General features: G+C 32.7%; 7 protein-coding genes across 11 annotated transcripts in view; 2 read left to right on the top strand and 5 right to left on the bottom strand.

The window, feature by feature from the left end:
• Window positions 1–7739, bottom strand: part of LOC134693148 (sialin-like) — a 16450-nt gene extending 8711 nt beyond the window's left edge. Inside the window, exons 1-7 of the mRNA XM_063553855.1 lie at window positions 7696–7739; window positions 7082–7293; window positions 5941–6174; window positions 4133–4220; window positions 3379–3474; window positions 1018–1148; window positions 1–10 (exon numbers count right to left, since the gene is read on the bottom strand). The exon at window positions 1–10 is cut by the window's left edge and continues 140 nt beyond it. Of these exons, the coding sequence (XP_063409925.1) occupies window positions 1–10; window positions 1018–1148; window positions 3379–3474; window positions 4133–4220; window positions 5941–6174; window positions 7082–7293; window positions 7696–7735 (811 nt within the window). The 5' untranslated portion in view covers window positions 7736–7739. The remainder of the gene's footprint in view (window positions 11–1017; window positions 1149–3378; window positions 3475–4132; window positions 4221–5940; window positions 6175–7081; window positions 7294–7695) is intronic.
• Window positions 7740–27543: 19804 nt separating this feature from the next.
• LOC134693156 (sialin-like) lies at window positions 27544–42522 on the bottom strand. 3 transcript variants are annotated; one of them, XM_063553865.1, is made up of 11 exons: window positions 42419–42522; window positions 38675–38880; window positions 37222–37455; window positions 36675–36762; window positions 35613–35708; window positions 34631–34761; window positions 33487–33636; window positions 32180–32312; window positions 29670–29820; window positions 28432–28522; window positions 27544–27716 (listed from the first exon to the last, which is right to left on the bottom strand). In XM_063553865.1, the coding sequence occupies exons 1-11, from the start codon at window positions 42480–42482 to the stop codon at window positions 27549–27551; spliced, it is 1512 nt and encodes a 503-aa protein (XP_063409935.1). In that variant the 5' UTR covers window positions 42483–42522; the 3' UTR covers window positions 27544–27548. The 3 variants fall into 3 exon arrangements, with proteins under 3 accessions (XP_063409935.1, XP_063409937.1, XP_063409938.1); XM_063553867.1 differs by lacking the exon at window positions 42419–42522 and adding an exon at window positions 40449–40558; XM_063553868.1 differs by lacking the exon at window positions 28432–28522.
• A 6071-nt stretch (window positions 42523–48593) lies between these two features.
• On the top strand, window positions 48594–58108 carry LOC134692357 (solute carrier family 40 member 1-like). The gene is made up of 8 exons (XM_063552812.1): window positions 48594–48870; window positions 50820–50884; window positions 51208–51367; window positions 51835–52080; window positions 53649–53873; window positions 55281–55637; window positions 56295–56741; window positions 57794–58108. The coding sequence occupies exons 1-8, from the start codon at window positions 48867–48869 to the stop codon at window positions 58045–58047; spliced, it is 1758 nt and encodes a 585-aa protein (XP_063408882.1). The 5' UTR covers window positions 48594–48866; the 3' UTR covers window positions 58048–58108.
• A 4210-nt stretch (window positions 58109–62318) lies between these two features.
• LOC134693794 (uncharacterized) lies at window positions 62319–80480 on the top strand. 3 transcript variants are annotated; one of them, XM_063554707.1, is made up of 5 exons: window positions 62319–62460; window positions 74559–74701; window positions 76035–76120; window positions 78962–79103; window positions 79973–80480. In XM_063554707.1, exons 2-5 carry the CDS (start codon window positions 74575–74577, stop codon window positions 80080–80082), a joined length of 465 nt encoding a protein of 154 aa, XP_063410777.1. In that variant the 5' UTR covers window positions 62319–62460; window positions 74559–74574; the 3' UTR covers window positions 80083–80480. The 3 variants fall into 3 exon arrangements, with proteins under 3 accessions (XP_063410777.1, XP_063410776.1, XP_063410778.1); XM_063554706.1 differs by having other exon boundaries at window positions 62320–62464; XM_063554708.1 differs by lacking the exon at window positions 62319–62460 and adding an exon at window positions 68783–68828.
• A 1080-nt stretch (window positions 80481–81560) lies between these two features.
• Window positions 81561–87723, bottom strand: LOC134693793 (uncharacterized). The gene is made up of 2 exons (XM_063554705.1): window positions 87665–87723; window positions 81561–84606 (listed from the first exon to the last, which is right to left on the bottom strand). Exon 2 carries the CDS (start codon window positions 84586–84588, stop codon window positions 82879–82881), a length of 1710 nt encoding a protein of 569 aa, XP_063410775.1. The 5' UTR covers window positions 84589–84606; window positions 87665–87723; the 3' UTR covers window positions 81561–82878.
• A 10245-nt stretch (window positions 87724–97968) lies between these two features.
• On the bottom strand, window positions 97969–103854 carry LOC134693159 (mucin-2-like). The gene is made up of 2 exons (XM_063553871.1): window positions 103782–103854; window positions 97969–99653 (listed from the first exon to the last, which is right to left on the bottom strand). The coding sequence occupies exon 2, from the start codon at window positions 99474–99476 to the stop codon at window positions 98625–98627; it is 852 nt and encodes a 283-aa protein (XP_063409941.1). The 5' UTR covers window positions 99477–99653; window positions 103782–103854; the 3' UTR covers window positions 97969–98624.
• LOC134692358 (uncharacterized) lies at window positions 99489–108383 on the bottom strand. Its single transcript, XM_063552813.1, has 4 exons — window positions 107627–108383; window positions 107027–107193; window positions 105786–105884; window positions 99489–99653 (listed from the first exon to the last, which is right to left on the bottom strand). The coding sequence occupies exons 1-4, from the start codon at window positions 107781–107783 to the stop codon at window positions 99489–99491; spliced, it is 588 nt and encodes a 195-aa protein (XP_063408883.1). The 5' UTR covers window positions 107784–108383.
• Window positions 108384–144179: the final 35796 nt, after the last annotated feature.

Genomic DNA, 144179 nt, shown 5'->3' on the forward strand with positions numbered 1-144179 from the left:
CTGTTGATGACTTAAATAAAAGTAATGGATTATTATTCAGTTTTGAACACAATGAATTAGGGAAAACATATTAGCTATAATAGAGAGGCAAGAGATACGAAAGGGATTATAGGTCGACTCTTGGACTTGTAGCTATGTTTAATTATGAAAGCTTAATTCATCATTAACACCGGTTGCGACAGAATAATACCACAAATACATGTTTAATTTTGGTCTGTCAGTCTCTGATCTATAGGCTTTTGATTACGATGTTATATGTATTTATTCTTCTTCGTTTGATAAATATAGAAAGATGTGGTATGAGTGCCAATGAGAAATCTTTCCATCCAAGTCGAAATTTATAAAGGTAAACCACTATAGGTCAAGGTACAGTCTTCAACATGGATCATAGGCTGCCACCGAACAACAAGCTATCAAGGGCCCACAAACTACTAGTGTAAAACCATTCAAACCGAAACCAACGGTCTCATTTATATGTTTATATATAAAAAAACGAGAAACGAGAAACTGTAATGAACCAAATAATAGAAAAAAGATAAACGTCATAAAAAATACGTCGCTGTTTGTGGAGTTAATTAAAGCTGTACGTTGCTATTCTGCGGTTTACATGTTACTTAAGAACTAAAATATCAATAATTGATGCGTTTCTCTGTTCTGAGCGTTCTTTTGTTTGTTTGTTTGTACTGTATCGCTGTTCCTGTCAATTTAGCGACATTTCTAAATTGTCATATAAGCGGGATGTTTGGCTAGCTATCAATCCAGTTCAATCCACTATTTGGTTAACATGTTTTGCAGCAAAATTGAAATATGGATGTATGGCAGTTGTTATCCAATAGTCCGCTTCTATGTATGTGGGCGCTTTTTTTGTTGTTGCAGTTAAATGTTTGTGGTTTTTAATTTTTTATCTTTTAGCTGATGGATTTCCCTCGGTTTAAGTTTGTAACCCTGTTTTCTTTTCTCTCAGTTGACTTTTGAACAGCTGTATACTACGTATTGTTTCCTTTATCAAACACATACCCGCTTGGTGTTGTCATATTCAATGCTGTTATTTATATAATCTCGTTCTGCTTCACTGATCCAGGGATGGTCTGATGGTGTATCGCGGACAAGTATAAACCATACAACAACCCATATGCATGCTAAACCACCTATTATTAAAATATTTACATCTGGAACCTTATACGAATTTAAAGCTGCACATGCATGTAGATTGAAACATTTAAACAATAGTTTAGCTTTTGATTTTGTCATTCGCTTAAGGACATTCCGCTTCGTATTGTCCAAGGAATTCGGTATTTTTATTATACTTTTATTCACAATTAATTAATAATTTGTAAATTGGCTTGTTTTCATGACTCTACTTTAGATTTACATCAGTTCGTCCATATGCATTTGGTTTCAGAACCTGATAATATAGAAATAAAAGGAAAGTAATTTGACTATCTCAGACCAATATTTGCTAGTATAAATCTAAGTAATATGAAGGTGACGAACATGTATACAGTGGGCCATTACTTTTCTCGTTTAAATTATTTTATATTGTCATTTCGGTGCAATTTATAGCTGACTATGCGGTAGGGACTTTGCTAATTGTTGAAAGCTGTATGGTGACCTATTGTTGTTAATTGCTGTGTCACTTTAGCCTCTTGTGGAGAGTTTTCTCGTTGGCACTCATACCACATCTTTTTTTTATTTGCTTATCACATCAATGAATTATTGTGTTGTTAAATGTGTCTTGGCTGCGTTTGAAGCCTGCTATTGAGGTTTATATCTTTATATGATAGCACATAAAATATTTGCGTATTTAAAGGTATACATGCATATTGTTCAAGATAGATGTATCCGACCAATGAACTGTTTTGTACTAATTTCAGTTTAATATGATGATAGAAGTTATTTTCAGAAAACATTATGGTTAGTTTCAATAATTCCAATTCAAAACTACGAACACTATATGTTGGATATAAGAAAACATGACGTATAGTGGCGTTACATAGTCTAGATTCTTGGACATTTTTAATAAACAATTAAACAGGCGTAAAGATGTGTTACACATACAATCTTAATACATTCATAATGAATGTGTATTGTACAATCAATGAGACAGTACGTATAATGCCAATTTACAAAAAATATCACACGATTAAAAATGTAGAGATAAGAAGGGATATAGTTACGATACTGTTGTCACGTCATTAAAGATTGCATATTTTGGCGTTAATATTGATTTACTTATAGGGTCTTTGCATCGGAACTAAACACATTTATTTGAAAATGTTGGCATGACACGATAGTTATGGTCTTCTCATATATGCTATGATAGATGATACTAAACCCCTAACGGGAAGGAGTGTACCTGATATTCATATGATGAAGACATAATCTTTCAATCAGTTTAATTGAGGTCTGGAGCTGGCATGTCATAGTAGTCTGTTTTTATTTATGTATTATTGTCATTTTGTTTATTTTCTTTGGTTACATCTTTTGACATCAAACTCGAAATTCTCTTGAACTGTATTTTAATGTGCGTATTTTATGTGTTTACTTTTTTACATGGGCTAGAGTTATAGGGGGAGGGTTGAGATCTCATCAACATGTTTAACCCCGCCGCATTTTTATGCCTGTCTCAGGTCAGGAGCCTTTGTTAGTCTTGTATTATTTTTGATTGATGGTTTATTTTTTAAAAATGCCCTGTACCAAGTCAGGAATATGGCCATTGTTATATTATAGTCCGTTTTTGTGTGTGTGTGACATTTGAACGTTGCGTCGTTTGTTTTCTCTTATTTTTTAGTGTAAAATCACATTGCGATAAGACGTGTCACGGTACTTGTCTATCCCAAATTTATGTATTTGGTTTTGATGTTATATTTGTTATTCTCGTTGGATTTTGTCTGATGCTCGGTCCGTTTCTGTGTGTGTTACATTTCAGTGCTATGTCGTTGTTCTCCTTTTATATTTAATGCGTTTCCCTCGGTTTTAGTTTGTTACCCCGATTTAGTTTTTTGTCCATGGATTGATGAGTTTTGAACAGCGGTATACTACTGTTGCCTTTATTTATTTCTTGTGTACAATTTCGAGTTTAGTATGGCGTTAATTGTCACTGAACAAGTACATGTATTTGTTTAGGGGTCAGCCGAAGGACGCCTCCGGGTGCAGGAATTTCTCGCTGCATTGAAGACCTTCTGTTGTTGTATGTTCTATGGTCGGGTTGTTGTCTCTTTGACACATTCACCATTTACATTCGCAATTTTATTATAAAAAATAAATCGGATTAGAAAGCCTACGTGGAAGTTTAAACAAATATAGACATTACTGTTGCACTCAATTGAAGTTTTATTACAAATCATCATAAAAAATGCACAATTCTGTGCTACTTACCAGTAATATAAAATATAGAACCCCATCCATTGTCAAAGCCATATTCACATAAATACCCAGAGGAAGCAAATGTCCCTACGCTACCAAACATTGTCCCTGGAAGAAAGTGCAAGCATTAAATATTAAGCAAATAGACTAAGTCTATTAGTGACAAAGATGAGCAAAAATTGATATGTGTGTCATGACTTTGAAATGTTATTCCTGGTTTTAATGATTATAGAAGATTAACCCTTCTCATTATCAAAGCCATAATTGTTTAACCATAGAGGATTTTATAGTAACAGTTTTGTTCTTATGAAGGTTTACCCAATAAGACATTTTGATTACATATAGCCAAAAACATATCTTTGAAATGATTATTTATATCTGATATTTGAAAATCGAATCCATGATTAAATAAGCAAATAGACTAAGTCTATTGTTGATAAAGGTGCGCAAAAATCGATATGTGTGTCATGGCCTTGAAATGTTATTCCTGGTTTAAATGATTACAGAAGATTAACTCTTCTCTTCATCAAAGCCATCATAGTTTTAACCATGGAGGATTTTATAGTTACAGTTTTGTTCTGGTGATGGTTTGCACAAGAAGACATTTTGGTTACATATAGCCAGAAATGATTGTTTATGTCTGATATTTGAAAATCGAATCCAAAATAGTTAAGAAGGCTTAATAAAATACGAAGTTGAGGAGCATGAAATGGACTAAAGGGATTAAAGGGTAAACTAGGTATCCGAGTAAAAAGTCTTTACATACCAAGGTAAGAAACAGTAACGAGTCTGCTTCGCTCCAAAGGAGGTGCCCAACGTCCCCACATAGATTGCATTGATGGGAAAGAAACTCCCTGAAAATTAAATTGACACAATTATTAGTTTATTGTTGCGACGAATACCTAAGTTATGTATATATCTCCCAATTGATACGATATTCCCGTGCTTGCATTTCCTATCATGATTTTCTTGATAGAGGGTTACTGCTCACAAGGAAGCTATTAAACCAAGAGTTCCAAATGGTGAAGTTGAAATCATCCCTTCGTAAATTTTACGGACGCCATCACGAGTTGGTTGACTGTTATGGAATAACCGTTTCACAAATGATATCGGATATGTTCCTTACGTCGTAACTACAATCCCCTTCCCTTTCATGAATTTGACCTACCGAATTAGACTATTTACCGGATTTGTAATCACATAAGCAACACGACGGGTGCCGCATGTGGAGCAGAATCTGCTTACCCTTCCGGAGCACCTGAGATCACCCCTAGTTTTTGGTGGGGTTCGTGTTGTTTATTCTTTAGTTTTCTATGTTGTGTCATGTGTACTATTGTTTTTCTGTTTGTCTTTTTAATTTTTAGCCATGGCGTTGTCAGTTTGTTTTAGATTTACGAGTTTGACTGTCCCTTTGGTGTCTTTCGTCCCTCTTTTATGTATCCTAGTTTACAGTAACTACAATTACTCTTAGTTCTGTACTATGTGTTAATTGGTTTTTTTTGTAGTTGTAAGTTTTTAGTTTTTTGCTGATGTGATAAGCCCCTTCTAATATATTTTTACTGTTTGTTCTTGTGCGGTTATGTCAATAAGTCGGGTTTACAGAAATGTTGAGCGCGCACAAATATATTTGACCTCGCTCAATTTGCTGGAAGCCTGCGATTTTTAGGTTGATTCTCGTTTGTCTGTTGTAGCTTTCTTCCATACTGGTATGACGTTTGTTCTATTCTACTATAATTTAGTGCGGTTGGTCAAAGACATTATCTATCCAGAACGCTTACTGTAATTAAATATACCACTGAAAGTATTTTAAAATAAGTATATATGAAATGTAATTTTCAGTGTTTGTTCTAACGGTGAAGTTCAGCAAGTCTCTATTGTCAATGAAAAATAGACATAATGATATATGAAAATCAAAATGGCGTGGCAGAATGCATGTACCTGTATCTGTCATTGATGAGCAATTACAACTGGTAAACCCTTTATTGATAATGGTAATGAGTTTGATAATCAGGTCATTTTTAAACTGGTTTTAATGGTACTTCGCTCTTAAGATGAAACAGTAAATGATTGATTTATGTTTGCAACGTATCAGCGAAGTAATATCATTATCATTATATCTTAAAAACAGTGGACATTTTTATAAATCAGAAAAAATCAAAACCTTTTTTTACCAATTTTTTTTTTTATAAATCAGAAAAAATCAAAACCTTTTTTTACAAAACAAAAGAGTTTAAAAAAGACTATAGGTCATTAGTTGATTGGTTGTTGTCGTTTGCAGTCTGTCATATTTGTTCTTCGTTTATTGCTATAAACAAAATTAAGGAAGAAGATTTTCTATTTCAAGTTAGTTCACAATTTTGTCAAAGCAAGACCTTTTACAACTTGATATACATGTACTGTATGGGTTTAGGTCGTCTAAGGGCATTTAACAATTGTGAACATTTTTATCTCTAATTCACAATTATACCACATATCGTGTTAATTTGAATTATAGATAATATCAAAATGAGATTCAAAATCAAAGTATTGAATACAATATTATAAAGTTTATTTTGATAGTGTATAACATCTTACCGTTGCTAGTCCAAGCAGGACTCGAAGAACGTAAACCAGAACTACCGATACTCTTGCGCACGCAGGCATCACCAGTGTACAAATGCATGCTACTGCCATGGCGGTACCAAATACTCGTCGTCCACCGAATCTGTCGGACAAGTAGCCACCAGGAATTTGAGTAACTATATAACCATAGAAAAATGAAGCAAGGAGCGTCGACTGGATTTGTTTTTCCCATTCAAATTCAGCATGCTATAAAGGTCAGAAACTATCAAAATTCCTATGCGTTTTGAAACATATTATTATTAAACAAGCCAATATATATTTTCACATACAAAATAAGAAAACCATAGCATATGTAAGAACAGTTTTCATTTCGATTCAAATAAAACAAAATTTTGTATTGTACAATATTCTTATTGTAATCTGCTTCTTTATATCATATTTCAGTTATACTGAATATATAGGATAGGAAAATGCGAAAATTGTGTTAAATATCCATACTATCTGTTGTGTTGTGTTTTGATTTTGTATGGACATGGCAAAATCTATTTTCTTTACCGAATGATTGGTGTTTGTCTAACTTTCTTTGACTGATAGCGTTAAATCAATAAAAGACGAGTAAAAATTAATTATCATCCGTTTGTTAGATGTTGTAAATTGGGGTAGTCAACGCATACAAGACTCTTTTCCTGCCATACGTTGTTTGTATACGTGCTGCATTGTAAAGATATCAATAAATTAGAAAATAATATTAGATCTCCTCCGACAAATTTTCTTTAATATTTTCATGTCAGTTTGTTTAGCAACGTTTTCGATTATTTTACCAAAAATTTCACTTGTTCTGCATGTCTAATGATAATTTGAAAAGTTTGAACATATCTTGCATGCAAATTGTGGTAATGCGTTTTGAAATTGCAACCGTTTATGGTTGTTTTGTGATGAGCTTACGGAAGATCGCGTTACTGATTTATATTTTTCGGTTTTGAATCACGTTAAGAAAAGATGGAACTCCAATTACTTGGAGTCAGATCGAGACGAGCTCTTTAAAATAACAGGATTATCCTTTGAACCAATTTGTAGCATTTGTTTTTAAAGAAGTTTATACAAATGTCTACGTTTACATCATGTTATTGTGCGAACCGTTACAATTGAATACCTGATTGAACACTGCTCGTTCGGCAGCTTTTCCAGAACATGTAGAAGATGTTTCATTGATATAACTGATGTTACCTGATGATGACGAATTCAAAGATTTTACCATGCATACTATAGCAACACTAAAGTTAACTCGTAATGCATATACAAATACAAAACCGAAAAATCCAGTATACGCTAAAATCCAACGCTGTGAACAACAACAGGGTACATCTGAAAAGGAAAGGAGACATGTTTTTTTTAACGTACATGTGTAAGCGCGTCTGACTTAAGTGTAAAATTTTAGTCTAGGTATCTATGGTGAGTTTATTTACAATAACTGGGTCGATGCCACTGTACATATTGGTGGAGTTTTATTTCCCCGAGGGTAATCGAAAGCGAAGAAAAAAGTGAGAATGGAAATTGGTAAATTATCAAAGAGACAGGCACCAGATCAATTAAAAGAAGAAAATAAAACGAAAACAACCAATTTCTCTTCAACACAGCGAGAAAATACTGCACTCGGAGGAGGGCTTCAATTTGCTCCTAAACAAAAATATGTACTAGTTCATTGGAAATGGCCATACCACATCTTTTTAGATTTATATATGAATATCTATTATGTAAGTTAATTACCTTTGTCATCATCATCCTTCTTTTCCACCTGTTTCTCCATTGATATGTTTAACACTGACTGATAACATGATGTAACCTAGAGAGTACGGTCATATCTTACGGGATTAGAAACAGAGGAATTATAAAGGTATAGATGTGATAAAATTATTATCAACTCGCTTATTTTTCAATTTATGTAATACATGTGTATATGTATATATCATTTACAGATCTACCATTAATATATCTTTGATATTTTGACGACTGATTAGTAATAAATGTTATAGATACGGGGAAAAAAGAATATTGAGATAATAGATAAACAATTAAAAGAAATGTATTCAACATGTTCAATATGCAATTAAAAAAAATGTTTTACGTAAATTGTAATTTTTCTCATGTGCATCACATGCATATTTTGATCATAACGGATCGACGTCCTAATACTGAAATAAAATTTCATGAAGAAAAAATACGTTCAAAATAAGTAAATGTGACTGCAATCTAACAAAATAAAAAAAAACAACTAAAAGACATTGAAAGATCAAAGTAAAGTTTTTAAATTGACTTTCGCATCGATTTTGCTATTTTAAGTTCCCCTTTAAATTTTGCCATACAGATCTTTAAATGTTTATATATTATTGAAGGAATGTAATAAAAGCAGGTTATGTAAAAGTGTGTAAGAAGATCGATAATGATAATTAAGATGAAGTGGTACGGTGTTTATTCACTGTTGAAGGCCGTACAGTGATATATCGTTATTAACTTCTATGTTAGTTGGTCTCTTGTCAAGAGTTGTCTCATTGGAAATCATTCCACATCTTCTCATTGTTATATTTAGTTTCGTTTACATTTTAACAAATATAGACGGAAGCTCTCACCAGACGATTTGTATCCTATTTTGAAGAAATGTAAAGGTTCTTTTAAAAAAATTGTCGATTGTAATTTTTTAAAATCCTCACTCTTTAAAATCCTCACTCAAATCAATACCTTAACGAAATCTCCAACAATTGTATAAGTTTTGATTTTTCAAATATTTTGGCCTAGAGAATCGACGAAAGAGGTATTAGCTTTGTATATTTGATGAGTTTATTGAGTGTTTTACTAAGACACCACAAGCAGGGATGGGCACGATTACTGACAATTGTAATCGATTAATAATCGATTACATGAAGGATTTTTGTGCAATCGATTAATAATCGATTATTCAAATTTATCGATTACTTTATCAAAATCAATTACATTAATTTTCGATTACTGTCAATTACATACTTCAACATTTCAACAAAAAATAATATGAGCGAAACACAATTATATTGCTCAGCATTTGTATAGTGGAAATTAAAATCTTTACAAAGGCATCATTCAAAGCATTTTTTTTAAATTATAAGTTAATAGCTGCTTTTTTGTTTAGATCAAATCTCTTGATGAAGGTAAGAAATATTTAGAAAATCTTGAAATTTTGACTTTCAACATAAATGACAGAAGTCATCGCATTGCAATAATCAAAACTAATTGTTTTTCAAAAATTTCGCTTACTTACTGACTTACGTTAGCTTTTTATGTTTTTACTCTTTATAAAAAAATATTTTAGAATAATTAATTATATGTTTAAGGAATTATAAAAAAAAAGTAGAATAATAAATTAGTTCAGCTAATTTTTAAGATCAATTTTTTTTTTATAATGACATGCATGATTTAAACCTTTTGTTTGGATAACCACCCTAATTACAAATTATTTGACTGCCACTGGAGTACAATTTATAACCTGGGGCTACATATTGTAAATTTCCTTCTTAATTAGACATAAGATAATTGAAATAAAAAAAAAGTATGGTTGTAATTGATTTGAAGACTTTGATCATCTCATTAGCACTGGTATTAAAGAGATAATAGTAACTGCAATTACGATTATCCAAATATGGCGGCGGCAGATACAGGTAAAATCTTTACAGTCAATTTACTTAAATGTAGCATGTTTATGTCAATAGTTACTCAGCTGCAAGGTTTTTCTATACCATTACATCATATTTGAATCGTAACGGTGCACTGGAATTGTCTACGCGCTTTGAAAATTGCCGTTGAAAAATTCGGGATGATAATCGTAACTCTATGGAATTTTTCGTGTTTGCTAATCGTAATTTCTTTATCGAATAATGGTAACTGAAAAAATTAAATGTGTCTTTCAGATTTCAATGATATTGTGTGTATTAAAATGCAAATGTACAGTTAACTGATGACATTAAGGGAAAAAAATAAAAATGAAGAAACTTACAGGTTAATATTTAAGACAAATTTACTTATATATCTCTCGATTTATTGGCGTTTTTGTTTACAAAACCGTGATTTCTTGTCACAGCCACTTTGAACAAAATGTTTTGATCTTTACAAGTATTTGTTTGTGCAGTCAGTACATGGAATTAGATTTAACATTTTTAAGCAAAGAAACATACTATATTTAGAGGGACTAATAAGCTATGAATTCCTGGCTAGGCATTTCCCTAGACGACCTATTCAACATTTATGCTCAATGTTTGCAAGATATATAAACATAAGGATTTTACAAAAGAAATGATGTTTTAAAAACGGCACTTAAAAAAAGAGCACATCAAATGGACCAAAGTGATACCGTATTTTTGTTAATGTCTATTTCGAAACGGTTCAAATCTCCTTCAGTGTCTGGTTTTAAAATTATGAAACAAAATCAGTGTACAGCTTGATACGTGTTTTGATGAATATAATCATTCTTGTTACAATTGCAATATGGAGATTGTAAACATGTAAATATGTTCACTACAACACGGTCACCTACAAAACAAGTATTGGAGATTTTTTTTTTCAATTCTATTCGTGCAAAACAAATAGCAAGAGTTAGTTCGATGTAACTTTCAGTATGTTATCAACATAGTATAGGGTTGATGTCAACTACGAAACTTTTTGTCCACTACGATCCAAGCGGTTTTGGCCACTCGACACCCATGAAAATATCCACTACGTAATATAAGTTGTACGTTCATATGTGAAGTTTTGTCTAATATTTATCGATAATAAATGGTCCTCACATTCAGGAGAAAAGTGAGATCTGTCTAGTTTATAAAGTAAAACAAATTAGAATGTCTATAGGAGACATTAAAATGCAATGATGTGCGTTTAAAAGCAGTTTCGTAGTGGACAAATGTCCCCTGCGAAACAGTACATACATTATGAAAATGATATCGTTTTAAAGAGTATTTAAGATTGCACTTTATATTTACAAACAGGTCTACAATAGAGGTATTCAAAATAACTCTAGAAATAAAAATTCGACAAGTTGATTTTTATTTTTTTGGGGTCTGAAATTCACACTTTTATTGAAAAATGCCCTTATAACAAACAACAATATGCATTACCTTTTAATATAAAAAAGAAGATGTGGTATGATTGCCAATGAGACAACTATCCTCAAAAGACCAAAATGACACCAAAATTAACAATTATAGGTCACCGTACGGCCTTCAACAATGAGCAAAGCCCTTACCGCATATAGTCAGCTATACCAGGCCCCGATAAGACAATGTAAAACAATTCAAGGAAGAAAACTAGCGGCCTTATTTATGTAAAAAAAATGAACCAAAAACAAACATGTAACACATAAACAAACGACAACCACTGAATTACAGGCTCCTGACTTGGTACAGGCACATACATAAATAATATGGCGGGGTTAAACATGTTAGCGGGATCCCAACCCTCCCCCTAACCTTGGACACTGGTATAACAGTACAAAATAATAACGAACTATAAAAATCAGTTGAAAAAAGCTTAAATCATCAGATAGACAAAAAATAAAAGTGAACGTGGCCGGTTACTTATACATCCCGACACAAAAAGACACAATGAACAGATCTGAGAGTACTCGCAGTTATCTGACAGTTAGCTCAAAACCATTAACAACTAAAAGAAATTATGCCTCTTAGGCGAAGCAATCAATCCGTATACATCCAACATACAATGGATCAAGGGTAAAGACGTCATAAACAGCCAGAGAAAAACATGACCTTGTGCAATGCCAAGTTACAGGTATCGACAGATTGTAGACCCATGAAAATGTATATGTATATAACATACTAGTAAAATTTAGTTAGCTTTTAATCTACTTATAACAAGGTCAATATTAATTTCTTAAAGCTTGTTCACCCTTTCAATTTTATGATAGTATGTAGCTGTTTTCATTAGAACCATTAATAATATATGCACAAAAAGATATGTCATAAGATGTTGAAACGTGATTATTTCATCATGAGCTATCAGATATACGTTTTTAGTGTCAATATCAATAAAACACTATCCAGTTACGATTATCTTCGCATTTTTTAATACCATAATTACGATTATCTTTTTTTCCGAGTTACGATTATCATCCCGAATTTTTCAACGGCAATTTTCAAAGCGCTTAGACAATTCCAGTGCACCGTTACGATTCAAATATGATGTAATGGTATGGAAAAACCTTTGAGTAAAATGACTGTAAAGATTTTACCTATATCTGCCGTCGCCATATTCAGTGTATGTAAAGTGCGGATCCTAAAATATCATTTTTACTGTATATGCCATAAATGTCTAATGTAGAATGAAAAATAAACAGACGAACTTTTTTTAATTTTTGAAGAAAATGAAGAAAATTAGTTAAAATGTATATGTTCAGAAATACATAATACTTATAAAACAAAGTAAGAGATGCGAGCGGGGTTTCATCGCGCCTAAAGCCATCCAGCTGTGAAATATATACTAAAATAAGTGAATATTTAGGACATTTCACGAACAGATCGTGCAGGTGCTTTAGAACTAACAGGTAAGATGTTGTTGCAGTAAAAAATATTCATTTTAATACAATTAATAAAGTTGTATAACGTAGAATAGGTTTTGTCATTCCGTTTCTTCATATTTAACTAAATTCCACCATGATGATTTCGTAATGCTAGTCATGTTTACTGTCGAATAATGATACTATTCTTTCATTTTCACTGTGGAGCGAATCCTTAGTATTGTATATGCGGTGCATTTTCACTGTATAATTTTTTTTTATCTATTACAGCTCATTGTTTAAGCATGTAGAGCAAGACTTTAGTTGACTTGCTTGCTTTTCTTTTATTGGATAATCATTATGATAACACCCAATTTAATTCAAATATTAAACATACAGGTTAAACTATGCCTATTCATAATGTTTAAAAATGTCAATCTTCTTTACAAAGTTTTTATAAACAATTAAACAAACAAAGCAAGCAAGCCAACCAAAGTTTTGCTTTACATGCATTAGGAAATTAGCTGTAAAGCCTAAATTTAGCCGACTTGCTCAAACAAATAGATAAAGTAAGGGAAAAATTTGATAAAATTGAACTTACGGAGGAAAGTTTGGTTTTAAAACACTCTAATAAATGCAATAGAAATAACATTTATCTCAAATGTATTCCATTTAGTTTCTTATAAGCTATAGGGATCTTTATCCTTTTTTTTTTATCCATTTCCATGACACTTCACCACTAATTACGTACATCTTGATATAGATTGAACCTTTGTTTTCCCGTTTAAAAGGTTTTACACTGAAGCCGTTTATAACTTGCTGTTCGGTGTGAGCCAAGACTCCATGTTGAAGACCGTATTTTTACGTATAATGGTAGATACTTTTATAAATTGTGACTCGGATGGAGAGTTGTCTCATTGTCACATACATGTACAACATCTATATATGGCTCAAAAACGAAACGAGACGGGATAAAAAGTGATAAAAAAATCCACGCTACTTTTTTAATATATTTATAATGGGCTTAATATGAGTCAGAATAGAGTAAAATAGTGGGTCGCATTTGGGTATAAGCGTGACGCCGGATTGCCGATTTTTTGCTAGCGTGACAAGTCAAATGATTATGTCGTGAAAACGAGGAATGAAGTCTAGCGGGACACGGATAATTACAAAAAATGAGAACTGCATAGTATAAGCGGGATACGGGAATCTGACAAAACAATAAGCGGAATACGAGAATCTGCCAAAACAGTAAGCGGGATCCGGGATCAGAACCCCCCAATGAGACCCCAGAATAAGATATTTTTGTATATTCATCCTATTGTTACAGTCATGCCTTTAATAACAAATGTATTCGATGCATGCATTTTTTTTATATTTTTGGTCCCTTTTTCAATTTTTTGGGGTCCAAATTTATAGACAAAAGTCCTTTAATATAGATATTTGGGATTCGTTGACATGCTGAATCTAACCGGGTATCTAGTTTGGGGATTTTTTTGCCTAATTTCTGAAATAGCCCACATAGAGATCCAAAGGGTCTAAAATCAACAAAAATGAATTGTAGCATGCATTTCGTGTACAATAACCCAAATGTGTATGGTTTTACCTCGCGGATCTAGAATTTTTCATTTTGAGAATCGCTTTTGTTACAAGTTTGAAAAGCTATATATTTGATGAAGAATAAAAGAGGAGTTTGTATTTCAATTTGAAAATACATGTATCATGAATCCTGAAGTCATCAACTGAGTTTTTTCATTTGTTGCAAGTGCATTTATCACATAATTCTACAATAAAAATTCCTCGCATCTTTGAAAATTCTACATTAATAATGACTGCACTAACAGTGATAATTCATCGCATCTATAGTTAAAATGGATCGCTTTCAATAATCGATATGCGATATTATGATGCTTTTATAACACTTATTTGAACTTTAATGCTATGTTTGTATATTATAAAGACATATCACAATGAAAATATGTTAAAACTTTCCTTCAAATCACTTAACTTGATATTTTCAAAACGTAAACAAATACAGTTTTCCCATGATCCTTTATTCTACAATAGACATACCCGCATAAAACAGTAAAAATGAACTAGCTGGATTAGCACTTTATATACACTGATATTGGGATAATCGTAATTGCAGTTACTATTATCTCTTTAATACAGTAACGGCAAGAATGTTGTTAAAGATTAAGATGGCCGCCGAGCTGTTAACACTGTAAAAGTCAGCTCTTGCAATTTTTGCAAATTTCTTTGTTAATCAAGTTTGGATGTACAAATTTTTGTGATTATGTGATTCATATTGGAATGATGTACCTGAAAATGGATTTATTCATGTGAAAATAGTGAAATTAATGACTTTTCCCTTAAAGACTTTATTATATATTATATATAAGGAAAATAATTTCAACTTTAGATTAATACTCACACCTATTGGTCATTATGCCTGGAGGCAATAATACTTTAAATAAAACTTCTACTAAACCTTCACATAGTAGAACTGTAAGGAGTGTTCAGACTTTATTGGCAGCTAAAAAGGACAACAAAGATGAAAAAGAACCTAAGGCAAAAAGAACTCACTCTGAAGTTTCTAATGACTCAAACACTAGTCTGGATTTAACTTTCAAAAAGACCTTGATGCAATAAAATTTAGCTTGAGGGATGTAACCACAAAAGAGCATTTGATTGACGTTACAAAAGACCTTGTCAAGACTTCAGACTTAGAAAATCTTGTTACTGGAATTGTAAAGAAATTGTTCAGTTAGTTTAAGTCATCACTGGAAAAAAAATTAAATGACAAAATTACTAAAATTGAAAAAGAGATGGAAGAGAAAGCAGAGGCGTTATCTATTGAAAATGAGAACCTAAAAAAAAACGACTTGATGCAATGTCCTCTCATATAACACCTATTAAGACAGACCTGGCAGAAACAGCTAAAGTTGCCAAGATAGCCAATTTAAGCAGCAACTATAACGAACAATATTCAAGGAAAAATAATATCAAAGTGTTTAACTTCCCAAGGAGAGATAGACAAAACCTTCGCAAGGATTTCATTGAAATGGTAAAAAAGGATCTGAATGTTAGTTTAGAAGAAAGGGATGTTGTGGCAATACATAGGTTACCAGCTGTACCCACTTATTGTGCGCTTCTTTAACAGTGATGTGAAGAGAAGTGTCATGCGTGTTAGGAAGCAATGGAATGGGAAAGTGAAATTTGTTGATGATGTCACACAAAGAAATATGGAGCTAATTCATAGGCTGGAGAAGAGCAATCATTTTGAACAGGTTTGGTATTTTAATTGTGGTGTGTATGGTAGAACAGAATGTGGTGAACAGATAAAGTTTTGGATGTATGATGACATTAACTTACGACTCAGACAATTTAGGTCTGGGCGTTAACATTTGTGGAAAAAATATTTCTAAAGTTGTAAATTTGAGAAAAATTTGAAAAAAAGTTTCATTATTTGGAATTCTTTTTATACATGTATAAATTTAACAAAAAAAGGAAATAAGAACTCTAGAATTTGCAAAAATTGTACTATACTTCAAGTTTAAAACGATGCAAGTTATCTTAATTTTATATTTATGTTTTTATTCAGTATTTCAACAATTACTTATAGATAATAGTTTTCAAAAACATTTGTTTGTTTGCCTGATGAATATGTGTTCTCAATGTTATGTGAATATCGATAGATGTATGTACATGTATAGTGTAAATGTATTTACCTCATTATGGGATCTCTGAAACTTTTAACAGTAAATTGCCAGGGTTTGCGAGATAGTGCAAAAAGAAAAGATGTGTTTAATTTACTGAAAACAAAAAATTATAATATTTACTGCTTACAAGATACGCATTTTACTACTGAAATTGAGAATGCTGTCAGATTCATGTGGGGTTTTGACTGTTTTTTCTCTTCTTTTTCCTCGAATTCACGAGGAGTATCAATCATGTTTAACAATAATTTTGAATTTAAAGTGCTTAAAGAAAAAAAAGACTTGAATGGCAATTACTTAGCATTAGATGTTATAATAGGTAAACAGAAACTTACACTTTTGTCATTATATGGACCTAATGTAGACAGTCCTGGTTTTTATGATCAGATTATGAATGTTATTGAAGATTTTGGAAATGACAGTTACATACTTTGTGGTGACTTTAATTTAGTATTAGATCCATGTATTGATTACTGTAATTATTTACATGTTAATAATCCCAATGCCAGAGATAAAGTTTTAGAAATTAAAGATCACTGGTCCCTTGTGGACCCCTTCAGAGAACTGTTTCCTGATCTACACAGATACGCTTGGAGAAAAAAATCACCATTTAAACAAGCACGTCTTGATTTTTTTCTTATTCCAGACTGTATGTTGATCAATTTAAGAAACTGTAAAATTGAACTTAGTTATCGATCAGATCATTCCATGGTAGTGTTGGAATTTGAATTTAATCCTTTTGTTCGAGGTAAAGTCTATGGAAATTCAATAATTCATTACTTTTTGATATTGAATACATAAATATAGTTAAAGATAATATTTTAGATGTTAAAAAGCAGTATGGTGCATTGGTTTATAATTTTGATAATATACATGAGATAAGTAACGATGATCTCCATTTTACAGTAAATAGTCAGTTGTTTCTTGAAACTTTGTTGTTAGAAATTAGAGGTTAAACCATATCTTATTCAAGCTATAAGAAAAAACAAAGGGATAAAAAATGAAAAAGATTTATCATGTGATATTGAAATATTAGAAGCTAAACTGGAAGAAAATTTATTACATAGCTTAGAAATTAAAAAACAAGAATTAGAAAGTATAAGAAAAGAAGTGATTAGGGGTAAATGTATACGCTCTAGAGTGCAGTGGATTGAAGAAGGTGAAAAACCTACAAAGTATTTTTGTGGTCTTGAATCAAAAAATTTACAAGCAAAATAATTCCCAAAGTCGAAAAGGATGATGGAAAAATTATAACAAACCAATTTGATATTTTAAAGGAGACAAAATACTTTTATGAAAATTTATACAAAAATAAGGATACTATTGGCAATGGGTGTAAACTGAGTGATTTAGAAAGAGATTTGAAAGATTCAAATTTTAATAAATTATCTGTGGATGAACAGTTGGATTTAGAAGGGGAGATAACTATTAATGAAGCTAGCATTACTTTACAGAAGATGAATAATGATAAATCACCAGGGTCAGATGGATTTTCAACAGATTTTTTAAAAGTTTTTCTGGAAGGATTTGAAAGCTTTTGTTGTTAAATCTTTAAATTATGGGTCAATTTGGGACATTTATCAGTGACTCAAAGGCAGGGAATCATTACATGCTTACCAAAAGACAATAAACCAAGGCATTTACTCAAAAATTGGAGACCAATCTCCTTACTTAATACTGTATACAAAATTGGGTCAGAGGTTATTGCTAGTAGATTTAAAAAAGTTTTAGACAAACTGATTGATTAAGTTCAACCTGGCTTTATAAGTGGGCGTTTTATTGGGGATAACATCAGATTGATTTATGATCTTTTACAATATACAGAAGAACATGATATTCCAGGTTTATTGCTTTTAATTGATTTTGAAAAAGCATTTGATTCTCTATCTTGGGACTTTTTGTTGTCAGTGTTGCAATTTTTTAATTTTGGTGTATCTATTATTAACTGGGTTAAAGTATTTTATAATAATATCTCATCTGCAGTCATTCAGGGAGGAAATCTTTCAGACTTTTTTCAAATAGGACGTGGCTGTAGACAAGGGGATCCCTTATCACCCTACATGTACCTTTTTATATTTTGTGCAGAAATTTTGGCAATTAGAATACGAGGGAATAAAAATATTACTGGCATAACTGTGGCTAGGATAGAACATAAGTTATCACAGTTTGCAGATGATACTTCACTTAATTTAGATGGAAGTGAACACTCCTTAAATCAAACTTTAAATGAATTAGATTGGTATGCAAACCTCTCAGGGCTAAATATAAACTTTTCTAAAACACAGGTAGTTTGGATTGGGAGTAAAAGATACTGTAGTGACAAACTTTGTCCAAACAGAAATTTATCCTGGGGTGCAACATCTTTTAAGTTATTGGGTATTAATTTTGACGTAGATCTTGATAAAATCATTAACATCAATTCTAGTGAGAGAGTTTTGCAGATAAAAAATCTAATCAAAATATGGTCTAAAAGAAATCTTACAGTAATTGGTAAAATTACAGTTGTGAACACTCTGATTTTACCTGTCCTTAATCACCTTATAATTACATTGCCAAACCCAAATCAAGAATTTGTGAAAAAGATTAATGAGCTTATTTTTACATTTATTTGGAATTCACCTGTTCATAAAGTCAAGAAAGATCTGTTACAAAAGGATTACAGTGAAGGTGGATTGAAAATGATCAATCTTAATTCCTTCATCATAGCACTCAAATCCACATGGGTTAGAAAACTTTTTCAATCTAACAATCAATGGAAAAATATTTTATTTTCCATAATAAATCAAGAAAAATTATTTAAGTTTGTAATGGTTATCTGTCAAACATTAAAGTAAAGATGAAAAATAAATTTTGGCAGGATGTATTCCATTCATGGGACAGTATTGTTGATAAAGAAGAAAAGAATATGTGGGAATATTTTTTGTCAAGTCCACTGTGGATGAATAATTGTATAAAAATAGAAAATAAACCTGTATTTTATAAAAACTGGTTTAATAAAGGTATATTTTTCATTAATGACATTGTATCAGATGCTGGAATTTTTTTCAGTTTAGAACAGTTAGAAGAAACATTTAAAGTTGATAGAAATGTTATGAAATATAACAGCATAATTTCTGCTGTAAAGAATGCAAGAAAAGGATATGTTTTTGATAATTATAAACTAATCACATCTTTTATTCCTTCATTTGCCAAGATTTTTTTTAAAAGCTCAAGGGAAACTAAAGACATGTATTCACTGTTAATTAAAAATAATATAGTTTCAACAGGCCAGAAAAAATGGGATCAAATTGTAAAGGTGGATGAAGAGGAATGGAAATTAATTTTCAAGTTACCTTTAAAAGTAACAAAAAATACCAAACTGCAATGGTTACAATACAGAATAAATCAACATATTTTAGGTACAAATAAATTTTTGAATAAAATAAAGGTCACTGACAACCCAAATTGTACTTTTTGCCAAGAAGAAGTAGAAACTATTGTACATTTATTTTGGAATTGTGAGATTGTTCAAACATTCATTGATGAAATTGACTCATGGTTATTGTCAAATGGTATAAGCGTTCCATTTACCTTAAAATATTTTCTATTTGGGGATACTACAAAATCATTTAGGGGGAATGCTGCAAATTTGATTTATATGCAGATAAAACAATATATTTTCAACTGCAAATATTTAAAGAAATCTCTATCAATGCAGGCAGTGCAAAGTAAAATAAAATCTTTATACAACACTGAAAAATTAATTGCTGTTAAAAATAAAAGAGTAGAAATTTTTGACAAAAGTTGGAATGCTTTTGCCATTCTTTTTGATGATTGATCAGATATTTTGTTTTACATTGTATATGTGTACATAAATTAGTAGAAATAGAATTGTCATATGATATATTGTTTCTAACATGAGAAAGAACTACATTATTCATCTCTGCAAATAACAGAAAACAAACAAAAAACTTATAATTTCCTATAAATTGAATATTTATCTTTCAATTATCTATTTACTTATTTATTTTTTTATTTTTTTTATTTTTTTTATTTTATTTTATTTTATTTTTTAATTTTTCTTCATAATTTTGAATTCAAAATAATCTACAGATATACCTAAAAATATATAGCTTATATATATTTATAGTTATTACTTCAACTACTCACATCAATATTTTTTTCATAACCTGTGCATTTGTTATATTAGATAATTATGGTTGATTATCTTATTGGTAAACTTCATTTTTTGATATTACTGATATGGTATATAATATTTTCAAATATGGAAAATTGTATGTATAATACTAACAAAAACTAACAGTTGTATATATATGTTATTTACTAATGTTAACGAGGCCGGGATAAGGTACCGGTACTTGATGTTTTAAAACTAACAAATGTACAGATTTCAATAAAATATGATAAATTAAAAAAAAAAGAATGTTGTTAAAATTTGTTAACTTCTTCAATTAAATTATATACAAAATATATTTATAGTGTCAAAGGGATACATGTATCTATTGCAATGGTCCACAAGTAAAAACAATAACGGTACAATTGTCCTGCACAAGATGCGAATTTCGACAATATATGTCTCTTCAGTGATGCCTGTGGCCAAAATATTTGAAACCCAAAGCTTATATAAAAGATGAAGATCTATAATTCAAAAAGTCCAAAACATATAGCCAAATTTGTGATCGGAATCAGAGATTTGCATGAAGGAGATACATTCCTTAATTTATTATAATTTCTAACATTTTGAAGCAGCAAATTTTAAAGGGCACTAGCTGTCAAATTCATGATCACCGATTTGACTTAAATTCTCATATTTGATTTATAACAATGTAAAACATTTATCCAAACTACCAAAAATCTAAAATAAACAGTATACAGAGCATGGTATAGATAATATGTAGGTTTGTTTCGTGTGTATGTAAGTCCAGACTACAACTAATTAACTATTGATTTGACCTCAGATGACCAAATAAGCGATGTAAACATAAATAACAATATGAATAGATTAAACCAACACGTGCAATTGAATTTTTATAGATCTGTTTGATTTTATCTTATAGATTAAAAATTAATGTGTCTCATTGTCATTAACCGTATAAGAATGATTTTATATAGATCGAATCATTAATCAAATGATTTACCGTAGTTTCACTTTCGTTGTTGACATTCTTTTTCTTTAAATAACCTGTACACGTATAATGCATGCGCTGTCAATCTCTAGCGAGGGGTTAAATTGACGTTCACATGAAAACGGATTTAATGAGGTCGGCTAATTCACTTGCAAGTGAAACAGTAATTATCAACGTTTCATCGCTTAATTTGACAAAATTAAACCATTTTGGCTGCTAAAAGCGAATTATTATTTCACTATTTCACTTTCATAATTGATTGAACAAAAAACATTCTTACTTAAGATTTTGTATATATCTCGTAGCTAGTGTCCCTTTAATAACGCACAAAATCCGTATTTTCATGCCAGTACCGCTTAAATGCTTCAATACATTCATGTAATAAAAGCTACTTTCATTCGTTAAATATTCATCATCGGAAATGCACAAATTGATCAGTTTAACGCCATAACTAACATATACATGTAGAATTTATCTTAAAGAGGACGAAGTACCCAATTACAGTAGTAAATTTAATTAAAAAAAAATTAAAAAAATAGGGAATTTCTTTGCCGAAATTTTCACTGTACTAAATCTTTCAAACTTTTTATGTCGTGTTTTAAATTGCCGCATCTGCGCATAAATCTACAATGTACTTCCTTTTTCCAGTCAAGTTTGCATGAAATTTTGAGCAAAATATATATTTATCAGTGTAGTCTAAAAAAGGAAGGAACGCAATATCAATTTCATTTTTAATATTTCCTTGATATAAAAAAAACGTTACATCATGATAGCGTGTCTTTGTTAACAATGCATATGACTTCATAACTTAAATAACATCACAACTAAAATCCCTAACAACAGAACCAAAATCGAAAACGTTACGGTATTTCCGTTTTAAAATTAAGATATGTTTAAATTTTCATTTAAAAAACGATTCATACAGACTTCATCCCCTTTTACAGGTAAAGCCTGCCTCAAATAATTAGCTTAATATTATAAGTAAGTTTTTTTTAGGCCCGTATTCTATTTGATGGTGTTCACATGCTTGAGTTTATAGAAGCTGTGTGCAGCATTCACGTTTGGTGCATTTTTCCTCATAAGAATATTTTATATAGTATATAGGATAAAAAATGACACTCATTGTCTTTTATAAAATATACTAGGGTATGAAACGTATCTCAAGATGAAATTAGAAAGAAAAAAATAACACGGTTAAATTCAATGATCTTATGCATAAATTGATTTTTGAATCAAAATACATTTATTTTTTCACGGATTTGGCTATACTTTTTGGACCTTTTGGATTATAGCTCTTCATCCTTTATAGAAACTTTGGATTCAAATATTTTGGCCGGATCATTGAAGAGACATGTATTGTCGAAATGAGCCTTGGAAATTGGTACCGTTAATTTTATTATTTGTTAATTATGTTTCAAATGTACAGTCAGTCCACTATTTACTGTTAGCAATTAAATTCCTCACAACTATACCACATTTAAACATACGAAATAATATGATTTGAAGCGCTTCGTTGACTTTGTTCATATGTAAACACGTGTATACGTACCGGCTCAATTTTCATTCCATGATTATTTTTCAATAAGATTGCACAAGCCTTCCTCCCTCCCTTTAATAATCAAAATTGACAACAGCCGAATGCCCCCAATGGGTATTTCATGTAGCGAGAAACACTCGCACCCGTAGACGTCCTTACGCTGGTCCCTTAAAGTATGTATACTAGTACAGTGATAAAGGACGTCATACTAAACTATGAATTATACACAAGAAACTAAAATAAACATTGTATAAGACTAACAAAGGCCAGAAGCTCGATCTAGCCAATGTACAAAATGTGGAAAAGTAAACGCATAACAATACGCACATTAAAATTCAGTTCAAGAGAGGTCCCAGTCCAATGTCAAAAGATATAACAAAATAAAATAGATAAAATGACAATAATGCTATAAATCTATAAAACCAGGTTTAAAACACGATTTTATACATAAGAAAATACCAATACCAAGTCAGGAATATGAATGTTGTTATCCATTCGTTTGATGTGATTGAGCTTTTGATTTTGCCATTTGATTTTCCTTGGAGTTCAGTATTTTTGTGATATTACTTTTATTGGAAAAGAAAACCAGCTTTTGAGATTTCGCCTTTTTCTTCTCCATGAAGTTAGATATAGGAACATGTGGTGTGAGTGCCAATTAGACAACTCTCCATCTGAATAACAATTTATAAAAGCAACCCTTTATAGGTCAATGTATGGATGTGTTTGTTCTAAATATGTTCAGTTTTTTCAGAATGGTCTCCTTACAGCTTTGCCGTACTTATGCCAAATTGTGTCAGGATTAGCTGCTGGACAAAAAAAATGATCTTTTACGAAGATCAACTGGTGCTATTGGTACGTTGTTTGACTATCATCAAAATGTAACAGTAATAAATTACCTGAGAAGATCAAAATGCAAAACAGTTTATGTTATAGATTTGTTCGCTTATATGACCCAAAAGCTGTGTTTTTTGTTTGTTTGACCCCACAGAATCTTAAATTACAGTTTATTAAATCCCCTTTGAGAGAATATAAAATGAATATATTCTAGATAAAAGAGCAAGAATTGTGTATATCTATGAATGTCAAGTGTTCATTGTATTTCCCCGTCCCAATTGAGTTTGATAAAGTGTTTCAATTGACATTTTTTTTTTATCTTCGTTGAAATCAGTCGTACATGCAATTAGTTATACATTTATTATCTATATACAATACCTGTCCAGTGTTGTTTAGACTAGTATAACATAAGCATGCTTTATAGCAGGATTCCAAATATTTAGTTAATTATGCCTTTCAATGAAAACTTGAGCCATTTGAACGCATAAACATTCTGTTTCAAAACATGCCGGAATCAATGCATCTTAGAATCATAAAAAATGTTCTGACAAAAAACGTTCCATGTACATTTTGTAATTATTTTTTTTTCTTTATTTATTAACTTATTATATTCTTGTCTTGTATAACCATTCACAGGAGCAGCAGTATTCCTGGTAGCTAGTTTTATGTCATGTTTTCAACGTGACAAGGCTGTTGCTTTTTTCGTTAGCTGTTATGTTTGATGGTTTGAATAGAGCGGCGTTTATAGTTTACCACAATGAATTTGCCCCAAAGTGCGTATATTTTAACTATTTGTAAAATTGACGGAACATTCTCATGAATAAATATAAAAATAAGAAGATGTGTTATGATTGCCAATGAAACAACCCTCTACAAGAAAGTTCCATGTACATTTTGTAATTCATTTTTATTTACTTTCTTTTTTTTACTTATTTATATACTGTTGTCTTGTAAAAGCATTCGCAAGAGCAACAGTATCCCCTGTTGCCACTGGTTTTATTTCAGCAGGAGCAGCAGTATCCCCTGTTGCCACTGGTTTTATTTCAGCAGGAGCAGCAGTATCCCCTGTTGCCACTGGTTTTATTTCAGCAGGAGCAGCAGTATTCCTGGTAGCTACTGGTTTTATGAATAAATATAAAGGTAAGAAGATGTATTAAGATTGCCAATGAAACAACCCTCTACAAGAGACAAAATAACACAGCAGGAATTAGCAACTATGGGTCCCCGTACGGCCTGCAACAACGAGTAAAGTCCATACCGCATAGTCAGCTATACAAACCCCAAAATGACAAATGCAAAACATTTGAAACAAGAAAACTAACGGCTTAATCTATGTACAAATATCTAACCAATAACAAATATGTTTCACAGCAGTAAACGACATTCATCGAAATATAGACTCTTGACTTGGGACTAGCATATATAGAATGTGGTGGGTAAAACTAGTTAGAAGACGCCAAGCCAACCAAAAATTATGGGACACTGATCTAACAGTAAAACATAAGATCAAACTACAAACATCAGTTGAAAAGGCTTAAATCATTAGATGGATACAAATAGAAATGCATCTAACCAAACTAGCAAAACCACATGGCAGGGAACATATACATCCTTACAACAAAAAGGCACTAAGAACAGATCCAAGTGTACTCGCATTTACTGAAGCTTATTCAAAGCCAATAACAATTAATAAAAAAAATCATGCATCTAAGGCAGGCATTACCTGTTGATTGGGACGAAGACTGTGTCATAAGGGATTTAGCTGTGAAGCTATTTAAGTTACGACGTCATATTCAATGTAAATAAAGAAACGCTGTCATCAGGTAACGTTTTTTCTCATATGAAACAATTATTAAAAATGAATTGGTATTATGTTCCTTCCTTATATTTTAGTAAACTAATACACATGAATATTATTCAAAGTCTCATTCCAACAAGACCTGAAAAGGGGGTAGATTTCTGCGCAGTTGCAGGGATTTTAAAAAGTCTGAAAAGTTAAAACGATTTCTAGTTCATAAGCAGAATGAAAATTTCAGGAAACTTTTCCAGAATTTTTTCATATTCTTTTTTTTTTTAACCGTAACTCATTTCAATGAGAACACATCCAACATACAAAAAAGATTTGGCGTAACAGTCATAGAAACCACGGCCTTGTGCAATGCCAAGATATAACTTTGTTGAGCTTCTGTTCATTTACCTCAGTGACAATAATGTATGTCTCATGAGAGCAAACATATTAGATAAAGAATGTGCGCGTTAATATCGCTTTTTCGACCTTGTCAATTTACTTTAGAAAAGTAAGCATTCAGTTTTCATAATTAGATCTAATCGCATGCTAAATGCTGAAGCAGGAAAGAAATAAATAAATCAAGGTTTCTTTTTTTTTTCTTCCTTTCCCATCTATAACATGCAGTGATGGATGTTACAAAACTATTTATTCCAGGTTCTAAGTTATTCGAAAATCTTAATGATGTTATATTTGACATACTTAACAGTATATAATTTGTTTTTAGTAACGCTGAAGTAAAAGAGTGACGAAAAATACCAAAGGGACAGTCAAACTCATAAATCGAATATAAACTGACAACGCCATAGCTACAAATGAAAAAGACAAACAGACAAACAATAGGACACATGACAAAACATAGAAAACTAAAGAATAAACAACACGAACTCCACCAAAAACTAGGGGCTATCGCAGGTGCTCCGGGAGGGTAAGCATATCCTGCTCCACATGTGGCGCCCGTCGTGTTGCTTATGTGATAACAAATCCGGTAAATAGTCTAATTCGGTAGGTCACATTCATGAAAGGGAAGGAGATTGTAGTTTCGACGTAAGGAAAATGTCCGATATCATTTGTGAAATGGTTATTCCATAACGGTCAACCAACTCGTGGTGGTGAAGTAAATTGCTTTCTTGTGCGTTTGTGCATTTTCTGGTACGCGCACGGTATTTGCATGGTTCGCTAATCTACCTAATTGTATTTTATAACTCTTCATTTCCAAATTACACTCGAGAACATTTGTGGTATAACTTTTATATTTATTTACAAGCACGCTTAAACATTTGAAATCCGAAAATTGATAAGTAGCAAAATTGTTGAAGAGCTATATAAAATTGAGAATGGAAATGGGGAATGTGTCAAAAAGACAACAACCCGACCAAATAAAAAAACACAACAGCAGAAGGTCACCAACAGGCCTTCAATGTAGCGAGAAATTCCCGCACCCGGAGGCGTCCTTCAGCTGGCCCCTAAACAAATATATACTAGTTCAGTGATAATGAACGCCATACTAATTTCCAAATTGTACACAAGAAACTAAAATTAAAATAATACAAGACTAACAAAGGCCAGAGGCTCCTGACTTGGGACAGGCGCAAAAATGCGGCGGGGTTAAACATGTTTGTGAGATCTCAACCCTCCCCCTATACCTGTAACCAATGTAGAAAAGTAAACGCATAACAATACGCACATCAAAATTCAGTTCAAGAGAAGTCCGAGTCTGATGTCAGAAGATGAAACCAAAAAAAATAAACAAAATGACAATAATACATAAATATCAACAGACTACTAGCAGTTAACTGACATGCCAGCTCCAGACTTCAATTAAACTGACTGAAAGATTATGATTTCATCATATGAACATCAGACACAATCCTTCCCGTTAGGGGTTAAAAATACCTAAAATAACTGATGTAACTGATGATCATCAAAGAGTTTGCGGATGAAAAGATTCACATACAAAAAATTAGATTGATGTAAAATAGGATTTAAGAGTTATCATTATCATAAGGGGCCTAGAACACAAACATACATATAAGATAAAATCAAATTCTGTAACACTTTTAAGTTGTATTTTTATATTTATGTTTGATCACAATTTAGTTTGCATATTATCATTTTGTTTTTCTATCACAATTTCATCTTCATCTTTAGCCCATTCCTGTATTTCCCCTCTACTGAAACAGCCATACACCAATATTCCTAAAACATTGAAGGCAGCACATACATAGAATACATTTCTCCATTCTCCCTGTGTATCCTGAAAAATATGTATGTACCATCTAAGTGATAAAAGTACTGTTAAATATATATTGGGTAAAATAAAATCACTCTAAGACTAGTTCGTTTTCGAATTTGAAGTAAAAGATTCACGGGTCTATCAAAAGATAAAAATAGAGACACATTTCTAAATAAATTAAGAAAAACTATATATATGCGAAATATAGAAGAATTTGGTTTCTTAATTTGATTTCCGGATATAAGATTTGACAGTATGGTCCTCTTTTCGGCACCTTTGAGGAATGAATTAACTAGAATTAAAAGCTAAGTACGACTAAATAATTTGGAAATAATAATTGTTAATTATGATCTACAGCTGTTCAACGTCTCACTGATTCACTATAAACAAATACATTTTGTGTACTAGCCGGCTCGTATCACACATTATTTATAGAAAAAGAGAAAAAGTAGTTACATACGTTATTAACCGGAATTATTTTATAATAATGTTTTATATTATATTTACATGGAAATTTTCAACTTTGAAAGCATTACAACCACCCTAAAATAGGCATCTTTGTTCACCATAATCATTATTAGTGGTTCGTTCTTTTTTAATATTAGAGATATTACTGTCAAACTTCTTTTAGATATATCAGTTGTTCGATTTTGACTTAACAATATTTTACACTGATGGAACATACCAGTTTTTAGCAATTTACATAAAAAGAAATGTATTTCTTTAGATAACCTACATTTGGTGTAAGCTGCCCAGCTACTATTGGTGCCAACATTCCAGGAATAGTAGCGAATGAATTGGTGATACCATATAAAACTCCTGCATATCTGACAATAAAAAGAGCTCAAAATTGTGCAAAGGGACATACTTTTTTGTTGGAACATAAGGTTCAAACAACAGTTAGCAGTTAGCACATTGAATCGTTTCATTTTTTTTCGTAAACAATGTTTTGATATTAAATCTGTTTTTGTAGCATACACAATAGCTTAGTGTTCTTGATTTTTCTTGCACAGTAGAACAAAATAAGAACCGACCAGTTGGAAAGTTGTTTTGTCCGTTTCTATGCCACTGCTGGTGGAGATTTATTTCCCCGAGGGTATTGCCAGCCCAGTAGTCAGCACATCTGTGTTGACTTGAGTAATGATTGATATGTTCATATTTATAAATTAATTGTTAACAAAACTTTGAATTTTTGAAAACACTAAGGCTTTTCTACCATGTCTACCTCAGAAATGGATTACCTTGGCCGTATTTGGCAAAACTTTTGACAGATTTTGGTCCTCATTGCTCTTCAACTTCGTACATTATTTGGCATTTTAAACATTTTATTAAACCGTCATTGATAGGTCTTTTAATTTGTAAACGAAACTTTTGGTCTTTGTATCTATGATGATTTTTGTCGCTAAACTAGTAAATATTATTGTTAAGGGGTCAGCTAAAGCAAGCTGATATTGCGGATTTTTGTCACGTTGTTACAGACCCATTGGTTGATGTTTTCTGCTCTTTTATCTTGTTGTTGTCTCTTTGAAACATTCCCAGTTCTCATACTCTATGTTATTCATTCTATAGATTAACACAGGAACAAATTATAAAATGATAAGACACAAAGTATCCATTGGAAACTACTCACAGCTTCTTAATCCTAGTGTAAACCCAAATACAATTTTCACGTACTTCACGTTTCCGAGACTTAATTCAATCAGTACATTATCTATGGGTTAAGTGTAAAGACGTTACAACAGTCTGTGAAAAACATGTCCTTGTGAAGTAAATATACTCTAATGAAAAGTTTAGGTGGGAGTATATAAATCTTATTCGACTAAATTTTACTTAACTGCTCTACATATATTCGTGGGACTACATTAACACGCGTAGGGTAGCCATGCTAACAAAATATGATATAGAAAATATCTATTACTCTTCAACCATTTTATAAATCATTTTAACATGCAACTGTCTATATGTATAACTTACTTAGGCCCAAAGTCAACGTGGTTCACAACATAACCAGCTCTACAAAATCCGTTTATTCCGACAGCTAGTGATAAAAATGCTATAGCAAGGGATCTGTGTTCACATGAAGTAAATCCAGTAGCGACCAAAAATATACCAGATCCCGAAAAAGCTAAGTGTAAGAAAAAATGTAGATATTGGCAACTGATAAACTTCCTATTATTATGGTAGCACCGCTGATGTGTTCTGTTCTGATCGGTGATACTAGAAATTAGAATACTTAGCTATATAGTACACTAGGACAATGTAGTAATAACACAAAAGGGTAACACAACTCAAACATAATTTATGTTTCAGGTTCTGAGAAAAAATAGTCCGTGACAGTCTGACTATGATTATGCAAGTATATTGAACAGCAATAAGATATTTTGTAATGATAGCATTTGTATTCATGGTGTATAGTATAATTAAATGTTATTTAAAAACTAGAGGCTCTAAAGAGCCTGTGTCGCTCACCTTGGTCTATGTTAATATTAAACATTGTACACAGATGGATTCATGACAAAATTATGTTTTGGTGATGGTGATGTGTTTGTAGATCTTACTTTACTAAACATTTTTGCTGCTTACAATTATCTCTATCTATAACAGTAGTTTTTGTGGAAAATGTTAGTGAAAATTTACAAATTTTGTGAAAATTATTAAAAATTGACTTTGAAGGGCAATAACTCTCCTTAGGGGGTCAATTGACTATTTTGGTCATGTTGACTTATTTTTAGTTCTTACTTTGCTGTACATTATTGCTGTTTACAGTTTATCCCTATCTATAATAATATTCAAGATAAAAACAAAAAAACAGCAAAATTTCCACAAAATTACCAATTCAGGGGCAGCAACCTAACAACCGATGATCCAATTCATCTGAAAATTCCAGGGCAGATAGAGCTTGACCTGATCAACAATTTTACTTCGTGTCAGATTTACTCTTAATGCTTTGGTTTTTGAGTTATAAGCCAAAAACTGCATTTTACCCCTATGTTCTATTTTTAGACGTGGCGGCCATCTTGGTTGGTTGGCGGGGTCATCGGACACAATTTTTAAACTAGATACCCCAATGATGATTGTGGCCAAGTTTCAATTAATTTGGCCGCGTAGTTTCAGAGGAGAAGATTTTTGTAAAAGATTACTAAGATTTACGAAAAATGGTTAAAAATTGACTATAAAGGGCAATAACTCCTAAAGTGGTCAACTGACCATTTTGGTCACGTTGACTTATTTGTAGATCTTTCTTTGCTGAACATTATTGCTGTTTACAGTTTATCTCTGTCTGAAATAATATTCAAGATAATAACCAAAAACAACAAAATTTCCTTAAAGTTACCAATTCAGGGGCAGCAACCTAACAACGGAATGTCAGATTCATCTGAAAATTTCAGGGCAGATAGATCTTAATCTGCTAAACAATTTTACCCCATGTCAGATTTGCTCTAAATGCTTTGGTTTTTGAGTTATAAGCCAAAAACTGCATTTTACCCCTATGTTCTATTTTTAGCCATGGCGGCCATCTTGGTTGGTTGGCGGGGTCACCGGACACAATTTTTAAACTAGATACCCCAATGATGATTATGGCCAAGTTTGGTTAAATTTGGCCCAGTAGTTTCAGAGGAGAAGAATTTTGTAAAAGTTAACGCCGGACGCAGGACGACGACGGACGACGGACGACGGACGCCAAGTGATGAGAAAAGCTCACTTGGCCCTTCGGGCCAGGTGAGCTAAAAAATGATTTCAAAGTTTGATTGTTAAATCGATAAAAACTAGAGAAGTACTGCAACATTTGTAATAACGACCTAGTTTTAAATTGATATTTTCAATATGATACGTATTTACATGTCAACTGTATACAAAACACAACATTAAAAAAACTAAAGTCGAGCAACATAAATCCTACCAAGAAATGGGAATGAATTGACATACAGTCACCTCAGTAATTGAATGACGTCTTCAAAAGAATATTTTTCTGGTCATTTGTTTGTAGTTGTGTTTCTCCCCCTTCTTTTTGTTTCATTGTTTGTATAACGTTTTGATTTCACAACAATGTGAGAGAGAAAAATACAGATAAACGGAAAGAACTTCTATGAGTATTTTTTAAAAACTTGTAAATATCAGTCATGATATCAGTATTTAAACGAAAAAAAATATGTTAGGCTGGTTTTTTTTTTAATCTAAGCTATGCTAAATGAAGAATATATCAATTTCAAAATAATTTGCCACACTTTGTTGGCAAAGATAACAAAAGAACTGGGTTGCGTTCAATATCGTAGCAGCTACGTAGTGCTACGTAGATTTTTGTCTATTGAACGAGTAGCAAGCCTAGATGCTATCAATTTCTACGTAGCAGCTAGGCTAACTAGACGTTCAATAGTCATAAATCTATGAAGACCTATATAGATGCTATAATACTGAACGCAACACTGATCTAAGCATCTTATAGTAACAAAAAAGTCAGCCTAATCTGTTTATTGTCAATTTACCAATAATCTGAAGTAGTCGTCGTGTTGCAGTGGTTGATAGAACACCTTTACTACGTAAAGTATCCGCTATCTGTCCTGAACTAAAGCCAGATACAGCCTGGCAAATGTATGGCAAAGCACTAAGTAAACCATTCTGAAATAATGATACGGGTAGATAAACATTAGCTGCATACGCATTGTCCTTGTTGTGTAACAGAACTCATTTCAATTTTATCTCTTTGAACATGATTTTAATGATTATAGCTATTCATATAGCATACAAATAACACAAAGTTGATCGTAAATGTATGACCAGCTTGTACCCAATAATTGTATCTTAACAAAAGCTAAAAGAGGTGCGAAAGATGCTTATATTTTGTTACACTGGTGGCTTTTGGTTGTTTTCTGCTCTTCATTGTTCAGGTTGTTGTCTCTTTGCATATTTCCTATGTGTTCATATTTTATAAAGTTCCCGTTAAAAAAGTTTAAATTTTTCGAAAAACTCAGGATTTTCTTATTCCAGGCATAGATATCCTTAGCCGTATTTGGCACAACTTTTTGGAATTTTGGATCCTCAATGCTCTTCAACTTTGTAATTGTCACTTCGGTATTGACATGAATATCAATAATGTGGTCATAATTTATAAATTTCCCGTTAACAAAAGTTTAAATTTTTCGAAAAACTAAGGATTTTCTTATTCCAGGCATAGATTTCCTTAACCGTATTTGGCACAACTTTTTGGAATTTTGGATCCTCAATGCTCTTCAACTTTGTAATTGTTTGGCTTAATAAATATTTTTGGTATGAGCGTCACTGATGAGTCTTATGTAGACGAAACGCGCGTCTGGCGTACTAAATTAATCCTGGTACCTTTGATAACTATCTATTCTTAATTTGATTGTTGTCACAGATACAATACCAAAATGTGTCAAGATCCATCAGTAACATGATTATGTTTTTACCGACTTTATTCAAAATGCAAAGCTATCAAGGCATAACTCGAAAGTTTGAAATACGTTTTATGACAAAGCTTATTTAAAGCCGGCCTCCGGGTGCGGAATTTTCTCTCTACTTAGAACACCCATAAGTGGCCTTGTGTTGATTTATGTTTTAGTAAGATTGTTGTCTCGTTGACATATACAGTTTTATAATTTTGCATCTTTGGAAACAATATGTTTGAAGGGTTGAATAGATGTAATCATAAGATAGGATTTTTCTAAATTGAATCAACATCAAGCATAATGTAGCACAGCTATTTAAAAGGGTTTCACAGTGCTAATTGCCAGAAAGGTGTTATCCAAATGCAGTTTAAAACATAGATACTCACACTTTTTATATTGAACTTGTGAACTGTCTTCAAAAATGCCGGCAAACTTGTTAACAATGTGTAGTTTGTCCAGTTATTACATATATGGGCAGTGGTACAGGCAATCAGTGCTGGGGATTTTGCCATTTCTAACCATGGTACTTTGCCTGTCTAGAGATAAAATGTATGTTTTATAAACAACTCATTCGTCTGCCGTGTTTAATGTTAAGATACTACTTGGTTTTGATCAGTTCGAATCCGTTAAAACTCATGTATAATTTCTATACTTTTATAGTTTATAAAAACGTACAGTTAACAATAATTGTTTACCTAAAATGGTATGTTCATGTATCATACATCGTTTTCGAGATAATGGAATTAGATGGGACTGTCATACAAGTAAAAGGTTTAGCTAGATATAAAACCAGAATCAATCTACAATTTGCTACATAAGAAGATGCCTGTACCACGTCAGGAATATGACAGTTGTAATCTATTCGTTAGATGTGTTTGAGTTTTTGATTTTGCCATCTCATTAGGAACTTTCCTTTTTGAATTATCCTCGGAGTTCAGTATTTTTGTGATTTTACTTTATCATGTTTATACTATTTTATTTATAACACGGCGTATTAGTATAACATTAGGTTATTGGAATAAGATAAATAAACTCAATACCTAGCTTATTTCCCAAATCGAGGGTAACAATAGGATTGAATGTTATGAGACTTTCATACAAGCACCAGAGATTACCCAAAATTTTTGGTGGGGTTCGTGTTGCTAAGTCTTCAGTTTTCTATGTTCTGTTTTATTATTTGTCTGTTTGGCTTTTCATTTTGAGCCATGACGTTGTCAGTTTATTTTTTATCTATGAGTTTGACTCTCCCTTTTGTATATGTTGTCCATCTTTCATACAAGTGACAGAGGTTTAGATAACCATAATACAAGCTAAACTCTACTATTTTCTAATTAAGTAAATGCCTTTTTCAAATCACAAATATGCAGGTTTGCTTTCCATTCGTAAGATGTGTATTGGCTTTTGATTTTGACTTCCCGTTTAAATTCTGCTTGCAGTCGGGTATTTTTGTTATTTGTCATTACTTAACTCCAACTTTGTGATTTATTAACAAGAATAAACTTTGTCAAAAATAAGAAAAAACAAATTCACCCTTTTTGACGTGTCATATTCTATGGCGTTATTAATGTAATCTCTCTCGACCTCACTGATCCAAGGATGTTCTGAAGGGGTGTCACGTACCACCACGAACCACATAACTACCCAAAGGGCAGAAAGACCACCTGCAGTAAAAAAAGGAAAAGAATAAAAAAGTATCATTTACTCTATTAAATCATAGAAAGAAGAAGTGAGTCAGCAACATGTCTAAAATAGAAAATTATATTCATAATCACGAGAAAACCTATAATTTTTAACTAAATATATAAAGTGGAATACTTGTTAACCGAAAGTCCATTTCATAATTTCAACTTTTTATTTATTTGTGTGGGTACCACTTTTTGTTATTAAGGAAAAATCACATGTTCACGGATATCTAATTTCTTGGTTTTGCCTTAGCCTGCTTACAACCCAATAGGAACAAGCGTTGAAATTTCGTATCATGGTTCACTTTTACCCACGAAATACTTAAAACTTAGTATACAACGAATAACAATAAATCAAGAGAATTCGTCTATCAACGGCTACTAGAAAAAAGTAAAATCACAAAAATACTGATCTGAGGAAAATCAATTCGGAAAGTCCATAATCACATGGCAAAATCAAATAACAAAACGCATCAAAAACAAATGAACAAGAACTGTCACATTCCTGACTTTGTACATGCATTTTAAAATGTAGAAAATGGTGGATTAAACCTGGTTTTATAGCGCTGAATCTCTCACTTTGATGACAGTCTCATCAAATTCCATTATATTTACATTGATGCGTTAACTAATCAGCACAAAAAATGAAATAGTCAAAATATGGGTACATCAGTCAGAAATGTCAGAAAGTATTAACATGATACCTACAGTGGACTATTTGTTCCTTGACAATTATGAGATCTGTCCTTCCTATTAAAACACTCATATAATCTTAAGATTTAATCAAAGAAATTTCTTCCTATTCAAAACAAGTTTATCAGCTGATTTACCTGTTATATAGAATATAGATCCCCATCCGTTGTCAAAACCATATTCACATAAGTACCCGGATGATCCAAATGTGGCTACGTTTCCAAACATTGTACCTAGATAGGAAAACATATGGTTTCAAATGTTATATTTATTGCAAATTTGCTTTTTAACACCAGCACAACATATTTAACATGAGGCAGATAAACAATCAAACATGGAAGTACTAACAGATCAAAAATGGATGACAACTGTCCGTTATTTTTTTTTTCTTGTTTTTTTTTCTTTAGTACACTAGGTCCATTTAGTTAATCAGTGTCTGTACAATGTAAGTATAAAGCATTCTTAAGTTAAGATTTTTTCCGAACGTACGGATTTTTCAACATGTCCTATTGAATAAATTATTTATTGAATGACTGTAATATTTGTTTCTGTCTATGTGAAGAAATAACATAAAAAAACTTGGTACACACTGAATAACGCGCCGCGCATAGCGGGTTATTTAACAGTGTGCGCCACATTTTTTTTAATGTTATTTCGAATAGACAGAAAAAATATTACAGTCATTTCTTATAATTTTATTCTAAAGTCCATTTTAAACCGTAGAAAAGCATGAAAAAACGTTGATGACGTCACGGTCGCATGACTAAATTATGTCTATGGGCTCATAACAAAATAACGTCAGCCAATCAGAAGACGCGTTACATCCAAGGTTAAATAGTTACTACAATAGGATATCTTCATAAAATGTATTAAGATTTGGATTTTCATATTATTTGCCAGAGAATCACCAAAGAAACATTTGTTGACGAAATGCACATATTTGGGGTAAAATTGGTATCGTTTAAAGAATTACTATCTACATATATTTTATTTTGTTAATATACTAAGATCAACTAAAAATAGTGTTATTAAAATATCTTACTTTATGAAAATTTAATAAATTCTTGGAAAATTTATTGCAATATTGATACGGTTGTTTTCGTACAAGGAAAGTCTTTCCTTTATAATACAAATCGAATCCAAGACAAATTGACGTTTTTCTAATATCATGAATTACTTCAAAAATTACTGTACGTTACCTAGAAACGATACACTGATTAATTTACTACGTTCTAGTGGAGGAGCCCAGCGTCCCCACATCGACTGCACACACGGGAATGACACGCCCTGTCAAAAATATAATATTAGAAAAATTAATAAGCTCCTATCTACACATATATCAATGTTACAGTATTCATTGACAGAAATAAATATAAAAGACTACATATCAATAAAAGACAGTGTTACCAAATGTCTGCACAAAGAAGCGTACTGTGGCCATATTTTTTTTTTACCTTACCCATACAAAAAATGATTTAAACAAAGGCAAGGGTGTGGACTGATTGTACATGAAATGTCTGTAATTTATGAAAGATATAGATTATTACGATAAAGGTATATCCATGTTATGGTGAATCAAAACATAAAAAGAAAGCGTATGGACATGCGGCATATGGACAAACCAAGTTTAAAGAAACGAATCGATGTGCATCCTCTCAAGTTCGCTACAGCCGTTTTAAATATTTCGTTAGTAGTTTTAGTATATATACTGCTGCTATCTGATATGATTCACATTTATAAACTTACTGTAGCTAATCCAAGAATAACACGTAATACATAAACAGAAACTACTGAATTCCTGGCACATACAGGTATCAGTAACGTACTGATGGAAGAAATTGCCATGGCAATCCCAAACACATATCTGCCGCCAAATCTGTCTGACAACCAACCTCCTGGGATCTGGGTAATAATGTAACCATAGAAAAAGGATGCCAATATTGATGACGTCACTTCCTTGTTCCAATCAAATTCGGCGTGCTTTAAATAGAACACAAAACTTTTACATATTTACATCTTGCATGTTGGGATGAAATATTTTAGGAAAGTATGTCATAGTTGTACTATATTATGAGTTGAGGTTGTTCATATATTTCAAATCCTCTAAACATGCATTTATCCATATACAGTTCAAAAAATAGATATATGCCATATTCTGTTACGCCTTTCCTTAATTATAAAAATTATTTTATTATACTCTTAATTCATGTATGTGTTCCAGTTAGTTACGTACGTTAAAAAAAATTCAAATCAAAAAGATACTGAACTCAAGGGAAAAGTTCAAATCGGAAAGTACCTTATCTCATGGCAAAATCAAATGACAAAACATCAAAAACGAATGGACAACAGGCATTTGGTACAGGCATTTTCAAATGTAGAAAATGGTGGACTAAACCTGGTTTTATAGCGCTAAACCTCTTACGTTGTACGACATCATATCGTCGCTACCTGTCCCTCTCTCATACGTATCTAAAACTGAAAATTGAAAGGGCATACCAATAATGGAGAACACGGGAGACAACATTCTCAAAAACGGTTTAATTTACAGGTAGACTTTATATACATAAATTAAGTGGTACAAGAAAAGCAAAATGAGTATGTTAAATTTGATGTATGCCTTTCTGTGATTCTTCGTTACATTTGTTGTTTTTATAGTGATATTAAGATGATAACACAATATTGACTGCTGTACCCCTATTTTTGACATTTTTACTCTTTGAGTATGTTTGTTTTGTTCATACATCGTTGACAATGTAATGGAATTTGATGCGACTGTCATACAAGTGAGAGGTTTAGCTAGCTATAAAACCAGGTTCAATCCACCATTTTCTACATTAGAAAATGCCTGTACCAAGTCAGGAATATGACAGTTGTTATCCATTCGTTCGATGTGTTTGGACTTTTGATTTTGCCTTTTGATTTTTGATTTTCCTTTTTGAATTTTCCTCGGAGTTCGGTATTTTTGTGTTTTTACTTTTTGTTTGATAACAAAATTATAAAAAAAAGAATGTCTTTGGATTTTAATAAAAAAAATCGACAATAAAAAAGCTATTTATTTCTAAGATACCGGTCATCTACTTAACGCTTCTACTATCAGCAACAGTTGTCTCTGTTCCAGACAAGCGCTTCAGATGCATAACATTAACATGTATAAAGTGTTATTTCGTTTTTTAATGAGTGAAAAATATAATATATGTACCTCATTGAAGACTTGTCTTGACGAAGCGGTACCGGCACATATACTAGATGACGAATTGTCAAATGTATTGGTTGTTGTAATATTTGGTGTCTTTACCATACACACAATAGCAACACTTATATTCACACGTAATGAATACACAAAGAAGAAACCAACAAAACTTGTATACGCCAAAATCCAGCGCTGTGAGCAACAACATGGAACATCTAAAACGGAATTGAAAATTATAAAATAAAGACAGTTAGAATATGAATATGTTTGAATGTATACTAACTATTTATAAAACAAACCTAGCGTATATAAATTTCAAGGACTAAAACCTTATGTAAGTGGAGTTAAATGATATATGCCTCAGATTTGTTGAAAACTAGGTTTCTATCTAGCGACCAGAGAGTAAAATAATTGGTTAATGTATGCGTGATTGGTTGCAGACCTTTATAAAACATTATATCCATCCGAGGATCTAAACCTGTGTTGTATTTCCACTCATTGTATTATTTTCGTATCGTCTAAATTCGATAAGAAATCGTTTAAGTCTTTTTAAATAAACCAATATCACGCTAGAAATTTCATACTTGAAATAATTGATTGATTGCTTTGTGTTAAACGCCACTTTCGGCAACACATTTTTATTTCGTGGCGTAATATATATATTCTTTTTTTATTGCAAGAGAAAGCTTGAGTTGCCGGAGAGAACTAAAACGTACCGATCTTTGGTAGGAAATGTGATTATACATGTACTTTTCTCCTTTTTATCAAATGGCTGCATGTGAAGTTATTCACTTATTTCGTTAATATCAAATAAAATTGAGAATGGAAATGGGGAATGTGTCAAAAAGACAACAACCCGACCAAATAAAAAAACAACTACAGAAGGTCACCAACAGGTCTTTAATGTAGCGAGAAATTCCCGCACCCGGAGGCGTCCTTCAGCTGGCCCCTAAACAAATTTAATTATATACTACTTTAGTGATAATGAACGCCATACTAATTTCCAAATTGTACACAAGAAACTAAAATTAAAATAATACAAGACTAACAAAGGCCAGAGGCTCAAAAATATGTTTGGTCCCTCTCTTCGGCCGATACGTTAGATTACAAGTTTAAAGAAAACAGTTGGAACACTATACAGGCCGCGCCTTTGTATTTTGATCTCAAAATGGTAACTTGATTGATTTATTGGTGTTTAACGCAACTTTTAGTTTTATTTTCTATTTCATATTAGTCAGTTGTATTGGTTGCATTTATTAATGTTTATATATAAGCGCCAGGAGAGAGCTATCAAACTTCGGCATACAATGATTGCTTGTTGTTTCATAGAGCTATATTTTTTTGGTAACAGTTTTTCTAAATATTATCACAGTTATTATAAACTTGATCAAAACTATCGGGATTAAAAATCATAACATGCAATATAACGCGTTGATCTACCTACAGGTTGCATTTCTGTAAATATCGACAATGTATTTTCCCATAGGAACTCCCTTTCGGCTAAAACTGTACCTACAGATAGAACTGGGAACCAGTATGAATTTTTTTTTTATTATCTATGAATATTCTAAATCTCCTCAAAAGAGGCGTGGTTTGAGAAACAACTATATTTACTAAGTGCAACCTTTAGAGAATAACACGAATGGTATTTTTCAACGGTATACAACTTTACCTTTACCTGATGAAAGAAACGGCTGAACACATGTACATGTGTGCTTAACTTGTCGAGCACCTATTAAACTTCGTTTTCATTCATGTTATATACATGCAGTTCTTGACTTACCTTTGGAAGAACTCATTACAATCCGAAAGAATGATGCATACACTTATACACATTTGCGGGAACGTTTCATATACATGTGCAAAATAATGTTAACATTTTTAAGATTGAAAACATATCAACATGCATAAAAAAAATAATACATATAGTACGTTAAGTGACCTTGCACGGTTTGTAACCATTCCCCCGAAAGGCATATACATGTTATTAATTGTTTGTCTCGTGAAAATTTATCAAAGTATAGCAGAATATGAAAATAGATCTTGGGACAGGCTCATTAAAATGTTGCGGGGTTAAGCATTTAGCGGGCATGCACCTAAACATCCCCCTAATATCGGATAGAAAAACATACGAACAAACTATAAAAATTAATTGAAAAGGGATTCACTCATCATATCGATACAATCCGAAAACAAGTAACAACAAAAAAAGCAAAATAACAAAAGAAAACGAACTGCAAGTCATATTCAAAACCAAAAGTCCCTTTTCCAAGAGATTCGTCAAAACCTCAAAAACATTAAACGAATGGAAAACAACTGTCATATTTTTGACTCGGTAAAGGCATGCCCTTTGTGAGAAAAATGGAGGAGAACAATAGAGACCGGACGTGGAAGGATTTTTTTAATATCCCTACAAAAAAGAGACCGCGGTCGCGGCAAAGAGGAGACATTTAGTACAGATCTGCGAGAAATCACAATTACTGGCAGCTAGATCAAAGCAAAAATAAACTAATAGAAACTATCTTGTCTCTATGACTAAAGTATTATACTAAATGTACAAAAAAAACCAAATGTATTAGTTTCAGTACATGAAGGCATAGACAGAATGTATGATCGTTATGTCTCGTATTTTTCGACAAAGTCAAAGATCGACAAAAATCAGTATAAAAGGGAAGATCGATACATATCAGAGTCAACAAAAGCAAATTAACAAAAAAATGAACTCCGAGGAAAATTCCAAATCCGAAATCCCTTAATTAGCTTCATCAAAAGCTCAAACACATTAAACGAATGGAAACGAATGGAAAACAACTGGCATTGTACAGGCATTCCCTTATGTAGAAAAAGGACAATAACCTACCGGACGTGGCAGGGTATTTTTATATCCCTACAAAAAAGAGACAATACAGATATCGACAGATTGTAGAACCGTGAATAAACATATCTGTATACGTTTACAACAATAATATTAGTTTGGTTTTAATTTACTGATAATAAAGTCAATACTTATAACAATGAAACAGTATTTAAAGATTTGTATTAAATTACAATTGATCGTATCTAAATTTCCGGGCTTGGTAAACGACATCTCTGTCAAAATAAGGATATGCTATCCCGTTCATATCTTGTGCTCATGATTCACCTACAAGGATTTGACAGTACTGGGTTCTACTTTTTGTTTAATAATAATTGTCTTCCAACCTTTAAAATGTCTGCTTTCATATTTTTAAATGTGTGCATCATTACGAAAAAAAAAACCCGAGTTAATTAAACTATTTGATAAAATAGGCGGATGTACAAAAAACAAACATCTTGTATCATAAAACATTAAAAGTTACAGTAGGTTGCACAAACTTTAATTTCAATAGGGTTCGGTCAAGTTTTCAAGAGAAAGTGGCCTATTTGGGGTTTTTTTTAAATCTTATGTTTATCAACATCTCTTGTTAGCAATAGATAGTTGCTGCCGTTGAAATACTATCAAACCAAATAAGTAGCTAAGATGTGTTTAATTTGTACTTTGCATAGATAGTTATAGTGTTGTCAAGCATACCATATCTCCTTTTCGAATAGTACCCAGTATGTATATTATTATGGGAAGTATTCCCGTAGTATAACTAATCTATATAAAAAAAAAATATGTTGTATTTTAACTTTTTGTATGGAAATGTACAACTTCAAAAATATTCAAACTAATATGCATGGTTATTCTTTCATGAATAAAGATACTTTATAATATCGTAGCATAATTTTTACCTCGTATCTGACTTTGCTTTAAAAATGGTTCACTTGGAGTTTCTCTGTCTTCGACGTTATCCATGTTTAACGATAAACAAAATTATCAATCTAAAGATAGACAGATTTTGTCAAATTCAAATCACGTATATTCGATAGATAAGCCGAGATATTATGTCTATACATATAATGGGCTTATCTTGATATATTCGCCTTCCGTTATACGTCTGGCGCAGGACATTTGGTCGAAAAAATTAAAACTACTACGGAACATTTGAGCGCCAACATTAGAGCCCATTTAAGCGCCGACTTATTCCGCATACCTGTATTTTCGATACTAGTAGTCCACCACAAACAACAACATATATAAAGATACGAAGTTTAGAGGAACGTTCAACACCATTGAGAAAAGATAAAGAGAAAGAGCAGTTCCTAATGCAATTCTATGAACAGTATTGTACAGGGGGTACATTTGTATATCTAGATCCATTACATACGTTATCTAGGTTATAAATTCCAGGCTAGAACAGACTTTTAACATTAGTGCTGTATTGTAATGGACATGTTTTATATTGTGCTATTTTGAGTCTATTAAAGGGATAATTCGCGATTTTTCACTTTTTATCTTATTATGTTCATAATACCATAAAAAACATATTCACCAAGTTTTATTTTATTATGAAATCTAATAAAGGAGAAAATTGGGAATTATTAATTTTATTTCTTGAAACTTCCTGACTTATGTGACGTAGTTTAAGTCTTTGATGCATGCCGGGAGTGAAAATATCTCATTTAAGTCTTGTTCGTTAACCATTTAATAACGCGATTTAAAGCGCATTGACGACTTTTGGTGTAGCTATTAACCAACGAAAAATAGATGATAGCCATGCAACTTTTAAAATTAGATCGTGTGGATATTTTGCAACGAATTTTAATAATAAAATTAATTCATACAATAGAACATTTTTATGATTTTTTCTACAAATACTTTAAACAAACATATGAATTGACATGATCAAAAGTGTAATAAAAATACACGTTTGTGTTCTAACCTTTTTGCTTCATTCCAGCAAACATTTTCACTTGCTTGTACGGTGGAAATAAAATGTGTATTGTTTTGTGACACCTAAAGAATGTTAAGTGCGTCGGTTAACTCAAGGTAATTTAAGGAATAGCATTATGTAATTCTAATCCTTTGATCCTCATTCAGTGAAATCTAGATGTCACGGTTTATTGGCTTAAAGGTGTGAACAACATTTCGTATGAATTGAAAACGGGAGTCAGTCAAAGTTATAGACACAGAAATCAAGGACTTATAAAGACGTTCCTGCAGAAATGTAAAAAAAAAAAAATAATTAACGGGAATAATAAGGTCGCACAATAACTGGATAGCTGTTGTATATTTTTATATTTTGCATAAGCATTTAGATCACTGACTTTTAAATGAATTATGACTTTTAATTAATTCAGTAACGATAAAATACTTAATTATTTTAATTGAAGTATAAATTCATAAATAAAAATAGCCTTCTAATCACGAGTGTATGAACTATAAATTGTACTATTTTAGATTAGGATTGGCAGCCTTTAATATTTCAAACAGATCATTAACAATTGCAAATATATAAGTTAGTCCATTCAAAGTTATCTTTAATTACCTATTTAGGAATTAATGTTTTCATCAAAATATTTCAAATCACAACGCACGAATACTTCAGATATTTGGTAATTTTTTTTTAAAAATTGACAGAAAATTTCAGAATCTTTTTGGAATGGAATCGAAATTTACGAACATATATGCTTTTAAGTGTGAAAAAAAACATCAACAAAATTTATACATAATCGGGAATGTCCTTAACAAAATAGTCTTCGTCTCACACCGCAACTATATATAATACTTTAGCTATTTGACCAACAATGTATAAAAAAACAGAACGAATTTAATTTCATCTTTCCATATTGTTTAATCTTATTATAAGTATGTTTCAACTGGCAAGAATACCCACAAAGCGGACAAGCGGTTTGTTCTTTAAATTGCTGTCATTGAATATCAAGAAAGAAAATAAATCCCGAAATTGATTTGAAACTTTGATACTCTATAGTTTATTTACATCCCTTAGGGATTATTAGTGTACGTCCAGTTGCGTACATATAACATGCATGTCGGAACAATTGCGATGATGAAGAATTTCTTCCTTTATTCGAGAACAATCTAATTAATATATAAATGTCCATAACTTCGATGAGCCAAAGAAAGTTATTATCGACCTGTATTTAAATCTCTTCTTCTTCTTCTTTTGGTATACAATAGTCTTTCGACATTTGATGATTACATACTGTTGGCATACGTGGACTAGTCTACTAACAAAACTTTTACTCCAATTTACACAAAATGTATGTTTCTTTCTTATGTGCAATGTATACATGTATATATTTGAATTTGCGCTATAGTTCCGTAACTTTTCATCCTGGCGTATATACGAATGGTCGACAAGTGCGTACATTTTTTAAAATCAAAATTTCTGGTTTGGTCCGATCTGTCCTTCACGATTGACAAAAAATATGTATATTTGGATCTTTATTTCATCAAATCTGTTGTTTATTTTTAGGTACTATCTATATTTTTATAAATGATTTTCTTTACATCAGAAATGTTATTAATAAACAAGCGTATGAGTTTAGTAATGACTAGTATATACTATCACTTTCGGACACGCAAGATAGAGATGCATATTATACACCTACTAGTTCAAAATGGAAAGTTATAAATTATCGGCCGTGTACACTGATCAATACCCTAAGAAGTGAAACGATGCATGAATTTGCAAGCTCGACAGGAAATCGCTTGAATACCTGGACGTGTCACCCCCCCTGCAATACCTTAGGGAGTAATACCTTTAGCCATGCAGGTGATCAGTGGAGCGAAGATCCTAATTTATTTGAATAAAGTTTATTACATAAAAGAATTATGAACTAATTAGATTTCCGAAAACAATTCAAGTTTCACAGAACACTTATTTATGATTTGAAATTTTTACTTTTTAACTAATTCCAATATTATCATTATTGTTAAAAATAACAGATCGTGGATATTTCCGTATCAACTTAGTTATAGTTAACTAGTCGGATAAAACAACCGTACGATTGACAAGATATCGACACGCAAAAGGCGCAATTACGACTACATCGGGTTATTGTAGTTTTGGTCCTTAGACATATCTTGGGTGCATTTCGGTGAAGGTAACAAAATGGCCGACCTCAGAGAATTGATACTCTAAATTTAAAATCGATGTTGATCTCTTATCTATCAGAATAAAACTTTAATATTCATGAATTTGAGCATTTTTATACAGAATGAACATAATATCAATTTTTGATTTTTTTGCGAAGTTTCCCTTTAAACATTTTTTAATTTATTATATTTTATTTATTTACTGAAAAGGGTTAAAATTAATGCGCTAAAATGGGCTTTGACAATTTTAATTTTCGCTAAGATTGGTTTAAATTCTGGCGCTCAAATGGGTTTTACTTTGGCGCTCAAACGTCTTATTTTTTTTCTCAAATGTCCAATCAATGCGCTCAAATGTCCTCTGCCGTATACGTCTAAGCGTAATAGTTTTTGTTAATTGGTAAAAAGCGATGTCTTTCTGTGACAGACGTCCCATATTCGATCGTCGGCATGTGTAGTGGTAAGCATGACACAGGTGCTACTTTTGTTTAGATTTGGCATTAAAACTGGTGAAAAAACACGAATGTTAAAAGATAATTAAAGTGTTAGACTTTGATATTTTTATATTATGATGATAACTCTGGAGGATGTAAAAGTGCAGATGATGAATCCACAGTAGTACCCTTAGCTCGAATAGAAGGAGTGAATATATAAGAAAGATGTAGTATCGCTATCCACTAGCAATGCTTACTCAATATGGTGGCAGGCTAGCTTAGTGTGCCAGTTGTTCTGCGTTCTGCCTTTGATTCCCGAAAAACTAGTTTCGACATTTTGGCAGGAAACTAAATGTGATGTTACACTTATTTTTTTAGGGCTGAATTATTGAATCTTTTACCGTATAATGGTATTTGTTTTCAATAGCACATGTTTAACAATATCAATAAAACTTCAGAGTATGTATCAGAAGTACCAAACAAAAAAGTTTTAATCAATAAAAATAATATTAAAGCATTTGTGTAATTTGATCTATTTTTAAGTATTAATGACATGTTCGGCTATAAAAGGCACAGAAATGACAAATGTATTTAGCAATTCAATGTAACTAACTGCCAAATGTATGAATAAAATTATGAACGAAAAACAAATATGTTACACAGCAATAAAAAAAACATCGTCAAATTAAAGGCTCCAGACTTCGGATAGGCAAATACATCATGTGGCGGGGTTAAACTCGTTTCAAGGCGCCAACTCTTCCAAAACCTGAGACAGTGACTAAACAAGTACAACTCATCTAATGGATATACAAAAAAAATCTAACAAAAATACAGAGTGGACGTGAACGGGTACTTATACTTATATTACCATAAAAGATTTGATGTGGAATACCTGAACGTATAAGAAGTCTGTATTGTCTTTTTGTTGTGAGTATGTTCATGCGCATATTACCCACAACAAAAAAACAATACAGACTTCTTATACGTTTTAAGGTATTTCACATCCAATCTTTTATGATAATATTCTTTATAAAGCACAAAAATGTCAGTATTCACATCAGAAGCTAACAAAACCTTTAAATAGTTTTATTAAGAATGGAAATTGTTACGATACTGCTGCTAATAAATGCAGTTGTTTGCTCTATGGTCGGGTGGTTGTCGCTTTGACATATTCACCATTTCCTTTCTCAATTTTAGTGTTCTCTGCCCAAAAGTAGTCTTGTACTCATGGTATTATGCCATTGTTTTTAATCACACCTTTTCAACTCGTTATACAATCGAACTTATGTATGCTCTTTAATCTCTATCCTGTTTGAAAAAATCATATACTGTAATCGAAAATAGGTTAACGTTATAACTATGCGTATACACATGTAAAACATATTTCACTATCATTCATAGGCTACATGTTATACATAATGACAATAAATCGGTTACGCGTGTGTTGACTGACTATCGTTGACATTGAATAACTATCAAATCCCTCTATATTTACGAAAGAAGAAGATCTGGTATGATTGCCAATGAGACAACTATCAACCAAAGTGCAAAGGGAAAAGGTGTTTTAAAACAACTAATTAACTTCAAGTCACAGTATATATACGGCTTTCAACAACAAACACGACCTTCATCCTATTACGGTAAAGTCAGCTTCAAAGGAATCGACATGAAAAATGCGAAACAAAATTCGAACGACAAAACTAACGGTCTGATGTATTCTTAAAACAATAATTAGGTTATACATATGACAAACAGCAACATAAGATAAGCACTGACATAAAGTCTGGTGAAATGATGATGCCGCCACAGAACTCAATCTCTTTCCTTTAGTTTTCGTTTGTTTGCTAGATTTGTATCTTCTTCACTGTTTAATGAAATATGAACATCTGCAAATAATTTTTTGTATTCTCGAAAAGAAGTCATAATCATTATGACTCAACTAGTTTATGCATGTATTTAGGGGTCAGCTGAAAGACACTTCCGGGTGCGGGAATTTCTCGCTGCATTGAAGACTTATTGGTAACCTTCTAATGTTGTCTGTTATATGGTCGGGTTGTTGTCTCTTTGACACATCCCCCATTTCCATTCTCAATTTTATAAACAAATTTCTTTCCATAGAAAATAAGCAAGAGTTTTGTCGAAATATAAACTGTTCTTCTTGTTATGTTTTTAAATGATATGTTTGGTTTTATTTTATTTAAAAAAAAAAGATAGTCTCGATACATAAAACAAATGTTTGTTCTGAAACAAAATGGTAAGCCGCAGAAAAAAACCCATGTCTCTTCAAGAATGGGGGCTGTAGTGCGACATTCTGAAAAATGCAGTTGTCCTCCATCCGAGACTTGTTTTATCTGTAAAATGACACACAGTCCATTTTATTTTTCATTAATCTTTTCAATTACATTAATCAGTTGACAAATTTTTGTCACATGATTCTCTCATATGTCTAAGTGATATGATTGTATAACAGTAAATAAATAATTATCAATTAAGGGTAGATGTGAAGATAAATATATTGATAGATAAAGTCGTAACCTACAGTCATTCATCGTAATCGTGTTGTGCATAAGTGTTTAGTTAATGACAATTGAAAGGCCAAAACATACTTTGAGAAGCAGTATGAATTTGTAAATAAATCAATGTTATTGTAGACTAACTGATATAAACTTCTAGCATAATAACTGGAATGCATTTTTACCAAGACAAATAGACGCGCTTGTTGTTGTGGTAGTTTGTGACTGTCCTTAACTGTACCGAAAATAAAAACGTTAACTTATCTCTTGTTGTGAAAACTGGTTGGAGAAGGATGGGTAAGTGTTATTGCTAGCCTTTTTCTCAATTTATAATATATGATAGATTGACGTTCAGTTTGTGCTAGCCTCTTTCTCACTTTCTATTTAAAATATATAATATATTGACGTTCAGTTTGTGCTACCCTCTTTCTCACTTTCTATTTAAAATATATAATATATTGACGTTCAGTTTGTGCTAGCCTCTTTCTCACTTTCTATTTAAAATATATAATATATTGACGTTCAGTTTGTGCTAGCCTCTTTCTCACTTTCTATTTAAAATATATGATAGATTGACGTTCAGTTTGTGGAAACAATAAAAAACAATAAGATAAGGAAATAAAGGACATCAAATTCTATTTTTGATAGATAACTTAGCTGTATTGACAAAACCTTTCGGAACTGTTGTTCCATAATGCATTTCAACTTCTCACTTTATTTTGGTCCTTTAAACTTTATTTCAAGCGTCACCGATGTTTCTTTTGTAGATGAAAAACTCGTCTGGCGTACAAAATTTTAATCCTTGAATTTTCACTCAGTTTATATCTTCATCTTGACTATTGTTAAAATGTCTCTTAATAAAGATCTAAAGCCATATACGTCTTATCACAATATCGAGACTGTTAAATTACCTGTTTCATTTCTGTTTTTGAAAAACTACAGATTGAAAAGATTTCATCTTTAAACTTATTCCTATCGGCATTGATTGTCTCGTTTCCATTGACCACCTAGTATCCACTGACTGTCTCGTTTCCACTGACCACCTAGTATTCACTGACGCCTCGTTTCTACTGACCACCTAGTATCCACTTACCGCCTCGTTTCCACTGACCACCTAGTATCCACTTACCGCCTCGTTTCCACTGACCACCTAGTATCCGCTTACCGCCTCGTTTCCACTGACCTCCTAGTATCCGCTTACCGCCTCGTTTCCACTGACCACCTAGTATCCACTTACCGCTTCGTTTCAACTGACCACCTAGTATCCGCTTACCGCCTCGTTTCCACTGACCACCTAGTATCCGCTTACCTCCTCGTTTCAACTGACCACCTAGTATCCGCTTACCGTCTCGTTTCTACTGACCACCTAGTATCCGCTTACCGCCTCGTTTCTACTGACCACCTAGTATCTGCTTACCGCCTCGTTTCCACTGACCACCTAGTATCCACTTACCGCCTCGTTTCCACTGACCACATAGTATCCGCTTACCGCCTCGTTTCCACTGACCACCTAGTATCCACTTACCTCCTCGTTTCCACTGACCACCTAGTATCCGCTTACCGCCTCGTTTCTACTGACCGTTTCGTTTCCACTGATCATCTCGTTTCCACTGACCGTCTCGTTTCCTCTGGCTGCCTCGTTTCCACCGTCGGCCTCGTTTCCACTGGCTCTCTCGTTTATATTGGCACACCGAGTAAACAACATTCTGAGACGCGCTATAGTGGGAAAAATCTCAATCAAAATTGCTTATTAAATTTTTTTTTTTTAAATGCGAATGGAAATGAGGAATATGTCAAAGCGACAACAACCCGACCGAAGAGGGGGAAAAACAACCAGAGGCCACCAGTAAGTCCTCAACAGCGAGATAATCAGTTGGTTCCTTAACCAAAATATGTACTGGTTCAGTGAAAGTTCATGTTATATTAAACTTCAAAACATACAAATAATTGAAATTGTGAAAACATAAAAGAGTTAACATGTTTTGTTAGATCTCAACCTTCCCCTTATACCTCTAACCAATGTAGATTTAACAAACACACAACAATGCGAGCAGAGTCCGATGTCAGAAGAGGTAATAAAAGAAACTAGGAAAAATGACAGTTTGTTTGTTTAAAGTAGTACTATGGATATTGGGCTGTCCAAAGGCACATTAATTACATTGATTATTTTCTTCCAAAAAATAACTTTCTATATTTTTTCCCTTAAAGTATTGAATTACTATATTTGGATTTTATTTCGTTTGTAGGACATCCTACAATAACACTGAAAACGAGGCTATTCGTCTATATCAGTCACTTTCTCTCAGCATGGGTGAGTATTTAAAGGGATTTGACGGATTCAATTAATGCCGTATCTTTTTAACCTTGTGATATGTTCATAAACAATTAACTTTCAACGGTATTTTTAAATGCGATGTAAATAATTGAACTTCATATTTTTTAATCGAAAAAATTTCTGACCAGGACCAAAACTTCACAAATAGCCCAAAAACATATAATATAAAACGTCAACAAACAATGTTTAGTACTATATTACATGTAGAAGTCTACACATCAATTAAACCTCTGAAAAATTTGTTTAATCCACTAATTATTTTACTTTTCTTATAGTTAATGTTACTTTTCTTGTTGAAGGGCGATCGTATGTGGCAGTTTGGGATTGGTTTGTTTTTGATTGAACTAGAACCAGATTCTTTACAGCTGGTTGCTATATATGGGTTTACATCAGGTGCCATGACTCTTCTTCTTTCCACCCTAATTGGTGATTGGGTCGACAGGACTGCTAGATTAAAAGGTATTTTATAATATGAAAGAGAATACATGTACTTGTATTCGCGTATGAGTCTGAGATTTAGTGAACTATTTAATCAAGATTACAACAGTTTCATAAATGAAGCATCATTCAGTAAATAATAACTATCGTCCGTGTTTTTGTTCTTGAAACACAAGTTTTGAAGAAAACAAAATGGAAATGTGTGTAAAATGTCTGTTCTTTTTTTTTTTGCTTCCTCGTGAAATGTATGGGACGATATAAGTGTTTTAAAACTGTTTGAAAATTAAGTTTGAGATACTCTAAAACTTTAAATATTTTAACAGGTGACATACTTTATTTTTCTCTCTGATAATTTGTCTAACGTTAAAAAGATATACCGTTGTAAATTCCCTTGACTGTATATTTTTTTTCCATGATAAATTACAATAGCCGTATTTCAAATGTTATTTTACATCATATTTATCTTCTGATAATCATTATGTTTTCAGCTGCAAGACTTTCCCTAGCAACGCAAAACATTTTTGTCGCCGTTTGTGCCGCAGTTGTTTTTGTGGTTCACAAGTACCTAGACGAGATTAAAGCGGAATGGAAAGACGAATGGCTTCTGACGTTATGTTTTGCCATTATCATTCTATTGGGAATCTGTGCTGACTTAGCAAGTGTAGCTAACACCATAGTAATAGAGAGAGACTGGGTGGTAGAACTCTGTCAACATGACACAGATCTCCTAGGCTGTAAGTTTTGGTCTAGTACAAAGCGATGTTTACATTAATAGTGATAAAAATAGTGTAAATAGTTATCAAAAGTACCAGGATTATAATTTTATACGCCAGACGCGCGTTTCGTCTACATAAGACTCATCAGTAACGCTCAGATCAAAATAGTTAAAAAGCCAAATAAATACAAAGTTGAAGAGCATTGAAGATCCAAAATTCCAAAAAATTGTGCCAAATACGGATAAGGTGATCTACTCCTGGGGTAAGAAAATCCTTAGTTTTTCGAAAAATTCAAAGTTTTGTAAATAGAAAATTTATAAAATGACCAAATAATTGATATTCATGTCAACACCGAAGTGCTGACTACTGGGCTGGTGATACCCTCGGGGACGAAACGTCCACCAGCAGTGGCATCGACCCAGTGGTGTAAATAGTTATCAAAAGTACCAGGATTATAATTTTATACGGCAGACGCGCGTTTCGTCTACATGTAAACCAACTTATTTTCGCGGATCCTTTATTTCGCGTTTAGTCCTTTCTTGTCCAATTCGCGGAGATTTGATTTCGCAAATTTTCACATGTACTTGAGGTTATAAGACAAGGAAAGATCCAAGTTTTAAATATTAAAGAATTCAAAATAACATCAAGACCCTGTATTCATCTTCCAAAAGTCATCATTGATGTTAGTTATAAAAGGGTTTGAAAACATCATATAATTATGAATTATATCTAAACATTTGATCGTATTTGAGAGGTTGGAAAGTAGATTATCAACAATTACTGATATCAATATATATGTCGTAGTTTGTTTTGTGCAAATACAGATTCGTATTTATCAGTATCATTTATTGTATTATCTTGAAATAGGTCAACTTAAGAATTGTATTTATGCATTTGTTATTTCAGTATTAGTACTATAAAAAAGAAGATATGGTATGATTGCCAATGAGACAACTATCCACAAAAAAACAAAATGACACAGACATTAACAACAATAGGTCACCGTACGGCCTTCAACAATGAGCAAAGCCCATACCGCATAGTCAGCTATAAAAGGCTCCGATAAGACAATGTAAAACAATTACTAGTATACAGTTTCTTTTTTATTATTATTATGTACTAAGTCTTCGTGTCAGACACAATCATACATGTATCTTTTCCTTAAATATACATGTACATTGTAGTTCTCTTTGAAATTTTTTTTTTAAATTTTCTCCAATTATATACTTACTTTAATTGTCTTTACTTGTAAATTAAACAGTTTTTCAGTGAGCATGCATTCTGTACGTGCCCATCCCATGTCAGAAGCCTGTAAGTCAGTGGTTGTCGTTTGGTTTGCGTTTTGTCATACTATACTATTATAGTAGTATTGTTTTGTTGTTCTTTACATAAAACTGGTCGTTATTTTTTTTTCGTTTTGACTATCTTTTCGACGCCTTTTAAATCCTGCATGGTATGTGGAATGGGTTTTGCTCATTGTTGAATACGGTGACTTAAAGTTTGTCAATCTTTTACGTAATTTGGTTTTACATCACCTTATATTTATATTTAATATAATAAAATAATTTCACCATTATATTTAACAGCTATGACGGCAACTCTCAGATCAATCGATTTGACTACTAAACTAGCAGCTCCTATAGTAACAGGGCAGGTTATTTACTTTCTACATATCGGTTGGGGAGGAGTGTTCATAGCTTCATGGAATGTGGTGTCCCTATTTGTGGAGTACAATATGATCAAGAAAGTTTATGACCAGATACCGTCCCTTGCTAATGAGAAATTCAAAGAAGGCTTAGACAGTGCTGAGGGTTTGTATTGAATTTGTCCTCAATGGGCGGTGCACCGACCCAAATTATATTTCCATCCAGTCGTATATGCGCTCTTCGTACTACTTCGTAATCAACACGAGATCTGACCTATATTTAACACAGTAAACATTAGTCCGAGATTACTCTGACGTCCAACGGCTATTTTATCAGACAAGCTGGGGCCGTTGGACGTCAGAGCTCGTCCAATATAAAAAAAAAGTGGATATTTGCCCGTCCAAAATAGATGCGCTGCTTCGTCGTTTCTGGTGCCAACTTACGGCATTGGAATTATATAAATCCGACCTTTAAAGGAGATCGATGTTTATATTTAGTAACCAACCACGGCTTTTCGCCTCTTTTACAGGAGATCGGCATTAAGCATTTAGTGTCAACCACGATAACGATTAGAAGCTCTCGGACATTTAGATTGCTTGCATTTGATTAACGAGGTGTTAGATTATGGTCATTTGTATAAATCATCACTTTTTCCTCGTGGTCACGTGGTATTTTTTTGAAAATGAAAGTCAAAATGCACAAATCGATGGGTCACTATGAAAACTATTTAAATATAGAAAAATAAACGGTGGCAGGTAGATGAAGCTTACATAAATGAAGAGATGAATGAAAAATGAACAAATTGATATCCGATTTATATAATTCCAGGGCCGTAAGTTGGCAACACAAGCGACGAAGCAGCGCATCTTTTTTGGACGGGCAAATATCCACTTTTTTTTTTATATTGGACGAGCTATGACGTCCAACGGCCCCAGGTTGTCTGGCAAAACAGCCGTTGGACGTCAGAGTAATCTCGGACTAAGTATACATATACTGCGCCCTCAATGTTTGTATAAAGACACACTACACTTATCGCCGGATCGAAACACTTTATATATGTATATGGATAATTTAGACGCGTAATATGCTTTTGTGTGTATTTTACATTAAAAAAATCATTCTACATATTCTATCAAGAATAGGGACCCGTAGATTTATTAAAACAAAATAATTTTTAACGGTTTGAACTTTCTGTTTTTAAAATTTCCACTTGACAGAAGCTTGAGAATACAGTAAAAACTATATTTGCATTGAAGAATGTCACATGTGGAGAAGGAATGGCATGATTTTGGTAGTCTTCCTTAATATGGTTTTGTAATTGAGTTGTAGATTACTTAACATGATTTACTTGGATAGGAAAGAATCAAAAGCCGTACTGTATAAGGTTCTAAAAACGCGGTCAATAAACATGGTGATGATTAGGCTGAGTGAGTCTCCTCAAGACATACAAAAAATTAAAAAAAATCAATGCACGGTATTCTAGATTTTTTAATAACATGGAATTAATGTTCTTCAAATTATCTGCTTTAATAGTTCCATAAATTCTAGTTTCATTTTCTAATTCCATACCAGAAACTACAGATGAAACCGCACCACTGATTGGGAATGATAGCACCAAAGCAGTTAAATACAACCAAGATGACAAATCTATCACGATCGACGACGGTAAATCGGAGTACACATATGGTAGCAATGAAAAACAAAATGGCGGACCTTCTAAAGAAAAGGACGTTGGCATTGACATCACAGAAGAACTACCTAAAAAGAAGAAAGAAGAAAAGCCAAAATCGTGGTGTTACACAATTTTCTACAGTTTTATAGTTCTGTACAAGGGTTGGAGGATATTTATGAGTTACAAAGTTGCCTTCGCTGGTCTTGGTCTCGCCACGCTCTATATGACTGTACTAGGTTTTGATAATATCACAGTTGGTAAGAATGACTTTTTCTCTCTTATTCGACCATATTGAAAAGGAACGTTTAATTTTTCAAAGTTCTGAATGCAAAAAAAAACTCAGAAAATTAAGAGATCTATAAAGTTTTTAATTCGTTTTGTTTAAAGCATTTCTACACATTTTGTGTACTGTTGTCATGGAGAGCACGCGCATTATAAAACATAATGATTATTATGCTATGAAGGTCTGGATGTGGGTCCTTCATTACTGTTGTTTTTTTTTATGTCATTTCCCCTCTATTTTTTCTATTCTTTTCCCTTTATTCTCTTTCTTAATTTGTTCTTCCTATTTTCCTCAATTCTTTTTTTCTTGTTTATGAAGATTTTGTCCATTATTCTCCATTCTGTAAAGCTTATAACGGGTCATTGTTACTATTTTGTTCATTTTTCATAATTGTTTGTTAATAACTTTTATCTCCTTCACCAATTAGTTAAACCAATGTTATAATATTATATAAGATACACAAACGTTATGTTATTATTTTTGCATTGCTGATTTAATTATAAATTGAAAGAAAGAAGTTTCGAATATCTATAATTTATAAATGTGTGAGTTACTGGCTCCTAGAAAAATGATCTTGTCTAAATACTGGCAGTAACAGCTTTGTATAATGTATTTGTTTTTTTCATTGTAGGTTATGCATATTCACAAGGGATATCCGAGTCCCTTCTTGGTATATTTATGGCCGTTGGGTCATTGTTTGGTATTACTGGAACATTTGCATATCCGCTTTTCCGAAAACATTTAGGATTAAAATCAACCGGTCTATCAGGAATGGTTTTTCAAATTACCTGTTTGAGTGCATGCGTAGTATCAATATTCTTAGCTGGGAGTCCATTCGATTTATTACATCGATTGAATGATGATGATAGTTCAATAATAAATGGAACTGAAGCATCTACAACCCCGTTTCCAATGTCTGCATCGACGGAACTTTTTAATTTAACCACCTCCGTATCCGTATCCGATCCCACAACTATATTTCAAAATACAACACGTGCAGCTGCAGACGACAGCGACGAACCAGATTCCTACCTGTCCATTGGATTTTTTCTGGGAGGACTCATTGTTGCTAGATTTGGTAATATTTTTTTTCCGGCTATATTTTTATTTTGAAAATACAAGATAATTCCTTGTTATCGCTTATTGGAATATTTACATATGAACAGACTTTTAACACTGGATTATATTTTTTTCGACATATTACCTATTTTGTACCGATTGCATGTAAGCATCTCGATCAGAGTAGGTCGCCTCTCAATATTTTTTTTACTCCAGATTCAAAAGTCGCTCATATGAATATAGTCCATAAGTATTGTTGTTTCATGTAATATGCTGCTATGTAATTTGCAATTAATAGAATACATTTGACCGATCGATTGTCTTTAAAACATTATAATAGTAGATTTTGAAAATGATCACATGCACTATAAGTTTACTATAAACATTTGTTCCGTGTCCGTGTCTGGGTGAAACCAGGTGTTCCGAAAGGTTAAAAAAAGAGTTCATTCCAATTTTGTAGCATTTGTTCTTTTACTAAATTACGATTATGTCCGAATATCTAAAAGAGCATTCAATTTAGTTGGTATCAGTTCAAACTCAATGAAAGTCCAAACACAAGAACATTATCATGCTACGCGTTTCTATTTTTCGTTTGAGGACTGGTGATCTATCTAGTACTGTGACCCATTTAATTCCACCCCAGTCTGGATATCTGTCAGTGAAGTTGTAAACAAATTTATTTACATTTAACGGTACTAGTTTTACTGCACCAGATGCATATTTTTTTTTAACATTGAAATTCAATGATATATTTATACTTCATGTATATTTTTCAGGATTATGGATAGCAGATCTTTCCATAACACAGCTCTTTTTTACAGACTTTTGAACATTGAATTTCAATGATATATTTATACTTCATGTATATTTTTCAGGATAATGGATAGCGGATCTTTCCATAACACAGCTTTTCTTACAGACGGTTAAACATTGAATTTCAATGATATTTTTATACTTCATGTATATTTTTCAGGATTATGGATAGCAGATCTTTCCTTAACACAGCTATTTTTATAGACTTTTAAACATTGAATTTCAATGATATATTTATACTTCATGTATATTTTTCAGGATTATGGATAGCAGATCTTTCCATAACACAGCTCTTCTTACAGACGGTAAAAGAAAAAGAACGAGGTCTGGTCAGTGGTGTACAGAACTCTTTGAATCAGTTGATGGACATGTTGAAGGCTTTAATGGTCATATTAGCTCCCTACCCAGAGGAGTTCGGGTTACTGACGATTATTTCGTTCGCCTTTGTTTGTATGGGATGTCTCTTGTATATAAAATTCGTTTGTTCAAACAGAGGGGTTTCTTATGGTTAAATTTATTTACTTTTTGTTTCGTGTCTGTGTTTTATTTTTGCTTTTGTATTTTTTTGTTACTTTTGTGTTGTTTTCTTAATGTGTTTTGGTTTGTTTTTTTGTGCAAGTGTATATGTTTAATTTAACTTTATACTGTCTTAACGTAGCGGTTTTTTTATTAGTTGGTTTTGTGTATAAAATATACATGTTTGACATATATTAAAAACAGTGTCCTTACGTTAAGGTACAATACAAACCTTTACTGCCTTTACAACGCTAACTTAGGTTTTCATTTTCAACTATTTTGGTGTAAAAATATGTTGTATATTATAAATGAAAAAAAAAAGAAAACTTGTTTTTCTATTTTAAATACTTATTAGTGAAAATCATTCCAAACAAATAATTAAACACTGGAAATCAAACATCACAGCTGTTTTGTCGTTTCACGAATTATTTTTTTAAATTTAAAAAAGAAAAATGCATAATTTTTAGATTGTTTTACTCAATTGTAAAGTACCACAACCCGCGCTCAAGTCGAGCCTGTTGCCATGGAAACTAAATAACATTTTCTATTTATTTTTAATGCATTTTATGGAACAAAGACGCAAAATAATATTTTTCCATTTAAAAAAAATGACAAAGTTGTGATGTGTGTCTGCATTGTCCTTTTTATACTTTTTTTTTATATTTTTATAAACAAAAATGTTAAGGTTGCGTTTTCCAATACAGAATATTGAAAACACTTTCAATTACATTGGCATGTAATTTCAACAACGATGCTTTAATGATATTATTTCCAATTGAGATGATTGAAGGTATCTTTGCGTCTGCTTTATGACAGATAATGTGTTTGTGTTTTTTTTATATATAGTGATGTATCTTTCTATGTTGCAAAAAGAAGATTATGAAACTATGCTTTTGGTGTGTATATACTGCGTTTACGGTATTTTATATATATATATATTGCAGATAACGAAATTATACTTTTGGTATTTAAATCGGTTACTGTTTAAATACATACGAAACGTTGAGAAAAGCGGCTTTTGTTGCCTATAATTTTTTACATTCATAATGCAATCTTTTGACTAAATAGTATAAACATATGGACTATATTAAGAAAAAGCATTGTAACTTTTTGTATATTCATGAAACAAAGATACGTTGATAATATTTTTCCAATTCAGTAGAATAAGAATGTCTTTTAATAATGTCATTATGCATTAGAATCTTAGTATAACGATTTAAAAAAGACAATTCCTGAATACTGAATTTGTTTTATTTTGAGCACTAGTAACACTGGTTTGCTGCTATTAAGAGTGAAATGTTGCAAGAAGATTAAATATACCATTGAAAATTCATTATCAAGGTAAAGGTCATCGTATTCAAGATAAAATCCATAAACCTTCTGTCAAACACGTTTTTCAGTGTATACTTTGACACATTCCCCATTTTCATTATCAATACGATTTTTTTTTTTAAATGTTAAATTTAAACTGGCATGTAATTGATATTAGCTTAAGACAAAGGTGCTTCAATGATATTATTTCCAATTAAGATGATTGAAGGTATCTTTGCATCTGCTTTTCAAAGATAGAATCTCTTTCAATAAATATCGAGACTTGCCGAGTTAAAAACAATACTTTCAATAGTAATCATACATACAAGAGCTGTGCAATAGTTATTCTTTATGGCTTATTTGAATTCTTTACGGTTTGAAATATATACTCATTATTAGTGTTTCTAAAAGTAAACAGTAATAAACCATTTTCAGTATACGAGTGAAAATAACTGAACATTAAGATATCAAAATTTTTAAAAATATAATATCCCCCCCCCCCTTTCTACCCAACCCTTTTCCATATAATTCGCGAACCAGATAACTGCTAACAAGATGTAATTCTTTGCTGAAACGGATTTGCTTCATTGAAAATAAAATAGAACGAACTCGATTTGTCATATGATTTTGAAGCAAAACTCTCTTCAACGCAGTACACCAGCGCTACTCCCTCAGAAAATAAACAATTCAAAGATGACAGAAATAATAAATTTGGAATGAAAATTGCAGCTACTGGTTTTAAGAACAAAGATGTTTTGAGTAATTTCCAAACCAGATGACTTTAAAATATTGCAGTATTCAATTTTAATAAAATTGTAGATGATATTTGTATTATTTTTTTAGTTCCACAAATTGATGGAATATGTTTCTTTTGATAATGATAATAAAAGGTAATCCGTCTTTTAATTCATTTATTTATCACATTTGAATCAAGGAGATTTTGTGTATAATTAAATGATAAAAACACCTAACAACACACAAATTTAAAAGAACATACTTAGATCATGTTGGTTCGCAGGCAGATCAAACTCATCGGACACGTGTATAGTATAGCTATCCCAAAGATGAGTGTGGTCAAGTTTGAAAAAGTTGGCCCAGTAGTTTTAGAGAAGACAGTTTGTGTACAAAATTAATCGACGACGACTGACGCAAGTGTTGCAAGATGTGGTATGAGTACAAATGAGACACCTCATCATCCAAGTAACAATTTATAAAAGTAAACCATTATAGGTCAAGGTACGGCCTTCAACACAGAGCCTTGGCTCACACTGAACAACAAGCTATAAAGGGCCCCACAAATTACTAGTAAAACCATTCAAAAGGGAAAACCAACGGTCTAATCTATTTAAAAAAAAAAGAGAGAAACGAGAACTACGTATAAATTACATAAACAAACGACAAATACTGTACATCAGATTCCTAACAAAGGACAGGTGCAAACATTTGCAGCGGGATTAAACATGTTCCTATTGGAATTAATAAAACAACATGTTCATATGTTCCTAAAAACACTAACACCTCAATAGAACACTTCGTTTCGCTTTGACTTGAAAATATGCAATATAAATTGATCAAATAGACCCCCTTTTCTCTTTTATGTTTGTTCGTTCTAAGGCACCAGGTACCATATGCGAAATTGAGAAACAAGTCCCGAGAATTGTCTCAAATAAAAAGGAAAGGGATAGTGTTGGTTATAGAAACATTAAACCTGTAAATTTAGTTTTGAAAATGCATTATCTATTTTTTACTGGACGTCAGATGAACAATCAATTAATTCTAGAAATGCGCATGTCCGGGTTATTCAACTTTTAATGAATCATTATTATGATAAAATTACACTATTTGTAGAGAAATTTACAATTCGTTATATCAAAGTAATAATCTGTTATATTAAATTAATAATCTGTTATATCAAATTTATAATGTGTAGTATATCAAATTGTCAAAAGTAGACTACCATGGCCCTAAAAGGCTTCCGTAAAAACTAAAGCCTAAAGACGAACTCCAACAAACACTGGGATGATCTCTCAGGTGCTCCCGAAGGATAAGCAGAATATGCTCTACATATGGTACCCATCGTGTTGCTCATATTATTACAAACCCGGTATATCATAATTTAATTAAAATCTGGTAAGTCACATGGAGAGAATTTAGAGAAAATACTGTTGAATCAGGTAGAGGTACATGTAAACTCTTGACCTAATTTTCAATCAAACTTTTTTTGGTGCAGAAAAATATCTTGAATTCAACTAATTTAAAGATAGACAAGCACTGTGCAAGATCAGAATAAGTGCGCATCCCCCAAAAGAAGAGACAGATAGATACATGTATGCTAAAACCTATATAGATAAATCACAAAGATTATGTAAAAAATGCACCTTAGATAAAGTTGAAGACGAAGAACATTTTATATGTCAGACTCCGCTTTATAACTTTTTAAGAACAGAATTTTATGATGATATTTTTATGGCTTGTAAAAATTTTGAAGAATTAAGCACAAGTGAAAATCTAATAAGCTTTTTATTTAAGAAAACCTAGAGGTATTGAAAAATATTGCTATTTATATCAATAAATGTTTGGAACTGAGAAAACTATCAATATAGTATAGATATTGTTTTATTTAAGACGTTGAGAATGCTTGCCTGTTAATAATAGATATATTGTTATGTTTGATTTTTTTTTTATCTAAGAATTAAAATAGTTCAATTCATATTCATGATTTATGTCATCATTATTGTAACATATATAAAAACCATTGTAATAAATTACTTTGCTCTTCATGTGCCCCTTAATTAGAATAAAAAGATCTTATCTTTTCTTATCTTATCTTATCATTCGTGAAAAGGAAAGGTGCGAAGCTATAGATAGAACGGCGGACCAGTTTAGTAGTTATGGCATAAGGAACATATCCGATATTATCTGTGAAACGGATATTCCGTAACGATCATTTAATGACGCTTACTGTTTGCCATAGTATTTACCTGATACGTCATCTTGTAAACAAATCTTCATTGTAAATGATGTTACAACTATATCAATTAATCTGTTATTATTAAGATCAGTGGGTATCAATCTGTAATGGTGATCAATCTACGCAAGTTAGTGAGTATTGTGTAATCATTTTCTGACATTTATTTGATATTATTTACAGAATAATAATATACTACACATTGTCATTGTTAAAAATGTATGTGTTGTGTTTTCTATGGAACGCATTATTGAGAACGGAAATACAAATTATATACCATTATTCTAAATTTACTGTATCATGTGTATATATGTATCACCAATGTTCTTTGTTTGTAAAAATGTTTTTCATGCCCACCTACGATATTGGAGGGGCATTACATTTTCTGGTCTGTGCGTCCGTCCGTTTGTTCGTCCGTCTGTTCCCGGTTCAGGTTTAAATTTTTGATCAATGTAGTTTAAATTTGTTGAAGTTGAAATCCAAACAACTTGAAACTGAGTACACATGTTCGCTATGATATGATCTTTCTAATTTTAATGCCAAATTGAAATAAGAGTTTTTAGTGGAAGAAGACGTCAAGTCTTCTGCAGCCGGTTGTACGAAAGTGTCATTAGCCTAATGTGTCATTAAGTCTTCATTAGCCTAATGCATCATAAGGGTTTAATGAAGACTTAATGACACTTTAGACTAATGAAACATTTGTACAACCGGCTGCAGAAGACTTAAGGGGCTGACCCTTGGCATTGAGTCTCCGTATGCCGCATTCATTTCGTGTATTACAATTTCAAAACAACTTAAGATTCCTGACACCGATTTTTACACATGATTAGGCATCTGAATCATTTAATTTGTAAATTATGATTGTAAAACAATCACTATCGTAAATATGACCCTTTTTATTCATGTAAATTATTAGATTTCATCTCATCCACATGAACGTTATTTGTGTACTTGTAACAGGATGTTTTAACTGTAGATATTTGTATTACGCATGCGTGAATTTGGTATCGGGACAACTCGCCCTGTTTACAAGTTCGCCCTTGAAGTTACGAATTTGCAATCCTGCAGACAAGAAGTTTTTGTTTTTATATAAATAAAAAGGATATATAAAGTGTTGTCTTTATTCATGGTTTTCCTTTGTCATGTGAATTAGATGCCCTTCGTAACATACACGTGAACCTCCCGACGGGAGTACAAACTCATACCTGCCAACTTTTGAAAATGCCCATGGGGGTTTTAGCGGGCGACAACAATTTCAAAGTTTAATATTCTTTGCGACGACTTTTTTGCGTGTGCTGTTTTGTAGTCTAGAAAAAGTGTCATATTTGCATGATTTGTAAGATGAGCTTACATCCCTTTTTTTTAAGTTTATTTGCATGATTCTAGTTATTATATCAGCAGAAAATATGAACATGTAGCTGTAAGACCAGGAATTATTTTCATGTGTAAGGATACTAAATAGTTGTTGACTTTTCCAATTTAAAATTATACACAAAGAAGGACCTTTATCAGGTTGGGAACAACACATAGGGATCCCCCTCAATGTTAGGACATTAAAAACCACTTTTAAAGTACAAATGAGCACACATTCATATTATTTGAAGAAACTTTTCCCAAAGAACTATACATCTTATGACCTATCTGGTATTATATGGTCAACACATGTCCAAGAATTTTGATATGTTCTTGGCCTTATATCTTATTCAAAATAATAGGACTCTTCATTTAGAAAAGCTGTACCAAATATAATGTCAGAATTTCCCATTTTAAAGTTAATAAATCTACATTTTTCTATTTTATTTTTTACAAGAGTGACCCCTTGACTAAGGGTAGTCCCTCATTTAAGGGATTCCTCATGTTGATGTGGGTGTGGGGGTCCATGTGATAAATAATGAATAGTACATTATACTTTAAATGATTGAATACATACATGAAAGTATGTTACAGCAAGTGTATATGTAATGTCAATAAATTGGTGAATAAACTACTATTTATTATATTCATGGTAGTACTGCATCATTGAAGTTTGTCAATCAGCCATGCTTTTATTCTTATTCTGTGTAAGAACCTCCTTGCAGTTGAAAAATCATTTGCCATGTTCACGTTTTTACATCAACAAACAGTGGAATACAACACAAGTTCAATATAGAGAAAAAACGTTTTTGATTGGCTGATTAATTTGATCATGAGAAACACACAATTTGATTGGCTGAACACGATTTTCCTCCATTAGACACAGTTCAAAATCGGGAACAACAATATTTTTCGTGTAGATTTTCACCAAATCGTGTTTTAGAGGGTTTTTCAGGAACACGATCGTGCAATCGTGACTAAGGGTCAAAATCGTGTAGTACACGCCTAAATCGTGAAAGTTGGCAGGTATGCAAACTCCCGTTTTCAGGGGTCTCCTCCCGTCCTCCAGTTTAGGAGAAAAAACTCCCGTGTATGAAATATTTCATGAATGAAAATTTTCAGACGCCATATTTGATCATTTCTTATGTACAGGTGTAATTGACACCTGTGTTAAATTTTACCTGAACATCAAAGAAAATGTATAATTATATAGCTTCACTTGACAGCTTGGGTGTCAAACATACTGGTAATCACCGATGTTTACCTCCGGCTTACTGCCGTTGTGTTATCAAAACGATGTGTATTGGGAATATTGAAATACTGTTTTCAGTTATTTTGCTTTTAAAAATGTAAATTGTAAAAAGACTATAAATGATTAATATTTTAATCAAATAATTATAAAAGGATGTTGATTAAATGAGTTTAAATGATTTTGGACAAATAAAAAAAATAAAATTTATAAATTATTTTAGCAATCTAACCCTCCTTTCAAGGATTAAATTGAAGTTTATATCATAAATTTGTTTATTACGGTATAGTAGTTAACATACAATATGTGCAACTAGACTAATAAAAGGTCTAGTAGATAGAAAAATTCCTAGTAAAATCTTGAAATTTAAATTTGTAAATGTTAGTATATATTAGATTTTATTGTGTAAGCTAAGAAATAGCAAGACATTTTACACTGTTTTTAAGTCTTTTTAAGCTTTCTACAAATATGACTTTCATAATGCTTAAAATCCATGCAGTACTAGTGTTAGTGTATGTTATTTTTTTAATTCATTTACGATGTTGCAAATATACATGTGGAGCTTATTTCTTTCTTATTTGTCTATACATTAACAAATGATAAGGAGATGGAGACATGAACAAAAACATATTCAGATAAGATATATAAATATAATGATTCATTTGCAAGCAGTGAACAATCATTTGTCAAAAACAAAACAAAACAAAACAAGAAACAGATTCTTCTTATTATTTTATTTTATTCAAATAGAGAGGCAGTAAGGGAACTATAAACATTCCAATTTGATGGAAATTTGAAGAAAAAACACAATTTCTACATCATTTGGTTACATTTACGACAAAATTTATGTCGATAAAAAAACATGATGTTTTGACCATTCAGTACTTAATAGATGCATAGTTCTTGGGGAAAAGTTTCATCAAATAATATGAATATAAATGACTTTTTTTGTGCTCATTTTTTACAGTGGGTTGTGATGATCTTCCAGTTAGGTTACCCTCATTTGGAGTGTTGTTCCCAACCTGTTAAAGGTCCATCTTTGTGCATAATTCAAAATTGGAAATTTCAACAAGCATCTAATATTCTTAATCTGGAAAATAAACCCTGGTCTGCTAGCTTCATGTATATTTTTTCTACCGATTTAATATATAACTAGAATCATGCAAACAGACTTAAGGAAAAGGCATGTAAGTTCATCATACAAATATGACACTTTTTCTAGACAATCCAGATCTTGCAAAATACGTCGCTAAAAATTGTAACCTTTAAAATTGTTGTTGTGCAGTAAAAACCCATTTGGGAACTTTCAAAAGTTGGCGGGTATGTAACAAGTCTTACTATTTTTATGCTCCATTTATGGGCAATATGTGTTCTAGTCTGTCCGTCCGTCCTGCTTCTGGTTATAAAGTTTATGGTCGAGGTAGTTTTTGATGAAGTTGAAATCCAATCAACTTGAAACTTATTACACATGTGTTCCTCTTGATATGATCTTCTTAATTTTACTGCCAAATTAAAGATTTTACCTAATTTTCATAGTCAACTGAACATAGAAAATGATTGTACGGATGGGAAATCCATGTACTTATGACCTTTTCTTGTTTGAAGAAAAAAAATACATTTTAACGATAATGGAACAAAGCAGCCTGGGTAAGTGGGGCTGCTTTTATGGTAATTCAAGTTACCTTTTATTCACCTTCTTCCACTTCAGAGCTATCAGCTCTTTGATTATCCCAGGTTCACGGTCCACTGAACATAGTAAATGATAGCGCGAGTGGGTCATTTTGGTACTATCATGGGCAAATTCTTGTTTTTAAATTTTTCGAAATATTCACAAGGACAATCAGTACTCATAGGCTTGTAAGTCAACGAGAAGACCACAGCATGACAGCACCATAACGAAAAGATAAATACAAATAAAATAAACACAAAAAAAACTCTAACAAACAGCAAAAAACAAAGCAAAAAAAAACCCAAAACAACCTGAACAATGGGTATCTCAGGTGCTCAGGAAAGGGTCTAGGATCGTTGGAATGAAAACAAAACCCATTCATCAACCCTGCAACCAATTATCATAACACAGTCACTCGCCAACAATGTCCACGGCAATTATGAATTATAACCTGAGCATTTGTAAATGGATATAATGTTATTGACATTTAAACATGGAAATTATCTGTTAACATGAATTACCACTGTATTGATGGTGTAGTTATATATGGTAACAGAGCTCCAGATAAGAATTCATTAATTGGGGTTTTTACCCACCATTTTCTTATATAATTGGGTGATAAAGTTTTTTAATTGCATTATCAATTCCAATTCACCCCTCAGGTTAATATCAAATTGTGTTTTTCACCACCAATCTCCTTAATGTATTGGGTTTTTTCATCGACACAATATTGAATATTTAGGCAATATCAACCCCAATTTTTCCATCTTAAATTAATATGTTTCAGTCTTTGTTTAGCTCTTTTATTTGGTTTAGGGTTATGGTTAGGGTTATTTGCTAGCTGTTTTATTTGGTTTATTCACTGAGGAGCAATTGTAGGTTTAATTTGTGCCCCATTTCAAACCTTTTGCCAGTTTTGTATTTTCTCACAAAAAAGGATATGTGTATTCACAGGCACTCGTCTTATACCTTTATATAATAAATTCTGAGACCAGTGCCTGATCAGTGGCTGTGTGCATGGTGTGTGTATTCATTAATTAACCGTAAAATGAATAAAAAAATAGTTACTGTATATAAACTCTAATTATACTTGAATGATTTTCTTTTATTCAATTTACATAAATCCTTTTATTAGAACTTTTGATTTCTGATGCTTTATCATTTCTTAATTGATTGGGCCTTTCACTTTTTCCAACTGAATTCGTTTTTGATGAAACCCCGTGTTTATTAGCAATGTTTTCGTTATGGTACGCACACACGCCCGTGCGTTCGATGGACGCTTCCTAAAGACACTGGCTGAGTCTTGTCATCATTATATCTTTCCCTCAGTTTTCCAAAATAAGCCGAAAACATGCTTCTATTCAATATTTTAACTTGACATTCACTTTCGTTTTAATTCGATGTATGTTATGAAAAATCCCGAGCAATGCAAAAAAAATATGACTCCATGACACACGCTAATAGGATAAACACCGAGAAGATCGAAATATTTACAAAAACACGTGTACCTATTGAGCAACGGAAAACTCAAACAGGGACCCATTTCAGCTACTTGATGCAGGGATCTATTTTTAGAAAGACAGGAAATTTCCAATTATAAATATTATAAAAATAGTTTACGCGACGAATGTAAACAGATAAGGGTAAATAACACAAACGGTAGCCAATAAAAGGGTTGAGAACTCATGGTTTTGGCATATAATTGGGTTTTCCGTTGAATTAATTTGGTTGTTGAACCCTTCAATGGACAATTGCATTGGGTTTTCTATTATTTGTATTGCGTGATCACGCAAATACGCAGCTTATCTGGAGCTCTGTTAATTAATTTGGTATACAAATTTAAAAAAAATGGATGTTGCTAATAATCTGTTGAACTCGACATAAAGGACGAACACAACGAACATTGAATTTGTAATTTCGCTAAAAACTGATCAACAATGAAAAAAGAAGTTTGACCAAAAATTATAGCCGTTTTTGTCGTTTCTTAACGATTGACTCCATTATTTTCAAATTCAGCAACCATGGCAACAGTTACTGTTCAGTCAGGTCATGCAGGTGCACGTGCTTGGTGTTATATTCGACCTTATATATGTGTAAATTATAGTATCGGTAAATCTTTTATATAAATTATCACTCTATAGAAGTTAGTGTAATCATGGTTTAATGTATAAAATCGGATGGGTTAGATCGACAGAAGGACAAAAACAAGCACACATTCCTAAACGGGGTAAATTATTTTCTTTATTTTTTACATTTTTCGCTAAAAAGTTCTCTAAAGAGCAGTTTATTTGACCAAAACAGATTGGTATTTTTGTCCACCTTATGAAGTTTTTTTACCATATTTCAGATGTCTTTTTTTCTATTTTGCAATAATAAGAACCAAAATTCTTTGTAAACCTAGATGGATTCCATTGCATTAGAAACTTATTGAAATTGTTACTGGCAATTTTCAAACGATTACTTTAAGCCCTCAGTCACCGAGTATAAACGTGACATTTGTAAGAAACTATATCATGGCAGTGTAACCAGACTCAACCGAATCCTGCTTAAACCGAATACCTGTATAAACCAAACATATTCTTCAGGAGACTGTAATCCTGTTTTGATCGTTTAAATCACGTGTCAAACAACCGTATGTTACGGTGTGTTTGATGACCTATATTCAATTGACCTGTATATATGTTTATTTCAATTTTATTCTGTTATTATACAAATCTTATACCACTTCTGTCAAGCTGTATATTATGTATATCTGCCTCTTGTAACAGTGTAAACTGTCAGAGTGTACAATAAAATCTTGAATCTTGAAATCTTGGAGCCTGTAATTCAGTGGTTGTCGTTTGTTTAATGTTACATATTTGTTTTTCGTTCATTTTTTTACATAAATAAGGCCGTTAGTTTCCTCGTTTGAATTGTTTTACATGTCTTATCGGGGCCTTTTATAGCTGACTATATGCGGTATGGGCTTTGCTCATTAGGGAAGGCCGTACGGTGACTTATAATTGTCAATGTTTGTGTTATTTTGGTCTTTTGTGGATAGTTGTCTCATTGGCAATTATACCACATCTTCTTTTTAGCTCATCTGGCCCGAAGGGCCAAGTGAGCTTATGCCATCACTTGGCGTCCGTCGTCGTCCGTCGTCCGTCGTCTGTCGTCTGTCGTCTGTCGTCTGTCGTCTGTCGTCGTCTATCGTCGTAAACTATTTCAAGAATCTTCTTCTCTGAAACTACTGGGCCAAATACTTCCAAACTTTAACTGAATGTTCCTTAGGGTAACTAGTTTATAAATTGTATCCGAAATTTTGATCTATCAACAAACATGTCCGCCATTGCTAAAAATAGAACATAGGGGGCAAATGCAGTTTTTGGCTTATAACTCAAAAACCAAAGCATTTAGAGCAAATCTGACAGGGGGTAATATTGTTTATTAGGTCAAGATCTATCTGCCCTGAAATTTTCAGATGAATCAGACAACCCGTTGTTGGGTTGCAGCCCCTGAATTGGTAATTTTAAGGAAGTTTTGCTGTTTTTATACGACTGCAAATTTTGAAAAAATTTTCGTCGTATATTGCTATCACGTTGGCGTCGTCGTCTGCGTCGTCGTCGTCGTCGTCGTCTTCGTCGTCGTCCGAATACTTTTAGTTTTCGCACTCTTACTTTAGTAAAAGTGAATAGAAATCTATGAAATTTTAACACAAGGTATATGACCATAAAAGAAAGGTTGGTATTGATTTTGGGAGTTTTGGTCCCAACATTTTAGGAATTAGGGGCCAAAAAGGGCCCAAATAAGCATTTTCTTGGTTTTCGCACTATAACTTTAGTTTATGTTAATAGAAATCTATGAAATTTTGACACAAGGTTTATGACCACAAAAGAAAGGTTGGGATTGATTTTGGGAGTTTTGGTTTCAACAGTTTAGGAATAAGGGGCCAAAAAAGGACTCAAATAAGCATTATTCTTGGTTTTCGCACAATAACTTTGGTTTAAGTAAATAGAAATCAATGAAATTTAAACACAATGTTTATGACCACAAAAGGAAGGTTGGTATTGATTTTGGGAGTTTAGGTCCCAACAGTTTAGGAATTAGGGGCCAAAAAGGGACCCAAATAAGCATTTTTCTTGGTTTTCGCACCATAACATTAGTATAAGTAAATAGAAATCTATGAAATTTAAACACAAGGTTTATGACCATAAAAGGAAGGTTAGTATTGATTTTGGGAGTTTTGGTCCCAACAGTTTAGGAAAAAGGGGCCCAAAGGGTCCAAAATTAAACTTTTTTTGATTTCATCAAAATTGAATAATTGGGGTTCTTTGATATGCCAAATCTAACTGTGTATGTAGATTCTTAACTTTTAGTCATGTTTTCAAATTGGTCTACATTAAGGTCCAAAGGGTCCAAAATTAAACTGAGTTTGATTTTGACAAAACATGAATAGGTTGGGTTCTTTGATATGTTGAATCTAAAAATGTACTTAGATTCTTGATTATTGGCCCAGTTTTCAAGTTGGTCCAAATCTGGGTCCAAAATTAAACTTTATTTGATTTCATCAAAAATTGAATAAATGGGGTTCGTTGATATGCCAAATCTAACTGTGTATGTAGATTCTTCATTTTTGGTCCCGTTTTCGAATAAGCCTACATTAAGGTCCAAAGGGTCCATAATTAAACTAAGTTTGATTTTAACAAAAATTAAATTCTTGGGCCTCTTTGATATGCTGAATCTAAACATGTACTTAGATTTTTGATTATGGGCCCAGTTTTCAAGTTGGTCCAAATCAGGATCTAAAATTATTACATTAAGTATTGTGTAATAGCAAGTCTTTTCAATTGCACAGTATTGTGCAATGGCAAGAAATATCTAATTTCACAATATTGTGAAATAGCAAATTTTTTTTTTAATTAGAGTTATCTTTCTTTGTCCAGAATAGTAAGCAAGAAATATCTTATTGCAAGATTTTTTTTTAATTGGAGTTATCTTTCTTTGTCCAGAATCAACTTAAATCTTTGTTATATACAACATTCAATGTATATTCACTTTTTACTACCAACTGATAAATTTAAATGATCTTTACCATTCAGTGATAACAAGCAGTTTTTTTTACATCTTAATATTTTATGATGTATTTAAATGAGTAGTTATTGTTGCAAACTCCATTAGAATATTTTAATTGAGATTAGTTTTGGAATAAGGGAAAGGGGGATGTGATTAAAAAATTGGGTTCAATTTTTCTCATTTGAAATTTCATAAATAAAAAGAAAATTTCTTCAATCATTTTTTTGAGAGGATTAATATTCAACAGCATAGTGAATTGCTCTAAGAGAAAACAAAAAACAAAAATTTTAAGTTCATTAGAACACTTTCATTCTGTGTCAGAAACCTATGCTGTGTCAACTATTTAATAACAATCCAAATTTAGAGCTGAATCCAGCTTGAATGTTGTGTCCATACTTGCCCCAACCGTTCAGGGTTCAATCTCTGCGGTCGTATAAAGCTACGCCCTGCGGAGCATCTGGTTGGTTATTATCTTGAATATTATTATAGATAGAGATAAACTGTAAACAGCAAGAATGTTCAGCAAAGTAAGATTTACAAATAAGTCAACGTGACCGAAATGGTCAGTTGACCCCTTTAGGAGTTATTGCCCTTTATAATCAATTTTTAACCATTTTTCGTAAATCTTAGTAATCTTTTACAAAGATCTTCTCCTCTGAAACTACTGGGCCAAATACTTCCAAACTTTAACTGAATGTTTCTTAGGGTATCTTGTTTATAAAGTGTATCTGAAGTTTTGATCTATCAACAAACATGGCCGCCATTGCTAAAAATAGAACATAGGGGTCAAATGCAGTTTTTGGCTTATAACTCAAAAACCAAATCATTTAGAGCAAATCTGACAGGGGGTAATATTGTTTATCAGGTCAAGATCTATCTGCCCTGAAATTTTCAGATGAATCAGACATTCTGTTGTTGGGTTGCTGCCCCTGAATTGGCAATTTTAAGGAAATTTTGCTGTTTTTGGTTATTATCTTGAATATTATTATAGATAGAGATAAACTGTAAACAGCAATAATGTTCAGCAAAGTAAGATTTACAAATAAGTCAACGTGACCGAAATGGTCAGTTGACCCCTTTAGGAGTTATTGCCCTTTATAGTCAATTTTTAACCATTTTTTCGTAAATCTTAGTAATCTTATACAAATATTTTCCCTTGAAACTACCGGGCCAAATACTTCCAAACTTTAACTGAATGTTCCTTAGGGTATCTAGTTTTTGAATTGTATCCGAAGTTTTGATCTATCAACAAACATGGCCGCCATTTTTAAAAATAGAACATAGGGGTCAAATGCAGTTTTTGGCTTATAACTCAAAAACCAAAGCATTTAGAGCAAATCTGACAGGGATAATAATTTTGACCAGGTCAAGATCTATCTGCCCTGAAATTTTCAGATGAATCAGACATTCTGTTGTTGGGTTGCTGCCCCTGAATTGGTAATTTTAAGGAAATTTTGCTGTTTTTGGTTATTATCTTGAATATTATTATAGATAGAGATAAACTGTAAACAGCAATAATTTTCAGCAAAGTAAGATTTACAAATAAGTCAACGTGACCGAAATGGTCAGTTGACCCCTTCAGGAGTTATTGCCCTTTATAGTCAATTTTTAACCATTTTTCGTAAATCTTAGTAATCTTTTACAAAAATCTTCTCCTCTGAAACTACTGGGCCAAATACTTCCAAACTTTAACTGAATGTTCCTTAGGTTCTCTAGTTTATAAATTGTATCCAAAGTTTTGATCTATCAACAAACATGGCCCCCATTGCTAAAAATATAACGTAGGGGGTCAAATGCAGTTTTTGGCTTATAACTCAAAAACCAAAGCATTTAGAGCAAATCTGACAGGGGGTAATACTGTTTATCAGGTCAAGATCTATCTGCCCTGAAATTGTCAGATGAATCAGACATTCTGTTGTTGGGTTGCTGCCCCTGAATTGGTAATTTTAAGGAAATTTTGCTGTTTTTGGTTATTATCTTGAATATTATTATAGATAGAGATAAACTGTAAACAGCAATAATGTTCAGCAAAGTAAGTTCTACAAATAAGTCAATTTGACCAAAATTGTCAATTGACCCCTTAAGGAGTTATTGTCCTTTAAAGACTTTTTTTCACAATTTGTCCATCATGTTGACTTACTTTAAAAAATCTTCTCCTTGGAAACTGCTGTATCAATTTCAGCTAAACTTAGGCTAAATGAGTTTCAGAGTATCTAGTATACATTTTATTTCCTTGTATGTAAAGAAACATAGCTCCTATTGCTAAAATAGAACATAGGAGAAAATGATTTTTATTTGCTTTTGAAGAAAATAGGACGATCCAAAGAACATTCAAATAAATTGAAAAGCCAAAATAATCATTGATGAGAGATTTAACCAAAAGAATTAAGGTGAGCGATTCAGGCTCTTGAGAGCCTCTTGAATATATATTCTTATGCCCCGTCATTTGTCATTACAAATTGTATGCGTTGTGAACCTGATAAAACAGGAACATCGGTCAAAACCGAACAAATTCTGAAGTCATGAACAGATTCGGTTTAAACAGGTTTCATTGTATCTCTCAGTCTTTGCGATATTTCAGAGCTTGCGTATCCTACATGTCGAGGCCCTGCACACTACATATTGTTATTGGTCCAGCGACTTTGAATTAATTACCAATGCTGCTGTCCGTTTTATTGTCTTTTCTGAATAATTATTGTGAGCCGACAGGTGAACATATACATGTATCTGTGTCAACATTTTATTTGATATTCTATTTATGAAATGCTTCTAGTTATAAACCGAGTAGAACAAACCGGTCAATACTGGTAAAATTTGTATTGTTGCTACCCGATTGTGATATAATGATTGAATGATAACACTGAATATTGAAAACACAGTGTCAAATGATTGTTTTTCGTTTCAGGTACTAGTTTCTGAAAATGAAAATACTTATAATTGTACTACTATTGTCCATAGTGCAATCCTCCCAGCAGTGTGATTGTAAGGATGACTCTATTTACATCAATGGGGAAGAAATTTCTGGGAACCTATGTACAGCAGAAACAAGTAAGTCGGTGGTGTTGATCGATTACCGAGCATTAATAAAATAAAATCATAAGTATTTGAAAGGAGGAAACCAGATGTAAGTACGGCACGGCCCGTATGCATAAAATGAGTTCCGAACGGACGGATTTTTTCAATCTCCCATACAGACAGTGTTGTCGTTCTTTCCTCCTAGAATCAAATTTCTAAGCATGCATTAAAACAAATCCGTCTTCCCGTATACATGTGTACGAAAAAAGCAATCATGATCCGACACCCAGTGACTTGTAAATGAGAGAATGATAGATCCGTTAGCATGCACATTATTTATACACAGGTGTGGTCTGGTTGACGCCTCCTTCTGCAAAGGACGACAGCTCTGTCTCACATGCGCTTGGGTATATGATACAATTATTTTGTTTTTGTTTGAATTAAAATATTCAATTTTCTATATTTATAATGCATATCTATCACTTCTGTGCATGTCTCACCATGTTTTGCGTGATTTAAACGACTTAGTGAACATACCAAATTTTACTATCCATACAAAGAAACAAAGTTTAAATCACTCGAAAAAATTGTTTCCGTTCTCTAACTTTACTTTGCGTCTACCAACTGCTATAACACTTAATTAGACACAATGCTCATTACCATTTAAATGATACAGCATATACAATACTTATTACCACAAAACTCAGTTTTAGTTAAAATTTTGGAAGCGTCATTTTTACAGTTCTTGAGTTATGTCCCTTAAGATGGTATTTGATAGCGGGATCATCATCTGTGTTCCTATGAACACATTCCCCATTTATTTTGCATAACCGAAATATTGAATAGAAAAAACGGCTTCAATCGATAAGAGCAAAAACGATCAGCAACTGTATAACATAGGCGGATCCAGGGGTTGGAGGGTTGGAAAGGGGGGGGGGGGGTGCTGAGTCACCAAAGCATGACTGGAGCGGCTCCTCCTTATGTCAATCAGAGCCCCCACTCCGCTTTTATAAACATATCAAAACTATTTCAGAACACAAATTTTAAATGTATTAAATCAAAGTTAAACTTAAACATTGCTGATTTAAAATTAGAAGAACTTATGTATACTATAGATTCATATTCGTTCATATTTGATTACGTGGTTTTGAAAATCTCTGTATAAAAGCCTATTTAAAAAAATATTTGTTTTTGTTGAACATTTGATTTAGTGGTTCACCTGTACCAACGAAACCCACGTGACGAAAATTGATACCCAACGAATTATAATGAATCCACAGTACTCAAATAATTTATTATTAAAATTGTACATGAGGATAATACATTTGTACATCATTTTGAAAATTGTTCAATTTTATATTAACAGTAATATCAGTTCTAGTCGAGAATGTTAAAGACGGACCGGAAGGGTTTCTGGTATTCAAGGTCAAACTTCTAGATCAACCACTGAGGGTAAGTTGATTACAAGTATTTGCTCTCCAAAAACTTTTCTGTAATTAGGTAGAATTTGATAGTTATCAAAGGTACTTTATTTATTAATTTAGTACGCCAGACGCGCGTTTCGTCTACATAAGGCTCATCAGTGACGCTCATATCAAAATGTTTATTAAACCAAACAAGTAAAAAGTTGAAGAGCACTGAGGATCCAAAATTCAAAAAGGTTGTGCCAAGTACGGCTAAGGTAAGCTATCGAATAATTGAGACGTACCTTGAAGACTTCCTCTCTTGTTTAAGGTACCTTTGGCTTTTGAAATGATTAAGATCAAAGCTTAAAACTAAACTATCACATCTTCTTGTGTTTGCTTTTTATACGACCGCAAATTTTGAAAAAAATTTCGTCGTATATTGCTATCACGTTGGCGTCGTCGTCTGCGTCGTCGTTGTCGTCGTCGTCGTCGTCGTCGTCCGAATACTTTTAGGTTTTGCACTCTTACTTTAGTAAAAGTGAATAGAAATCTATGAAATTTTAACACAAGGTTTATGACCATAAAAGGAAGGCTGGTATTGATTTTGGGAGTTTTGGTCCCAACATTTTAGGAATTAGGGGCCAAAAAGGGCCCAAATAAGCATTTCTTGGTTTTCGCAATATAACTTTAGTTTAAGTTAATAGAAATCTGTGAAATTTTGACACAAGGTTTATGACCACAAAAGAAAGGTTGGGATTGATTTTGGGAGTTTTGGTTTCAACAGTTTAGGAATTAGGGGCCAAAAAAGGGCCCAAATAAGCATTATTCTTGGTTTTCGCACAATAACTTTAGTTAAAGTAAATAGAAATCAATGAAATTTAAACACAATGTTTATGACCACAAAAGGAAGGTTGGTATTGATTTTGGGAGTTTCGGTCCCATCAGTTTAGGAATTAGGGGCCAAAAAGGGACCCAAATAAGCATTTTTCTTGGTTTTCGCACCATAGCGTTAGTATAAGTAAATAGAAATCTATGAAATTTAAACACAAGGTTTATGACTATTAAAGGAAGGTTGGTATTGATTTTGGGAGTTTTGGTCCCAACAGTTAAGGAAAAAGGGGCCCAAAGGGTCCAAAATTAAATTTTGTTTGATTTCATCAAAATTGAATAATTGGGGTTCTTTAATATGCCGAATCTAACTGTGCATGTAGATTCTTAATTTTTGGTCCCGTTTTCAAATTGGTCTACATTAAGGTCCAAAGGGTCCAAAATTAAACTTAGTTTGATTTTAACAAAAATTGAAACCTTTGGGTTCTTTGATATGCTGAATCTAAAAATGTACTTAGATTTTTTATTATTGGCCCAGTTTTCAAGTTGGCCCAAATCGAGGTCCAAAATTAAACATTGTTTGATTTCATCAAAAATTGAATAATTGGGGTTCTTTGATACGCCAAATCTAACTGTGTATGTAGATTCTTAATTTTTGGTCCAGTTTTAAAATTGGTCTAAATTAAAGTGCAAAGGGTCCAAAATTAAACTAAGTTTGATTTTAACAAAAATTAAATTCTTGGGCCTCATTTGATATGCTGAATCTAAACATGTACTTAGATTTTTGATTATGGGCCCAGTTTTCAAGTTGGTCCAAATCAGGATCTAAAATTATTATATTAAGTATTGTGCAAAAGCAAGTCTTTTCAATTGCACAGTATTGTGCAATGGCAAGAAATATCTAATTTCACAATATTGGGAAATAGCAATTTTTTTTTAATTAAGAGCTATCTGTCTTTGTCCAGTATAGTAAGCAAGAAATATCTGCAATAATTTTTTTTTAATTGGAGTTATCTTTCTTTGTCCAGAATCAACTTAAATCTTTGTTATATACAATATACAATGTATATTCACTTTTTACTACCAACTGATAAATTTAAATAATCTTTACCATTCAGTGATAACAAGCAGTTTTTTTACATCTTAATATTTTATGATGTATTTAAATGAGTAGTAATTGTTGCAAACTCCATTAGAATATTTTAATTGAAATTAGTTTTGGAATAAGGGAAAGGGCGATGTGATTAAAAAATTGGGTTCAATTTTTCTCATTTGAAATTTCATAAATAAAAAGAAAATTTCTTCAAACATTTTTTTGAGAGGATTAATATTCAACAGCATAGTGAATTGCTCTAAGAGAAAACAAAAATTTTAAGTTCATTTGAATACATTCATTCTGTGTCAGAAACCTATGCTGTGTCAACTATTTAATCACAATCCAAATTTAGAGCGGAATCCAGCTTGAATGTTGTGTCCATACTTGCCCCAACCGTTCAGGGTTCAACCTCTGCGGTCGTATAAAGCTACGCCCTGCGGAGCATCTGGTTTCATCTTTACATTCTACCGAAATCCACTCTTGAGGTGAACAGGCTAACAGGAGACCACAGAGGCGAAATAAATGAATCAGGATTATACAAGGAGTATGAAAAGGTCCAAACGATCCAAAATTTTAACTTTTTTTTATTTCCTCAGAAATAGAAATCTTGTTGTTCTATAATGTGTTGAATCTAACGTTCTAAATTATAATCCTGGTACCTTTGATAGCTACTTACCATGCAATTAGAAATATGATTTTGGACCATAAAATGTAAATGTTATTATGTATACCACATTCGTTCTGTTTCAGAAACATATGCTGTGTCAAATATTTAATCACAATCCAAATTTGGAGCTGTTTCAAGCTTGAATGTTGTGTCCATACTTATCCCAATTGTTCAGAGTTCGATTTCATTTGATTTCAATCGAATCAAATTTAAAGAATTAAAAATCGTATTAAGGGAGGACTATAGATTTTGACTATAACTTACTATAATTGTTTTTTAATTATATCTATTATCAGGGCAATTTAGACGGAATAGGTGGACTTCCAACCAAAGATGATAAAAACAAAGACGTTTCACTAAATCTTTATATGCCAGTACCTGACCAAATGTGCCACTCGGATATTGTTTTGTTTGAAAGGCACAAATATGTTATTTCCGGTATATTATTTTTTTTATATAGATATGTGATTTGTTGATGATTGTTTAATTGATAGTCGCTTTTCATATGAAAGATGTCTCATTTATGTCTTAAAAGTAAAATGTTTATTGTTCCAAAGAAACTTTTAATTTTGAAAAAATAAAATGACAAAGAGACAACAACCCTACCAAAAAGAAGAAAACCACCAAAGACTACCAAGGGGTCTTCAGCACAGTGAGAATATCCCGCATACGGAGGCGTGCTTCAGCTGGTCCATAAACAAAAATGAGTTCAGTGATAATGGACGTCATACTAGACTCCGAAATATATAAATGAACTAAAATTAAAAAATCATACAAGACGTACAAGGCCAGGGGCTCCTGACTTGGAACAGGCGCAAATTTAGGAGGATTTAATATGTTCAGTAAGATCTCGACCCTCCCCCTATACCTCTAGCCAATGTAGAAAACAAACACACAGCAATACGCACAGTAAAACTCAGACTTTATTAGAAGTCCGAGTCCGATGTCAGAAGAGATTGCAAAAGAAACTTAGCAAATTGACAATGATAGGACTACTAGCAGGTTTGTGTTATTATCGCCGCCATCTTGTTTACATTGGTTACAAAAAGAAGTTCGGTCAACGTCTTCTATCGTAAAAAGAACAACTTCAAGAACATCTACCGGAAATTCTCTCGACCAATCATATCATCGTATTCCATTATAATATACCAATCATATAACAATTATTGTACTATAATGAAAATTGTGAAAAACTTTGCCGCTGAAGAAGTATGGACATACCTAATATATATTTATACAAATATATATATAAATTATATTTTCAACTGACTGTTTTCATTTTATTTTCATTTCCATTTTTTTCTCAGTGGACAAAGAAGACAAGTACCTGGTATTGAATTTATGTAATTTCGCAGAGGAACTCGGCAACATTTCTAAAACCCAGCGGGAAGTCATTGGAAAGGGATGTCCAAGATAAACAATTCATCATCTCTAAGACAATATTTATTTCTCAAAATTAAGGTGAAATATAAGAGTTCAAAGATGTTCAAAGATGTAAATGCTGACTAATTTGATGTATAATTATTTTTTGTAAAGGCGGGAAATGACAGGGGGTCACAATTTTCACCTACCCAATTAAGATTTTATTTTGTTTAGAGTGAAATTGCAAGACGAATTTCCATTATATTGAATCTCCACTTCTAATTTTTATTCAACTGTTTAATACAAGTAAGTGTTTTTATACAATATAGTGGGAAATTCATTTTAACGTCATCTAATGGATGAACACGTGGTTAGCTGTAACGGGTAAAAATTTCCATTCCCTGTTTATATACATGTAGTTATCTTATATAAATAAAGTATACCACAAGCTAACATACACGTGCTTCTTCATTTTATGACATATTATAAAGTTGTTGTTTAACATCTGCATGCATAGCTCTGCCGCTTTGTCCGGTCGTCAATAGCTTTAATAAGTATTTAAAGACCGCAACAATTCATGAGTTTCCCTTCGAGTATCACTAAAGAGATCAATTGTATTGACAAAATGCGCATATGTTGCAGTCAAGTTGATACCGTTGAGTATGATTAGAGCAACACCTAAGATAATTACAATTCTCCAGAGGGGAGTACATTTCTCCTAGTTGACACGATTTTAAAAAGCCTAGAATTATTTAAAAAAAATTTGATAGGTGAATGCTGCTAAAAGGAAAATTATCTTATCTTTTCGATAGTTACCGGTCGGCATCATAGTTTGAACGACTGTAGTTCACAGATAACCTATCAAATAGAGACGAACGATAAACCTCATGATTCGAAAAATAAATGAAAAACGACAAAAAGACAAAAAGACAAACACCAGAAAACAAATCTTAACACTGACAACTGAAGGCTAAGCAACATGAACCACGCTAGACAAACACCAGTAAACAAATCGTAACATGGAAAACGGAAGACTGAGCAACACGAATTACGCTAAATATATTGTCAGGATTAAGGAATATTTATCTTTATATCGCAATTATACTGTTTTGTTGATGTCGTGCATAAGAACGTGGACCAGCATAAGAACGAGAGATTACCTGGTTTATATTGTACACAGTTTACAAGTCAATGCTGTGTTTCGTTGACAAGTGTTGTTGTATTCACCTGATTTTTGTTGGCCATGATATTGTCTATCACTTTGCGAATTATGAGTGTGATTGCAGCTGTAGTTATTGGTTTTATTGTCTACTGGGTAGACATTTTTAGTACAAAAATCCATAACAGATCTGCATGTTTACACTTGGATTTTATTATTGAAGCCAAATCACCCTCCTTTCTACAGACACAAACAAAATAATGTTCAAGATGCTGTTTTAATTGAAAAAAATAAAATAAAAAAAACGTTAATTCAGCTAACGGGAAACGATTTAAACAAAAGATTAAAAAAAAAATGCTGAGATAAATAATGAATACTTATCTTTATCTTTATTACCAAAGTCTATATAAACTAAAAGTAATTTGAAATACATCAACACCAACAATACATACATAAACCCAAAATATGTGAACAGAGAAGATTAGGATATTGTCGTAATACATAATCATTATTTTAACATTTCGGTTCTAAACTTTAAAGATCTAAATACTATTTACCTAAATTACACAGCTCTTTTACATTGTTTGTAATTATAAGTTCAATAAATATGTACATCGATGTATTGGGTTGTTCCAGTAATAAGGCTTGATATAATACTAAAAGCAAAAACATTCTAGAAAATGTCTGTAAAACACCAAATTTTAAGTCATCAGTTATATGGTTTTTTTTTAAAATTGAAAAACGCTTATCAATGAATAGAAACAAGAAGAAGTATGAGTGCCAATAAGACATGTTGGAGTCTCCTCCCAAGCTTAAAATGCGTAAAAAGTAAACAATCATAGGTACAAATACGGCATTCAACACGGAGCATTCGCTCGCATCGAACAGCAAGTTATACAGGGCCCAAACAAGACTACTTTTCTACATTGGTTAGAGGTATAGGGGGAGGGTTGAGATCTCACAAACATGTTTAACTACGCCGCATTTTTGCGTCTGTTCCAAGTCAGGAGCCTCTGGCCTTTGCTAGTCTTGTATTATTTTAATTTTAGTTTGTTGTGTACAATTTGGTAATTAGTATGGCGTTCATTATCACTGGACTAGTATATATTTGTGTAGGGGCCAGCTGAAGGACGCCTCTGGGTGCGGAAATTTCTCGCTACATTGAAGACCTGTTGGTGACCTTCTGCTGTTGTTTTTTATTTGGTCGGGTTGTTGTCTCTTTGACACATTCCCCATTTCCATTCTCAAATTTACTGTTAAACAATTCAAACAGGTAAACCAACAGTCTAATCTATATAAAAAAAAGGGACGAAAGATACAAGAGGGATAGTCAAACTCATAGATCAAAAATAAACTGATATAGCCATGGCCAAAAAAGAAATGGGCACAAACAAACAATAGTGAAAAACCAGAAACACTTATGAACCACATCAACAAACAACAAAATGGATAATAATTTTAAAGATCACCTTAAATTTATGTAAGTGATGTAGATATGGATATGTAATAGAAAGAGAATACATTTTAGCTTAGTCCATGAGTAGTTGAGAAGTAAAAAGATGGAAACAAAAATAAGATTCCTAGAACAACTTAAAAGTTTATACCACTTTCTGAACCTTCTGAACTATTTTCAAATTCTTATTTACATATTTACAAGTTTTCCTTTTGTACACCTTAAAATAATATATCAAGCTATATTTTGAAAATGAAAGCACTATCCCCTCCATCAATATAGCTAGAAACTATCATCATTCCTGTTTCGCCGTTTATGTTGATTGCCCCGGGTCCTCTGATTCTATCATTCTCACTCAGAATTGTTTTACTTGTTTTACCATCTGGCGACAGAACCATGATTCTGTTGTTTCCATTGGATGCAATAAAAACAAATCCATTCCTGTCCACAGCTATTCCTTCCGGTTGTCTAATGTACTTATTGGTAAATGTCCATAGAGGTTCTCCAGTAATTCTGAAACAGTAAACCTCGTTTTCAATACGATTGGTACCATATATTTTACCTTTGAAAAGCGAAAGACGGTCGACACAAATGTCTTCTAAAGTTTGTTTTGACATGTCTTTGTCTTCATAGTTCACATGGTTCAGTATGATCATTTTTCTATCCTTTGCATGGCTAATTACTAAAACTTCCCCATCACTTGAAACTCCAAAACATTGATGTGGAAGTGGTATATCTTTTTTTATTTTATTTTTCTCAACCTCGACCAGTTTAACCTTTTTAACACCTCTGAAAGTGACAGCTACAATATCACCCGTAACATGGCACAAATTGTGAGGTTCATCTGTGAAGGTCATCACGTGTTTAATAAAGACCCCTTCACTACTGAACTGCATCATGCGCTTCCCATTTTGATCAAGAAGTAATAACGTATACTTTTCGTTTGTACTATCAAAGTATATCTGACAGTCAGGTATATTAAGGGTGAAACGAATCGGAACGCTTAAAGTGTTCATCAGAGATGGTTTAATATGCTCCATCTCATGAACTTTTGAAACTAACTGCTGAGCTTGATTTTTGCCTATATTCTTACATTTGAAGTTTTTGGGTGCTAGTGTGATAGCAATATTTCCAAAGGATGTAACCTCTTGTAAAATTGACTGTAAAGCAGAAGGAATAATGATCTCCAAGGTAATGTTATCTAATTGATTTCCACTGTCTAGCTCTTCTAAGTATTTCGATTCTTGTGATATATTATTTTCGAATTCTATTAGACCAGTATATATTTGTTGTTCAGATGCATATTGTTCCATCGTAGAAAATGCAACGCGCAATTCATCAACTCGTTTAGCTCGATTATCGATTTTCCTCACAAGTTCTTCTATGTCTGACTTCAATTTTGAATGTTTGGATTCTAAATCGTCATTAAGTTGCTTTTCTAATTTGTCAAAATGAACATCTAGTGACTGCCGCATTTGTCGGACACTCTTTATTCCTTCATCTTTTTGATTGTTGATTGTTTTTATTCTTTCTCCTAAGTAATGAAGTACTTCTTTGTAACTTTCATTCAGATCCTTCAGATTGTTTTTCAATAAAGGGATATTAGCAGACGATTTGACATCTTTCAAACTGTCTGCTAGGGGTTTTAAGTCTTTACACTGTTGATGTTTATCGGCGATACATTCTATGCAACAATGATATGAATGGAAAGAACAGTAAAATTCGTTCTTTTTGTCATGGTCTTTGCAAAGATTGCTCGTTTGGCGCATAAAATTCGGTAAATTACGATAATCACGAGTCGATATTGTGTTGTGGTCTTTAGAGGTCTTTGATCTTTGATGATGTTTTGCGCAATCAGTACAAAGAAAATCTTCACATTTTGTGCACCAAGTGATTGCATGTTCCTCGTCTGTGCAAATGGAGCAGATATATATACTCGTTGATGTCATATTTCTATTTACCTATGCCTGAAATATAAAATTATTGAGTATCAAAATGCGGTTTCGATTTAACTTTCATTTTGCCGCAATTAATTACACTTGTAAATTAAAAAAAATAAAAAGATAATTATCTTCTTTATACACTAGTACACCTTATGCGCATTTTCTCGCTATAAGACTGAAACTGAAGTCTTCGTAAAACAATAAACAAATTAAATGTGAAACAGAGGAACATTGAACATTTCAAAATAATGTGCAAACCTTATTAAGGCCATTTATTCCTCTGCGTTGAAGAAACGTAATTTTTCTCAATTGATTTTTACTTTTAAACTGATAACGCACACACATTAGAAAAGGAATATAACAAGGTATCGCCCTAGTTGTTAATATTACGCAACGATATTTGTCTTATATTTTATATATATTATATATATTTGCACACCTAACCTGCGTTCTCTCGACAAAAAACTAAACACTCTCGTATTAAACCCTTATTTGATTAGCTTTGCTTCCAAAACCAATTGAGAAATTTTTAAGATGTAACCAAAACATATTGAATTTAAGCAATGGTCTTAAAACTGCTTATTTACATACAATACTACTAAAAAGTAAATTCACAAAAATACTGAACTACGAGGAAAATTCATAACAGAAAGTCCCTCATGAAATGGTAAAATGAAATGATAAAACACACCAAACGAATGGATAACAACTGTCATACTTCTGACTCGGACTGGCATTATAAAAATGTTAAAATAATGGATTGAACCTGGTTTTATTGCGCTTAACCTCTCATGTGTATGACAGTCTCGTCATATACTGTCATATATACAACGATTCGTGAACAAAACAGACATAATAGGTAAAATTGTCAAAATATGGATACAGCAGTCTAATAAAAAAACTAATAAGTACTAATATTAATAAAACAAAAACACCACTATGATATTTTAAAAGTAAGGCATTGATATTAGAAATAATAGCATTTGTTTATTTATGTATATAAGAAAAAAACAGCACTTCAAATTTTACACGGACATAAACTTAAGCTTCTAACTAACTTCTGAATGTATATTTAGACCCATTGTTGCTTATATTTGAACAATAAGTTTTAAAGTTAGTCTTTTCTTTATTTTTCGTTGCCGAAAACAGCATTTTCCGCATGAAATGTCTGCATGTTTAAAATTAAAATTATACAAATACAGCCTTTGTATCAGGTCGATACAAGGATATATTGACCTGAAAAAAGTATATTGACTGAGGACGAAGTCCGAGGTCGATATACTTCTTTGGGTCGATATATCCTGTATTGACCTCATACAAAGGCTATATTTGTTATATTATTAATTTCCGACCATATAAATTGTATCAATATCGTCATTTAGGATTATTGGAATTTTAAAGATATTACATTGTCTCCTTGACAGTAACAACATATTAGTTGTTATTTCATTTCCTTTTTTTTACATGTATCAGGGACGTATATAAGTCCTTACATGTATTTAAAGATTTTGTCAAATAATCGATGACAGATATCATGTGTTATAAAACGTTAAACAATATCTTGAAATTCAGTACATGACGTCACAAAGTATATCGGTTTTTAGATATTCTATAAATAACCGTGCGATATGCTTTTTGCCGGTCAATATGCTTTTTGCTATCCGCCGTTTTTTTCTCTACCTTCGAAAATATAGTTTAACATGTGACTATCTCTAAACGAATCAAATTTGTTAAAATATACGAATTAATAATATTAGACAATATATCTATGTGATATAAGAAAAGTTTGTATCGATACGCTTCTTCAATAGACTGATTTTATGTTATATCAAAAATCTTGCTAAGGCTATTTTGTTTTATATTTAACATCTTGCTATGTCTATTTATAGATTCAAGCAGAAAAAACCCAGTCTTTCAAATGAATATATTTGGAAGATTTTTTGGCTCTCAATAATGACGACTTCAGTATGTATACTAAAGAAATGTATCCTGTTGCACTTACTTTAAATGAAGCCAATACTAACAATGACCACTGCCCTTTCCTCGATCTAGATATCTATATCATTAACGGAAAGCTTAATACTAAAATTTATGATTAAAGAAATGATTTCTCATTTCCTATCGTTAATTATCCAATTTTAGATGGCGACGTTCCCTTGTCACCATCTTACGGTGTTTATAATATATCTTAACTTGTACGATCCGATCGCGTATGTAACAATGTTTTAGATTTCAACGAGAGAAATTTATGTATTACTGAAAAAATATTCCAAAATTACATTGTACACCGAATTCCTTTTAGGATTATCAGCCTTACCCTCTCCAATATAATGTAACAACCGCAACATGCCAAGAAGTGTATGACAAATGCGACTAAAACAAGTAATTGCAATTGAAACAGAACAGTCAACTTATGAAATCAATTCGCTCATAAGTACAACTCAAGAGTGCACATTGAAACCCACGTAATCTGTTTTGATTATGTCTATGTATCTGCAGTGAAGATGTTATTCAGAATCAACCAACAATCATCGACTAGTACTCTCCTGATTTGGGACAGATACATCACGTAAAGGGGTTCAACATGCAAGAAGACGCTGGCAAACATTCCCTCTAATCTTGGAATGCATTAGCACACACAAAATATAATCTATAAACTATATATACTCTATAAACTATAAAAATCAGTTGAAAAACTATTGACTCGTTAGATCAACAAAAGACACTTAAAAGAACTAGAAAGGACCATTTATTTGAAAACAATTGTTTAGCTTGCAAGTGAATTGTAAAAGAAATATATGTTTTAAAAATATGTTATTATCGAAAAAATGTTGTAAAATTTTAGGGCTGTATTTAAAATTACACCATTACCTTGTCCTATATTTTGACTTTAGATCAACCTTTCAATCATTCACTTACAATTGTACGAATTGACCTTTTTATAATATTCGGTTCTTTTTGTTCTGTTTATTTCTGTTTATTTTTTAGTTAATGTAAGATAAATGGATATTCACAATACATTTTAATTCTAAGAAAGCATTTCAATGAATACAAATAAGTGAAATATTAGAGATATTCTTACCATTTTGAGTTTGTCCAAGGAAATTAAATGTACATACACTGGGACATATGTATTGTATATCTATTTATAGACATAGTATTTAAACATTCACTTCTTCATAGGTTTTCCCAAGATATACTGAACAATGTAGGGGAAAATGCAGAACTAAGTTATTTATATTTGATTTATGTATACATGGTGTATGTAATTGTCAGATTGTCATTATAACGGATTTGGTATATCACAATTTTTGATTTTATATCAAAGAGCACACACTAAACGTGTAAAAACATCTCAATTGAAGTTACTTTCATTATCATTTATGTGCACTTGTAAATTCTGCGTTATAGTGATCAATGTATGTCATGTATGTATAGGTGTATCTCATTGTCAGATTGTCATGATACTCAATGTATTTGGTAACAATTAAGCAAAATCACGAGGAAAATTCAATCACATGGCAAAATCGAAAATAAAAACACATAAAAAACGAGCAATGTTTTTGTTGGTTTTTTTTATTATTAAAGAACACACCCTAAACATGTAAAACAATTTGTTTCTGTTTTAATTGAATTTGTTGTATTATAATAACTAAAATGGATAATTGAACAAATGCAAAATCTGATTACTAGTATTAAAGAAATAAACATACCTTAGCGATTCGTGTATACATATATGTTTGTTGATATTAACATGATGAATTAAACTTGCATTCACTAGCTAATAGAGCATTTGCATAATTCACGTATCTGAATCAACGTTTACACATCGGCCATTTTTAAAAAAAATAATAATTCAGCCCCAACCCTAATAAAACTAACTTAGAATTAAAATTATTTTACATTAATTTATCTTCATCCAGACCTACTTGATTTAATTTATTCTTTCATCATAAACATGTAATCATGCCAAGAAATTGCCTCCGGTGAAATTTTGCAAAACCCGTGGCGCCAATTACATAGATGATTACTATCACATAATAATATATGATAACAGTTGACCTAGTGACTATGTGGAGATTGCAACAATTCACACAGCTGCAGAAATGCCAGTTTATATATCTAATAGTTTTATCTCAAATCAGCCATCTAGCCTCTCGGTAAGAACTAATTGTGTAGGATCATGTATTTTTGTTTCCTTTGTTTAATAAAAAGGGATATTCTTAAATGAAGTGTTACTGAATTAAATATTTTACCAAAAAAAATATAACTTTTATAATAGAAGATCTCAAATTTACGCCATTGCTTAAAACCACAATATTACTTAAAATTCATGTACAAATGAATTAAAATTTGATTTGTCATTATTTTTAATTTTAAATGATTTTCATTCAAATTAAGAAGAAAATCTATACAAATATAAAATATCAATTTTGCTTCGAGTAATGAAAATACTCCGATATGGGTACCCAAGCAAATACGCGAATATAATGCAAATTTGCTTTATTCACGTATCTGGATACGTGCATGGATCGACTTAAAGGGTGGGCGGTAGTATTCACTGGCCCATAAGGGATAATGATAGCTTTTTTAGAAATTTCACCCCTTTTTAACACTGCCACAAATTTTACATAAACAGTTAACTGATTCAGAGGTACTTTTATTATACTACTTTTTAGTATTCAGAAATGAATTTGAATATGTATCAAGACTGTTTACTTTTTTTTAAATGTTTTTAGAAGTCTATGGTCATAAGTTATTTTACAGTTGAGATTTACTCTTACTATTTTCAAACAAAAAAAACTGTTGGATATTGGAAGAACTGTTATTATCTATATGGAAACCTCACAATCTTATACAATCTTATTGGAAACCTCACAATCTTATATATTATTTTATGCGATGTTTCACCAGGCTGATTTATTGAGTTGAGACTCAGTTTCTTTACATTATGAGACATACATGAGAAAAAAGTGTTCGAGAACAAATGAGAGGGTCCTGTTCGTGACATTCTTTTAGAAAAAAAAACTATATAAGTTGTATAGCTATGGATGGCGATGAATTAACTTCATTCAAACCAAATGTCTGGCCATCATGTATCAATGCGAATTGTTCCCAACGAACCGCTTACATTATATGTAAATGACGTTGGGAAAAACTTAAATCGAAGTAATCGAATCTGGAAAGATTACCTTTCAGTAATGTTGCAGTAGGAGAGGAGTCACATTAAACAAATATAGGAATCTTTTGCGTCCACAATCTTCAAATGTACCAGGATTAGAATTTAGTAAGCCAGACGCACGTTTTCGTCTACACAAGACTCATCAGTGACGCTCATATCAAAATATTTATTAGGCCAAACAAATACGAAGTTGAAGAGCATTTAGGATCTAAAATTCCAAAAAAATAATGTGCCAAATACGGCCAATGTAATCTATTCCTGGGATACGAAAATCCTTAGTTTTTCGAAAAATTCAAAGATTTGTAATCGGGATTTATAAAAAAAAAAATACCACAATAATATTAGCAATTATAATAATATGACATGCATATGTCAATGCGGTCTAATGTATTAGCTCAGAATATACCACTAGACAGTTCACATGGTAATTACAAATAATTACAAACAATTCAAATCCTTTCTCCTGCTACAAAATGTCTCTTATGGCGCTGTTTCTGACTGACTGATGCTAGTTTCACTCCTCTATAGATAAGACAAAACAATACAGTAATGCTTTACACATCATCAGGTATTCTATCTAAAAATGTTCTCCCGAAAAACTGCACCTCAAAATGTTTAAATTGTTGAAGCTGCAATCATTTCAAAAGAAAAGCTTAATTCATATGCAGAGGACAACGTTTATAGATCATATGATCTTTTACGAGTTTTCGTACTTAAAACCAAATGAATTTCAAACAGCCGAATCGAATGAACTACGTAATATGTCATCGAAAGCATTTGTTCGTGTCCTTAATCTTCTCTGTGAATAACATCTGGATAATGTGAAATGTCAGGATTCACATCCAGGTCTACACCTGGTAATAGGAGCCAGGTATTCAAAAGTAGGTGCCGCCATTATTTTACGAATTCTTTTAAAAATATTAGTCGCCAACAAATTCGGATGACAAGTTAATCGGGAACAAGTCAAATCGTCACTCGTATCAACAACATTTTGTCGGTTTCGACTGCATACTCGTGCACTGTTGCGTGTTTTTTTGGTTTCTATGTTTGGAACAACAACAACAACACTTCAACGTGTCAAATGTGTGACATGTTTAAAGTCACTTTTAAAGACGTAAGAACTCATTAAATTAAACTTGCCTGTTCAGCCATTTTTATTTAATGTGATAAATACGCATCACTAGAATAGTTGTTGAGAAAAATTCTGAGGGCTTACATGAAGAATATTCATATCTTCTGCTTGTTCGACATTGTATCTTCATGACTGTCAAGTGGTTTTTTTTCTTCATTTTTATTACAAACCAGCGATATTTTTCATGGTTCTTATAAAAAATCTATTTATTCAATATTTTATTGACAATTCTTTTTATCTATCCTTGGTACATCAAGATGAAAACAGTCTTAATTTTTTTTATATTTAATTCTAAATTTTTAAAACTGCATTTTATTTTCAAAACAATAATGTATTTTTTACAAACCAGGTGCCGATCTGAAATTAATCAAAATCTAACAATTTCAGCACATAAAACACCAACCTAAAACAATTTACTAGTAATTTTTAGTACTGAAAAGTATTAAATAACTTTTTCTATAAGTCAAGCGATCACCAGAACCACGACTTAAGAAAATAACTAATATCTGGATTTTATAGTCATTTCCTCTCCGTTTACTGATATGATCTTAATTTCATACGAAAACAATTGACGACATTTTTTTGACATTCAAAAATCGAAAAGTAATCGGAACCAGTAAAAAATCGTAGTAAGCCTTGACAAAAAAAACTAGACACCTAAAATCAATCTACAGGACATGCATTTTCAATTTGAGTAAACGCCTGAATAAAAACTCAGCAGTGAAAACCGTAAGAAATGAAAATTGTTATTAGTACGAAAACACATCACACGATGATAATTCTAAAAATGTATAAATGATCTTTCTTTCACACATTGAAGTCTGTTTAAAACTATTGTACAATTTTCTGTAAACACACTTATATTAACGTGTTGAATGTGACACCTGTACATTCTGTTGGACTGTAGAACTATTATAAGTCATTGTATTACAAGTGTCTATGCGAGAAGATGTCAAATCGATGCAGAAACCATAAAAGATGTCAATGGCTGGAATCAAATTTATCTTAGGATTGATCTACCTTTACCTGAAGACATTTGGGTAATGTTGTTCTTCCTTCAGCGGGGTTTGAATTCTTGATTCTGTGACATCATGGCAACACATCCTATATCGTACGTGGTATGGACGTCATAGTACTATGTCACTTTAAAGCCACAAAAGAAGTTAAATCAAATACGATAAAGTAGCAGGGGCAGATATTACGTTTTGAAAACTGTTCGTGTTGTTTTCACGACGTTGTCAATCAGTACGTTGTTTTATCATCACCTTTAATAGGTACATACAAAAGTTTAACGTCGTTTTTAGAATTTAACCAAGTTTAATATATAACTATGTGTTTGAAGAAGAATTTTGAGTGATGCTGTTGTTTGAATAATGATATCATTTTCAAAGAACGATTTAGATATTTGATTTGACATTCAACATTGTAGATTACCTAGTGTAGAAATAAAACATAGATAGCGTGACGAACTAAATTTGGACATTAAACACCAATTGACTCTAGGTGTTTTGAATTAAACTCAAACGAGTGTAGATATTTTTTTTCGGAAACATATACTTTTAAACATCAACAGGTGGACACAGAATGGCAGGTGAATGATAATTTTTATTTCCATCTCCTTACAAAGTCTCAAACATTGCATGTTATAAATTTCCGTTTTATATGGAAAATTCTAATTAAAAAAAGTTATTGCAACCTTACTCTAAATGAAAGCATAGGAGAATCAGAAGATATCAAACGAAAAATTAAACACTTAAGTAGACAATCCAAAAAAATAAAGAATGGCCATTAGACAGAAAAGTATTTGGTATAAGATATCAAACACTTTATGCCCCTTTGAAGCTGACACCTTTTAATTGAGAACTTTTCCATGTAAGAGTTATCTCCTAAAACACTGTTTTTCTCTTTATTGCTACTCCTTCGCAACCTTAAAATAAACAAACAAAAGAAGAATCATACCACATTTAACAATAAGACTCTCAACGACAAAGCTTTCACAAACGTTTAGGAATTATTTATTGGAAAATTTGTAGTTGAATCACACGAAAATAAAATAAATTGTGTTATGGTCATAGCGGTTACTATAAATTAGAAGATGTGGTTTAAGTGCCATCCAAGTCACAATGTATGCAAAATTATAAATTATAGGTCAAAGTAATGCCTTTAACACGGAGCTTTAGGTGACACCAAACAGTAAGCTATAAGGGGCCCAAAATTGACTACTGGTAAATTATACACACAGTAACACCAGTGTAATTATTAAAAAACGAAAACAATGAAAGACATTTATGAACCACACCAAATTATGAACACTCCTGAACATCAGACTCCTGACTTTGGATAGGTCATCAAAAGGCAGCAGGTTAAACTATACTATACGAATGCATTACAATTTATATGTTAATAGGTTTGATCTGTGTATCTAGTAAATGAATAAAATTAAGAGCATATTCTATTCACAGCTTTCATAATATTTTTACAGAAGCTATAACACCAAACATATATATAGAACTGTATCGTTATCTTTGTGAACATATAGTAGGTAGAGAAAGTCATGTTAAGACAATCAGAAAAATGAATGCTGTCAGAGACGATATAGCAAGTGGCCAGGCGATGACAATTATAACTAGTGGAAGCTTTGGAGAAGGACTCGAAATGATGGGCAGTGCTTTAGATATGATTTTTGTATATAAAAGTATCGAAGTCTATGAAGATGAAAAATCATTTTTTAATCCAAATATATCAAGCGTTTCAATGGAAAGCTTTATTATTCGAGTGCTCTGTCAAAACAAACCATCATGTCTGATAATGGTTATGTATATGGACCTTGTTAAACTGCAAAAATGAATTGATAGATATGGCCTTTTGTTTACATTGTAAGTCTTGGGTATCAGCTGCCTCAGAGTGGATAACAAGATCAAGTATCTCATAGCCAAGTGATGGTGTTTAACAAAGTGTTATAAACCACGGAGTACTTTTTGTACCGATCGGAGTAAAGGGATCACCAAAAGGGGATCTGGCATGGCGATTATCTTTTTCTGTTGGTAAAAAACGTTTAATAAATACTTTCACGCACACCCAATTGCTATGCGATCCTCTTTTAAACATTATTTTGAAAGATGTAATAGCTTCTAATGCGGAATGTAAATATTTACTCTGTTCATATTACCGGAAACTATTATTTCTGGATATCCGAGGGACTGCCACAACCTGTATGGAAACCTGATAGTTTAATATCTTGTTTTATGTGATGTTTGAGAAGGCTAATTTATTGTGTTGAGTACTCAGTTTGTTAACACTACTTAATTCCAGAGAACAACATGTTTGAGAACAAAATAGAGGGTCGTGTTCGTGAAATACTGTTAGAAAAACTAAATATATTGTTTAGATTTGGATGGCGATGCATCTTATTTTCAGTGTATCATTGTGGAATTTCCCAATCAAACCACAGACATTTTATGTAAATGACGTTGAGAAAATACTAAAATCTATGTTGTTACTTTATGCAGATATTCACCTAGTTTTTCATCCTTTTTTAATAGAGAAATCGGACACATACAGGAAAAAATTAATACAAAAGGTTTTAAGTCAGCAATCTTCAAAGCAATGCGTACTTTATAAATACTAAATGTCAATATACATGATATACTTGCATGAATTAGCTCAGAACATGACACTGGAAAGAACATACAGAAATAATGTATAAATTATCTTTACAAACTATACAAATCCTGTCATGTACTCTGCTACAGAATGTTTATCATGACACTGTATCTGGATGGTTGATGCTAGCTGCATTCTTCTACATGACAAAACAATACATTAAGGCTTCATACATCATCCGGTATTCTGTATCGAAATGTACTCCTCATAAACTATACTGCTACATATCTTTGTCGAAAATGTATTACCAATTGTTAAAACTGGAATCGTTTCAAAGGAAAAAATTATTTGATCTGCAGAGAACAATGTTTATAGCTGAGATTGAATTTAACAAATTTTCTACGTTAAGACCCGAGGAACCACTGCGTATTTAACCATCTATAGCGTATGCTAATTTCCTTTGTTTTCTTTGTCATTATCATTTGAAAAATGTCTGACAATACAAAGATGCACTCCAAGGTCTTCAACTTATTATTAGAAGAACCTCATATAATAGGAAACAGGGGTGGTGTTCTCGAAGCTATCTTAGGATTAGGTTGTGTCCTAAGACCATCTTATGACAAGTCTTTGTCCTAAGTCGTGTTCTCGAAGCTCTCTTAACTTACGATATATCACATTTTTGTCCAAACTTTAGCACACCTATCGAGGTGTCTTAAGATCATCATATCTTCATCCTAACTTTGTGCATGCTTTTTTGTCTTTTTTTTTACGTAAAGATTAACATGAAATGAAACGCATTATCGGTTATTAACTCGTTTAAAGAAATTGTGCATGATTTTAAACTTTAAATTACGTGATTCTACGATACGATGCCACTACTAATTTAGTATTCTCATTTCAAAACAAATTGTTTTCCAGTTTAAATCATAAACCTTTTAGATATTATTTTATAATTACATTTGAAATCATGCATTCAAGTGAAATGCAAGTTATTAAAAAAAATTGGTAAATATTTTTATTAATTGGTTTCTTCTCAAATAAATGTTTTATCAGACAATTACTTTAACTCTTTAGAATTTTGAATATAGAATATGTGTAGGACGTCCTAACATAAGATGCGTCTGAGATAGCTTCGGGACACAAGAGTGTCCTAAGTCGATCCTTAGTGAATCATAAAAGTTGTCTTATCTATGACTTAGGAGGACACATAGGATACTTTCGAGAATACCACCCCAGCATTTTATTTTATGACTTATGAATAGTTATATCTGCTAAATGATAGGTGAAATCTGTTATGCTCATATCTTAATAAAGTGTCTTATAATTGGTATAGTTAATGTTATAACTAACACTGGGTCGATGCCTCTGCTGGTGGACTGTTAGTCTACGAGGGTATCACCAGCCCAGTAGCCAGTACTTCGGTACTTGCATGACAATACTTTTTTTTGTGTTATTTAAACTAACTGTTACAAAATGTTAGAATTTATTATAAATTAAGGAATGTATCTCCCTCATGCATAGCTCTGAATTTGACTATTCTTTTTTTCACCTTTTGGATTATAGCTCTTTATCATTTATATAAGCTTTAGATTTCACATATTTTGGCCACGAGCATCACTGAAGAGACATGTAGTGTCGAAATGCGCACGTGGTGCAGAAAAAATTGGCACCGTTAATGTTATTAACAAAGGGTGTCTATTAAAATGCTAATCATTTGGCACTGTTTTATTCAATACAGTTTCATCTTTGAGATTCAAGTTTTGAAATAAATAAAGTGTTATTGAACTTCACAGCTATCATGATATACCTTTTCATTTTTAAAATGTAAGATTTATTAAACCTTTGCATTATCAATGTTAGGATTTTGCTATTTTTAGTTTGATAGACTATATGTGGTATTGTTACAGCTCCTATTGCAGGATGTCTAATGAGTTGTTCTAAATGCTCACTTTCCTTCTGTGTGACCAACACAAAGGCTACTTCCTCCTCAAAGGTATCAGATTTGTTAAAGCTTTGCTCCTCATCAATATCATCTTACGACTGCACTATCTATTAACAAATTATTTAGATAACACTTGATATTCAGTGTGTAATAAAAAAGGCTAAAAACAAAAATAACAACGGCACGGATTCATCTGTTTTGAATCTATATATAAGTTTCAGAGCTACTTTATTCTAAAAGGCGATCGAAAATGCCCACGGAGAGTAAGACCAAGTTTAAGCTTAGAAGATAAATTCAATGAAATTGGGAAAACAATTGACAAATGCTATACCATTGTAACTGAGGCTACCAAAACTTTTACTCATTTGTTGAATAAGAACATCCAAATAAAATAAAACGACAATATCAAAATAAAATGAATTCTTTGTGCCGCTGATTTAGAACTTTTTCATCTGTTTGATTTTATGTGGTCCTCTGAAAATTGAATAATTAGGTACAGAAGAAACTGATATTAGTCAAACTAGTCTTTTATTGTTTACAATCACATGACAATATATATTTTGTTCGCTGTTAAAGGCCATACGATAACTGCAGTTGTCTAGATCAGTGTTGTACTGTTTGTTCTCTAGGTTTTTACAAATAAACACACATATCACATTTCCAAGTAAGATCTACTAATATGTCAACATGAACAAAATTGTCAATTAAGGTGGCAGAAACCAGTTATTTTACAATAATTCTTTAGAATTTCATGGATTTATGATTTTATTTTCTTGAAAATTCATTCAAGCTTATATACAAATACAATGTATGGTTTCAAAGAACTAAGATGTGTGCGTGCTTATGTAAATATATAGAAAACCTTTAAATGTGGGTGTCTGCCCAGCATGGAGATTTTAAATTTTATAAATGCATTGCAAATAAGGCAAAAAATGTGATGCTCTGATACCAATCTAAATGCTCACCTGCGGAATCCTGCTAAACGCCGACAAGAATTTTAGACAAAATTCAAGAGATAAAGGATATTTAGTGAATTAGAGCCTTGTTCGAACATATTCTTACCATCAAAATCTCAAGATATTTTTGTTTACAAAAAAATGAATATTTCACCCACTTTGATTGGATGCCGTCAAGTACGGCTCATTGTTGAAGGCCGTACTGTGACCTTTAGTTGTTAATGTTTGTGTCATTTTGGTCTTTTGTGGATAGTTGTCTCATTGGCAATCATACCACATCCTCTTTTTTATATGATATTAAAAACCAGGTATATTTAATACACATCCCTTTTGGTCGTTTGTCAAGTGTCGGGTTATTGTAGTAACTGCTTTTACATATTTGTATTTCACAAACTAGTACCACTTGAAGCACTTCTCTCTTCAAAGAAGAATGAAACACAACACATATATATATAAATATACATTAGAGTTTATTAAACATGTAAAAACAACATAAATAAATTAAAATATATAACTTCCATTGGACAATAAATATTTAACCATCAATGGATTTCATTATATATTTGAGGAATACATCATTTCATGCTTGGATTACAACTGAAGATTGCTCAATCAGACAATCAAGATTGTGTTCATCTATTTGAACAGTGCAGTTGAATCAGTGTGCAAATCTAATAGAGTTTTACCATATATGATTAAAAAATTCAACTAGATTTATTTTTTGGTTGACTCATTAAAACTTTATTTAAGATCCTTTTGTTTTTCAAATCTCATTATCAAATGAGACAGTGTTTTAAAAATCTTTGTGATTTCTTGAACCCTTTGGTTTTGATTTGGACTAACAATTGTATTTCCCCTTAGATTTTGAGGTAAAACAGAGGATCTCATTATATGTATAGAATTATAGTTTAACATGGTGATAGGCAATAACATCACTATAAATGTTAATAATGTCTAATAAGGCTTGCTATCCAAAACAGTATAGTCCTATTATTAATTTCCTGTGTCAATTGATAGTTACATTGTATATCTTAAAATGTTAACGGTACAAATTCCTTATGCCAGTGTTGATAGCTGTCACTGCCTGGGTTAATGCAGAATTCGAACCATAGGTGTCAAGAATGGCGTGCTCAATTGCATGGCGACGTCTTGATGAGAGTCCTGCCTTGCCCTTTCTGCCATAAAAGTTCTTGCCACGAAGTTCTTCTTTTTTGAAAATTCGTCTTGTCATCTTCCACCCAAAGCTTCCTGTATTGTTTTGTGCTGCATTTTTGATTTCCCACTGAACATCTTGGCAATGCGAATCTCATTGTTTCCAATTGGTGCAGTGTTTGATGAAATTTCAGTTATTGGCGCACTGAAACACTCTGTTGTGGGACGGCAACTTGTTCTAGATGAAAAGGATGGAGCTGGTTCTGTATAGAGTTGGTTGTATATTAGGTTTCTGGGATGGGAGAAGTGCTGTATTGGATGGTTCAGAATCGTGAAGGGTTGACTTGGTACACTTGGTTGGATTTGGGTTGAGTTGAAAGTTGTTGTTGTTTGTTGAACTCTCCTGCATAGTTCTGGGAATATAGGTGAGCATTCAGGACTGAGTGTTCCTGGACAGACTGGAGTTGGTGAGGGAGACAGCGGAGACAATGGATGTGCTTCAGGAGATGCTGATAGTCCTCTGTATCTTGGTGAAACGGGTGATTTTGCTGGTGATGAGGTATTAGTTGAAAGAGGTTGAATACTGAGGTCTGTCAATTCAGTAGAGTTGAGAGGTACTGGTTCAGACAATACTGACGTCTGCTGACCTGGGTTCAACTTTTTTGGTGTCTGCACCATTAGGAAGTCAATGTTCTCAGACTGTAGGTACTCTACAAGTGATGGATTGTTGGTTTCTTCTAGTTGATCTGGATTTTTCCTTTTTGGTAACTGTTGCAGAAGCTGCAGTATCTGTGTTGAGTTTTTGAGGAGGACTTCAAGCAGTGAGATATCTGTTGTGAAATGAGTTTGAGTAGATGCGTCAGTTGTAGGTGGCTTCTTTTGAAGTTCGCGGATTTCCTGATCAGTATTGACAATGATGACATCCATAGTGTTGACGCTTTAAGTTGATTTCCCTGTTCTGTTGTCATTTAATCTCTGATTCAATATGTCCTGTTGGTCAGTGGTGAGGTTTCTAACGAAAACAGGAGTCCGTTGAGGATCAGGTATACCATTTGGATCACCAGCACCCTCATACAGAACTGTGATCTTACGACCATTTAGCCCCTGAAAAAAAATGAATATAGGTTTATAGAATATCTTAAGGGTTGAGAAATCTTTAGACAATCTTCATATCATTTGATTTTGTTAAGCATGCAAATTAAATTCAATGAAGGCCATGAAAGTGACATAATTTCTTGAAATCAACAAGTACAGTTCTATGAGGTTAGGCAAATATTAGGAAATGGACCATTACTATCTTTTAAGTGGGAATGTCAACCAACTTAAGTGTTGCTCGAAGTACTGAGTATTGATTACAAAATTGATCCTCAACTAATCTTCGTGAATATTATATATTAAGGTGGCTATTGGGTCTAAATCAAAATTTTATTTAAAATTTATAGGATTTCGCTATATTTTTCTACAAATGAACATGATGAACTTTATCTTATACTTGATAGAAAAATGAAATAAAAAGATGGGGTCATCGTTCATTTACGCTCACAATCTGCCTTACAGGGAAGCATTCATTTTTGTTGAAATAATAGGATAAAAGGTAATATTGAAATAAAGTAACTAAATTACAGAAATCGCTCAATTTTACAAAAGTTTAGTTTAAGTACAGCTTATTTGAAAAGGATAATAAACTAGAACTAGATATCATTGAGATGGGAGCCATCCCTGTGGGCCCCGCTGTCAATAACGTGGGGTAAATAAGTTGTATGGATAATCTGATATGAAGCATTATTTGAAGTTATTACATAGTCTCATGTGTGAATTTAATGTAAGATTTTAAGTTAAAACTGATAAATATTCTCAACTTACTTTCATAGTATAATAGTGATATGACTGCATGATGTGAACTCATTGTTGACTACTCTAAGGTGACTTCTGGATGTATGGATTGATATTAGAACAAAATGTTTAAGTGCTGCCCAATTGATATTTGTCACATATTTTCAGAATTATGTATTATCAATATATTATGACCCACCAAGTATAAAGTATGAAATATTTACGGTTCTCGAGAGGTAGAGCGGACACAATTTGTTAAGAGCAACGAACGGATGGACAGACCAACGGACTGACCTTTGACCTAAGATGCATACATTATGACACATTCTCTGGTGTTGGTTAATATATATGTTAAGTTGAAAATGTTTGTCAGGTATAAAGTATGAAATAATAACAGCTGTCCTCTCAAAATATAGTGTGGATCAAATTTGTTAGCGATGGACAGACCAACAGACAGACAGACCTTTGACCTAGGAAGTGGTACATACATCATGACACACCCTCTGGTGTTGGTTAAAATGGATGTCAAGTATAATATTTAAAATCATAACGGTTCTCAAGATATAGAGCTGACACAATCTTCACAACAGGACACGGGGTTTTCAACTGAAACCAAAGTTTGTTTATGTTGACCTTTGACCTAGGAAGTTGTACATACATCATGACACGCCCTCTGGTGGTGGTTAAAATGGATGTCAAGTATAAACTTTGAAATCATAACGGTTATCTAAATATGGAGCGGACACGATCTTCACCACAGTACACAGGGTTGTCAACTAAACCAAAGTTTTTGACCTTCACCTTTGACCTAGGAAGTTGTACATACATCAAGACACACCCTCTGGTGTTGGTTAAAATGGATGTCAAGTATAAACTTTGAAATCATAACGGTTATCTAGATATGGAGCGGACACGATCTTCACCAAAGGACACAGGGTTGTCAACTGAAACTAAAGTTTTTGACCTTGAACTTTGACCTAGGAAGTTGTACATACATCATGACACACCCTCTGGTGTTGGTTAAAATGGATGTCAAGTATAAACTTTGAAATCATAAGGTTTCTCAAGATATAGAGCGGACACGGTCTTCACCAAAGGACACAGGGTTGTCAACTGAAACTAAAGTTTTTGACCTTGACCTTTGACCTTGGAAGTTGTACATACATCATGACACACCCTCTGGTGTTGGTTAAAATGGATGTCAAGTATAAACTTTGAAATTATAAGGGTTCTCAAGATATAGAGAGGACACGGTCTTCACCAAAGGTGGTTGTCAACTAAAACTAAAGTTTTTGACCTTGACCTTTGACCTAGGAAGTTGTACATACATCATGACACACCCTCTGGTGTTGGTTAAAATGGATGTCAAGTATAAACTTTGAAATCATAACGGTTCTCAAGATATAGAGCGGACACGATCTTCACCACAGGACACAGGGTTGTCAACTGAAACCAAAGTTTTTTGCCTTGACCTTTGACCTAGGAAGTTTTACATGCATCATGACATATCCTCAGGTGTTGGTTGAAATGGATGTCAAGTATAAACTTTGAAATCATAACGGTTCGCAAGATATAGAGCGGACATGATCTTCACCACAGGACACAGGGTTGTCAACTGAAACCAAAGTTTTTTACCTTGACCTTTGACCTAGGAAGTTTTACATACATCATGACACACCCTCTGGTGTTGGTTAAAATGGATGTCAAGTATAAACTTTGAAATCATAACGGTTCTCAAGATATAGAGCGGACACGATCTTCACCACAGGACACAGGGTTGTCAACTGAAACCAAAGTTTTTGGCCTTGACCTTTGACCTAGGAAGTTTTACATACATCATGACACACCTTCTGGTGTTGGTTAAAATGGATGTCAAGTATAAACTTTCAAATCATAACGGTTCTCAAGATATAGAGCGGACACAAAGTTAAAGTGTTACGGACGGACGGACAGACGGACGGACGGACGGACAGACGGACGGACGGACAAACGGACAGACGGACGGACGGACAGACAGACTGATCACTATAGGGCGACCCGCCTTAGTCGGCGGGGCCCTAATTAATGTGTCCAAAGTACACGGATGCCCCACTCGCACTATCATTTTCCATGTTCAATGGCCCTTTAATTGGGTAAAAAATCTAATTTGGCATTAAAATTTGAAAGATCATACCACATGCAAATGACATGTGTACTAAGTTTCAAGTTGATTTTACTTCAACTTTAACAAAAACTATCTTGACCAAAATCTTTAACCTGAAATGTGCACATTCTTTTCATTTTCTATTTAGTGGACCATGAAATTAGGGTCAAAAGTCTAATTTGGCTTTAAAATTAGAAAGATGTTTTTTAAGGAGCATGTATACTAAGTTTCAAGTTGATTGGACTTCAGCTTCATCAAAAACTACCTTGACCAAAAACTTAAACTTTAACCTGAAGCGGGACAGACAGACGGACGCATGTACTATATGATAAAGTTACAACTAATTTAAGTAATAAATAAAATTTGTAATGAAAAATTTTTTTCCAATTTTTTTATACCCTCGCGTCTCCTTAATCAAAATGAATTAGAATTAAAATATGATTTGAATGTGTTCGTTAATTGTTTTTGAATAGTTGAGGGTTTTATGACCATAATACAACAACCAACAATTCATAAATGGGTAGATTTTGTGTTTCAATTTTTTTTAATGTTTTACCACTGAATGAGTACTTGAGTATAAATATCCCAAAATCCAACAAGTAGGTAATTGGTCAATCTTCACTGACTTGACTTCCCTACTTTAAAGTCCTTCAATAATTTTGATTGTACAACATGTTTGACCTGACTTGCATATTAGGTTTGAACCTGTTATCGGTTGCTGTTAATCATATTTGGTCTTTTTTTATATTGTTTTGTACATAAATAGGGATTTTGGTTTGAAATTAAATCATTTTGAACTGTCACTCATACAGTGTAGGTTTTGCTCCTTTTCGTAGGCTTGTGTTTCCAGAGTTATATCTAAGTAATTATGTCCTATTTTGTTCTCATTGGCAAATCTTCATGATATCAATGATTTTTGTGATTTAATATGTAGATGTCAAGATGATTTAATAGGTTTTTGAACATGATTTCACCAAAAATTTCAAATTTAATTTGTTGTTCATGTAAGCCTTATTTCATTCCAACCTATTTTTATAACTGATATCATTGTTTTGTTTACATAGATTAATAGATTAAAATAAAATAGTTGTATAGGAAGTTTTATTAGATATTGACATAGAGGATATGATTTTATATCAAAGGCAAATGCAGTAAGAAAACTCCGGCAATCCAGTTTGAATTTTACAATTATTGACAATTTAAAAGCATTTGATTTAAATTTAAATTCATATTTTTGGGTTGAAGCTTTCTATTACCTCTTTGACAGTTTCTGTATACACTTCTTCAACACTTTCAGGGTCCAGTGATGTCTCTTGGTTTTGTTGATTCGGAAGAAGAAGAAAAAACTGTATCAGTATATAATGTTTATTCTGAGATCTAATAACATGTGTTTGTTCTATTGTGCAAAAAACAACAACAAGATCCTACAACATGTAGGGGGGGGGGGGGGGGCAAACTGTTAAGGGTTACATGCTAATTGGACAATCATTTTTAAGTGTGCAGCATTAGTTTTGCATTTCACCTGTTATCTCCATTTACAAAAGATTGGCTGAAAGATTTATATACAACAACGTTTGTAGTTTGCACGTGAATTGACACAGATGACTGACTATGGAATGCACTATGTCACTACGAACATAAAAAGAAGGATTTGACAATGTATTGTTTACTAATCTTTGGTCAAAAGAATTAAATAAATGTTTTGTGAATTTCAAATTGTTGTGTCAAAATATTATACTGCAGCAACATAATTATCGTGTACATAATGTACCGCATTATGAAATATTTAAGGATAAAATAGAATACATGTGCAGCATTTATACATGATTAAGTAACCACTTTTTATTTCTTTCAATGTCATAGTTATCTCATAAAACTGATCCATTACAATAATTTCAAAAAAGTTATAATGGGTTGCATTATTTTAGTGTTTTCTTGCTATAAAACAAAGAAACAGAAAGTTACACAGTTGCTTAGCATTTGGTCATTAAGAATTTACGTATCATAAAAGGAACAATATAAATGTTCTGTTTTTGATTTAAATTGGCTAAAAACCTCTCATTTAATTCAATACCGTAAGAAAGTGATATGCATAACATTGTTAAACTATCCGCCAAAGTGATGTGAAGTATGCATGCATATTTAAAATGAAATACAAAATCAAACATGTAAGATAAACTGATAAACAAAATATTAAAAAAATAAAAATAAGTATGACTGAATGCATGTTCTAGAAAGGCCATCTTTTTGTCAATCCATTTAATGAATAAACACGCAATCAAAAACTGATAGTTTTCTCTGTAACTATTTAGATATTTACAAATATATAATCTATGTTCGAATTTCAACACAGATTAGCAAAACAGTTAACTTATAAAATTCATTAAGTTTATCGCTGGAGTTTATAAAGTACATATCTTTCCACTGTGTCATGGTTTGCCATCTCTTTTTTTCTCTAAACAAAGTATATTTGGTTACATGTTCTGAATTTACTTATAATTTCGGGATTTTTTCTAAAAAAATATCACACTATTCTTACTCAAATATTTAAAACTAGCAATAGATATAAAAAGGCGGGATGAGCAACTTGACAAAAAGGCAGAATAATGATTTATGTAAAAAAAAAACGGACAACCTAATTAAAACTAAAAAGGCAGGACCAAATAGACTAAAAATAAAAAGACAGGACAGAGAATACAACTTAGAAAAAAGAACTAACTGTTTCATCAAAGTCCACCCTCCCATCAAAATAAAATGGTAGATCTCTTAATCCAGAACAACCGAGAGGAGAGAGTTGAATTAAATATTTCGATGTGAAACCTTAAGATTTTAAAGTTTAAAATTTTACTAGTGCGCAAAATTATAAATTCTATGAATTTTACATGCACATAAATGTATCATTGAAAAGCTAGAATTGCTATGGGATAATCAAGAACACAATAATGTACGTGAATAAGATGTTTGAGGTTATAACAACCTTGACAGGCTATGTGAATACTGATCGGTCCATTCAACTTATAGTATGCATGTTCTATTTTTCGCAGGTGTGAGGGCGAAGTTTAAATTGACCAATGAAAACAATCGTTCCTTTACGAGTTTATCTAATAAAGTCTCATTGGCATTCATACCACATCTACTTTTTTTACCAATAAAATTGAGAAGGGAAATGGTGAATGTTTCAAAGCGACAACAACACACCATTGACCAAACAACAGCCAAGTATATTTAAATATGCAAATACACACACATTAAGTATTTACCTCATTTTGAGACGCTTCTTCAATGACTTCCATTGCTTCTGTACCTTCTACAACCTCTTCTGGAACATGATGCTCTACTCTCTGGACATTGCTATCAACCTAAAAGCAAAATAATAAAAACTTCTATAAAGAACTGTGGATAAGTTTTTGAATGGTTAAGGATTATAAGCATTTATCATGTTCATTGCTCTTAAATTGTCTTATAAGCCTGATTTGTCATTTGAAACACTTGTACATTTTACATTAAACACACACATCAATTAATACATGTCAGTAATACAAAATGCACAAACATTTCATATAATAATATAAATGAAGGTATAATATTTTCTACAATATTTCTTTTGAATGCTGTGCTTTGGCATACAATTCATTCATATTTCATGAAGGTTACAAAAACATATATATGCTTGATTCCTACTTTAACTTTTTTATACTCATACATAGCTTAATTTCGATGTTACTGAATTATACAAATATTTTTATAAATTTCATATTGGTATAAACTGAATGGATTCTTGCCAAAACATTGTATTATATGGAAACATCTGTCTCATTTGGGAACTCTTTTTGTTTACTGGGTTGCTGTTCCATTGACATATAGCAACATCTCATGTTTAACTACACTGGATAGATTTTGATTGAAACTGACTGTACAGAGAAGGGATTTCAGAGTACTGGGGGAATTATACATGTACTAAGAGTGCATGCGTTAGTACAATCTTTTTGTAACATCATGGTATCTATATGTACTGGTAAACATCATTGTTATTCCATCATTGTTAAGTTGAATAGACGTCTTTTTTTCCACTTTATATCTGACATTTTTGTGGTTTGACTTAATCAATAGTGCTTGACCATATTGTCTTTTTTTTTAATACTTTATCGGGAAGACGCTTGTGAAGGTAAAAAAGCAATATTCAAAATGGCAACTACCATATGTATTTGAGGCAAATTCAATCCAAAACAACTAGAAAAAAATTAAGGTGGTACCCAAGTTACCCTTCACACTACTATGAGTTCAGTTCCTTTAATTTCAAAATATTTTGACAAAACATTTACTTTAATCCTTTTACAAAAATATAAAAATTTCAAAACATTTTATACCAATCACTTTATCAGAAAAATGTAATTCATTATATAGCAGTTTGACAAACACTAATTTTGATCATTGAAATATTCAATGGAATTTTTACAAAGTTATCTCCCTGTAATGTTAGGTACCACCTTAATAAGGAAACACCATTACTGTAACATATCGCAATCTCATCTCCAGGCCACAAGGCCAAGAACCCACCAGTATGTGAAGTACCAAGTCTTTCTCTTTTCTGAATTTCTTTGTAAAGAAATTTGGCTCTTTCGGTCTTCTCCCACTTTTCTTGAAACACATCAATGGCATATTTGTCATCTATAACCAAATAAATTTGATTAATATTTAAATGTAAGTGCACTGTATTCTTGAAAAATTGACTAATAAACCATAGAATGCATGGCCACTGTCATGCTATAAATCAAACACTACAGTTTTTGACAAAATTGTGTTTTGGTGATGGTAATGTGTGTGTAGATCTTTCTTTACTGCACATTCTTGCTGCTTACAATTATCTCTTTCTATCATGACCTTGGCACAGTATTTACAGTTTTTACAGTCGAAAATGATTTGTCAAAATTTACAATATTTATCAAAATTGTTAAAAATTGACTATAAACTGTGTTTGAAAGTATTATATAAGCATTATGTAATTAGACACAAGACACAATGACCATGATGACCCAAACTTTGCATTATAATTTTTTTTTAAAGCATATATATTACATTGTTTACTACTTACCATGCTTACCATTAAGACACAATATTTCACCAAATAGTTTTTTTCTTCCATATCTCACATTCAAAGTTGTTGAGACAGTAGGCTCTATGTCTGTGATGAGATGTCGTCTTTCAATGACTGAGGTGTAACTGTCAAGATCAAACAAAACCAGTGCAAACTTTTCCATACTGGATAACAATAATTATTGTATTTTAAAATGGAAAGAGAATATCAAAGACCTAATACCACTGTGCTTAAACAGATGTGGGTAACTGAAGTTAGAAGTTACCCACAGCCAAAGATAGCTTAATCTAAATTTGTTGATATTTATTTCATACAAAATCTACCTATTGTGACGTTTTACATGCAGAATGTAAATATTTATAGGATTCTTTAATAAAAAAATCACTAAGATTTACCATAAGTTTGTTTATCTAGAGTTCCCTAAAGCACAAGGCCAACTTTAAGCAAGAGGCTGTCACAACGACAGCAAACCGGATTTATTAACATTTATTTGTGTCCTGGCAATATCACAAGAACCATAACTGATGAATGCTGTAAGTGAAAATTGTCAATATCAAATTTGACCTCCATTTTGTAGTCCGTATCAACATATTAAAATTTGTAAAGCTTAGATTGAATGGTTCATGAGTAAATGCAACAACGTGAATGGAAACACCATTTTACGATATTTCAAGAACCATTACTCCTGAACGGTAAAAGTCAAAATCGTCATTATTCAACTTGACCTCTATTTTGTCATCAGTAACAACATATAAAAATTCAAAAGCTTTGGTTGAATGGTTTATGAGAAAATGCAGGGACGCGACTGGAAATACCATTTTTCAATCTTTCAAGAACCATAACTCCTGAACGGTAAAAGTCAAAATCGTCATTATTGAACTTGACCTCTATTTTGTCACCAGTAACAATATATTGCCGCCCGCCGTACATTCCCAAATTAATAAACAACATTTTTGTCACAAAAATCCGGTTAAAAAAGCATAAGAAGTCCGTAACTTTTTGATCAAAACTACGCAGACTGTCCGTAACTTTATTTTCAGATGTGGTTAACTTTTGATTTTAAATTTTAAGAGTTATAATTTCAACATTTAAGGACAATTAACACCATGAAACCCCTTATTTGTAACCTACATGTCTGTTTATACAGTAAACGGACAGAAAGTCACAAGACAAAAAGTCACAGGACAAAAAGTCACAAATAATCTTTTGACAATTATTTGAATATATAAGAGAAATATCTATCATGAAATATTTACTTTTAAATACATATTCATAAAAAAGTTTAGGAGATGTGTCATTATACTTGAAAAATGAAGATTTATTCCATTTTAATCATGCAAAAGAAAGATATCTTGGCACCATGAAGCCATTCAAGAGCCAAATCACTTTGACATCTTGTTTTTTAACAATTAATTGATCATCTTTGATATTTTTTTTATGAATTTTGTTGACAAAGTTCAATAAAGTTGGTTTATATACAACCATGACAATAGTTAAAAAAAATCAAAAATATTTTAGAAGAAATCAGTGTCTAGTATTCAAAGAAAATAATCAACAAAAAATGAATTGTGACTTTTTGTCTGTGACTTTTTGTTTATATTTTTTTATTTTACTAATTAAAAGATATTATTAAAACCTATGTGTTTAAAATTTGAAAAAACTACAAAATCCCAATTTTTGACAAAACCTCAACCTTATTTCAGTAAGTCCCCTGACTGTTCTAATTGTCACACTATGTTGACTGCTCTATTTCTTTTAGTGTCACGGACTTTTTAATATTGTGTCTTTTAGTTTGGTTCAATTTAATGAAATTTAATGCAACTTGCATACAATTGAAATATTTAGCTAGCTGTAAAACTAGGATTATCCATTTTTACGAAAATGTCCTTCCATCAAGTTTTCTCATTACTACAAATCTTCAAAGTTCAAGCATTGAATGCAATAAGCCACTAAATTCTAATCGTATTGTAGTGTCATTGGACTTAAACATTAACTGATATCTTTTTTAAATTACAGTGTATATTCTGGGGAGCTTTTTCTCCTTATTTCTTATATATATATTCTAGCTGTTATATAGTAGATTTTTTCACCCTAGTAAAACTTATCAAAAATAAAGATAAAGTTTTACTAGGCAGAAACAATTCTCTTTCCAAAAAAAATGCAATTATTCATTAAAAACTAATTGTTCACTCACATGACTTAAAGAAAAGCTTCAAATGACCCAATATGATGTAAATTTTATAAGTTTTCATTGAAACCTTAGTGGAGACAGCAAACTTTTATATGGAATTCATCATCTTGAAAACTTCATTTTTTTCATTTATTTAAACAAAAGTAAGTTACCCCTAAATTTGTATCTAATGAAATTTTGAGGAAATGAGAGGTACAATGTATACATGAGACTTTTTAAGGCAGACAATGTCATTAGTGGTATTTAGCATCATTTAAGTCATTGACACAGTGAAGATTTTCTTCTTCTATATACATGAAATTATAGAGTAAATGTTCGGGTTTTTTTTTCAAACATTAATAGCCACATGATAGAAATCCCTGATAAGAAATTTTTTTTTAAGAATTGTGTTGCAAAGATGCATTAAAAATTTATTTTCATTAATTAAATTTTATTAAAATAAAAGACATGGCATATATCATGTATATATTACAAGAAAAACTTCAATAAGGATTATCTTCCACATACAGGTGTGATATACAGGTAAACAAAACTATTTCCCTAAACTTGTGTATTACTTATCTAGTGAATTTGAAAGGCCATGTGATTTAAAGTTTTACATGATGCTGTGTAATTTTCATAGGATGTTATTTAAAATTTATTACTTTCTGAACAGGTGTGATGTTACATGTATTAATTAGTGTGTCCCATGGAGGAGATGTTACTTAATAGTTTACCCCTATTTAATGAATATTATGGCCCAAGACCACAATTAATGACCCTAATGACCCTACTTTTCGTTGTTCGAATATAGTTCCCTTTAATTAAGGTGTATTCTTTCTTTATTTTTTTTCTTTGCCTTTCTCATTAATTATTTAGTTTTTATGGGTTGGAAATGAAAGAAAATAGGTGAACTAAACTTTTGGATGTTGTATTTTAACTATTTTGATATGGAAAGAGTGATTAGGCTATGTGCAAAAAGGTGATAGTTACAGTTTTCGGAACATCTCTTGACTTGTCAATAGGGGTAGGGATGTGTATTGGCTAATTTTGTAAAAGTGATTGCTTCAATCTTTCTGAATTTTGGATATACTTTTAGACAGGTACTATACATTACACACACAAAAGATTGGACAAAAGTGCATGGTGCAATTTTTTTAATGTGACAAAAAGTTATAAAGAACTAATAGAGGAATTAATTGTGGTCTGTGACCTTATGTCTTAAAAGTTATAGTTTATAAATCTTAATATACATATAAATCTGACAAATTATAATAAGTATAGATTAATTACGAATTATAAAGACAACAGACTTAATTCTGGGAAAAAAATATGATTTTTTGTAATTTTGTGATTTTGTACATTTGTAGGCTGTTGTTACTTCAGTTAAAAAGATAGTTACATAACATAAGAATAAACACATCTTTAATACCAAAGCATAGACATGCTATGGCTAAATTAACAATATTTATAACACATAAAACAGCATACATACATACAGTAGAGAACAATCTATAATACTAAAATTACGAGGTCCAATTTGTCAGCCGTCATCGGGTAAAAACGACAAATCAAAGAATTCAACCTTATATATAACTAATATAGGGCAATGGTGTAGATTAAAAATTTCACCACTCCAGACCCTTTTGTTTTCCACATAATTAATATTGCCAATAATTTATTTAACAAGTTCCGGGTCAAGTCCGATACCGATACCAATAGTATATTCACCTGACTATTACCTATTACCTTATCTGTACGTTCCGCATTTGACAGGCGCACCACCAAACGGACCCGCGATATCACGGGTGTGTTCTAGTAGTATAAACAATGACATAGAAAGTAATGTGACTGTGGACATGGTAGATAGATCTAATATTCCATGCAGATTTTACATTTACACATCATTTAATCGTAATAGCCTCACTACATTGTATGAACAACCAATATTAAGTGTATGAGATTTGTGAGATTTTTTTAAAATAAATTTAACAAACATGTGACTTCACCACTGAAACTTTGTTCCTTAAAATCATTTGGCCTGAGAACAAAGTTATTTCTTAGTGAATTTTTTTGACACATACATTCAAATTAAAAGAATACTAGTGGGACAAATAATATTAAATTAATAGACACTTCTACCAGCTCTAACTCAAAATATTGACAATTAAAATTCAGTTTGACAGTTTAATCCGATGTAATAAAACTTGACCTTTTCACACTGGACCAAAACACTTCTAATCACTATACCATTTTTTTGACATGTAATTACATCTACTTGATATTTCAATCATTAGATATCAAGTAAAATGAAAGTTATACACTGTTCACACTAGGGACTATATTTCTAGACAACGGAAACCTAAGGACGATAACTGTGTACTTCGACCTAACAGGACAGAAAAACTTGACCTATCCTTATAAAACTTTGTGTATCCTAAGCTTAGGAAATTATGAGAGAGTTGACCAAAAGAAGTTTGCCATTTTGGTCAAGAGATGATACCTTCTTGTAATGTATTTCTAAATGTCCTTGCTGAAATTCATTTTTATAGTAATTTTTCTTGAGGCAATTGCCATGATAAGCATATATATGTACATTTTTAACTCATAGTTTAAATTTACAAAAGTTACTCAGAAATTAGTCTGGCGGACTCTATAAAAACTGATTTTATCCAAAGGAGAATTTATATTTTCTGACTCTATCAGTTGCATAATAGTATGATATGTATTGGTACACATCGATATACCAACTTTCACATAAATTACTTGTAAGAATAGGACAAACCAGAGAATCAAATAAATGAACTGATCACATTCAGACCACTTATATATCCTGTCAGTAGAGTATATAACTTTTAAAACCTTTTTTGAAAAAAAAGGATAGAAAGATCTGAGTATCTTTGTTCATTTGCTTGTGAAGTTGGTAAAGTTGAAGCTGAGCTGCATGATTTATTAGCATACCCTCTTAACAATAATAAATGCATTTAATTTAATTTAATTCACTATTCATACATGTCATAGGCAGATCCAGGGGGGAGAGGGCTGGTGGCACCGGGCCCTCCTTTCTTGGGAAAGATTTGGTTGATTATATAGGGAATCACTGAAGCATGACTGGAGCGTGACCCCCTTAGGTCAGTCAGCACTACCCCCAACCCTTTAAGAAAAAGTTCTGGATCCGCCACTGTATTTCACATTATGTATGTGTTTTTTGGGCTGTTTCTGTCCAATTTCTATTTATATATATATATATATATATATATGCGAAAGCAAATTTACAGATCTAACATTGTTGGGTTGATGTTTAGACGAGTTGTATATATATATATATATATATGCCACTATTATTGTTGATGTAAATCAATAGTATCTGACTTTACGCCCTGTATGCATGTTTATCATGTGCAATTTGGAAAATAAAAACATTCTAGTATTCTATATCTAACTTTGAGTCCTTTTCTGAAAAGTACTGAGTAAGTGTTGCCATGTTATATTACATGTATGAAAATGACACAATTAATTATCATTTGCGGATCCAGGGGATGGGGGAGTATACACCTTATCGCTATTTAGTCCATTATACAACTTCCTGTTTAGGTCACGAGGGCCGAAAATGGAGGTTATCCGTAGTGAGCTGAGGGAGGAAAAACTTTAGAAAGTGATCATCAAGAAACTTTGATATAGAATGATCCACTTTTTTCGAAATTAAATTGAAGTAAAAAAATATTTTGTTTGAAGTATTTACGGTAGTTTGAACAGGTCTCATTAAGGGAAAGCGGTAGTATTTAATTTTCCAAGCATTAGGTTGGCCTTTTGTGTACCCAAGACAGGTGAAGGAAGTCAAATTAGGAGTGCTGTGATTGGATGTAAGGGTACAAAATATTTTTTTATTTATCTATGAATAACTGCAGTGTGTAAATTTATAATTTAAATTTTAAAACCTATTGAAATATTTTCTAGAGAATTATTTGAAAAGGCTTCCAAAATTTCATAAATTTGGTGCAAAATGACGTTGGGCATGGATAACATAACCCAGCTCCGTTGGAAATTGGTCATGATACTATTTGGCTGCAATTTTTAGAATACAGTAATAAAGTTCTAACACCACACATAACTGTTTTATCCAGGTTTTTATTATAAAAATTGGTAAATTTAGAAAATGTTAGTATTGTCGCCTATGGCAGAATAAATAGTACCGTTTTCCCTTAAAAAGTGTCATGCATGGTGAATTGTTTAAACAGGATGAAAGAGTTGTGTAATTTTAGAACTTATCCGGAATGAATAGGTGTATTCCTGCGGTTGGAACCCCCTTTTTTGCCAATCAATACATTTGAATGGGGAAATGTAGTTGGAACACCACCACCCCTTTTTAAAATGGCTGGATCCGCCTCTGAGTATTCTCATTTGTTGTACTTTTAACCCACTATCATATTTCGTGCATTGCTATAGGGTAAACTCGACTTTCGTCTACTTTTAGATGATAAAACATAGGGGGCAAATTAGGCTGGTTCCATGATATCCAGTTTAGGGCAGGCAATCAGTCGGCTACTCTGATTAAAAGATAGACGTTTAATTGCAGCACATGCAGTTATTTGATTAGCTGATTGTTGAGAAATTTGTCTTTTGATGGATTAATAATAAAAACAAACGTTTTGTTTGATAAACTAGTCAGCTTGGAATTAATAAAGCAATGATGTACGAATTGTAAATCAACATGAAAAGAACTTACAAATTCATTATTGTATTATACAGTTATCATGTAGCACCAATCAGAATTAAATAGATTAATGAGGGGATTTGAAAAATTAATTTTAATTCATCAAGTCTTGTGATTATTATATTTACTTTAGAAGATGAAGCCTATGTCATATTACTGTGTCCTTTTTATGACGATTTTATAAAAAAAAAAATTTGATGAAGCAACACATGAATTGTGATTTTATGTCTTTTGATGATAAAAGAAAAAGGTAAAATCACCAAAATACTGAACTTAGAAGAAAATCAATTCGGAAAGTCCATAATCACACAGCAAAATCAAATAACAACACTCATCAAAAACGAATGGATAGAACTGTCTTATTCCTGGCTTTTCAATTGTAGAAAAAGGTGGACCTGGTTTTATAGCTTTCACTTTGATGACAGTCTCATTAAATTCCGTTATATTTACATTGATGCGTTAACTAAACAGACACGATAAATGAAATAGTCGAAAGATGGGTACAGCAGTTACGTATTATCGTATAAAAATTATAACAGAAAGTAGTGTTTTTATTTACAGATAATAATTTGATTCGTAGCTGTGAAAATCTTATTTTATATAGACGTAGAAATGTTTTATACTGTAAATAATGTTCTTGTCAATATGTTTTATCAAGGATTTGTATACGGTATCTTACTATACAAATCCGTAGTTTTATAATACATGTAGATGAATTCTTTATATAATGTTTTTAATGTTATAGTCTCTTTTAATTCTGTACATAACGGCTCTCTTTTTATATCTATATATTTTTACATTTAATGTTATGTTGCATTATATATTATTTAAAAGAGATAAGACTTAAATAAAATATTGAATTGAATTGACCGCTTGTAGATCAGAGCGAATGGATACTGAGAGAACAGGTATCAAGGTGAACAAGTATTTGATCGAACGTGAATCAGGACAAACTGAACCAGGCAGAAGCTAGCGAACAATAGCTAGCGAACAATAAGCCAGCGAACAATAAGGCGATATATCGAGAAACCAAAAAACAGAATAAGACAAACAAAAAATATTCAAAAAGGCAGAAAATCAGTTGAAATATAGCAATTTTAACTCAATTTTGAAATGTTTTTTATCCAATCTATTCATTTAACAAGTCGCATAACTTTTTAGGCTAATATTCAGTACCACAATAACTATGCATCTATCAACGGATTATTTGTAGGTGTAGGACCAACTATGCACCCTCTTCAATTTAGAACGTATGTAAAAGTAGTCCTACTCTGTAAAATATAGCACCTTTTATGTCATTGTGTAATCTAGAGCTCAAAATTTGAAAAAAATGTCAAAAAATTAAGAGGGTGGGCCTATTCTAGGACTTCTAGAGAAAAATAATGAGGGGTGTCACGGGATATGACTATATAGGTCTTGTAGAAGAGAAACAGGCGCTTCTATTGCACTAGGTACCGAAGGGCGCTATGTTCAAAAATCTGAAACTAGAGCTCAAAATTCGAAAAAAATGTCCACAAAATGGGGGTAGGGTCGGCCTATTCCAGGAGTTCTAGAGAAAAATAATGAGGGGTGTCACGGGGTATGACTATATAGGTCTTGTAGAAGAGAAACAGGCGCTTCTTTTGCACTAGGTTTCGAAGGGCGCTATGTTCAAAAATCTGAAACTAGAGCTCAAAATTCGAAAAAAATGTCCAAAAAATGGGGGTAGGGTCGGCCTATTCCAGGAGTTCTAGAGAAAAATAATGAGGGGTGTCACGGGGTATGACTATATAGGTCTTGTAGAAGAGAAACAGGCGCTTCTTTTGCACTAGGTTTCGAAGGGTGCTATGTTCAAAAATCTGAAACTAGAGCTCAAAATTCGAAAAAATGTCCAAAAAATGGGGGTAGGGTCGGCCTATTCCAGGAGTTCTAGAGAAAAATAATGAAGGGTGTCACGGGGAATGACTATATAGGTCTTGTAGAGGAGAAACAGGCGCTTCTTTTGCGCTAGGTATCGAAGGGCGCTATGTTCAAAAATCTGAAACTAGAGCTCAAAATTCGAAAAAAATGTCAAAAAATTAAGAGGGTGGGCCTATTCTAGGACTTCTAGAGAAAAATAATGAGGGGTGTCACGGGATATGACTATATAGGTCTTGTAGAGGAGAAACAGGCGCTTCTATTGCACTAGGTACCGAAGGGCACTATGTTCAAAAATCTGAAACTAGAGCTCAAAATTCGAAAAAAAATGTCCACAAAATGGGGGTAGGGTCGGCCTATTCCAGGAGTTCTAGAGAAAAATAATGAGGGGTGTCACGGGGAATGACTATATAGGTCTTGTAGAGGAGAAACAGGCGCTTCTTTTGCGCTAGGTATCGAAGGGCGCTATGTTCAAAAATCTGAAACTAGAGCTCAAAATTCGAAAAAAATGTCAAAAAATTAAGAGGGTGGGCCTATTCTAGGACTTCTAGAGAAAAATAATGAGGGGTGTCACGGGATATGACTATATAGGTCTTGTAGAGGAGAAACAGGCGCTTCTATTGCACTAGGTACCGAAGGGCGCTATGTTCAAAAATCTGAAACTAGAGCTCAAAATTCGAAAAAAATGTCCACAAAATGGGGGTAGGGTCGGCCTATTCCAGGAGTTCTAGAGAAAAATAATGAGGGGTGTCACGGGGTATGACTATATAGGTCTTGTAGAAGAGAAACAGGCGCTTCTTTTGCACTAGGTTTCGAAGGGCGCTATGTTCAAAAATCTGAAACTAGAGCTCAAAATTCGAAAAAAATGTCCAAAAAATGGGGGTAGGGTCGGCCTATTCCAGGAGTTCTAGAGAAAAATAATGAGGGGTGTCACGGGGTATGACTATATAGGTCTTGTAGAAGAGAAACAGGCGCTTCTTTTGCACTAGGTTTCGAAGGGTGCTATGTTCAAAAATCTGAAACTAGAGCTCAAAATTCGAAAAAATGTCCAAAAAATGGGGGTAGGGTCGGCCTATTCCAGGAGTTCTAGAGAAAAATAATGAAGGGTGTCACGGGGAATGACTATATAGGTCTTGTAGAGGAGAAACAGGCGCTTCTTTTGCGCTAGGTATCGAAGGGCGCTATGTTCAAAAATCTGAAACTAGAGCTCAAAATTCGAAAAAAATGTCAAAAAATTAAGAGGGTGGGCCTATTCTAGGACTTCTAGAGAAAAATAATGAGGGGTGTCACGGGATATGACTATATAGGTCTTGTAGAGGAGAAACAGGCGCTTCTATTGCACTAGGTACCGAAGGGCGCTATGTTCAAAAATCTGAAACTAGAGCTCAAAATTCGAAAAAAAATGTCCACAAAATGGGGGTAGGGTCGGCCTATTCCAGGAGTTCTAGAGAAAAATAATGAGGGGTGTCACGGGGAATGACTATATAGGTCTTGTAGAGGAGAAACAGGCGCTTCTTTTGCGCTAGGTATCGAAGGGCGCTATGTTCAAAAATCTGAAACTAGAGCTCAAAATTCGAAAAAAATGTCAAAAAATTAAGAGGGTGGGCCTATTCTAGGACTTCTAGAGAAAAATAATGAGGGGTGTCACGGGATATGACTATATAGGTCTTGTAGAGGAGAAACAGGCGCTTCTATTGCACTAGGTACCGAAGGGCGCTATGTTCAAAAATCTGAAACTAGAGCTCAAAATTCGAAAAAAATGTCCACAAAATGGGGGTAGGGTCGGCCTATTCCAGGAGTTCTAGAGAAAAATAATGAGGGGTGTCACGGGGAATGACTATATAGGTCTTGTAGAGGAGAAACAGGCGCTTCTTTTGCGCTAGGTATCGAAGGGCGCTATGTTCAAAAATCTGAAACTAGAGCTCAAAATTCGAAAAAAATGTCAAAAAATTAAGAGGGTGGGCCTATTCTAGGACTTCTAGAGAAAAATAATGAGGGGTGTCACGGGGAATGACTATATAGGTCTTGTAGAGGAGAAACAGGCGCTTCTTTTGCGCTAGGTATCGAAGGGCGCTATGTTCAAAAATCTGAAACTAGAGCTCAAAATTCGAAAAAAATGTCAAAAAATTAAGAGGGTGGGCCTATTCTAGGACTTCTAGAGAAAAATAATGAGGGGTGTCACGGGATATGACTATATAGGTCTTGTAGAGGAGAAACAGGCGCTTCTATTGCACTAGGTACAGAAGGGCGCTATGTTCAAAAATCTGAAACTAGAGCTCAAAATTCGAAAAAAATGTCCACAAAATGGGGGTAGGGTCGGCCTATTCCAGGAGTCCTAGAGAAAAATAATGAGGGGTGTCACGGGGTATGACTATATAGGTCTTGTAGAAGAGAAACAGGCGCTTCTTTTGCACTAGGTTTCGAAGGGCGCTATGTTCAAAAATCTGAAACTAGAGCTCAAAATTCGAAAAAAATGTCCAAAAAATGGGGGTAGGGTCGGCCTATTCCAGGAGTTCTAGAGAAAAATAATGAGGGGTGTCACGGGGTATGACTATAAAGGTCTTGTAGAAGAGAAACAGGCGCTTCTTTTGCACTAGGTTTCGAAGGGTGCTATGTTCAAAAATCTGAAACTAGAGCTCAAAATTCGAAAAAAATGTCCAAAAAATGGGGGTAGGGTCGGCCTATTCCAAAAGTTCTAGAGAAAAATAATGAAGGGTGTCACGGGGAATGACTATATAGGTCTTGTAGAGGAGAAACAGGCGCTTCATTTGCGCTAGGTATCGAAGGGCGCTATGTTCAAAAATCTGAAACTAGAGCTCAAAATTCGAAAAAAATGTCAAAAAATTAAGAGGGTGGGCCTATTCTAGGACTTCTAGAGAAAAATAATGAGGGGTGTCACGGGATATGACTATATAGGTCTTGTAGAGGAGAAACAGGCGCTTCTATTGCACTAGGTACCGAAGGGCGCTATGTTCAAAAATCTGAAACTAGAGCTCAAAATTCGAAAAAAATGTCCACAAAATGGGGGTAGGGTCGGCCTATTCCAGGAGTTCTAGAGAAAAATAATGAGGGGTGTCACGGGGTATGACTATATAGGTCTTGTAGAAGAGAAACAGGCGCTTCTTTTGCACTAGGTTTCGAAGGGCGCTATGTTCAAAAATCTGAAACTAGAGCTCAAAATTCGAAAAAAATGTCCAAAAAATGGGGGTAGGGTCGGCCTATTCCAGGAGTTCTAGAGAAAAATAATGAGGGGTGTCACGGGGTATGACTATATAGGTCTTGTAGAAGAGAAACAGGCGCTTCTTTTGCGCTAGGTATCGAAGGGCGCTATGTTCAAAAATCTGAAACTAGAGCTCAAAATTCGAAAAAAATGTCAAAAAATTAAGAGGGTGGGCCTATTCTAGGACTTCTAGAGAAAAATAATGAGGGGTGTCACGGGATATGACTATATAGGTCTTGTAGAGGAGAAACAGGCGCTTCTATTGCACTAGGTACCAAAGGGCGCTATGTTCAAAAATCTGAAACTAGAGCTCAAAATTCGAAAAAAATGTCCACAAAATGGGGGTAGGGTCGGCCTATTCCAGGAGTTCTAGACAAAAATAATGAGGGGTGTCACGGTGAATGACTATATAGGTCTTGTAGAGGAGAAACAGGCGCTTCTTTTGCGCTAGGTATCGAAGGGCGCTATGTTCAAAAATCTGAAACTAGAGCTCAAAATTCGAAAAAAATGTCAAAAAATTAAGAGGGTGGGCCTATTCTAGGACTTCTAGAGAAAAATAATGAGGGGTGTCACGGGATATGACTATATAGGTCTTGTAGAGGAGAAACAGGCGCTTCTATTGCACTAGGTACCGAAGGGCGCTATGTTCAAAAATCTGAAACTAGAGCTCAAAATTCGAAAAAAATGTCCACAAAATGGGGGTAGGGTCGGCCTATTCCAGGAGTTCTAGAGAAAAATAATGAGGGGTGTCACGGGAAATGACTATATAGGTCTTGTAGAGGAGAAACAGGCGCTTCTTTTGCGCTAGGTATCGAAGGGCGCTATGTTCAAAAATCTGAAACTAGAGCTCAAAATTCGAAAAAAATGTCAAAAAATTAAGAGGGTGGGCCTATTCTAGGACTTCTAGAGAAAAATAATGAGGGGTGTCACGGGATATGACTATATAGGTCATGTAGAGGAGAAACAGGCGCTTCTATTGCACTAGGTACCGAAGGGCGCTATGTTCAAAAATCTGAAACTAGAGCTCAAAATTCGAAAAAAATGTCAAAAAATTAGGGGGATCGGCCTATTCCAGGGCTTCTAGAGAAAAATAATGAGGGGTGTCACGGGGTATGACTATATAGGTCTTGTAGAGGAGAAACAGGCGCTTCTATTGCACTAGGTATCGAAGGGCGCTATGTTCAAAAATCTGAAACTAGAGCTCAAAATTCGAAAAAAATGTCAAAAAATTAGGAGGGTGGGCCTATTCTAGGACTTCTAGTTAAAAATAATGAGGGGTGTCACGGGGTATGACTACATAGGTCTTGTAGAGGAGAAACAGGCGCTTCTATTGCACTAGGTACCGAAGGGCGCTATGTTCAAAAATCTGAAACTAGTAAGAGCTCAAAATTCGAAAAAAATGTCCAAAAAATGGGGGTAGGGTCGGCCTATTCCAGGAGTTCTAGAGAAAAATAATGAGGAATGTCACGGCGAATGACTACATAGGTCTTGTAGAGGAGAAACAGGCGCTTCTATTGCACTAGGTATCAAAGGGCGCTATGTTCAAAAATCTGAAACTAGAGCTCAAAATTCGAAAAAAATGTCCACAAAATGGGGGTAGGGTCGGCCTATTCCAGGAGTTCTAGAGAAAAATAATGAGGGGTGTCACGGAGAATGACTATAAATGTCTTGTAGAGGAGAAACAGGCGCTCCTTTTGCACTAGGTATCAAAGGGCGCTATGTTAAAAAATCTGAAACTAGAGCTCAAAAATTGAAAAAATGTCAAAAAATTAGGGGGGTCGGCCAATTCCAGGGCTTCTAGAGAAAAATAATGAGGAGTGTCACGGGGTATGACTATAAAGGTCTTGTAGAGGAGAAACATGCGCTTCTTTTCCGCTAGGTATCGAAGGGCACTTTGTTCAAAAATCTGAAACTAGAGCTCAAAATTCGAACAAAATGTCAATAGATTAGGGGGATCACCCAGCAGCGGCATAACAAAAAAAAACTCATCATAAATACCAGACGCGCGTTTCTTCTACAAAAGACTCATTAGTGAAGCTCGAATCAAAATAATGGTTGAAAGGCCAAAATAAAGAACGAAGTTGAAGATCATTGAGAACCAAACATTCCTAGCAGTTTTGCCAAATACAGGTAAGACAGTTTATTCCTGGTGTAGAAAAACCTTTGTTTTTTTCAAAAATTCAAAGCGGAGTTAATTTATAAGATTATATTAATGATAAGCCAAGTCAACACAAGTGCCAACTACTGAGATAGTGATACCCTCGGGAAAATAAATCTCTACCAGCAGTGGCATCGACTCAGAGGTTGCATTTTAAGTTTAAACTCATCATAGATACCAGTATTTTAATTTAATATTTACGCCAGACGCGCGTTTCGTCTACAATATAGCAGTGAATGTCCTGTGAAGGGAAGACAGGCGCATCGTTTGCGTAAGACTTCAAAAGGTGCTATGTTCAATTTGTCGAAAGGAACTTAAAAAAATCAACTGTCGGACAAGAAGGCGAAAAACAAAAGTCAGTAAAAACTAATTTTCAAAATCTTGTCATATAAAGTCATAATTTCCCTGTCCGAATAACATGATAAAAGAGTTTGTAAAATGTGTTATGTAAATACTGATAAAAAGAATGCTGATTACTGGCTGATTTTCTTTTTCAAGGGTATGTCGAAAAGAAAACGACAAAGATGAAAGAACTTTAGTGCGAATGCCAGCTGGTATATAACCTAAAGTTCTATATACACTTACAGACTTAATAGACAGTCTACTTTTCATTCTTTCAAAAGTTTTTTTCATATCAGATGTTTTGTACTAGATAACCAAAATCAGCAAAGAATACTGCATTGTTAAACAAGTATGATACTAGTAAAACTACATACAGACCAGTTAACTTTATAAATGACAATACAAGCGCCACAACCTTAAAGCCGGTATAAGAACCCTCGTCCACGTGCGGGTGTTGTCTGATAAAAATAGATGTACATGTATACACATGGAAAAAAGTATTTTGTAAAATATGTTATGTAAATACTGATAAAAAAATACTGATTACTGGCTGATTTTCTTTTTCAAGGGTATGTCGAAAAGAAAACGACGAAGTTGAAAAAACTTTAGTGCGAATGCCAGCTGGTATATAACCAAATTGGAATTGAAATTAAAAAAACACTTTTTATTTTTTTATGATATAATTTGTTAAAATAGAACTAGTTAAACACTATTTAAATATCACCTGAGTTTGATCAATAATTATCGACTCGATAAGTTCTTATCTGCACATGCAGCTACTGTACCTGTACACAGCAAAACATGTGTTTTTATCCTCATTGTTTACAACACTTTAAATAACCAAGTTTATAAAGTTATGTTATTGGCACCTTGAAATAGATCCTCCACAACTCTTAACCGCAGCAAGATGGCAGATTATCAGCATGAGAGAGGCAGGAATGTCGCTGTGACAACTGTACGTATTGTCGGTCATCACTTTTCCACTATAAGTCGTTTAGAGAATAAAAATCAGGCAATACACGATATAAAAGACTATCCGAGATAAAAAAAAAAAAAAAGACCCCCTATGCCACCTGCTAGGGAAAATCAAGCATGATGAAGCTTAGTCAGAAAGAAACCCATGGCATACAATACAATCCTGAAAAGAGAGGGGTGGGCATACAGGAGCCTTTTAACAATAATTGTTCGAGATTGAATCATCTCTACTGGTTATTGTGCGATAAGACCATTTCAGAGACGTTTGCTTACGAACAGACACACAGTTATCCATATCCAATGTAGTGCAGAGCTGGCCAAAATTGGAAATAAGCATCGTGGAGGAAGATCCATTGTTCAAATGGAATTCTGTTTATCTTCCTTGGTCCAATCATAGCCCGGATTTGAACCATATCAAGGATGTATGGGACACTATTGGGCGTAATTTGCACAAAAGGACATCCCAGTCCAAACACGTGATGAAATAAACAATGCCCTTCATCAGAAATGGTTGCTGCTACCTAAGCAACAAATTAGTCGATTTATGGCAGAAATCATAAGACGTTAAGTGGCGGTTGACCATTTAAATGGAGACTGCGCACAAAGTACTATTTCTTTGGCGTATAACGATTAACCGTGATGTGAACAATCATCTTAAGATTAATTTTGAAATGTCTGACATTGTAAAGTTCGACTACAGTGAAAGTTGTAAAATGCAGTTTTTTGTACAAAAAAACACCTCATTTTGTTTTTAGAATTGTGGTTAGATAAATAAAAAAATTGTTCAAACATTTTTTGTTTGTTCAAATGCCAATGTTTTCATTAACTATGTTTCAATATTATTTTACAAATATTTTATCATATTCCATCCAAAATAAAGGCTGATTATTCAAGTTTTACAAAATTAGTATTTTGCAATACTTTTTTCCATGTGCATATTTAAAAAAAGAAACATTACTTTGCTTTTTAAGGAAAAAATATTTAATATATTAGTTTGAAATATTTTCACGATTAAAACTAATGACCTGAATAATCTATTCATGATCATTTAGTATTTTCTTTTAAATTCGAAGATAACTTTACGCCATTTTCCGATTTCAAACAAATACGCATTTTTTCAACCATTTACCTTTATAGAGATGGAACTGAGTTGTCCTTTTGATCATTAAATGTATCGAGCACTATTCAATGTCTCTAGAATGACTTTGAAAGGCGCTAAAGACTCGTCTTAGAGATACTGGTACAACATTTTAACGTCCCCGAGGTTGCAACTCACGTGAAACGAAGTTATGTGAAGATTGGCAAGTCCACATTATTCATCTCCGTAATCCATTTGGAGAAACTCGTGGAAGAAACAAAAATAGGCTATATGCGCAAACAGTTTGTAACCGACTTCATCTGGGCAGCCTAAGAGCTCGTCGTTCGTTGAAGTGAACTATCCTTACGCAGAATCGAAGGATGTCGCGAGTTAAATGGAGAGGGTACGGATTCGATTACATAGACTAACATGGAGACTAATCCTTTTTACCGCTGAATCGAAATTCAACTTGACATTTGTCGATGGCAGAGACATGGTCTGCCGCAGGTACAAGGCATGCTTTTTGATGCGTGCGTACAGGAAACAAATTGGCTTTAGGGTGGCGAATTAATGGTATGGGATGGATAACCTACCAGGAACGCCCCAATCTGACAATTAGTGAAGGAAACCTAAATGCAAAAGGGTATAGGAACGAAATTCTGGCTCCATTAGTTCTCCCGTTTCTCCGAAGGCATCGCTAAACTACATTTTTAACAGAAAACGGCCGTTGTAAACACATTTTAATGAATTTTGGAGAATAATCGCATTCGAGTGTTGCCGTGGCCAGTATTGTCTTCAGATTATCGCCAATGGGACATCTTTGGGACGAACTTGGACGACTCACCAAAAAGAGCCCAAATCCATCGGAAACGGTCATCTAACTTGAATAACACTTTTCAGGGAAAGCAACAACAGAAAGGGTCATTGATAAAAAGGACGATCAAGAATAGTTTCTTCAGATACTGGAACATGAATGACCACAATATCACCATCCTGAAAGCTCTGAGGGCCATTTCGGATGCTGTAATGAAATGTTGGTTCATTCAAAAGCACGTCTGAAACGGATATAAAATGGGTGCAAATAAAATATGATGCAGCAATAAAAGAACGTGAAAATAAAATAATGAACAAGCTGGACAAGTATGACCACAAATTCAAACATGCAGAACCATTGATTTGTTAACTTCACGAAAATAAAACGGCAGCTGAGATCCAGGTAATGAATGTTTGGTAAGCAAAACAAGAAGAACAAGAAAGAGAAATTGAATAGATTCACGGAGTGAGATGTGTTGAGAAAAATTAGAGTAGATATTGAAACCTTAAAAATTGAGGGTAATACGTTGCATCATACTCATACCTCTCGTAAATACCACACACTTGGCGTTTACTATGTGCCGCACTCAATTTAATGTCACGTCACTTTGACATCTTTCTATGATTAATTCATCTCTCACATATTTAAGAAGTCCTTTATTTCTATTTTAAGAAAGGAAAAGTAATACAAAGCTAAAAGCCATTTGTTCCGGAAATGAACGAGCACTTACAAGACTTTAGAAGAATTTTGAATACATAACTGGATAGTTTCGATATAAAAATTGAGAAATTTTAGATTCATACTCACAAAAAAATGACATTTATATAGGTCATCATGATAAAATTGCAGAAGATTACTCGTATAAAAAGGTGGTGGAAGAGATTTAGCAAACATATCAGTAATTGTTCGTTAAGATTAAGAAATCCGTCAAATTAGATTTTTTTTATTCAATCCTCACAATCATCTAGTTATAACTTGCCCGTCAATACTATCGTTTTTTAAGGTAGCCATGTTACTGCCTCTAATACACCGATACATATCATAATTTCACCTACAGACAATGTGTACCCGCAAGTCACTCCTCTCAATAGCACCGGCACGCCAATTAAATTGATGCACGTTGACATCTCTTGTTTAATAGAATGCAGCATATATTCATAGTAGTTACTCTGATTTATCAGAGAAAACCGCTGAATCATTGGTTACAAGTAGTAACCTTTACATTCTCATAACCTTTACAGTCGTGGAGAATCATCAAGAATATAGACCTTCTAGAGATGTTAGTTTAAGCATAGTTATTTCGGAAACAAGTTATTATGAGTTAAATTACTAGTAATCATACCCCTTTTTACTTTTATTGTGAGAGTGCTGCCTTGTAGCGCCATTAGCCTGCTCTTTTTTGGAAGCTAACAAGTTGTCTTTTACGTGCAAGTGGTATGGCTCTCTTTTAACACGTGATCAGTCGCGTATCCTTCCGACAGACTATCGTTGTTCCAGAAGATAATACTCGCAAATGGTGTGAATGAAGAGCCGAAAATTTGGTCCCTGAAATTGTCTCCCAGAAACAGAGATGGACCCACGAACCTTTGTGTTTGAAAATAGAGGTTGTGACTCCATGTCTTATTGTTTGAACCAAGAAATAAATGACTGATAATACCTTTCAATTCCTCCAAGAGATCATTTACATCACCCCAATTATACGACTATAGATGCGATACGCGGTATTCAGAAGTTCGGGAACCCTGATTTTCCTCATTGTTAAAATTCTGGAATTGGTAATCTAGCGGAACTCACCCTGCTGTATAATTAGTATGTCTGCATACAAGTTACACTTCACCTTATTATCTTTCATATTTCTTATAAGTTGTGGCCACATGTCCTAAGTCGGTCTCTGTTTGGTGGTGTTTTTGTTTGTTAATGAGATCATCTAAAGTACCAATCACGCAAGTGCGAATATATTTGACTTTAAAGTATTAGTTCATCTTCCCCATCATGGTATGATCTCAGTGGTCGAGAAAAACTCGAGTTTCCTCAAATCTTACGGGATCGACATCAACGCAGTGTATTATGCATAGTACTTTGATCTCTTTGTTGTTGAATTCGGTAATCTTTTCCGTCCATAGTTTTATGAAAATGCTTGACTTGAATATGGTATGAAAAGCAACCTGGATCATCACAACTTCTTGGTCTTGGGCGGCACTTAGTCATATTGGCAAGTAAAACATAAATGATGCGAAGAATAAACGTGAATTCTTTATTCTGTTGAAACAGAACTGTAATCCAAGTTTCACCCAAACGAACAACGATCAAGCATCGTTTCTCGAATTTACGTCGAGTTTGTTAAACGGCTGACTAGATGAAGTCGGTTATATAGTGCATAGTTAACAACCTATGTTCTTTAACTTACATAGTTGCGAGTCGTTGTATTCTTATGTTGAGCATCGACTGCTTATTTGCAATAGGAGAGTGACTTATTTCAAAAAAACGCTTAGTTAACAACCCTAATGGACCCATCTTACGCACGGTTGTATTATATATACACATGGAAAAAGTATTGCAACACCTTGATTTTTTAAAACTTGAAAAATCAGCCTTTTTTTAGGATGAAATATAATAAAATATTTGTAGGATATTATTGAAACATAGTTTATAATAACATTGGCAACCACAATTTTAATAACAAAATGTAGTGTTTTTTTGTACAAAAAATGCATTTTTCAACTTTTACTGTAGTCGAACTTTACAATGTGAGGTATTTCAAAATTAATCTTCAGATGACTGTTCGCATCATGGTTGGTCGTTATACGCCAAAGAATTAGTACTTTGTGCGCAGCCTCCAATCAAACGAATTACCGCATCTTAACGTCTTTTGATTCCTGCCATAAATCGGCTAATATGTTGTTAAGGTAGCAGCAACTATTTCTGATGAAGGGCATTGTTTATTTCATGATGTGTTTGAACTGGTGTGTCCTTTTGTGCACTTTCCGCCCAAAAGTGTCCCAAATATGCTCGATATGGTTCAAATCCGAGCCACGATCGGGCCAAGGAAGATGAACCGATTTCCATTTGAACATGGATCTTCCTCCACGATGCTAATTTCCAATTTTGGCGAGCTCTGCACTACATTTGATACGGATAATTGTGTGTCTGTTCGTAAGCAAACGTCTCTGAAATGGTCTTATCGCACAATAACCAGTAGAGATGATTCAATCTCGAACAATTATTGTTAAAAGGCTCCTGTATGCCCACCTCTCTCTTTTCAGGATTGTATTGTATGCCATGGGTTTCTTTCTGACTAAGCTTCATCATGTTTGATTTTCCCTAGCAGGTGGCATAGGGGGTCTTTTTTTTTTTTTTTTTTATCTCGGATAGCCTTTTATATCGTGTATTGCCTAATTTTTATTCTCTAAAGGACTTATAGTGGAAAAGTGATGAACGACAATACGTGCAATTGTCACTGCAACATTCCTGTCTCTCTCATGCTGATAATCTGCCATCTTGCTGCGGTTATGAGTTGTGGAGGACCTATTTCATGGTGTCAATCACATTAACTTTATAAACTTGGTTATTTAAAATGTTGAAAACATTGAGGATGAAACACATGTTTTGCTGTGTACGGGTACAAGAGCTGCATGTGCAGATAAGAACTTATCGAGTCGATAATTATTGATCAAACTCAGGTGATTTTTAAATAGTGTTTAACTAGTTCTATTTTAACAAATTATATCATAAAAAAATAAAGAGTGTTTTTTTAATTTCAATTCCAATTTGGTTATATACCAGCTGCCATTCGCACTAAAGTTCTTTTTATCTTCGTCGTTTTCTTTTCGACATACCCTTGAAAAAGAAAATCAGCCAGTAATCAGCATTTTTTTATCAGTATTTACGTAACACATTTTACAAACTCTTTTGTCATGTTATTCGGATGGAGAAATTATGACTTTATATGAAGAAATTGAAAATTAGTCTTTGCTGACTACTATGATATGTTTTTTTTGGTTTTCGCATTCTTGTCTGACAGTTGAGTTTTTCATTAAAAGTTTTTAGTTCCTTTCGACAAAATTGAACATAGCATTATTCTTACTTCATTTGTATAAACTTCACTATTATAATTATATTTTTTAAAACCGGTTTTTTTCTAAAGTGAATTTTGATCAATATTTTCGAATATTTTACGTTTTTTGATTGAGTTAAGTCTGCCAATTGATATTTTATCGTGTGTTTTTCTATGTTGTGATGTTATGCTATTGTCCCAGAAAAAGGGAGAAGGTTTGGATCCATTAAAACATTGATCCCGCTGCAAATGTTTGCACCTGTCCTTAGTCAGGAATCTGATGTACAGTAGTTGTCGTTTGTTTATGTAATATATACGTGTTTCTCGTTTCTCGTTTGTTTATATAGATTAGACCGTTGGTTTTCCCGTTTGAATGGTTTTACACTAGTAATGTTGGGGCCATTTATAGCTTGTTGTTCGGTGTGAGCCAAGGCTCCGTGTTGAAGGCCGTACTTTAACCTATAATGGTTTACTTTTTAAATTGTTATTTGGATGGAGAGTTGTCTCATTGGCACTCACACCACATCTTCCCTTATCTATAGCACCCTTTAAAGTCTAAAAACGATGCACCTGTTTTCCCTTCACAGGACATTCACTGATATATTGTAGACGAAATGCGCGTCTGGCGTAAATATAAAATTTGAATACTGGTATCTATGATGAGTTAAAACTTAAAATGCAACCACTGAGTCGATGCCATTGCTGGTAGAGATTTATTTCCCCCAGGGTATCACCAGCCCAGTAGTCAGCACTTGTGTTGACTTGGCTTATCATTGATATAATCTTATAAATTAATACCGTTTTGAATTTTTGAAAAAGCTAAGGTTTTTCTACACCAGGAATAGACCGTCTTACCTGTATTTGGCAAAACTACTAGGAATGTTATGTTCTCAATGTCCTTCAACTTCGTCCTTTACTTTGGCCTTTCAATCATTATTTTGATTCGAGCGTCACTAATGAGTCTTTGTAGATGGGACAACATCCCTAATGCGCCTTGAAATGAGGAACTCAAAAGTCACGTGTAAAGAAAAAATCTCTGTGTAGTGATATTGGACATGTTTCTATTTTTAACAAATGACTGAACTTAATTATTTGTGGTGATTAGGAAAGTAGAGGAACATAGAATAAATGTGTAAAAACTATGGAGCTATTGAATGTGTTCAAAGTATTAAATTTTCATAGAACTTATTGTGTTAAAAAGGGGATATTTTACCACAAGGAGCCACATCACAAAAGGATGTTCGGGGTTTGCTAATTTACGGAAAAAGTAATCTCACTTCGTACCCCGAAAATTTAACCACATATGTGAAAATGTCACAGCTTCGAAACAAGCTATCATACATATCCAAGTTTACGATATGGACTGAGCTACAGGAAAAAACGTTACCATTATCGCCTATGAAAAAACAATTAAAGATACTGAGCCAGATGAAACGCGCGTCTGGTATTTATGATGATTTTTTTTTGTGTTATGCCGCTACTGGCTGACCCCCTAATTTTTTGCCTTTTTTTTTAATTTTGAGCTCTAGTTTCAGATTTTTGAACATAGCGCCCTTCGATACCTAGCACAAAAGAAGCGCCTGTTTCTCCTCTACAAGACCTATATAGTCATACACCGTGACACCCCTTATTTTTTTTCTCTAGAACTCCTGGAATAGGCCGACCCTACCCCCATTTTTTGGACATTTTTTTCGAATTTTGAGCTCTAGTTTCAGATTTTTGAACAAAGCGCCCTTCGATACCTAGTGCAAAAGAAGCGCTTGTTTCTCCTCTACAAGACCTATATAGTCATACACCGTGACACCCCTTATTATTTTTCTCTAGAACTCCTGGAATAGGCCGACCCTACCCCCATTTTTTGGACATTTTTTTCGAATTTTGAGCTCTAGTTTCAGATTTTGAACATAGCGCCCTTCGGTACCTAGTGCAATAGAAGCGCCTGTTTCTCCTCTACAAGACCTATATAGTCATACCCCGTGACACCCCTCATTATTTTTAACTAGAAGTCCTAGAATAGGCCCACCCTCCTTATTTTTTGACATTTTTTTCGAATTTTGAGCTCTAGTTTCAGATTTTTGAACATAGCGCCCTTTGATACCTAGCGCAAAAGAAGCGCCTGTTTCTCCTCTACAAGACCTATATAGTCATTCCCCGTGACACCCCTCATTATTTTTCTCTAGAAGCCCTGGAATAGGCCGATCCCCCTAATTTTTTGACATTTTTTTCAAATTTTGAGCTCTAGTTTAAGATTTTTGAGCATAGCGCCCTTTGATACCTAGCGCAAAAGGAGCGCCTGTTTCTCCTCTACGAGACCTATATAGTCATTCCCCGTGACACCCCTCATTATTTTTCTCTATAACTCCTGGAATAGGCCGACCCTACCCCCATTTTTTGGACATTTTTTTCGAATTTTGAGCTCTAGTTTCAGATTTTTGAACATAGCGCCCTTCGATACCTAGTGCAAAAGAAGCGCTTGTTTCTCCTCTACAAGACCTATATAGTCATACACCGTGACACCCCTTATTATTTTTCTCTAGAACTCCTGGAATAGGCCGACCCTACCCCCATTTTTTGGACATTTTTTTCGAATTTTGAGCTCTAGTTTCAGATTTTTGAACATAGCGCCCTTCGGTACCTAGTGCAATAGAAGCGCCTGTTTCTCCTCTACAAGACCTATATAGTCATACCCCGTGACACCCCTCATTATTTTTAACTAGAAGTCCTAGAATAGGCCCACCATCCTAATTTTTTGACATTTTTTCGAATTTTGAGCTCTAGTTTCAGATTTTTGAACATAGCGCCCTTCGATACCTAGCGCAAAAGAAGCGCCTGTTTCTCCTCTACAAGACCCATATAGTCATTCCCCGTGACACCCCTCATTATTTTTCTCTAGAAGCCCTGGAATAGGCCGATCCCCCTAATTTTTTGACATTTTTTTCAAATTTTGAGCTCTAGATTACACAATGACATAAAAGGTGCTATATTTTACAGAGTAGGACTACTTTTACATACGTTCTAAATTGAAGAGGGTGCATAGGTGGTCCTACACCTACAAATAATCCGTTGATAGATGCATAGTTATTGTGGTACTGAATATTAGCCTAAAAAGTTATGCGACTTGTTAAATCAATAGATTGGATAAAAAACATTTCAAAATTGAGTTAAAATTGCTATATTTCAACTGATTTTCTGCCTTTTTGAATATTTTTTTATTTAACGGCCGTTGTTGTCTTATTCTGTTTTTTGGTTTCTCGATATATCGCCTTATTGTTCGCTGGCTTATTGTTCGCTAGCTATTGTTCGCTAGCTTCTGCCTGGTACAAACTGACCCGGATTCACCCAAGATATATAGGAGATAAAGGGGGAGGGGCCCAACCACATATGTCCCCATAAAAATGCATTTTTTTGTTGATAATTATTCACAAGCAAAACTTATCTTATCGGAACTCACTAAACAAAAGTATGCATGATAACTGAACTGATCAAACGGACCACGGGGAAACGTGATGTAAAGCGAACGGGCTGTGTTCAGTATGATCTTCATTTATACGTATACTATATATACATGCGATAATTTCGAACGGGTTTGATTTCTGATAGACTTTCTGTTAAAAGTTATGTTATCACAAGGATTTGTATACAAATCCTTGGTTATCAACACCTTTTACCTCACTTGTTACTCAGATAATATTAGGATTATTTATAATTGCATATCACAAGACATTGTGTCATACATGTAGGCCAAGCGAAATCAAAAATATTAGATACAGTATATATGTATGCTGAACAGCTTAATATAAAATATCAAGAAATTAACAAAGAAAGAAAAAAAACACGAAATTGATCAATAAAATGAAGATAAAAACGACATTACTTTTGAAAAAAATTGTTGAAAATTTCGATTTTTATGAATTTCAATTATTGATTTCACAATGCCTTGCTTAAAAAAATACAAAATAAACTAAAGAATTAAAATATATTTACCTTCTGTCTCTATTATGTGGCTAACTGTTTCTTCTTAGGAAAACTTCAAAATACTGATGAATTTCACAAATAGAAAATAAATAAAATATCGATACGTAGTTGTTAAACTGTCTAATGAGTACTAATTATGATTGATTTATTAAGATCATCAGTTTATAAAGATTTACCTTTAATCTATCTATTGGTTAATTAAATACTTATTAATCATTGGTTGAATTTAAAATTATTTGAGAACTTTAGTAGACGCATGCGCATAACGTACATTTAGTTTTTTTAGGAACAAAATGAATTACTCAATAATTTGATGAACTTTCTGATAAATTAAAAAAAAAAACTATGTAAATTCATAAGTTAATAAAAATAAGTTATGAAAGAACAATTTCGAAGGAAATTAATTGAATTAGTTTAAAATTTATAAAAACGGTACCCCTTAAATACGTCTGCCTTCATCAAAGTTGGTGTCCCTGTTCCTTATGGACAATGATGGAGCAACCTTTTTGTTTAATAATTCATTTACATTTTACATGTCCAAAAACGTTGCTTATAGTCTGAAGGCTCTGTCCCCTCCAACCTTTTTGAACCATGGAGTCGCAATTTTGTCAACTTCACGCGGTTTCAAAATGTCCTAAAATCTCAATATATTTCTGCATTAATTGTTTTATCCAAATAATCAGACGTTTAATGAATAAAAACATCTACATGTATACTTAATTATTTGCTTTTCGTTATGCAACACTAAAAACTTTTTAAAGTAACCTGTAAATTTTCCTTTGCGGGAAGTACAGTAATGATAATAGTTTAAGGAAAACTCATCACAGTTTGAAGAATGGTCTTGCCTTGATGTTTCTCTAGAAAAAAAATCTTAAAGGAACACTAATTGTAAGCTGAAACTGGATATACATGTAATACCTAGGTATTTAGTTTTTACAGTACGTCGTACATGTGCAATTTGCTATCAGTGTATTGAAGACGAGTTCCATTTCATCTTTGTATGTCCGAAGTATAAGAAACTCAAGAGTAAAATATTTTAAGAACTTATATTAATCCCTTTCCACTTTGCAGGTGCGAGTGCTGTCTTGTAGTTAGATTTTGTAGTTAGCTATAGAGAACTTCAGACGATAAACCAATTTCAGGAAAATATATTTTTACTGTATTCAAAGTCACAGACAATATCATAACATGCATATTCTCTGTCTGTTTACTTGTTTACTTTAAAATTTTGCATAACCGATGTTTAAGTTCAACGTTTTCATTTAATTATTCATTACTGAAATGCATTTTTGCTGAATTTGTACATGTAAGTCGTCGTTTAATTTATAACAAAGCCAATTTTATATGAAAATCTAAATACTAATAAGGAAGATTGACAATACTACATGTACAACTATCCACTGGAGACCGAAATATTTGTATTAAAGCATTACAAGACATATTATTCTACGTTATATTCCGTTCAAGACGATACAATATTCATTGTATTGGGTAAGTGGACAAAAATAAATGGCCTGTGACTGTATGTCCTACATTTTTTTGGGTTATACATGTACATATAGCCCGTAAGAATATAATTTTGTGATATCATCACAAAATTTAAATGATTCATTATTATGCTGTCACCATAGTACTTAAAAATTCAATGAGGGTCAATTTGATCTATATTTGTTTATCTTATATGAAGGTTTATTTAAACCTCTGTATAAAAAAAAATATTTATACCATTTTTTTTTCGTGTATTTACATCTAATAAAAGTATTAGATATGCATTTAATGGCATGTATATATGTTCCGGACCATATGAGTATTTGGACCATACGCGTATGGTCATGACCATATGGGTATATACTCATATGGTCCAACCATACGCGTATGGTCCGACCGTACGCGTATGGTCGGGGTAATTAACACTCTGTTACTGTTTAGTTTAAATACGTCTGAACTCTTCATATGGTATGAATGTTCATTAAAAAGACGCTATCATATAGGTAATTTTATATTTATCTGTATAATCATAATAAAAAGATTAGCTAAAAAAACTTGAATAGAAGTTTCAAATAGTTAATTTTATTAACTTGCCAAAACTATAATAAACACATTGTATACCAATGGTCATTGTCGATGGTCATTACCGATGGTTAATACCGATTTGTTATAACGAGTGAATGGCAATATGTCGACTTAAAATATTTAAAAAAAAAATTCTTAATGAACTGTTACACAAGAAGTCAATTGAAAGTAACACATTTTATTTAAGTTGTCTTGTGAATATGGTGTATTGCAGTCGTGTTACAATATTTGAGATCTAGAGCTTCTTAAAACATCGTAGATATATCGGAATGACCCAAGATCTCGGTAAAACTGTACGCAGCTGCAAAAAGGCTAACTTTTCATCAGCAAACAAAAGATGTAAATGAAAAGGATCGTGCACAACAAGCACTAGTAAATGCAAAAAAGCTATGATACCGTGTGGAAATCTAGGTCTAGGGCATCGATATTTAATTTTTACGTAGTCTTTGAATTATAAAATTAATACATTGTCATGTAACCATCATTGCTTTTTGAGATAGTTTTTGTATTGATACGTTTATAATGTAATTTGAAAAAAATACCTATATGGTCCGGCCCGTTAATACCCAAACGAGTATTATACTCATATGGTCCGACCATACGCGTACGGTCGGACCATACGCGTATGGTCGGACCATATGAGTATACGCATATGGTCATGACCATACGCGTATGGTCCAAATACTCATATGGTCCGGAACATATATATATGTAATAAAAGTTACCGTATACAGTACTTTTTATATTTCAGTATCACTTTAATAAAAAAAAATATGGAACTCTAAAATAACCGTCAGTTATTTGCACCAATAAGATATGCTTCATGCATAAATAATTTAGAAAATATACACTATAAAATCATTGCAAGAAATACAATTGTTTTCTTATAGTAACGATTTTCTTAGACCTAAATTAATTTATTTATTTGGTAACAAAATAATCTAGACAAATTTTATTCATAGATAATGAAAAGTAAAAAAATAAAATTCTAAATACTATTAAAAATTTTAGAACAAATGTTTATCTAATTAACAACACAAATTTGAATCTCAAAAACAAGTTTTAACTTAGTTAGCAAATTTCTTATTTTATTTTTTTCTGACTGTGATACTTTTCATATGCATTTTTATTTCTATTTCTGTTTTTTCGAACTGTTGAATGACAAAACTAACAGACATAAAAATTGAGAATGTTTCAAAGAGACAACAACCGGACCATGATTTTATGCTACATATACAAAAACAAGTATAAAATCCCAGAAACTCCCTTTAAAAAATTTGAATAATTATATAGGAAATCACTGAATCAGGTCTGGAGCGGCTCCACCCTTAGGTCAGTCAACGCCCCCCCCCCTTTATGAAAAATTATGGAGCAACCACTGGCATCTATCGTTCGGATAAATAAGAATGCGAATCTTAGAACAGAAAATAGACATGAGGATATATTCAGTAATGAGTTCAGTATTTTTGTGTTTTTACTTTATATTTACACAGTTTAGAAAAAAATTACTTGCAGTACATGTTACTGTCACCAAGAATAGTAGTTATATTATTTTTTGGTTGTTTCTTTGTTAAGAGTAAAAATAACCTAATATGTACTGTTGATAATATAAAAAGAAGATGTTGTATGATTAAATGTACCAATGAGACAACTATCCACAAAAGACCAAAATGACACACACATTAACAACTGTAGGTCACCGTACGGCCTTCAACAATGAGCAAAGCCCATACCGTAGTCAGTTATAAAAGGCCCCGATGAGATAAGTTTTTGTTCAGAACTGCTTCTAAAATGTGCAGTGGATGCTAACATAAGAAAATCAAATAATTTCTGCTAGGCTGTTGACAAACTTGTTTAGATACATGTGAATATACAAATATAATCGGTTATAAAATTTATCCACCAAAGTGAACAAATCAATCTCATTAAAATATTGATCTCTGATTACGTTATACTACTCATATGTACAAATGTAGTATAACGTAATCAGAGATCAATATTTTAATTAGATTGTGAACAAATATATATAACATTTAAAAAAAAATACATAGATCATTCAATTATTGCAAAAAACTTTATCAAACAAGTTGTTGAAATTATTTCAAGAACCAGTCACTGTCTGTTGATATAATACGACATGTATGCACAATTTTCTTTTAACTTTTAATTGTATGAAATAAAATAAGTAAGGGTTCCGCTTCCCGCGGAACACAATGTCTCGCCTTCGTTTGCTGAAAACTTGCATGAAGTCTTATTTCTGTCCAAGTTTGGTCAAAATCCAGTTTATTAAGGCAAACAGGGAAATGATTTTAAAATTTGGTAAATTTCCACATCTGTATATTCTGTAATAGCTTTTGATCTTAAGCAAGCTTCCGTCTAAGTTCGGTAGAAACCCAGGATATTTTGAGAACGTTAATAAAATTCTTTAAACTTTAACGATAGAGTGAATGCAATGTATACTGACAAAACGAATTAGTTCGTTTATAAGTAAGATACAGATATTTTTTTTTTATAGTTTCCGTTTAAATGGTTTTGACACTATTAATTTTTGGGTCCCTTTACCGCTTAGTGTTCGATGTGAGCCAAGGCTCCGTGTTGAAGGCCGTACCTTGACCTATATAATGGTTTATCTTTATAAATTGTTATTTGGATAGAGATTTGTCTCATTGGCACTCATACATGTACTGAATGTAGGACACAAAGTCACAGACAAACAGGTCACGGACAAAAAGTCACAATTCATTTTTTCAGATTATTTTCTTTGTATAAAAAACGCTTCTGTCTACAAAAATATTTTATATTTTTCTTGAACTATTGTAGATAAAAAAAACTTTGTAATAAAAAATTTATAAAAAAAATAACAAAAATTATCCAATAATTGCATGATAAAAAAATAAAATGTCAAAGTGGCTTGGCACTTAAATGGCTTCGTGGTTCCAAGAAATATATTTTTTGTATGATTAAAATTAAATAAATCATCATTTTTGAAGTATAATGACACATTTCCTAAACTTTAATAGGAATATATTTATTAAAAAGTAAACATTTCAAGATATTTCCCTTATATATTCAAACATTTGTCAACAAATTGTTTGAGACTTTTGTCCTATCAAATTTGGAAATTTGTGACTTTATGTCCTGTGACTTTTTGTCCTTTCAAATTTGTGACTTTATGTCCTGTGACTTTCTTTCCGTTTACCACATGTACCGCACCTTCCTATATATATCTTTTTACTTCTGTTCACATTTGTTGTATAAGCCCAGGTTAGTTAAGAAAGTTATTTGAATTTCACAAATTTAACCTCAGATTGAATATTTGTGTAAGCAACATCCGATTACGACGGAATGTAGGATCGCTGTGTTTCACTTTTTGTGACAAAAAAAATGATATAACATTATACAATATAATGAAATATCTGACATAGCTTCAATTCACAAAATGTTTAAATTAATTTTGCCGTAAGATAGAAGTATGGGTTTTGAATTGCATATAGCATGTATATACATATCTTAACACAATAATTCTATCGTGACTCCCTCTTACCAAGAGCCTGCAAAATAGCATACTTTCTATTTTACAACGCACTCATCAAATTCACAAATATTTCTGGTACCTTAAAAAACCAGTCGACTTTAATTAAGATATTTGAATCTGAGCCGGCAAAAAAGCATATTATCTATTATACCGGTATGGGCAAAACAGATACATTTTTAATTAGTTAAAATGCATATCAATTTTAAATACTATTCTAAATGAAATGACTTTGAGAATCGTGTATAAAGCGCTCATTGTTCATTCGCCAAGGAATCATTCAACGTGCGTGTATCGTGCGTGTAACGTGCGTGTATCGTGCGTGTAACGTGCGTGCGTGTATCGTGCGTGTATCGTGTATTTACCATTCATCGTGCATCGTGCATCGTGCGTGTATCGTGCGTTCATCATTCATCATTCATTTTGCGTTAATCCTTCGTGTAACGCTCATCGTGCGTGTATCGTGTATCGTGCATTCACCGTGCGTGTATCGTGCATTCACCGTGCGTGTATCGTGCGTGTATCGTGCGTGTGGTCAGTTTGAATTTTAGAAGGTCTGTATATATCGTGGGTACATGTAGAAGATGACTTTATGACGTATTTTTGTCCCACCGTACGAAAACCAACCTAACGACTTCCATGTATATACCCGTAGCTGGTTATACTTGTATCTGAGCATTTTATATTTCTTTATTATCTATATTTTTAATTTTTATAAAGTTTAGTACATATTGCTCAACGATCGTGATCGTACCGGCCCTCCATAATGTTTTCTTCGAAAAGCTGAAATTTTCATTGCTGGATAAAAGACCAAGCAGGACAAAATAATAAGTACACTATAGAGTGTAATATGAGTTAAACTTGATCATAAGGTTACCATGAATAATTTTGTTTGTAACAATGGTCATTTATTCCAAGTTACATCAGTCTGAAAAACAGAGCAAAATTGAAATTGTAGAGATTTGTTAAGCGTGTAATCTCTGTGGAATGGCCAATTCTTAAAAATATCAATTTTGAAAATAAATTTAACTTCCAACAAATCGATATCGATGTCAACATTAAATTTTAGTACAACTCCGATCTTTAGATATACATACTATGGTTCATAAATGACGAAATAGTCGAAATGTAACCTCCGTGGAATGTAAGGGACCGGTCAAAATTTCTTGATGCATGGGACCGGTGCAAAAAGAAAATTGTCTGAAATAATTCTCTTGATCCCATGGCTACTGGCAGAATAAAAATATGCTTGTCCCATGCACTTTACCTAGTAAAAAAGTGTGTGTCCCATGTTAAAGCACAAAAACATGATCAAAGTTGTGGATACATTTCATGCTACAATGTATTTGGATAGCTGAAAAATAATGCTACTATGTGTGAACTGTATCTATTTTGCTATTATAAAGTAAACAAAACAATACATAAGCATATGTTATTGCCAACACAGGAGCCCAAACAGATGACAATATGTTATTGATTATGATAAATGATACATGCAATATTAAACAATTAACATGTATGAAGTGTATGGTAGAATACATTTTTTCAAAAAAATTGCAGCTTAATTTAGAATCTAACTATTCTAAATTAACAGTGGGTAGGTAAATTTTCCAAAAAAAATAAATTACAAAAATTTGATATTTTTTTTTCTGCTTAGAATAAAACAATCCCCATTATTTAAATAGTCATACCAGAAGAAGTGAACATCTCGAGACAGTTAAATTTTCAAATTTAAAACGAGAGGAATGTGAAAATAGCATCAAAATTAATGAAGTGAACATCTCCAACATATATGCAGCTTGAGTGATTATATATTTATATCTGGGCTATTCAGAGCTTGTTGGGTGTGGGTTCCAGATTTGTTGTGACCTTTGAATGAATATTCCAATCATTTCTTTTGGTAGTATGCTACTGTATTTGTTAAATTTCCACAAACATTCATTTTCTACAGCCAGTATGTATTATAAAAAAAAGAGTTTTCATTCTACAATGTCTGTTGAATTTGCATAATCATGACAATAACATTTATGATTAAGGTAGTTCAGGGGGTCATCACTGAACATCATTTCTGAGCATGTTAGATTTTTGTTTTATTTAAGGAATTATGGTCTACATGTACAAAATAAAACAGAAACATTAAAACAATTCATTTTGTTTAATTATAGTTGAAGTAGCACTTTTAATTGCTTGGCCATTTTCAAAATTTCTGTTTCAATCCAAGGGAGATAATTTGTATACAAAGTACATGGAAATCACACATTTTGTCAATTTTCTTAAAAGTATGGCTGGTTTATACCACATTTCTTTTTATTGAAACTTCTAAAGCATATGAAATGGAGATTTTTTTTCATATACAGACATTGTTTCAAAAAGTTCATGTCCCATGCTTGCCAATAATGAAAAAAACATTGAGTCCCATTCCTGTAAACACTGCAAAAAGTGCTTGTCCCATTACAGTTTGCACCGGTCCCATGCATCAAGAAAGTTTGACCGGTCCCTAATCTCCGTTGGTAAAGAGTGCTTTCTATCACGTCCGCACTTTTATCGAGTATGGCATTCCAAATAAACATATTAGATAGTTATAATGGCTGGCGGATATATCAATTACAGATCAATGATATATTGTAACTCAGACGACATAAGAAGACAACATGTAACGTTTTTTTTTTTTTATAAATCAATTGTTTAAGTGTAACAGAGTTGCTTCTTTCTCAAATCTAGATGAAGAAAAAAAACGAACCGGATGTTTTTATCACAAAGTGGTTTTTATATCAATAAATAAATAATTTAGACCTTTTTTCAATATTCAAGATATGAAGCTTTATGATAAATATTAATTTGATAACCGAATTCAATACGATTTAACAAGTATGTAATTACAAGAAGCCATAAGAATTGCTCTTTCTTTTTTCGTGTTGCACAAGCAGAGAAGCTTTTAATTTCTTTCATCGAAATTAGGACGTCGGTTCTAATGGCCCGATATAAATTCCGAAACATTTATAAACAACACCTTGTACAAAAGTAAAGATGATATGAGGTACATTTTATCATATTTTCCTTGTGATCCGAGGTAATAGTAATGAGGAGCTGAACGTCCAGTTTTATAACAGTGACAGTACCTGTAGCTAACCGACATTGAGAGATATCTGAAATCGGATAAAATAAAAATTTGATCACCAAAAAGATTTTATCATTGATTACTCATTTGTGCAACAAAATATAGAAAGAAACATTGCTTATCAATCAATTGTTTTGGTGAATAATAAATGTCTTCAGTCCTCAAGCATCAGTATGAAAATTTAAGACGAACGAATTATGACAATGTTTTGGTTCTGCAAATCCTTACAATTCCAATCAATGGTCAATTAATATATTTTGGAATTATAAAGATACCTAAGGTTTTAAACTCCATTAATCATTGTTACATTCTACTGATTTGACTATTTTCTGTGTGTCATTTTCGTCATATAGCTCATCAACTCTTTCTATTCTTTCATATCTGTTGATTTTAAATACTTGTCGCTGGGGGCTATTGGTACTTTACGGAACGGAACGGAACGGAACGGAATTTCATTTAAGGTATCCAAAGGGGGCATTTATCAAAATTTCGAAAAATCTTTAAAACAAAACAAACTTTAAACTTTCTGTGTTTTACGGTTTTCCATATACAAATAACACAAATGTATACTTAATCTCATCTTCACAGGTGAAATGTGTAATAATGTGTAACATCGGGAAATATTCTGTAGATGAATATGTCGGATTGTCCTGATAAATTATCATGAAATTAACGCATTTGCAAGTCATGCATTATGATATCTAGACTGACCTCACGTCGTCCTTGATTAGAGACAGTGATCAAGTCGAATCTGATTTAAACTTTTTAATTTATTTTTCCGTTCCGTTCCGTTCCGCAAAGTACCAATTGCTCTGAGGAATTGGTATTTAACGGAAAAAACTGAAACAGACATCTTTAATGTAATTAAAGCAGTATGATAAAAAAAAATGTCTGACACCTCTTTTTGCATGAGTGATATGTGTTTTAGATAGCATTTTCGACTTGATCAATAATAAAAAATTTAACACAAAGGCAGGTTACACAAAAAGTCTTTCTCCTTCCATCGGTAATTATATTTTAAAAAAGAGGCCTTCAACAGCCCGTTCCGACGATGATTAGAGACAGTGATCAAGTTGAATCTGATTTAAACTTTTTAATTTATTTTTCCGTTCCGTTCCGTTCCGCAAAGTACCAATTGCTCTGAGGAATTGGTATTTAACGGAATCAACGGAAACAGACATCTTTAATGTAATTAAAGCAGTATGATAAAAACAAGTCAGACCCTTCTTTTTTGAATGAGTGGTAAGTGTTTTAGATAGCATTTCGACTAGATCAATATTTAAATAAACAGCTGCGCCATAAGCGTATGACACGCCCGTCGTCTTCGTTTTCGGGACAAACTAACATGTAAATCAAAGAATTTTAAAGAAAACGTTGTCGGATAAGTCCGAAAATTAATAAGTGCGCTTAGACTAAGAATGTTTTAAGGGTTTTATCAAACGAAGTTATGGGAAAGAAAAGAACGAAAATAGAATGCTTTTTGGTACACTCTTAAAAGGACCCTAAATGCATTCTTTGTGTAATCGTAAACTATGACTTACGAAGACTTAAAGAGAAGTTTCTTGTTACCGCGGGCCCCTGTATCATGAAAACCTATCTTAAGTTTCATTTAAGAGAAAACGCTTTACAAGAAGATTACGATGGTGATAAGAGAGTATCTGCAATCCCCTCGTGGGTTATCTTAACAATTTAACGGCTATCTTAGTATACACTTACGATAACTAGTTAAGATAGCCCTATTATCGACTTCGAAGTAACCGTCTTTGATTTCTAAGAGAATATTAGTATTTGCGGCAAAATCGGTATTAAAACTAAAGTCGTCTACTGTATGTGTTTAAAAGAATGCTAAAAATATACTATGATTCGTTTTTTGTTGCAGACTCTACATCGACTGTCAAGTAAAGCCCTGTTTAATGCTCCTTTCTGGCATAGATAATAAACGAATATTCAAGTTAATAAATTATATTCTTCAAAAACACATCTACATGGAATGGTAACAATAAATCAAGAGAACAAATCAACTAACATATCATACAAATACGGAATGCAATCCGCAATACGAAAAACCCCATAACTGGTTAAGGCGAGATAACTCTCTTAAAAGGATGTTATCTTTACCAAACGTCTTGACCATACCAAACTGACATATAACACCTGTTCATTGATAATTTGTATTATTCTATGTATATTTTGTGATTTTGTCCCATGTACATTTTACTTCATAACTCTTTATTAACATACTGTTTGTAGATTTTTTTTACTGATATGTAATAATACGTATCAGTATTACCACCGTAGGTATAGTGTCCGGTTGAGATCGTGTTTTTTCGAGTGATTTGATCAGGTTTTTTCGAGAGCGTCCAGGTTTTTTCGAGAGATTATGACTTAAAATGTAAACAAACAGACATGTTTTCCTTTAACACGTAAAATCAATGCTTAA

The sequence above is a fragment of the Mytilus trossulus genome, chromosome 12 (assembly GCF_036588685.1).
Source record: "Mytilus trossulus isolate FHL-02 chromosome 12, PNRI_Mtr1.1.1.hap1, whole genome shotgun sequence".
Classification (NCBI taxonomy): domain Eukaryota; kingdom Metazoa; phylum Mollusca; class Bivalvia; order Mytilida; family Mytilidae; genus Mytilus; species Mytilus trossulus.

Bases quoted from the DNA above. Each gene is read 5' to 3' on its own strand.
- LOC134693156 (XM_063553865.1), bottom strand. From the start codon at position 42,482: ATGGATAACGTCGAAGACAGAGAAACTCCAAGTGAACCATTTTTAAAG. The intron at 38,881-42,418 runs GTAAAAATTATG...ATTCCGTTTTAG, and splicing joins AAAGCAAAGTCAGATACGAG to ATGTTCCATGTTGTTGCTCA. The intron at 35,709-36,674 runs GTAACGTACAGT...TTTCCTATCTAG, and splicing joins AATCAGTGTATCGTTTCTAG to GTACAATGTTTGGAAACGTA.
- LOC134692357 (XM_063552812.1), top strand. The intron at 51,368-51,834 runs GTATTTTATAAT...TTATGTTTTCAG, and splicing joins CAGGACTGCTAGATTAAAAG to CTGCAAGACTTTCCCTAGCA. The intron at 52,081-53,648 runs GTAAGTTTTGGT...TATATTTAACAG, and splicing joins TGACACAGATCTCCTAGGCT to CTATGACGGCAACTCTCAGA.
- LOC134693794 (XM_063554707.1), top strand. From the start codon at position 74,575: ATGAAAATACTTATAATTGTACTACTATTGTCCATAGTGCAATCCTCC. The intron at 76,121-78,961 runs GTAAGTTGATTA...ATCTATTATCAG, and splicing joins TTCTAGATCAACCACTGAGG to GGCAATTTAGACGGAATAGG. The intron at 79,104-79,972 runs GTATATTATTTT...TTTTTTTCTCAG, and splicing joins GCACAAATATGTTATTTCCG to TGGACAAAGAAGACAAGTAC.
- LOC134693793 (XM_063554705.1), bottom strand. From the start codon at position 84,588: ATGACATCAACGAGTATATATATCTGCTCCATTTGCACAGACGAGGAA.
- LOC134693159 (XM_063553871.1), bottom strand. From the start codon at position 99,476: ATGGATGTCATCATTGTCAATACTGATCAGGAAATCCGCGAACTTCAA.
- LOC134692358 (XM_063552813.1), bottom strand. From the start codon at position 107,783: ATGGAAAAGTTTGCACTGGTTTTGTTTGATCTTGACAGTTACACCTCA. The intron at 107,194-107,626 runs GTAAGCATGGTA...ATTTGGTTATAG, and splicing joins TGAAATATTGTGTCTTAATG to ATGACAAATATGCCATTGAT. The intron at 105,885-107,026 runs GTTTCCTTATTA...TTTTGCTTTTAG, and splicing joins CGATATGTTACAGTAATGGT to GTTGATAGCAATGTCCAGAG.